The sequence below is a fragment of the Notolepis coatsorum genome (assembly GCF_963971535.1).
Source record: "Notolepis coatsorum genome assembly, chromosome: 4".
NCBI lineage: Eukaryota > Metazoa > Chordata > Actinopteri > Aulopiformes > Paralepididae > Notolepis > Notolepis coatsorum.
In genome coordinates, this window is record NC_140168.1 from 193,099,738 (window position 1) to 193,243,916 (window position 144,179).

At 47.8% G+C, this 144,179-nt stretch overlaps 2 protein-coding genes across 3 annotated transcripts; both read right to left on the reverse strand.

Moving 5' to 3' along the window:
• Positions 1–5,387: 5,387 nt before the first annotated feature.
• Positions 5,388–118,325, reverse strand: pcolceb (procollagen C-endopeptidase enhancer b). The gene is made up of 9 exons (XM_084311793.1): positions 118,208–118,325; positions 58,239–58,347; positions 57,493–57,751; positions 46,242–46,366; positions 33,270–33,406; positions 32,178–32,764; positions 32,003–32,083; positions 7,780–7,950; positions 5,388–6,577 (listed from the first exon to the last, which is right to left on the reverse strand). Exons 1-9 carry the CDS (start codon positions 118,297–118,299, stop codon positions 6,447–6,449), a joined length of 1,692 nt encoding a protein of 563 aa, XP_084167919.1. The 5' UTR covers positions 118,300–118,325; the 3' UTR covers positions 5,388–6,446.
• A 6,506-nt stretch (positions 118,326–124,831) lies between these two features.
• per1b (period circadian clock 1b) lies at positions 124,832–141,282 on the reverse strand. Of its 2 annotated transcripts, XM_084313683.1 has the most exons (19): positions 141,129–141,282; positions 136,485–137,338; positions 135,392–135,639; positions 134,710–134,831; positions 134,293–134,494; positions 133,906–134,106; positions 133,616–133,694; positions 133,105–133,211; positions 132,721–132,874; positions 132,275–132,545; positions 131,504–131,784; positions 130,773–130,876; positions 130,404–130,544; positions 129,905–130,213; positions 128,985–129,754; positions 128,546–128,717; positions 127,271–127,463; positions 126,742–126,892; positions 124,832–126,234 (listed from the first exon to the last, which is right to left on the reverse strand). In XM_084313683.1, exons 2-19 carry the CDS (start codon positions 136,844–136,846, stop codon positions 125,971–125,973), a joined length of 4,131 nt encoding a protein of 1,376 aa, XP_084169809.1. In that variant the 5' UTR covers positions 136,847–137,338; positions 141,129–141,282; the 3' UTR covers positions 124,832–125,970. The 2 variants fall into 2 exon arrangements, with proteins under 2 accessions (XP_084169809.1, XP_084169810.1); XM_084313684.1 differs by lacking the exon at positions 130,404–130,544.
• Positions 141,283–144,179: the final 2,897 nt, after the last annotated feature.

Sequence of the window (144,179 nt, forward strand, 5' to 3'; positions counted from 1 at the left end):
CATTCTTTCTCTCCCTCCATCTCTCTCTCTCCATATCTCTCTCTCCCTCTCTACATATGCCTCTCCATATCTCTCTCTCTCCCTCTCTCTCCATATATCTCTCTCTCCCTCCCCATATGTCTCTCTCTCTCTCTCTCTCTCTCTCTCTCTCTCTCTCTCTCTCTCTCTCTCTCTCTCTCTCCCTCTCTCACCAACAACAGGTGCAGTGCACCTGGAGGACTGTCCCAAGCAGCACTATATACCCATCTACCTGGTGGTGAATGGAGCGTTGGGTCTGATGCTTGCCGTCCTCGCCGCGTGAATACTTTTGACAACAAATGTTTGTTTCCACGTTCGAGTTTTGCGCTCTGATTGGCCAGGTCATGTGACATGTGCGCCAATTGTGGGACAGCAAGTTCTGCGCCTATTTCTGGGTCTAACAGCCTGCAAACTACCTGGCGTTCTATCGCCATGCTCTAAGACAAACTCTAACCTTAACCAACTTTGAAAGAGTGCCTAAGCTTAACCGTCGGAATCAGGGCAGGCGTTCTATCGCCATGCTCTAAGACAAACTCTAACCTTAACCAACTTCGAAAGAGCGCCTAAGCTTAACCAGTGTAGAAACTTGCGGTCCCACGATTGGGCGTACATGTCACATGACCAGAAATGACCTGGCCAATCAGAGACGCGGAAACAAACATTTGTTGTCTAAAGTATTCAGGCGTCCTCGCCTGCCTGCCGTGCGCCCAGACCCCCAAGGACGACACCCCCAGCCCCTTCAACAGGATCTACACCAGGGGTCAGCAACCTTTTTGACATGGAGTGCCTGTTTGAAATATAGTTGTAACTAGTGTGCCTCAACAATATTCCATGCATCGTAATTTTTTTTCTCATAATCAGGTCTTTTTAATGATAATTTTTACATTATTACATCATTATTGTTATTGTTATTACTAAATCTGAGTTGGGGGGGGGGAATGCAATGCAGACAAACAGCTGCATACAGTGCGACCATTTCACTCACATTTGCCCATTCATTTTTGGACACATCACACACCATCGGTGTGTGTACTGTACGTGTGCTGTCATAGCTCCACCTACAGGCCCAATGGAGAACACCAGGAGAACACCAGGATGTGAATGGAGGGTGAATGTGAGGTATATCGTGTAAATAAGTTTTGATTGATCGCAATACGACACTGTAAAAAAATAAATAATAATAAGTTACCAGAACTTACAAATATTGAGTTCAGTTACTGTGCATTAAGGTTTTCAGTTTTCAATCCATAATAAGTTAACAGAAAAATAAGTACACAACCACATTATTTCAACCTAATAAAACTATGTTTATTGTCATTGTTTTAAGAACACAAGTTGACTTGGTAATACTCACATTTTGAGTAAAAAAATTGCTTTTAACATGTGCAATGTTCAATGAAATAGAAAAATAAATAATACAATTTGTTGATTAATCCCACTGGTCACAATGGTGACCGTAATAATGTTTTTGTTATAAGGCTCTGCAAATGTTACTGAATGATGTAGCAATGTATTTCCAGCTAAATTGAAATAATAAACAAATAAAGGGTCTCAATTAACACTTTAATCGCCATGGGTTAAATTCATAATTTACCATCCCTCGCCAGCTCTATTTGTCTATGGAGAAGTTCCCCTTCTTTGCAGGGCTATAACTTTTTAAATTCTATTGCTACATTGCCATTATTATGGCCCATTCAATGTCCTATATGTATTGTTCAGGGTGTAGCAACGTTAAACTTTTTCATTCACATATTCATACTAAAATATGGTCTAAAGTATAAGTATGTTTTTATCGTTTTCTGCAGCTATCTTCAGAACGTGATTTATAGCCCTAAATGCATTATATTGATGATGAAATACAGTATAGCGATCGGCGCGAGATGAAAAATTTCAACTGGACGTACTTCTAGAATGATCTACGTATGATCTGATGATGACCGGATGGGCGGGGGATCGTTTATAATTCCGTGGGCAGCGTTAGATGATTCATCCAGAGTGGGTCATATGTTCATCATAGCAGTTTATATGGAATAAGTTAGAAAATAACGCTGAATCTTACCGTATGTTCCTCGCGCCGTTGGACGATCAGTGAAAACTTGTCCGCGGCGATCATAGTGTTAAATATGTGGTAGTAAAAAGAACCTGTGGGAGGATTTCAACAAGATAAATGCGACAACAGTGCAAAATATTTCACTATAATATTTCAAAGCAAAAAAATAAAAAATTATAATATTTAATTTTTTATTTTTTTTTACTGCTGCCCCCTGTGCCTATGAAAATGCCCCTGCGTGCCTATGCAGGCACGCGTGCCTAGGGTTGCCTACCCCTGATCTACACCGTCTGGAACACTCTGGTGTCTTTCTTTATCTCCTGCTGGTTCATCGTTGGTGCGTTCAAATTCAGGAGCCGTGTCGTTATGGCAACGCAATGGAAGCCTTGTTACCGGGGTAGTTGGAGAGAGATTTAGTCTGTCCCAGCAAAAATAATAGGGTTAAAGGGCCAATCAGTGATCACAGGTTTTTTTTGCAATGTGACCTCAGTCTGAACAGTCATGCGACTCTAGATTGACATTTGTCACACTTTGTTCATTTGCGCATGCAGGTCAGTTCAGGAGAGTGACCAGTTCACACTGGAATCTGATATGGGCCACATTTAAAAAATAATGTGAACAGCCAAACACATTTTTTTCTTATCTGAGCAATAAATCAGAATTGAGCACTTAGGCTTGCAGTGTGAACGTAGCATTACTTTTGGCTAATTCTGGAGTTTATTCAGTTCCATGTAGTTCAAGCTGAGATCTATCCTACTGTCACATAGTGTATTTGTAACACTAAAACTGTAATTCCTGCTAGCATAACATTCACTTTATGATACTAGTCCACGCTATGTAGTCAGCACATTCATTTAGAACAGTTTGGTTGGAATTACGTAGTAGGTCCATTATCAAATTTGAATGGGCACCTACCAACCAATCAGAATCGAGTATTCACCCAGGCCATGGTATAAATACAATATAGAGGCTAAAACCGGTCTTGTTGTGGTCTCATCATGTTTTTATGGTAGACGTGTCAAGGGACATTGAATTGACAATCCTACACTTAGGGGCTTTAAAGTAAAATAACACAATAAGCACGTGTAATATATTGAACACTTGGGGTCTCGTCGCCCCCTATAGGTAACGTTTGGATCTACTCCATCTACGAGCCCAACTACAACGAGACGACGACGCTCGTGGATCCGTACTGCGACAAGACCGTCTACCTGTTCGCCTTCTGGACCACCACGCTGGTCTACATCCTCCTGTGTCTCTTCCTGTTCGTGGGCTGCTGCGTCCTGGTCCTGGTCGCGTGTATGCTTTACCCAATGCAGTTGTGTTTCCGGGTTCCTCTGATTGGCCTGACCTATGCTATTACGCCCCCCTCTACACTCTCGCCTGAGATGCGCTGTGAAGCGCCAGCGGGGCGAGGCGGTGGTTTCTCCCCGGCTCAGTGCGCCGCGCTGCCGCCGGCTTGTCTCACATGACTCGGTCCAGCTCCAGCAGCAGCGGCCGTCTTCCGCCTGCGGTATCCTCCCTCCGAGGCGGCTTGTTCTTATTATTATCCCCCATTGTTCAGGTCGACATGGTCGCACAAACACCCGTTGGAGGAGTAGTGGGGGAGAAGAAGAGGAATATTTTTAAATAGCAAGAATTATCGACTGGCAACTCTGTGCTCGTCAGACCTGCAGCTGCTGGTACTGTATGGAGAGAGAGGCGGGGGGTCTCATCTCCATGTACAGTAGCCGAACCGAAGACACACAACAACAGCGGGGGGTCTCATGGGGAAACACAACTAACACTTGTCTTTATTAAATGTTGTTTCGGGTTTTCCCACGAGAATGCACGCCTGGTTGCGTCTATTATGGAGAGAGAGGCGGGGGTCTCATCTCCATGTACAGTAGCCGAACGAAAGACACAACAACAGACAGACAGCTCAGTGATTGAAACCTACGTGTTTGTGCGACCATGTCGACCTGAACAATAGGGTGTGGGGGACAATAATGGACAATAGTATTCACATTCATATTCTGTCACCTCCATGTTCAATGTATGCACAGGGTGTGGTTAGAGGGCATTGACGTTATGTAGTCACACGGGTTGACGTGATGACGTATTAGTTTGTATTAAGGAAGTGGGAAGTAAACATGAGACGTTACGTGTATTGCATCTAAACAACCGTCTGGCAGTCTGTTTGTTCCGCACTCCTACAAGGGGATAATAAGAACAAGCCGCCTCAGAGGGAGGATACCGCAGGCGGAAGACGGCCGCTGCTGCTGGAGCTGGACCGAGTCATGTGAGACAAGCCGGCGGCAGCGCGGCGCACGGAGCCGGGGAGAAACCAGCGCCTCTCAGGCAAGAGTGTAAAGAGGGGCGTAATAGCATAGGTCAGTGGCCAATCAGAGGAACCCGGAAACACAACTGCGTTGGGTAAAGCATACACGCATCCTGGTCTGCTTCTTCATATTCGGCAGGGCAGACGCAGACGACGACAACATCTAAAGAGGCCGGGGGACTTAAAGGGACAGCGGGTCGATCTCACAAGGGCCACAAACGCAGCGTTTGCTACAGGAGCTATACGTCTCAATCTCCCTGGTCCAAACACAACCGTATGGACCTCCAGGAAGACTACTCTGGCTACTTATGGCGATCATATAAATAAACAAATATAATCTGCGTGTCGTAGCGTGGGTTGCACAAGCTTTGTTTCGACGCCATCAAATGTTTCATCTTTATGGTGTTAGTTTCAGGCCAGTGGTAAATAATGTTATAAACACCTGTTGGCGTTCTATTGATGATGTCAATCAATGAGAGATCACTGGCTTCTCATCACATTCTGCTAGCCAACAGTCTGTCTAGATGTATTATTTGGTAGCGATGCATACTTAATTCTAAATGGTGTGTATGTGTGCCTTTGCGATGAATTTAAAGACCAATTGATTATTATAATTGATCATTAATAATTCTGTGTTTACTGTGAATGTTCTTTTCTCTACCTCACGTTTCACTTTCTTTTTCGTTCGTTTTTTTTTCTTTTCATAACTGGATGAATGGGATAATCTGAATCTGGTGGAATAATTGTTATACTATTTATACACTAAATTATAAAAAGTGATTTGTGAAGCTAATCTTTTATTCTTGATTTTGAAATGCATGATTAGATTTGATTAAAATGTATCGTGATCATACAGCACAAGTACAGTACACTGAAAGGAAGTTTGGAATCCAACCATAGTGCAAATGTTACAGTAATAACCAATAACCACAATATAGCATGATGTTATCGTTTCTCTATGATCATTTCGGAAAATAAACAAAGACGGAACCTTTGGGATTGATAATTTTTATTTTGGTCCTCCCGAAACAAACTTAGTTCTCTCCAATGGCTGTTGTCATAAGCCTCAAACATAGACACAATATGGTATAGTGATATGAAACCTTTAATCATAGAAATATAATTTATATACAAATACAAAATATCAATACAAAAAAACTACCATTGGAAAAAAAAAACATTATATCTTATTATATTTGTGTCTTCACTGATTCTCTGAGACCCAGGCTGGAGTCCCACTCTGTGATTGGTGGAATGGGTTACTTATAGGGATGCTCAATATTGGCTTTTTTACCGATATACCGATATTGTCCAACTCTTAATTTCTGATACCGATATCAACCGATACCGATATATGCAGGGTTTCCCACCCCAAAAAACGGAATAATTTCAGGTAATTAACATTACATATCTCTTGTTGTGGAATTAACACAACATTATGCATACTTTTGACAATAAATAAAATCAGAATTTGTTCGTACTGGGTAAATAAAGGTTATAGAAATGTAAAAATAAGGGCGGCTAGGTGGCGCAGTGGGCAAGGCGCTCGCCACCAACGCAGGAGACGCTGGGTTCGACCAGCTTGGCTGGTCGTTCATACTAATACAATTGGCAGTATTAGGGGGTGGGAAGCTGGTGGGTGGGGATCGGACGTTGTGGACAGCGACTCCTACAGGTCGGTTGGTGCGCCTGCACAGTAGAATCAGGAAGCAACGAGGGCGGTGTGTCCCTCCCACGCAGACCCTCGCCGCTGAGAGATCGCGCTGTGCAGGTGAAAAGATGCAACGGCTGCCTCCTCGAGTACCGGAGGGGACACGTGATGCAATTGGCTTCATCCACATTGCAGCCGGCTTGTGGGAGGCATGGCCTAACAGCGTTCGAGACAGGGGAGGGTAGAATTGGACTATACGAAATTGGGGAAGGGAGAAAAATAGAAAATGGGGAGAAAAATTAGATACAACATTTTTTTTTTTGAAAACCGATACCGATATTTTCCCATATCACATTTTAATGCCAATATCGGCCGATAATATCGGACATCCCTAGTTACTTATGATGTCAGCACGGCTTGCGTGCAAGGTTGGCCAGTGCTTTGGCGTGGACGGCCTTGTAGAGGAGAGCGAAACTGGAAGGGGTGAGCTGACCTTTGCCCAGTGCGTTCACCTTCCCCATCAACACAAAGTGCATTCCTAGAAAAGACACGAAAGTCGGTCAGAGAGGTCCGTCAGCAAATCAATTGAGGAAAATGTACTTGCAGCAGAACAGGTTGTGTTGGAACAGCCTAGGTACCACCTGTGAATTGACCTATCTCAAGACCCGCCCTCTTTTCTTGATCCTCCAATCACAACTGTTGCGGAACAGTTGTGAATGGGGGATCGAGCAAAGAGGGTGGGGCTTGAGATCGGTCAGTTACAACACAAGAACAAAACGGATCAAACACAATGTTGTGTGTTTATGTGCGTCTGTGAGAAAGAGAGCAGGACTTTCTAAAAGTTATTTGTTTATGTTTATTTATTTGTATTTGTAAACATTCGAAATAAAATAATTCATTAATTCATTCATATTAGGCTGCGTTCACACTGCAAAATGTATTGCTCAGATCCGATTTTTTTTGGCCAAGATCAGATTCCAGTGTAAACTGGTCACTGCTCCTGATGCACAAATTGCACAAATTAACAATAAAGAAGATGAATGTAAAAATAATTGTGACAAATGCTACTTTACTTAGAAGTCACATGACTTATAGTTCAGACTGAGGTCGCATTGCAAAAGATCAGACCTCTATCTGATTTCAAACCACGTTATGAAAATGGCCCAGAATTGGCTCAGATTAGAATCAGATCCGAGTCACATAATAATAAATCTGATCTGGGCCACTTTTGTCTGTAGTGTGAACGGGAGTTACAGGGGCCATATCCCCCTCAATATTAGAAATGTGTCGCCCTAAAAAATTTGACATAAAAAGGCCTTTGGATCATTTTAAAGGCCCCATGTATAGTTCAATTTAGACACAAATATCGTCTTCTCTCCAGTAACGCCCGAGATCCTTACTGCATTATATTTGTGTCAGCGGGTTCCTGAATGTTGTCTTTTCCTTAACATAAATAAAGACATTGCCACCATAAATTGATGCAAAAAAGGCACAAATTGGTGCATAAATGTACACCAGGATGCAGGAAATGAAGTGTTTGATGGAGGACACCCAGACCCCTCGCTTTCAAGTTTAAATCAAACCTACGCCCTTGGCCTTATATATTATTATTTTATTCTTCATTTGTGACTTGTGAAATGTTTACTGTGAGCGATTTGTAGTGCCAAATTTCCCTCGGGATGAATAAAGTATTTCTATTCTATTCTATTAGTATTTGTATTCATGCATGTGTCATTTTACCTTTGCGTAGCCCGGGGCACTTCTTGCAGGTGGATGTCAGAGTGACCGACGCAGTGGGTCCTGACCTGGTGATGTCCAGGCGCCCCACCTTATACGCCTTAATGACGGACACTTCCACCGCCACACTGCCCCTCGGACCTGGGGTCAATGATGTCACCTTCCCCGCGATCACTGAGAGAGAGAGAGAGAGAGAGAGAGAGAGAGAGAGAGAGAGAGAGAGAGAGAGAGAGAGAGAGAGAGAGAGAGAGAGAGAGAGAGAGAGAGAGAGAGAGAGTAGTAAGAGTATGTCACAGGAAGTCCTTCATTCCAACGGCCATCAGACTAAATAACACCTCACTGAGCACAGAGTAACAGTATAAACGCTTGCATATCTTCCTGGACATTTTACATTAATTTTTTTTATTTTTACTGTATATTTTGGCTCTATATTTTAGTATGTATATCCTTAACTGTATTTTTATTCTTATTCTTATTTTAGTTTTTGACTACCTAAATGTGTATTGTGAGAAATCTGTAGTGCTGAATTTCCCGTGGGATCGATAAAGTATTTCTATTTGATTCTAAGAGAGCAATACAGAGGGGGGGGGGTGGTTAGGTGTAATCAGTGGAGAAAGAACTATCTGAACATCCATGGAGTGTGGCTAACAGATCGGCTGATAAGGGTCTCCTAACCACCCGTAGGTCTAACTTCAAGTCTAGGGGGGGACGTGCTTTTGCGGTCGCAGCCCCTGACCTCTGGAACAGCATCCCCATGTCCATTAAATCTTCGCCCTCCATCAAGTCTTTTAAATCAAAACTCAAAACCCACCTATATCGCCTGGCCTTCCCTGACTCACTTTGACTCTTGCCGTACTTGTTGACGTGTTGTTCTGTTTTTCCTTTGTCTATCCGTTGATTTTATTAAATTTTTTTTCAGTTTATTTTATACTTTTCTTTGTACTTAGCTTAGCTATGTGAAGCACTTTGGTTGACAAGCGTCATGTTTAAACGTGCTATATAAATAAATTTGATTGATTGATAACAGAGTGAGTGAGTGACGTGAAGCGTTCACCATGACATTGATCTCACACAAAGTGCCATTCCTGTGAGCTGCCACTAGAGGGCAGAGAGTGGCTACCATTGAGCAACAGTGAGTGGGTGAATGAATGAAAACTTTATTTAACAGCTTGCAGAATGGGTACAATACAGTACGGCTCAATACACACAATTGTTAAGGGGATGCAGACCAGAGAAAGACGTTTGTCTTGTTTACATCAGGGTCCCCCCTCAGGGTGACTGAGTTAGTGACATTTACATTTTACATTTTGTCGTTTAGCTGACGCCTTTATCCAAAGCATCAGCAGGAAGGGTATAACATAGAGGCATAGAGGAAGACGAGGAGGTATCAGGCTTAGATTAAAAAGATCTGCTTACCGTCCAGCAATTCCATCCATCTTTCTGGCGAATGCACGTTCGTTGGAGGGAAGGATGGACGACTTGAGAGCGAGGGTCCGATTCCAACGGGAGATGAGAGACGTTAACATCATGTGTTTCACGGAGACATGGCTCAAGCCAGCGACGCCGGACAACAGCGTCTCTCCATCGGACAACTTCACCGTCCTGAGAGCAGATCGCACGGCAGCCTCTGGGAAGAGCATCGGAGGTGGGGTCTGCATCCTCACGAACAATCTCTGGGTTAATCCCAAAGAAGTACATGTCCTCTCAAGTTCATGCTCCCCAGATATGGAACATCTCTCAATCCTGTGCCGTCCGTTCCACCTACCCCGTGAGTTTACCGCGGTCATCATGTCCGTCGTATATATCCCCCCACAGGCAAATACTGGCAAAGCGCTGGTGGAATTACACGACCACCTCAACAGACAACAGATCAAGCATCCGGAAGCCGCGATGATAGTGGCTGGTGATTTCAAACAGGCGAATCTGAAGAAAGTGACGCCGTCCTTTTTTCAGCACATCGCCTGCTCCACGAGGGGGAGGAACACACTCGACCATTGTTACACCCCGTTCAGAGCCGGCTACAAAGCTGTAGCGGCTCCGCCATTGATGGGTGCTGCAAGCGAGAGCGATCACGACTACATTTTTTTAATCCCTGCATACAAACAAAGATCACGTGACGCCGTCGTGTCACGTGAGACAAAAAAGTGGTCTGACGAATCAGAGGCCACGCTCCAAGATGCGCTCGAAGACACGGACTGGGACATGTTTAAAGGAAGCGCCAGTGACGTCAGCGAGTACGCTGATACCGTGGTGAGCTACATAACAACAGTAGCTGACGGTATTGTCCTCACGAAAAGGGTGCGGGTTTTCCCAAACCAGAAACCTTGGGTGGACAGCACTATTAGAGCAGCCCTGAACTCTCGCACCACAGCTTATAACCTGGGCAGAGAGTCAGGAAATATGGAAGAGTACAAGGCTTCAGTCTACACTCTGCGCAAGGCTGTTAAACTTGCTAAGAGGACATATGCTGATAAACTGGAGACACAAATGGCACAAAACGACACAAGAGGCTTGTGGCGGGGACTGAAGACAATAACTGACTACAAAGTCAGCGCCCCCTCAATGGGGAGCGACGGCGCCTCTCTCGCGGACAAACTCAACTCCTTCTACGCTCGGTTCGGTGTAGACAGTGTCGCCGCTAGCCCTCTGGCTAGTGACGTCACTGGCGCACCGGCTGTTGTGGAGGAGGGGGGGGGGCAACCGCGGGGGGGCGGGGGCTCTCTCTCGTTGTCGGAACACAGTGTGAGAAGAGCATTTATGCAGGTGAACACCAGGAAGGCTGCTGGCCCAGATGGTATAACAGGACGCATACTTAAGTCCTGTGCCAACCAGCTTGCCCCGGTGTTCACCGCCATATTTAATCAATCCCTGGCGGAGTCAGTGGTCCCTGCCTGCTTCAAGATGTCTACCATCATCCCTGTACCGAAGAAACCCTCCCCAACATGTCCAAATGACTACAGACCGGTGGCACTCACCTCTGTGGTCATGAAATGTTTCGAGAGGCTGGTCAAGGACCACATTTGTGCCTCCCTCCCCAGTGATATGGACCCTATGCAATTTGCATACAGGACAAACAGGTCCACTGACGACGCGGTCTCCCAGGTACTGCACAGCACTCTCTCCCACCTTGACCGTCAGAAGGGGGGCTATGTGAGACTGTTGTTCATTGACTACAGCTCAGCGTTCAACACCATAGTCCCCACCAGACTGGTGGACAAGCTGATCGAGCTAGGTCTGAGCTCCGCCCTGAGCGCCTGGGTACTGGACTTTCTGAGTGAAAGACCCCAGGCGGTCAGGGTGGGGGGTCAGACCTCCAACACCATCACCCTGAGCATCGGGTCCCCCCAGGGCTGTGTTCTAAGCCCCCTGCTGTACTCACTCTACACACACGATTGTGTGGCCAAGTTCAGCTCCAACTCCATAGTGAAGTTCGCAGACGACACGGTGGTGGTGGGGCTGATCTCGGACAACGACGAGAAGGCCTACCGGGAGGAGGTTGAGGTACTGGAACGCTGGTGCCAGGACAACAGCCTGCTCCTGAACATTGGTAAAACCAAGGAGCTGATCGTGGATTATAGGAGAGGACAGCAGGAGACACACACACCACTGATGATTAACGGGGCTACCGTGGACAGGGTGAGCAGCTTTAAGTACCTGGGGGTCCACATCTCAGAGGATCTGACATGGTCAACACACATAGACACAGTAGTAAAGAAAGCGAAGCAGCGACTCTACCACCTGAGACAGTTAAGGAAGTTCAGAGTATCGGGGAAGATACTCCAGTCCTTCTACTCAGGAGCTGTAGAGAGCATCTTGACCGGAAACATCACTGCCTGGTATGGAAACAGCACGGCACAGGACAAGAAGGCCCTACAGAGAGTGGTGCGCTCAGCCGAGCGTACCACGGGTATTGCGCTACCTCCCCTGCAGGTTCTATACAACAAGAGGTGCAAATCCAGAGCCTGCAGAATAATGAAAGACCCCCACCACCCCAATAACAGCCTGTTCCAGCTGCTGAGGTCAGGCAGACGCCTGCGAACCCCAGCTACTAGGACGGAGAGGCTTAGGCTCAGCTTCTTCCCCCAGGCCATCAGAGCCTTGAACAATGAACATTGAGTGCCACAGAAACTGAACTATCAACACAGAAGCACACACAAGCACACACACGACACGCACGCTGTGCACGCTCACACACTAGCAGCCACTTTAACACTTTAACACGAGCGGGCACACACTCATGCCGCACACACGCACACTTATGGCCAAGAGGAAAGGCCACTTTAAATTAGTATAACAACAGGAACAGTGTATTGCACTACTAAAGCTACCTAGCATGTCCTATATGCTCTGTAAATACTATGTACAGATACCGAGATGTCACACCATGTTACCTGTCACCTGTTTATTGCACAATGTTGTTTTTTTATTGGATTCTATTATATGTTGTACCACTGTATTTTTATTGGATTCTATTATATGTTGTACCACTGTATTGCACATCGTCGCAGGCAAGACCACCCGCATTTCATTGTATACTTGTATGCCGTGACAATTAAAACTCTTGACTTGACTTGATAACTCTTTCAGCAGAGTCCTACTTGGAAGGGAGAGAACAGATGGTGGAGGTAAATGGTACTCTATCCCCCCCCCCTCACAGTGAGCTGTGGTGTTCCACAACAAGGAAGCATACTAGGACCGCTACTGTTCCTAATTTATGCAAATGACATGTCGTCAGCTTGTGACTGCAACTTGTTCTTATTCACGGATGACTCAGCCCTGCTGGTCTCTGACAAGAACAAGTTACAGGTTGAAAAAACCCTCAGCTCAGAACTCGGCATAATCTGCACCTGGCTCGCTGATAACAAACTATCATTACACCTGGGTAAAACAGAGTCCATTCTCTTCGGATCAAATAACAAACTCAGCAAGACCGACGGCTTCTCAGTTACAGTAGTGGGTGACAATATTGTCACAAGGAAAGATGAAATTACATACCTGGGTTCCATCCTAGAGGCAAATCTTTCCTGTGACAAAATGGCATCCAATGTAATAAAAAAAAAGTCAACCAACAAACTAGATTCTTGTACCGGATCTCCTCTCTGGTAAACAAGAATACCCTGAAGACTCTGGCAGGAGCACTCATTCAAGGGTACTATGACTATGCTTGCACCTCATGGTACCAAAGCACCTCAAAGGCGCTAAAAACAAGTTCAAGTTCAAGTTTCAAGTTTCTTTATTAGTTGTCATACAAAAGTACAGAATACTTTTATATAAAATGCTTCTTTCTGTTTTGCTCCAGAGATTGTGCTAGATAAAAATAGATAAGTATAAAATGAGTATAATAAGTATAAAATAGAAGTCAAGTATGTGGACAAAAGTGTTCAATATATACTGTAACTGAGGGGTACAATTCCCTGACTGTATTGTTAGATATGATATTTAATACCACTACCTCATGTACTTTAACTTCTGGCCACCCAGTACAAGATATAAGTATGATGAACACTTTCCCACCTGATGAAACGAACCAACACAAATGTACCAAATCGAAAGTTTAATACAGCAAAGGGTGTATACAACGATCACTTAATTACATTTATGATTTGAAATATGGAATATGCACTTTTATGGCAAATTAGTATTCGTAGGTAAATCAACATTGAATGTCCAATCTCTGGTTGCGCAGGGAGTAAGTATACAACCTGGAATATTTAGGAAACGATAGCGATGGTACTTAAATGATTATAGCTGGATACACTAAGGGGGGGGGGGGGGGTCCCGCTGGTTGTAAGACAGTAGGAGGAGGGGGTTAGAGAAGCCGCTGGCGGTATCCCATCTGGCCGACGGTGTCTTGGGAGAATCCAAAGTCTTGGACACGGTGCCCACAGAACCTCGGGCCGCAGACGAATACAGCTGGACCCTCTGTGGAACGGTATCTGCCGGTCCACAACGGAGAGACGTGAGGCGACCTCACGTGTAGAGCGCCGTCTCACCTGGAGTCCTCTCCGGGGGGTAATTCCAACACTCAGCAGTGTTGGCCTTTATCCATGGAATAATCAAAGCACACAAAGCATAATCCAAGCCGTGGAAGGCTCGCCGTCGTCTGGGTAGAGTAATCCAATATACAGGTCCAGTCGCTCTTGGCCCGGAGCTCCTCGGATGCAATCACCACTAGGGTTCTGACCAGCCTGGTTAAGCGTCCAGATAACGTCAGGAACGATGGGGGTGCTGATAACTGTAGAACTCTAACCGAACGATGCACCATACATAAATAGACTATTATTAGCTTAATAGAATACGTCCAACTCGACGGTATGGTGCCAAACTATGACCATTCAACTATTAATCTACACGATATCTCAATGCCTATTCTGGGCCAAGTAGGCCTTACTACACCGCACGTGCGTCGTGGGGAGGCTTTTGCGTCTGTCACTCTGTTGGAGGGTAAAGAACTGGACTAAAAAGAAAGTTCTACTTTACGAGCGCCATATATATATGCGCTATGAACAAATAGTACCACACGTATTTCGCCCGACATATTACTGCGCGGAACCGGGGGTTTGCCTCGACATGTTAGGCGGCACGATTGAACTTGGACCTAGGGGTATGGCAACCTGGCGCCAGGTTCTCGTCCAATGGTAGAATGAAACTATTATGGGCTGTTTAGTAGAAACGGGGATATTCAATGCATATTGTACAAGGAATATACAGGGGATATCAAACGATATACAAATACAATTAAATATATATATATAAATAAATATACATATTCGGTTTAATCTGATCCTTCACAACAGCCGCCCCCTAATTAGTCCCACCTAATTAGCTAAGCAGAGACAGATTAACCGCACTGTCTTCCACTCAAGGTCCGCTGTAAGGGTCAGTCAACTCACAAAGTCATAGGGTCATGGTCATCATCGATAGTATCTGGGAGTCGGGGCAGTTCTATGAGCCTCGCCACGGGACGTGTGTAAGTGCGCCCTTGGACAAGTACTTCAGCTGCTCGGACCTTGCCATCGGCACCGGTGATCACTTTGCTTACGCGGCCAGCCGGCCACATAGCTCTGGGTAGTGACTGGTCAATTATCATGACGACTGTTCCTTCTGTCAAATTGTCTCTCTCTTTTACCCACTTCTGGCGGGTCTGTAGAGACGGTAGGTAGTGAAGTAGGAAGCTGCTCCAAAACTTGTCAGCTAGTACTTGGCTGTACCTCCACATTCTTCGGCCGTTCGCTTCTTCAGGCCTGTACATTGTCTGGGGTAGCGCGGGATCCAGCCGCCCCATTAGGAGTGTGTTGGGGGTGACTGGGTCGACATCTGCTACATCACTGGAGACGTAACCGAGGGGCTTTGAGTTCAATACTCCCTCGATCTCCGTGAGGACTGTCATTAGGACTTCCTCTGCCACAGTCTGGGCTCCGAGAACTGCGTACAGGGCTGTCTTTATAGAACGTACTTCTCGTTCCCAGGTTCCACCGAAGTGGGGTGCGTTCGGGGGATTAAACTGGAAGTCAATCTGGGCTGGAGCGAGGTGGGTCTTAAGTTCTGGGCCCATAGCTTGGAAGCTCTCTCTCAGCTCTCTTTCTCCGCCTTTGAAGTTGGTCCCGTGATCAGACAACAATGTAGACGGTTTTCCTTTCCGTGATGTGAATCTCCGGAAGGCCATAAGGAATGAGTCTGTGCTCATGGTCGGAAGGAGCTCGATATGTATCGCTCTGGTGGTCATGCATTTGAATACAATACCCCACCGCTTCTCGGTGCCTCTTCCTCTCTTTATATACAACGGGCCAAAACAGTCCATGCCTGTGGAGTGGAATGGCTTGTCACCGATTCGGAGGCGACAGGGGGGTAGGTCAGCCATCCGTGGTATGCTGGGCTGCGCGCGCCACTTACGGCAGTCTAGACAGGTTCGCTGGAAGCGCCGTACTGCTTCTCTCCCTTGCAATATCCAATAACGACGTCTGATCTCCGCGAAGACTCTCTCTGCTCCTGCGTGGTGTACATCCTCGTCGTATTTCTTTATGATCAGCTCTGTGACCTTGTGTCGGCTGTTCAAGACGATCGGGTGCTTAATGTCATCTGGTAGATCGGGGGCTCTCCGCAGGCGACCACCCACTCTGATGAGATTACGTGCGTCACTCTCTGGTGCCAGGTGAATCAGTCTGCTGTCTGATGGGACGGGGTTTCCTCCCTGTAGACAGTCTAGTTCATCGGGGAACGAGTCTCTCTGGGCTCGTTGTAGTAGAAGAAGTTCTGCTTCTTCGTAGTCAGCTGCTGACATGTCAGTGGTGGACTGAATCTCTGGGTGGTGCCGCAGGAATGTTCTTTGTTGCGCACTCTCTAGGGTAATGCAGTCATCTATGTTGGGGTCTGTGGAGGCGACAGTGCTCAGTCCACAGAACATAGGCTTCTTGTTCTCAGCCTCCTCGTTACTTGCTTCCCTCGGGGTGGGCGTAGGCCAATCTCCTTCCGGGAGCTTGAGGAATGCTGGTCCGTCACTGTAGATGTTGCGACGGGTTAGGTCATCCAGGGACATTCCCCGGGTGATGACGTCAGCTGGGTTGTGTTTGGTATCCACATACCTCCAGCTTGCTTCTTCTGTTAATTCTTGAATCTCGGTGACTCTGACTCCCACGAAGACTTTGTATCTGCATGAATCAGACTTAATCCATGTGAGTACTGTCGTGGAATCTGACCACAAGATTGTTCTATGCACCGGAATGGTGAGTTCACGTTGGATTAACGTGGCTAGATGCGCTCCTGCGAGGGCTGCGCAGAGCTCTAGACGTGGGATAGATTGTTGCTTACGTGGGGCTATTCTTGAGCGGGCCAGTATGAAAGCAGTGTGTATCTCTCCTCCCATCTCTTGGGCACGCAAATAGGCAACCGATCCGTAGGCTACTTCGGAGGCGTCGCTGAAGATGTGTAGCTCAATCTCGCATGTCTCTGGCCTCACTGTGGATGGGAAGTAGCTGCGGCGTATATTGACACCTGGGAGTGAGCGGAGTTCCGTCTCCCACTCTCTCCATGTTGAGGCAAGGTGTGCGGGTATTGGGTCGTCCCAGCCCTGGTCCTTGTCCCATAGTGCTCGTACAATCATCTTTGCCCTGGTGGTGTAAGGTAGAATACATCCCAACGGGTCATATTGTCTGGCGAGTGTTCTGTACACACTCCGTCTGGTGGTCGGTATCGCCGCCGACCTTCCTTGCTCTGGAGCCAAGGGTTTGTGTCTATAGTGGAGCGAGTCTGTTTTGAAGCGCCAGACTAATCCTAGTGTCATTTCTTGGGCTTCTCCTGGGATTGTCGCCATCCAGGTCTCGCTGCTGGCAGCCTTGTCCGCGGAGGAGAGGCTGCGCAATACGTGCGGGTCGCTGCTTGCCCACTGCCTGAGATCAAAGCCGCCTTTGATTAGGGAGGCGCGTAACTTGATTAGGAGAGCCTCGGCTTCTTCTTGAGTCGAGACGCTTTGTAAACAGTTGTCCACGTAGAAACTGTTCTTCACACTGTGTTGGACCTCTTCATCTGCTGTTGGGTCCTCTGCGTCTCTCTGTGGGCTGGTACCGGCAGGGCACCATAGCCAGCTGGTCCAGGTGCTATTCCTCGGGGCTGGTCGTGCGTCGTGCTCACCCGTGAATAGAGTCGGGGGTCTGTAGCGCAGCGCCGCGGGGGTATAGCCTGGACTGTATGGGACCTCCTGGTCCGGTGGAGTACTGTGCTGTCGTCGGGCTTGGTTCTCCTCTTCTCCCTCTTCTTCCTCTATCAGATCTTCCAGATCCTGTAATCGTTTATCTTGCTTCTCCGCAGTGTATGCCGCTCCTTCCTTGTAGCTGGGTCTCGCTTGGACCGGTCTGGGAAGGGGGCTTTGTCTGTTGGTCAAGTTCAGGGTCGCTTGCTCGTTTAGGAGGCGCTGCTCTTGACCGTTGTCTCGACGAGTTCCTTGAACCCCTGGTGGAGGGAGAGGGTGTTGCCCTGGGGATCATCAGCCGCTTCCTTAGCTGCGCCATTAACTTGTCGCGCTCGGCTTGTAGTCTGTCGCGCTCGGCTTGGCGCTGGATGAGATCGATGTTGCGCTCTGCTTCTCTTTGGGCATAGTCAGCGGCGCGCTGGGCTTCGGCGGCGGCGCGCTCTGCTTCTCTTTGGGCATAGTCAGCGACGCGCTGGGCTTCGGCGGCGGCGCGCTCTGCTTCTCTTTGGGCATAGTCAGCGACGCGCTGGGCTCCGGCGGCGGCGCGCTCTGCTGCGGCCCGGTCTCTTACCATATTAATTTCCGTCTGAAGGCGTCTCATCTCCCGGTGTCTCATCTCCCGGCGTATGCGCTCTTCTTCGCTCCGTCGCTGCGCTTGGAGGCGTTCTCTTTCAATAGTAAAATGTTCGTGCTCGCTAAGCGCCTGTGCTTGGAGACGGTCGCGTTCACCCTGAAGTCGATCGCGTTCGGTAGAGGCTGTCAGGCGGACGAGGAACGCCTGTCGTAGCATCCTCGCCGCTTCTCTGGGGGAAGGCGGTTGTGGAGGTGAGCCGCTCCTGCGTGAGCCGCTCCTGGGGGTACTCGTTGGGGAGTCCTGGAGCTCTATTTCCTCTGCGCTCTCCTCCTCTTCTTCCGTGCAGAGTTCTCTCTCTGTAGGGTTGTCTTCCTCCCGGGGCTGTTCGGGGACTACTTCTTGAGTAGTGGCGGGGGGTAAAGGCATGTCAGCTCCCTCCTGGTCCCCACCGTGAGCTTGGTCAGTTACATTAGGACCTACTAGGGCCTCTGTGGTCGGGGAAACCTGCTCATTAAGGTCAGACATAATTTTACTTTCTACTTTTACCGCGTTTACCGTTTGTCGAAGGCTAGGTAGTTGACTGACAGTGTAAGCCTCTAAGTACTGAGGTGTCTGTCGTCTGCGCCACGGGCGTTCTAGGTTAGGAGGATCGTTTCGTGGAGTGTTCATCATAGGCCATTTCGATATTAATAACACTATATTAATATTACACTAGTTACCCTCCGGCTCGAAGGACCAATTGTAACTGAGGGGTACAATTCCCTGACTGTATTGTTAGATATGATATTTAATACCACTACCTCATGTACTTTAACTTCTGGCCACCCAGTACAAGATATAAGTATGATGAACACTTTCCCACCTGATGAAACGAACCAACACAAATGTACCAAATCGAAAGTTTAATACAGCAAAGGGTGTATACAACGATCACTTAATTACATTTATGATTTGAAATATGGAATATGCACTTTTATGGCAAATGAGTATTCGTAGGTAAATCAACATTGAATGTCCAATCTCTGGTTGCGCAGGGAGTAAGTATACAACCTGGAATATTTAGGAAACGATAGCGATGGTACTTAAATGATTATAGCTGGATACACTAAGGGGGGGGGGGGGTCCCGCTGGTTGTAAGACAGTAGGAGGAGGGGGTTAGAGAAGCCGCTGGCGGTATCCCATCTGGCCGACGGTGTCTTGGGAGAATCCAAAGTCTTGGACACGGTGCCCACAGAACCTCGGGCCGCAGACGAATACAGCTGGACCCTCTGTGGAACGGTATCTGCCGGTCCACAACGGAGAGACGTGAGGCGACCTCACGTGTAGAGCGCCGTCTCACCTGGAGTCCTCTCCGGGGGGTAATTCCAACACTCAGCAGTGTTGGCCTTTATCCATGGAATAATCAAAGCACACAAAGCATAATCCAAGCCGTGGAAGGCTCGCCGTCGTCTGGGTAGAGTAATCCAATATACAGGTCCAGTCGCTCTTGGCCCGGAGCTCCTCGGATGCAATCACCACTAGGGTTCTGACCAGCCTGGTTAAGCGTCCAGATAACGTCAGGAACGATGGGGGTGCTGATAACTGTAGAACTCTAACCGAACGATGCACCATACATAAATAGACTATTATTAGCTTAATAGAATACGTCCAACTCGACGGTATGGTGCCAAACTATGACCATTCAACTATTAATCTACACGATATCTCAATGCCTATTCTGGGCCAAGTAGGCCTTACTACACCGCACGTGCGTCGTGGGGAGGCTTTTGCGTCTGTCACTCTGTTGGAGGGTAAAGAACTGGACTAAAAAGAAAGTTCTACTTTACGAGCGCCATATATATATGCGCTATGAACAAATAGTACCACACGTATTTCGCCCGACATATTACTGCGCGGAACCGGGGGTTTGCCTCGACATGTTAGGCGGCACGATTGAACTTGGACCTAGGGGTATGGCAACCTGGCGCCAGGTTCTCGTCCAATGGTAGAATGAAACTATTATGGGCTGTTTAGTAGAAACGGGGATATTCAATGCATATTGTACAAGGAATATACAGGGGATATCAAACGATATACAAATACAATTAAATATATATATATAAATAAATATACATATTCGGTTTAATCTGATCCTTCACAACATATACATATATACAATATACAATCCAGAGTAGAAAAGTAACTGAGTTACAATACAATACAGTACAATGCAGAAATGGGATGAGGTACAATTTAGGTACAATTTACAGTAAGGTGTAATGAGGTATGAGTTGTAGTGCAAATTCTTTACCAATAAATATAAAGTGTGTTAAGTGTCTAAAGTGGGTGCTGCAGTGAGTTGTTTGTTTAAAGTGAGTGTGTGCGTGTGGATGACTGTGCTGTGAGTGTATTTGATGGTTGTTACATAGTGTTATTGTCATTTAGCATCCTGATGGCCTGAGGATAGAAGCTTCTTCTGAGTATCTCTGTGCTTGCCATGAGACTCCGGTATCGCTTGCCTGACTGCAGCAGTTCAAAGAGGCAGTTGTTTGGGTGGCTGGAGTCTTTGATTATTCTCTTAGCCTTACCCATGCACCGCTTGTTGTAAATGTCTTGGAGAGTGGGAAGCCCACCTCCAATTGTGCGTTCGGGTGAACGGGCCACTCTCTGTAGTCTGCTACGGTCGTGTGCGGTGCTATCCCCAAACCAGGAGGTGATATTGCCAGTCAGGATGCTCTCTATTGTGCATGAGTAGAAGTTCTTAAGGATCTTCTGACTCACTTGGAACTTCCTTAGGCGCCTAAGGAAGTAGAGGCGTTGCCGTGCCTTCTTGATAACACTGTCAATGTGTGTGGTCCATGTCAAGTCCTCGGATATGTGGACTCCGAGGTACTTAAAACTGTTCACTCTCTCAACCGGTGCCCCGTCGATGCTGAGGGGGCTGTAGTCCCTGACCCCCGACCTCCTAAAGTCCACAATCATCTCTTTTGTTTTGCTGACGTTCAGGGAGAGGCAGTTCTCCTGACACCACTGCGACAGATTCTTTACCTCTTCCAGGTAGGTTCTCTCATCATTGGCAGAGATCAGGCCCACCACTACTGTGTTGTCAGCAAATTTGATGATTGTGTTGTTGTTCCACTGTGCCACACAGTCGTGTGTGTATAGCGAGTAGAGGAGGGGACTCAGAACACAGCCCTGGGGGGGCCCCTATGTTGAGCGTGATGGATGAGGAGGTGCAGTTGCCTGCTCTCACCACGATTACAAACATCACAAAACAAACTGGTCAGACTACTACTTTACCTTACTCCTAGAACCCACCTCACCCCTGCCCACTTTGACTACCTAGGATGGCTTAGAGTAGACGACAGAGTAGAGCAACTTGCAATTGGCCTAGTCTACAAGATACACTACACCACACAGGTACCCATGTACATGTCGAAATACTTCCCAAAGGTCAGTGAATACCATGCCCACAACACCAGAGGGAGTTCCACAAATCATGTGCAACCCAGATTCGGCACAAACAAGGGACTAAAAACTTTTCGCAATTATGCCACAACAACGTGGAACGGCCTACCCACAGCCGTAAAAAGATGTGAATCCCTACCCACATTCAAAACCACTCTTAAAGAGCACCTACGGGAGGCTGCAATTCTAAACTGGCCACCGTAAATGTCCAAACCCCCCCACCCCCTCCTAATGTATATATTCTCTCCCCACCGTATGTATATTTGTACGTATATATGTATATATATATATGTAAAGACACCCCCCTCCCCTCCCATTTGTCCCCTATCCTGTGTTCCCCCCCCACCCATTTGACCTATCAAATGGGACCCCCCCCCCCCCTTTTTAACTATATAGGACTCCTCCCGACACATTCTAGGTCTCTACCTGGGTCATTTCAGTTGATCACCTGGGGCGAGAGCCAATCTACATTTGAACACGAGAATCAGCTGAGGATGATGTGGAGCTGAAAGACAATGCAAATAGCTAGCGAGGTCTCTGACCACACCTAGAGACTCAACTTAAAGTATAGTATGAATGCAATGTTTTAAAATGAACATATCCTTGTTCATTTATTTAACATGAATTAGACACAGGTCACGTGATGATATTGCAGTTATGAAAGGCTACCTATTTCCCATACTAACAGAATAACTAACCAGTTGTTTTCATCATCTCTCTTTTCAAGAAGGCACACGAATTAGAGATATGATTTCTGATTTAAACCAGACAAAGTAGAAGTGCCCAAGATGAAAGATTAATGATGAAAACAACTTAACTTGCATGCTATACTCCTTCTATTCTCTGCTTATAACCACTACATCCTTGCTATTTCAAGTACTTTCCATAACTGCAAATATCAAACCACCAGGTAGGTACACAATGATTATCAACATGTACAAGGTGTACATTTACATTGGTCATTTTTAGCTGACGCTTTTATCCAAATCGACTTACAGGTTCTGTGCGACAGGTCACCAGGAAGGGCACAACTCTATCAGCTGAGTAACAATGTTCATCAAAGTGTTGAGTGCTACAGTGTAGGTTAGTTATTAGGACAAGTGCATGACAATAAGGTTAGTTAGGGTTAGATGAGAAAACGAATAATTGTTTTTCATGCAAAAATAACCGGCTGCCTAGAATTTTATTTCCCCCCCCATGCTAATATGATGAGCCACACTGAGATGTGAAGAACGCCAGAGAAGTCATGGCGAGGTAAGTATCCTGAAGCACACCCATCGTACGCGGCCTGAGGTAAGATCGGCTTCAATTTGACATCACAGATTATAAAGATAAAATACAAGTTTTGTCTGATTCCATGCAAAGATCAGATCCAGATGATATAAAATGCATGATGGTGTTACAATGAATTGAGTTAACCCTAAATGATTTTCCTCTTTAGCAGAAAGGCGATGAATCATTTATGTAAGGGATTATCTAAGGCAGGTTTTTATCATCCTCAGATCATATTGGTGAGAGGACATGACGAGTGAGAAGGAGTGACTCGTGATTGACCTGAACCACGAATGACGGCGGGACCAGGCAAAGAGGAACACAACCCAGAGACCAGAGCGACCCACAACAGCAGAGGACCACGAAAGACACCGCCAAGGAGCTGCGGACACAACCAGGGCGACGACAGCAACCGTGAGAGAGCCGCCATCCAACCCAGCCCACACGACACAGACGTCCCCAAGGAAGGGGAGCACAGACAGGAAGGACGACATGCGGCCTCACCCCGGCGACCCACGGCAGACCAAACCCATCACCTGCAGAAGGGAACTAGAGCCCCGACCATCAAGGTGGATTCCGATGATAAGATTGTCATCCGTGTGCGAGAGAACGTCCTGCTGACTGGCCGCTACACCGGCAAACCCTCGCCCTCCATCAAGTGGTACCGCAAAGACAAGGAGTGGATGGCGACCTGAACACACAAGAAACGCCTAACCACTTGCAGTAAAACAGGCCTAGCACATATTGTCCACATTGTTATTTTTTTCTTTTTAGATTACTGTCGTACTGTCTGGCGCTGCCACACGACAGACTCACAGAAACATCGACTGAATGTACGATACATTCAACACACAACAGACCACCACAGAAGGACACACCCCTGGCAGAGAACAGCGTGTCAACAGCGAAGCGACATCTGTCAGATTCATGCCTTCACAAACAAGAACTGTGTCACAAATTGCATATGTATCTGGAAAATTATGAACTAAGAATGTGATTTAGTATTACTATGTTTGTAATGTACGACCATGATTTTAGCTCCCATTGATATTATCATGAAGACACATAGTTAACACTTAAATGTCTGATTCACGATGAGAATGACTGGAGATAAGTGCCAGGCCTAGATTGGTGCACAGCTATAGCTTCTAATGATTATGTTGTTTGTTGTTTGATATCAGAGTTGAGGACCACTCACTGATATAGGTATTTGAGTGGTTAAATCAGACCATTATTAATAAAAGAAAAGGGTGATATCTATTCCCACATCTCTGATATCAAAATAACACACAGACCTTAGTCCAGTCAATCATGTCATGAATCACGTATGTAAATATTTCTATTTTAAACTGTTATGCCAACCACCAGATTAAGGATTTGAATTGATTTTCATTCAATAATCCGGTAAACCAACAGATCACATTGGCCAAAATGTTCATTCTTTTAATTGTTTTCTATTCATTCATTATCCGATAACCGATGGATTACAGCGATCTCATTCTTTTACCATGTGAGGTTTTGCCCGCTGCTCACCACCTTTTCTCTGTTTCTTTAAAGCCTACTGTTAGAAATTCCCTTCTCACTCACTCTCTCTAGCCCCCACCCTCTCGTTCTTTACTCTCGTTTACTCTCAGTGGCCACACCTGGACTATTATCAATTACCTCTCGCACCTGTGGTGGCAGGCTAATTAGTTCCCCTGTGGGCTTTAAATACCAGGGCTCTTCCCCTCGTTTCGGCGTGGGGTCGTGTTGTATTCATGCTGAGTCATTTCCTCTAACATCTAGACTCTTTCGGGAGATCCTCTGGTCTACCAATGCTGTAAGATGGATCTCTCCAGCCTTGAGATGTTTGCTCCAGCCTTCGTCTGCTGTCGCCGTAGCCTGTGGAGGAGACTGTTCTGCGCTCCCTGTAACTTCCACGGGAGGCACCCCAGCGCTCCACTGCAGACCCCAGCGCAGCTGTTCGTCCTGACGCACATCTAGACCAACGCGCATCTCCCGGACCCTCGGGCTTGGCACGCTCTCCAGTCACCAGCGCGCAACGCGCATCTTCAAGGGCTTTGGCCACCTGTCGCCGTTTGCCTGGAGGGAGACATTGTACTGCGCTCTCTAATTCTCTACGGGAGGTATTCCAGTGTTCCACTCCAGACCAGCGCGCCAGATGCGCTCAAGCCTTCGCCACCTGCCGCCGTTTGCCTGGAGGGAGACACTGTACTGCGCTCTCTAATCCTCTACGGGAGGTATTCCAGTGTTCCACTTCAGACCTTCGAGCTTGGCACGCTCCTCCGTACCAGCGCACAGACGCGCATCTTCCAGACCTTCGAGCTTGGCACGCTCCTCTGTACCAGCGCACTGACGCGCATCTTCCAGACCTTCGAGCTTGGCACGCTCCTCCGTACCAGCGCACAGACGCGCATCTTCCAGACCTTCGAGCTTGGCACGCTCCCCAGACCTCAGCGCGCCGACGCGCATCTTCCAGACCTTCGTGCTTGGCACACTCCTCCTCGCAGACGCACCCCGAGGCGTCTCTCGGTTCCGACGCGCACACCAAGGTGTGGCGCGCACTCTGTTCCTCGGCTCCGACAGCGGCTACCCGGTGGACGACACCCTCGCCACCGCCACTGTTCCGACGCGCACACCAAGGTGTGGCGCGCACTCTGTTCCTCGGCTCCGACAGTCGGCTACCCGGTGGACGACACCCTCGCCACCGCCACTGTTCCAGCTCTCTGTTCCGACGCGCACACCAAGGTGTGGCGCGCACTCTGTTCCTCGGCTCCGACAGTCGGCTACCCGGTGGACGACACCCTCGCCACCGCCACTGTTCCAGCTCTCTGTTCCGACGCGCACACCAAGGTGTGGCGCGCACTCTGTTCCTCGGCTCCGACAGTCGGCTACCCGGTGGACGACACCCTCGCCACCGCCACTGTTCCAGCACTCTGTCCCTCGGCTCGGACAGCCAGCCACCCGGTGGCGATGCCCTCGTTCCCGCTGCTGTCCCTGTACCTTTACGCATACGCCTGGGTGAGTTTTGATTGTGATGTCACTCACTCAGCGTAGTGCCCTTGCCCCCGTTCCCGCTGCTGTCCCTGTACCTTTACGCATACGCCTGGGTGAGTTTTGATTGTGATGTCACTCACTCAGCGTAGTGCCCTTGCCCCCGTTCCCGCTGCTGTTCCCTGTACCTTTACGCATACGCCTGGGTGAGTTTTGATTGTGATGTCACTCACTCAGCGTAGTGCCCTTGCCCCCATTCCCGCTGCTGTCCCTGTACCTTTACGCATACGCCTGGGTGAGTTTTGATTGTGATGTCACTCACTCAGCGTAATGCCTCTTGCCCCCGTTCCCGCTGCTGTTCCTGTACCATTACGCATACGCCTGGGTGAGTTTTGATTGTGATGTCACTCACCCAGCGTATTGCCTCCTTTAGTTCTCACTTAGTTATTAGTTTGGACATTTCATCTCCCACTCTGTTTTGTTTCTCTCGTGGATATTATTTTGGACATTTCATCTCCCACTGTGTGTTTGTTCACACGAAGATAGTATTTACTTTGTTACTTTGTTATTTGGACTGTTCTGCATCTGCTCTGTTTTGTTCCCTTTGAATATTAACCCTCTCCTCTGTTCTGCAGAGCGGCCCAGATGTTTTCCCACCAGTCCCCAGTTCCTCCCTGTCCCCAGCCCGCCTCCGCGGTCCTCTGTCCCCAGTTCCTCCCTGTTCCCCAGCCCGCCTCCGCGGGCCTCAGTCCCCTCTGTTCCCTAGTTCTCCCCTTTCTAGTTCCACCTAGTTCCTGGTCCCAAGTTCTCCCCTTCTAGTTCCACCTAGTCCCTAGTCCTCTATCCCTAGTTCTCCTAGTCCCTAGTCCTCTTTCCCTAGTTCTCCTAGTCTCTAGTTCCTCTGTTCCCTAGGCGTTCCCTTAACCTTCCCTTAGGCGTTCCCTTACCTTCCCATAGTGTTCCCTTTTCCTGCCCGCCTCTTTAAGGCACTTTACCTTCCCCTCTTGTGTTATTCCAGTGTTTTGTGTTTTCTCCCTTAAAGGGACAGTGCCCTTTTTCCCTGTTCTAAATAAATATCTGTTTCTTGGCAAACCATCATACCTGTCTTGTGTTGTGCGATTGGGGTCGGTTACAAACCATAACAGTACGACCCCACCAAGTCTACGACCCCAGCCAGCACAGACTGTGTATGTTGAGTTTGCCTTTTTTTTTCTTGTCCCCTCTAGCTCCCCTGTTAGCCCTGTTAGCCCAGTTTAGCTTCCTTGTTAGTCCTGTTTAGCTCCCTTGTTAGCCTGTTACTCCCCTGTTTAGCTTGTTAGTCTCCCCGGTTAGCTCCCCTTTTTGCTTCCCGTTTTGCCCTGTTTGACCCCCCTGTAGCTAGCCATGCCCTGGCAGCTAACCCAGTCCCTCAGCAGAGCCCCTGTCTGCTAGCTTAGCCCCGGCTGCTAGCACAGCCTCTATGTTTATGCAGCCCTTGCTGCTGGCATAGGCCCTGTAGCTAGCCATGCCCTGGCGGCTAACCCAGTTTCCCTCTGCATGGCCCCGGTCTGCTAGCTTGGCCCCGGCTGTTAGCACAGCCTCTATGTTAATGCAGCCTTGCAGCTGGCATAGGCCCTGTAGCTAGCCAGGCCCAAGCAGCTAACCCGGTCCCTCTGCATGGCCTCCACTTTTTTGTGTAGTTTATCCCACTGCTAGGACTGCCCTTTCAGCTAGCAAGGTCAGTTTTTCTCACACAGCTAGGACTGTCCTTCCAGCTAGCTTGTGCTCTCATGCTGGTCCAGCCCTGTCTGCCAGCCTAGCTCCGGCAGCTAGCGCAGCCTCTATGTTGATGTAGCAGTACAGCTAGCATAGGCCCTGTAGCTATCAGTGCCCTGGCAGCTACCCTTTCCCTCTGCTAGCCTGGCTCCGGCAGCTTGCGCAGCCTCTATGTTGATGTAGCAGTACAGCTAGCATAGGCCCTGTAGCTATCAGTGCCCTGGCAGCTAACCTTCCCTCTGCTAGCCCTTTCCCGGTGCTTCCATGGTTACCCCTTAGCTACCCTGCTTGCCCCTCAGTTCCTCTAGACCAGTTGCTCTAGACCAGTTCTCTAGACCCAGTTCCTCTAGACCAGTTCCTCTAGACCAGTTCTCTAGACCAGTTCTCTAAACCAGTTCTCTAGACCAGTTCTCTTGCCCAGTTCGCTAGACTAGTTCTCTAGACCCAGTTCCTCTAGACCAGTTGCCCCTCTGCTACCCTAGTTACCCCTCGGCGACCCTGTTTCTTTTGCTAGCCCCACTCTTGTGGTGGCTTCCCCTGCTGGCTTGGCCAGTACCTCTTGTTTTGCCCCCTGCCACTCTGTCTGTATTTGTTTTGGGTCGCCGGGTGGCTCCCGTTGAGGGGGGGGTACTGTGAGGTTTTGCCCGCTGCTCACCACCTTTTCTCTGTTTCTTTAAAGCCTACTGTTAGAAATTCCCTTCTCACTCACTCTCTCTAGCCCCCACCCTCTCGTTCTTTACTCTTGTTTACTCTCAGTGGCCACACCTGGACTATTATCAATTACCTCTCGCACCTGTGGTGGCAGGCTAATTAGTTCCCCTGTGGGCTTTAAATACCAGGGCTCTTCCCCTCGTTTCGGCGTGGGGTCGTGTTGTATTCATGCTGAGTCATTTCCTCTAACATCTAGACTCTTTCGGGAGATCCTCTGGTCTACCAATGCTGTAAGATGGATCTCTCCAGCCTTGAGATGTTTGCTCCAGCCTTCGTCTGCTGTCGCCGTAGCCTGTGGAGGAGACTGTTCTGCGCTCCCTGTAACTTCCACGGGAGGCACCCCAGCGCTCCACTGCAGACCCCAGCGCAGCTGTTCGTCCTGACGCACATCTAGACCAACGCGCATCTCCCGGACCCTCGGGCTTGGCACGCTCTCCAGTCACCAGCGCGCAACGCGCATCTTCAAGGGCTTTGGCCACCTGTCGCCGTTTGCCTGGAGGGAGACATTGTACTGCGCTCTCTAATTCTCTACGGGAGGTATTCCAGTGTTCCACTCCAGACCAGCGCGCCAGATGCGCTCAAGCCTTCGCCACCTGCCGCCGTTTGCCTGGAGGGAGACACTGTACTGCGCTCTCTAATCCTCTACGGGAGGTATTCCAGTGTTCCACTTCAGACCTTCGAGCTTGGCACGCTCCTCCGTACCAGCGCACAGACGCGCATCTTCCAGACCTTCGAGCTTGGCACGCTCCTCCGTACCAGCGCACTGACGCGCATCTTCCAGACCTTCGAGCTTGGCACGCTCCTCCGTACCAGCGCACAGACGCGCATCTTCCAGACCTTCGAGCTTGGCACGCTCCCCAGACCTCAGCGCGCCGACGCGCATCTTCCAGACCTTCGTGCTTGGCACACTCCTCCTCGCAGACGCACCCCGAGGCGTCTCTCGGTTCCGACGCGCACACCAAGGTGTGGCGCGCACTCTGTTCCTCGGCTCCGACAGCGGCTACCCGGTGGACGACACCCTCGCCACCGCCACTGTTCCGACGCGCACACCAAGGTGTGGCGCGCACTCTGTTCCTCGGCTCCGACAGTCGGCTACCCGGTGGACGACACCCTCGCCACCGCCACTGTTCCAGCTCTCTGTTCCGACGCGCACACCAAGGTGTGGCGCGCACTCTGTTCCTCGGCTCCGACAGTCGGCTACCCGGTGGACGACACCCTCGCCACCGCCACTGTTCCAGCTCTCTGTTCCGACGCGCACACCAAGGTGTGGCGCGCACTCTGTTCCTCGGCTCCGACAGTCGGCTACCCGGTGGACGACACCCTCGCCACCGCCACTGTTCCAGCACTCTGTCCCTCGGCTCGGACAGCCAGCCACCCGGTGGCGATGCCCTCGTTCCCGCTGCTGTCCCTGTACCTTTACGCATACGCCTGGGTGAGTTTTGATTGTGATGTCACTCACTCAGCGTAGTGCCCTTGCCCCCGTTCCCGCTGCTGTCCCTGTACCTTTACGCATACGCCTGGGTGAGTTTTGATTGTGATGTCACTCACTCAGCGTAGTGCCCTTGCCCCCGTTCCCGCTGCTGTTCCCTGTACCTTTACGCATACGCCTGGGTGAGTTTTGATTGTGATGTCACTCACTCAGCGTAGTGCCCTTGCCCCCGTTCCCGCTGCTGTCCCTGTACCTTTACGCATACGCCTGGGTGAGTTTTGATTGTGATGTCACTCACTCAGCGTAATGCCTCTTGCCCCCGTTCCCGCTGCTGTTCCTGTACCATTACGCATACGCCTGGGTGAGTTTTGATTGTGATGTCACTCACCCAGCGTATTGCCTCCTTTAGTTCTCACTTAGTTATTAGTTTGGACATTTCATCTCCCACTCTGTTTTGTTTCTCTCGTGGATATTATTTTGGACATTTCATCTCCCACTGTGTGTTTGTTCACACGAAGATAGTATTTACTTTGTTACTTTGTTATTTGGACTGTTCTGCATCTGCTCTGTTTTGTTCCCTTTGAATATTAACCCTCTCCTCTGTTCTGCAGAGCGGCCCAGATGTTTTCCCACCAGTCCCCAGTTCCTCCCTGTCCCCAGCCCGCCTCCGCGGTCCTCTGTCCCCAGTTCCTCCCTGTTCCCCAGCCCGCCTCCGGGGGCCTCAGTCCCCTCTGTTCCCTAGTTCTCCCCTTTCTAGTTCCACCTAGTTCCTGGTCCCAAGTTCTCCCCTTCTAGTTCCACCTAGTCCCTAGTCCTCTATCCCTAGTTCTCCTAGTCCCTAGTCCTCTTTCCCTAGTTCTCCTAGTCTCTAGTTCCTCTGTTCCCTAGGCGTTCCCTTAACCTTCCCTTAGGCGTTCCCTTACCTTCCCATAGTGTTCCCTTTTCCTGCCCGCCTCTTTAAGGCACTTTACCTTCCCCTCTTGTGTTATTCCAGTGTTTTGTGTTTTCTCCCTTAAAGGGACAGTGCCCTTTTTCCCTGTTCTAAATAAATATCTGTTTCTTGGCAAACCATCATACCTGTCTTGTGTTGTGCGATTGGGGTCGGTTACAAACCATAACATACCATGTCTATTCACTTTTCAATATTTTGCTTGTTCCAAATAATCCTGGTATATTATATATTAATCTCACCCACATTATGAAGAGAAAAACGGACTAACTGTGGAATAATATATTGATTCCCTAACTCTCATGTAAAGACACCCCCCTCCCCTCCCCTTTGTCCCCTATCCTGGGTCCCCCCCCCTTTTTAGCTATATAGGACTCCTCCCGACAGCATTCTAGGTCTCTACCTGGGTCATTTCAGCTGATCACCTGGGGCGAGAGCCTCAGCCATTCTCTCTCTAAATACTATGTGTATATTTCTATCTGTCTGGTTAATAAACCTTGTTATTAACTGGGCCTCGGTTGACTGAGAACATTCTTCAGGATATCCACAATATCCCACACCATCATATGTATATATTCTCTGTTAGGATCTATCTATGGGTAACAGTACTGTATATTTGCATATCGTATATATCACAAATGTAACAGTACTATATACCTGTATGTCATGTATGTCCCTATGCCATAAATGTCATGATGTCATGTATGTTGTGTATGTCATAAATGTCACTATGAATTGAAAATGGGGGACCCTGATGTAAACAAGACAAACGTCTTTCTCTGGTCTGCATCACCTTAACAATTGTGTGTATTGAGCCGTACTGTATTGTACCCATTCTGCAATCTGTTAAATAAAGTTGTCATTCATTCATTCATTCATTCATTCATTCATTCATTCATTCATTCATTCATTCATTCATTCATTCATTCATTCATTCATTCATTCATTCATTCATTCATTCATTCATTCAATGTTCATCAAACAGCGTTGAAACTTGGGTGCTGCAGTGTTGAGTGCATAGTAGTAAAGACACATTAGTATAGTAGGTAGTAATACAGGCAAGGAAGATTATTTAGTGGCAAAGTGCATGATAGTTATAGACATTGCTGGTATGGATAGACATTTACATTTAGCTGACAATTTTATCCAACGCAATTTACAATTTCTGTACGACAGGTACAACGAAGGGTACAACTCTTACAGCAGAGTAACAATGTTCATCAAACAGTGTTGAAACTTGGGTGCTGCGGTGTTGAGTGCATAGTAGTAAAGACACATTAGTATATTAGGTAGTAATATAGGCAAGGAAGAGTAATTGGTGGCAAAGTGCATGATAGTTATAGACATTGCCGATAGTGGATAGATAGAAGGGCATTGGAGGTAAAGAGAGCGGTGGCAGATGTGACTCACCGAAGTCACTGGGGCAGAAGTTGGACTGGAGAGTGCCAGCCCTCTTACAGGCCTGTGTACACAGTGGGTTCAGTGGTAAAGCTGTTGAGAGAGCACACACACACACAGGGTATGAACACAAAATGGTGACGATTACGGAACACGACAAACGGAGATCAGAAATGATCCCACTCACGTTTCTTGCTGACAAGCGGCTTCCTCGTCACCGTCTTGCCTGGTCCAGGCTTAGCCGTCACTTTAGGCTTCATCTTGGGTTTGGGCGTGGGCTTAGCTCCAGGCTTAGGCTTAACCCCGGTCTTAGGCGTCGGCTTCACCGGCTTGGGTTTGGGAGTGGGCTTGACCTTAGGTTTAGGCTTAGGCTTAGGGGTCGGCTTAGTCTTGATGGCAGGTTTCCGCGTCGGTTTAAACTTAGGCTTGTGCGTGGGTTTAGGTTTGCGCGTCGGTCTGGCCGCGGGTTTAGCCGGTCTGGGTTTTGGAGTGGACCTGGCCACGGTGGGCCTGGAGGTGGGTCTGCTGGGCGGGGGCTTGGGGGCTTTCAGGGTGGGTTTGGGTCGGAGGCTCGGCCTGGGTTTGGAGGTGGGCTTCGCCGTGGGTCTCTGGGGCGCGGCGCCGACGCTGGACCCATGGGTGATGTCACCCCCGGCGGTGGCCGCTCGTGACCCCCGGGGGACGCTGGAGTAGAACGCCATGAAGCCGTCCGAGGTCACGCTGAGGTCAGACACGAACTGGACCAGCAGCTCATTGCTTTTGGTCACGATGGTTCTGTAGGAGGGGAGACAAGGTAAGAAAAGGGGGGAGGGGGGGGGGGGACCAGTCGGATTGCAGGAAGGGAGGGGTGTGAGGATTTATCTATCTACTTAGATTAGATTAGATTCAAATGTATTGTCATACAACAGCATAAGTACAGTACAACGAAAAGAAGTTTGGCAACCAAACAGGTGTATAAGTAGGTATATAGAAGGATTATATGCAGGTATATTCAGACAGATATGGATATATATGGTAAATATAAATATATAAACGTATATATACCGTATATACAGCACAATTGTACATGTTATCATACAGAGGTATATGGTAGACTATAGTATGAGGTACATGTTATCATACAGAGGTATATAGTAGACTATAGTATGAGGTAGCGCATGTTCTTTTCTTTCTTTCTTTCTTTCTTTTCTCGACGGATTTAATTTGATGAAGAGGTGGCATTTAGACCAGTGTGCTATGCTGTTGCCATGGGAACAGCGAGCATGACTAGGCCTCTCACCCTGGAACCCTGTTCCCGCAGTACTTCCCGATGCGCCGTGAGTCATCCCTCTCTCCCCCGTTGAAGAACGCCACGTAGTCATAGCGACAGTACATGTCTGCCTCCAGATCCAGCTTCTGAAACTTCACCTCGATCACCTGGGACGGTAATCATGGTAGACAGTGACACAGGCACACATGCACAAAGTTACATAATACTATATACATTTCAGGTAAAGAAATATATTTTTGTTATCCACTTTTTTCTCCTTATTTTCAATTGTTCTCCCATCCCAATTTCGTGTTTCCAATTCTCCCCTCCCCTGTCTTGAACGTTGCTCGCATATGCCCCCCACTGGTCAGTTGTAGGGAGGATAGAAGCCTTGCATCACGTGTCCCCTCCGGTACACGAGGAGGCAGCCTGTCACATCTTTTCACCTGCCAGCGCGGACTCTCATTGGCGAGGTGTAACGTGTGGGAGGCTCACACTACCCCCGTAATTTCCTGTCTCTGCTGTGCAGGCGTACCCCAACCGACCTGTAGGAGTCGCTGTCCACAACGTCCAGATTACCACCCATCGACTTCCACCTGCTGACTCTGCCAATTGAGCCAGTATGACGGCCGGCCCAAGCCGGAGGCAACGACAGCCAGATTTGAACTCGGTGTCTCTTGCAATGGTGACGAGTGCAATGTCCGCTGCGCCACCCAGCCGCCCAGGTAAAGAAATATTTGAAATTCCTTTCCTTAAACAGAACACACCAACATTTGGGGAAATTAGCTTATTGTCTTAGAGAGAGACAAGAATATAGATACCAGTTTCCTCTCTGTGCGTTCAGTAGAAAGCTATCTGGCTGCACGTTAGCCTAGCTTAGCACAATTAATTGAAAGCGACATGGCCGGTTAGCCTAGGCATTGTCCAACTAACACTTCTCCTGAAGGCTAACCGGCCATGTCCGCTTCCATTCATTGTGCTAAGCTAAGCTAACGTCCAGCCAGATAGCTTTCTACTGAACGCACAGAGAGGAAACTGGTATCTATCTTCTTGTCTCTCTCTGGAGAAGGCGGTAAACTAATTTCCCAAAATGTTGGCGTGTTCCTTTAAAGGTAGCATCTGTAATGGCATCAAACAGCGACCTCTAGTCAAGAGAGCCCAGCTTGGTATCGCACTTTTACATATTTTGTTTTGGTCTGACGTGTGGGTTTAGGAACTTATTACAAGCAGGGCTTTTTTGGCTTGTTGTTTAATAGCATTAAAGATTCTACCTTTAACGTGAAGAATGCAAACTATTACATAGTATAAAAGTGATGATTAATCTGGTTAGTGTGTGCAACCTGATTATCTTACAGTATGATTGGTCTGTTATCTATCATTATACCCATGTGGTGTTTGCGCATTAGTGCGTTACACTGGACTAATCAACTTCTGGACACTTCTACGTGTAGAGCAGAGCCCCTGGAGCGGTTTTGAGCTTCAGTGCCTTGCTCAAGGGCACTTAAATGGTAAATGGTGCATTTTTATAAAGCGATTTTATCCAAAGCGCTTTACAATTTGTTCCTCACATCTTACCCATTCACTCAACACATTCACACACGGACGGCGGAGGTGACCATGCAAGGTGCCAACCTGCTCACGGGAACAATTACGGGTTAAGTTTCTTGCTCAAGGACACTTCGACATGCTGCCCGGGAGGAGCGTGAATCGAACTGCGAACCTCCGGATTACAAGACGACTGCTCTACCTCCGGAGTCACTGTTGCCCCCTTAAGGCAGAGATGGTGGGCACCGTAGATTTAAATAACAGCCACCCAGTTGCCAACTCACAGTACACCCTCCGGTCGGTGCTGGGGATTGAACCAGCGACCTTTCGGTTACTGGCCCGGCCTTTTCTTTTACCTCTGGGCCATCCTGCCAGCCCAGGATTCACATTATGGTCTTGTCTGTCCTGTGTCCTGGTGTCTCTGTGCAGTGTATGGCATTCAGGAGAATTCTGTTGCTAGGGCGACAGCTCAGGCCCAAGTGTATTTCCTGTCAGCTATTGATAACATATTGATAATAGCAAACACTGCTTCAAGAAATAAAACGTGGGCCCATTTAGATTAATTACGTTGTCCAGTTTGAAAAAGGCCTATATAATGAGTTTCTGTTGTCCATGTGGCCTGTCTGTCAGTATATACTAGGGGGCCGACTGAGCTGTCTGTCAGTATATACTAGGGGGCCGACTGAGCTGTCTGTCAGTATATACTGGGGGACCGACTGAGCTGTCTGTCAGTACATACTGGGGGGCCGACTGAGCTGTCTGTCAGTATATACTGGGGGACCGACTGAGCTGTCTGTCAGTACATACTGGGGGGCCGACTGAGCTGTCTGTCAGTACATACTGGGGGGCCGACTGAGCTGTCTGTCAGTATATACTAGGGGGCCGACTGTGAGCGGTTGACATTGCCAGGACAAATGCCTGTACATCTGATTGGTGAATAAAGTATCTCTGATACACTAATGTAACATGTAATGTTTAATGTCACATTTACTCCCTTAGCTGCCCCCTCCTGTTAAGCGCCTTGGGTCTCCTGAAAGGCGCTATATAAATTTAAGATATTATTATTATTATTATTATTATTATTATTATTATTATTATTATTATTATTATTATTATTATTATTATTATTATTATTATTATTATTATTATTTTTATTATTATTATTATTATTATTATTATTATTATTATTATTATTATTATTATTATTATTATTATTATTATTATTATTATTATTATTATTATTATTATACTTTAAACGTGAGCACTTAAAAAGGGGGACTACGCCGAAATTTAAGATAATGGTTGAAATTAGCAACTCTTTCTTGTGATGTCATCAAGTATAAAGTCTGAAGCTGCTCCAATGAATTGGGAAAGATTTCTTAGATGACACTGTGAGCACCCAGGGTTCATAGGTGCATTCTCCGTTTCAGGACTGAGAACACTACTATAGAACAGATGTGGTTCTTGTATAGTATAGTTTAGATATAGCAAGTATAGCATAAGGATATAGAGTAAAAACTGTATATTGTATAGTAGTGTATATAGGACCCAGCGCCTTAAATCCGTAGCTAACATTGTATTGCATTATCTCAGGACTTTAGCATGTCTATTTTATCATGCCTATTTTATGTCTAGTATTACCTGTTTATTATGTCTATTTTATTATTTAGTATTATTGCACAATCAAAGCGGGCATGGCCACCCGCATTTCACTGTATGCCCTGGTATGTATGTGACAAATAAACCTCTTGAATCTTGAATAGAATAAAACTCATTTGAATATAAAAACTAAAACAAACATTCCGTGGGTCCACAAAATCAGTCTCCCATTCATTGTCAATGGAGCAGCTCCAGACTTTATACCTGGTGACATCACAAGTTTGAGTCTTACTTCTCTGGCTCCTTTGGGAGAGAGTAGCTCATGTTCACAAATATTGATTGAACTTTTTTAGGCCACGGAAATATAATAATAATAATAATAATAATAATAATAATAATAATAATAATAATAATAATAATAATAATAATAATAATTATTATATAATAATAATAATAATAATACATTGTATTTGGTGGCGCCTTTCACGACACCCAATGTCACCTTACAGATCATAAAAACAAAGCAAGGCAGTTAAAAGTCGAGGTTAAAAACAAAACAAAACAACAGGAAGTATAAAACAGTGAAGTTGAAATAACAAAACAAACAAACAGCAGGGGGTGTAGAACAGTGACATAGGTTATAGTGAATATGCGAGTTTAAACAGATGGGTTTTCAGTTGTGATATAAATGATGATAGGGAGTCAGACTGTCGGACATGTGGGGGCAGGGAGTTCCAGAGTCTGAGAGCCGAGCAGCTGAAAGCTCGGGCACCCATGGTGCTGAGGCGTGAGCTGGGGATGTATAGGAGTCCAGTAGGGGATGAGCGGAGGGTGCGGGAGGGGGTGTATTCCTGGAGGAATTGAATTAACATATTAAAGTTTTTTTTTTTAGTGCTGTTCCCCTTTAACATTTTCCCATGGAATGCAAACTGAGTAAACTGGTTTCACCATGGGACCCAGTCACGTTTTAAAACATACTTGTAACTGAGGGGTTACAAAACCCTGACTGTATTAAAGATTGTGATAGATTAAACCACTGCTAGTTATGTACTTTAATTACTGGCCAGACAGTACATCAAATATAGATGGTGAACACCCACAAGAACACGGCATTGACAAGGAAATAGTATTTGAGGGTAATTTATTATTATTAGGCAACGTTAGGTTACAGAATGAGAATTAGGGTCGCGCTTGTATGGCGAAGAATATGCGTAAAGTCAGTCAAGAGCATGAGTCACTAAGAATAGCAGGAATCCTACGATGGGTCTAAGTTGACACCACCTGTCGTATAGTAGTAACTATATAGGGCAACACTGGTACCGACTGGAGACAATGGGTTCCCTCCGGGGGTGTAAGGCCTGGAGGGTAGAGGAATGTTCGGGTACTCCGTCTGATTCAATGAGGAATAAAGAGACTCCAGGTACAGGAGTCGGTCCTTGTAAACTCCCTTGATCAGCAGCAAAGTAATAATTGTAATCCAGATGCTCGACGGCATTGATGACAGCTAGCCAGCCCCGTCCACGAGGCAGGCCCGAGTTGTAATCCTCACGAGGTTGAATCCCAAACGATAGTGGAAATCAACGATGCTCTTCTCCGGGTACCACGTTCCAAATCAATATAATCCAACCAGTAATGGTCCTGCAATCGCCGACGCCGATTCTCCTGTGTACATGTCCAACGGTACACACGAACAAACTGGGTTGCACGATATACAATAAATGAACGACTATTTACTTCACATTAGATTAGGTCGAACTTGACGTTACTTCATTAAACTCTGACACTTTTACTATTCTATTCGCACATGTTCTAAACGCACGGTTGCTCACTTCAATGTTACCGAACTTGTCACACTGCTGCTTTAGACGAACTTGATGAACTACTGCTGGGCACACCTGCGCCGTATTTATACTTAAGTGATTATCTAGTTCCAAACCTAACCACTTTGGTCCTGAATCAATACACTGCCAAAGGCATGTTCTGACATGCCCCAAACTCGCCCCTTGCACCTGTCTGAGTGCGAGACTGCCTGGAGCCTAGGGCGCTATCCAATAAAGAGAGCGAATATTACTCTGGTTTGAACGTAGGTAAAGGGATATACCGTGTATATATAAATAATATACAAAGTATATAAAACAATAAATGTAGATTCTCAACTTTAATCTGGCCCTTCACAACAGCCGCCTCCTAATTAGTCCGCACCTAATTAGTTAAGGGAGACAGATTAATAGTCCAGTCAACTGCTCAATGTCTGTTGTGGGGAGTAGGGCAATCTACAAAGTCAGTGGGTCATGATCGTCATCAGGGGAGTCAGGGAGCCTCGGCAACTCTATCAGCCTCGCCACGGGTCGGGTGTAGGTCCGCCCCTGGACAATAACTTCTGCCGCTCTGACCTTTCCGTCGGCACCAGTGATCACTTTGCTTACGCGGCCGGCCGGCCACATAGCTCGGGGTAGTGACTGGTCCATGATCATAACGACTGTGTCCACTTTTAAGTTGTCCCTGTCCTTGACCCGCTTCCGACGGGCTGGAAGGGATGGTAGGGAGCTTAGGAGGAAGCGGGCCTGAGACTGGTTGATCTGTGCTTGGCTGTGTCTCCACATCCTCCGTCTGTTCCTCTTGTTCGGTCTGTACCCCGTCTGAGGAGGGGCCGGTTCCGGCCGCCCCATCAAGAAGTCGTTTGGGGTGCTGGGTTTGAGGTCAGCTACGTCGCTTGGAGCGCAGCTGAGGGGGGTGGAGTTCGGAACTCCCTCTTCTTGAGCCCACGGTTCTCTCACAGGCTTCTCGTCTAATGTCAATAGCCTCTCAACGGGCTGTACGAGAGAGTGGCCAGTGTCGCTCACCTTTGTGTGCAGGCAGCGTGTAGACGTGGGTTGACTGTCAAGTTCGTAGAGGGGGCCATGGAGCGTCCACCCCAGTCGGGTCTGAACCGCGACTGGGCATCCTTTAGGTCCGATGTGGGCCGCCTCGATTGGGACAAGGAGGTCCGCGTGGTCGGAGCCTATGAGCAGGGTCGGTGTGGCACCGTCGATGAGCGGTATAGGTAGTCTGCGTAGGTGCGCGTACTTCGCCATCAGCTGTGGGATGGGGTAGTTGTAGCTTGACAGGCCTATGTCATGGCCTGTAAATGCCTTAGTAATGCTGTACCGCTTCGCGGGCTGCCCGACCGCTGCTATCGTGAATGAGACGTTCTTGCCCTTTATGGTTTTCAGGTCTCGCTGAATAGTACGGATTGTCATTGTTTCTTTGGTACCCTGCAGGCCCAACTGGGCTGCGGCGGAAGCGAGGAGGAGAGACTTTTCAGACCCATCATCGAGGACGGCGTAAGTGTCCAGGACCTTGTCCTCGTAGCTCAGGAGCACTCTGACCACTTTGATGAGCACTCGGGGGCTCCCGCTATGCTTGGGGTCTACATGGAGCACTCCTGTTGGTCGGTTGCCTTGTTTGGCTAATCTTCGCTGGTGGGCCCCGCACAGTGATGCGCGGTGAGCGGCGCCCGCCTGGTCCGTCTCACGCCACTGATCCATTTCGGCGGGGTTCAGTGTCTTGTATTCGTCGCACTGTGCCAGCCAGTGTCCGCCGTCGCAGTAAGTACAGACGATCTCCCATTCCTCTCTGGCGGGGGAGTTGTAACTCGGCGGTGGTGGCGCCGACTCGGGGTAGTACGGGTGGTGCTGTGGGTCCCCGTGTCTGCTGCAGCAGTCAGGACACCAGGGGGTGGTTTCAGGACTGGTCTGTGGTGACACCGCCTCGGCCTGGTACATCACCGTGACGGGCCTACTTTGTTGTCCTGGCGGACGCTTGTTGCTGTCGTGCAGGACCTCCAGGTGGGCGCCGTCGCACTTGCTGCATCTTTTCTTTAGGCGGCACTCAGCTGCCATATGGCTGCGCGCGCAGCGGAAGCAGCGGCGGTTCGCTTTGATCCTCTGACTCACCTCGTCAGCGGTCAGCCTCTTGAAGGTGTCACATTGAGACAGCCAATGTTCATTTTCACAGTACTGACAGACAGCCTTCCACTTCTCCTTGACGTGGGTGTTGTGGCTCATCTGCCGTGGCTCAACCTCGGCTTGGTGCATAACTGTCACGGCCCGGCGGTTGTCGTTGAACCTTCTCGGTCCATCTCTAGGGTCAGAGCCACTCCACACGAATGTGTCCAATCGTAGACTGCTAACTTCCCTGGCGAGGAAGTCAGCTAGGTCTAGGAGGGATGGTTCTGGGCCGTTGGGGTCACTGTGGTCTCTCTGCCGCCGAAAACGCTCTTGACGGGCTGGAGGGAGCTTCTCCAGTATCCGCTCCATGTTAGAATTTGCATACAGTTCATGTCTCCCCTTCTCCTTTTGTGACCCCAGCATCCCCACGAGGGATTGTACCTTGATAGAGAGGTCATCTAGTGCTCTATTGTCTTTGGCTGGGGGGAGGCGGTCGATATCTCGTATTTCTTGGATCACGTAATCCCATATGTGTCCATAGCGCTGGTCGAGGGCCACCAGAGCCGCGGAGTATGGGGTGCTTGAGTTGGAATATGCCAGCGCTATGTTATGCGCTCTGGGCACCTTGAGATGCTTGAGGAGGATGGCATATTTGTACGACTCGTCGGGGACATCGGACATCATAGTCTCCAAACACATGCGTAATTCCGTGTACTGTGCTCTGTCCTCGCGCGTAAAGTCTGGGAACGTCGGTGCGCCAAGGTAAGATGTCATGGATGGCTGGGACACCGATGAGCGTAGGGGGAGAGGCCTCCTGGGCGAGTCTCCCCGTACGTGGGGTCGTGGGTTAGTGCTGGGTGGGTACCAGAGGCCGGGCCCCCAGGTGCTGCTTCTCGGTGCTGACTGTGTATTAAACTCAACCTTGGTTTGGGTCGGGGGTTCGTAACGCAGTGGCTCGGGGCTGGGGTCGGGGCTGTACTGGGCCTCCTGGTCCAAAGTAGGTTCATGCTGGTGGGCTTGATATCCCTCCTCTTCCTCCGCTAGGTCTTGGAGTCTTCTACTTAGTCTCTCGGCGACGTAGGCCGGTTCTTCCCGTTGGCTGGGTCCCGTATGGACCGGTCGGGGAGGGGGCTCGGCGACGTGAACAGGTTCTTCCTGCTGGCTGGGTCCCGTGTAGTCTGGTCGGGGAGAGGGCTCGGCGACGTGAACAGGTTCTTCCTGCTGGCTGGGTCCCGTGTAGATGTGTCGGGGAGGGGAAGGTGCCCTCGACCCGTGTCGTGATGATCTCCGGGAGCTCCGCGTGGAGGAGTGGGGGGTAGCCCACTGGATCAATTGTTCTATCATCTGCGGCTGCAGGCGGTCCCGCTCCGCTTCGCGCTGTGCATTGGCGGCGTCGCGCTGTGCATTGGCGCGGTCTCGTTCCGCCTCGCGCTGTGGATTGGCGGCGTCGCGCTGTGCATCGCCTTGCGCGTTGGTACGGTCTCGCTGAATGGTTTCTTCAGCCTGGAGGCGCCTCTCTTCCAGTCTGATGGTCATCGCTGTGTCGGCCTGGAGGCGACTCTCTTCTAGTCGGATGCGTTCTCGCTCGTTCTGTTGTTGCGCCTGGAGGCGTTCTCGTTCCACTGCAGAGTGTTCGCGCTCACTAAGTGTCTGTGCTTGGAGACGGTCTCTTTCGGTTGAAGCTGTCAGCGTGGCGATTAAGGCTTGCGCCAGTCTCTGGTCAGCCTCGCTGGGGGATGACACCGATGGAGGTGATCGGGCGTTGACAGGGCTTGGTGGAGACCTGTTCTCCTGGCGCGCTCCGCAGTCTATCTCTTGAGCGCGGTACTCTTCTCGTGGTTGCGCGCCGAGGGCTGTCTCGGGTACGCGCTCTTGGGTTGGTTGTGCACCGGGGTCTATCCCTGGAGCGCTTTCTTTATCCTGGAGCGCTCCGGGGTCTATCCCGGTGACGCTGTCTGGAGGTATAGTCACGTCATGTCCCGCTTGGTCCCCCCCGTGAGCTAAGTCAGTTTCGCTTGAACTCTCTGGGGTCTCTACTGGCAGGGCCGCCAAGTCGATAGGAGTGGGCATGCTTAAACTATCCGTTTTATCCGTATTTAACGTCCGTTTAGATAAGCTAGGGGGTAAAACGAAAGCGAAGGCCTCTAGATATGGAGGTGGCTGACGTTTGCGCGGCGGGCGTTCTAGCTTGGGGGAGCCGCTTGGAGAGTGTTCACCGCTGGCCATGTCAATATTAATATTATATTAAATATTACACTGATACCCTCCGGCTCGGAGGACCAATTGTAACTGAGGGGTTACAAAACCCTGACTGTATTAAAGATTGTGATAGATTAAACCACTGCTAGTTATGTACTTTAATTACTGGCCAGACAGTACATCAAATATAGATAGTGAACACCCACAAGAACACGGCATTGACAAGGAAATAGTATTTGAGGGTAATTTATTATTATTAGGCAACGTTAGGTTACAGAATGAGAATTAGGGTCGCGCTTGTATGGCGAAGAATATGCGTAAAGTCAGTCAAGAGCATGAGTCACTAAGAATAGCAGGAATCCTACGATGGGTCTAAGTTGACACCACCTGTCGTATAGTAGTAACTATATAGGGCAACACTGGTACCGACTGGAGACAATGGGTTCCCTCCGGGGTGTAAGGCCTGGAGGGTAGAGGAATGTTCGGGTACTCCGTCTGATTCAATGAGGAATAAAGAGACTCCAGGTACAGGAGTCGGTCCTTGTAAACTCCCTTGATCAGCAGCAAAGTAATAATTGTAATCCAGATGCTCGACGGCATTGATGACAGCTAGCCAGCCCCGTCCACGAGGCAGGCCCGAGTTGTAATCCTCACGAGGTTGAATCCCAAACGATAGTGGAAATCAACGATGCTCTTCTCCGGGTACCACGTTCCAAATCAATATAATCCAACCAGTAATGGTTCTGCAATCGCCGACGCCGATTCTCCTGTGTACATGTCCAACGGTACACACGAACAAACTGGGTTGCACGATATACAATAAATGAACGACTATTTACTTCACATTAGATTAGGTCGAACTTGACATTACTTCATTAAACTCTGACACTTTTACTATTCTATTCGCACATGTTCTAAACGCACGGTTGCTCACTTCAATGTTACCGAACTTGTCACACTGCTGCTTTAGACGAACTTGATGAACTACTGCTGGGCACACCTGCGCCATATTTATACTTAAGTGATTATCTAGTTCCAAACCTAACCACTTTGGTCCTGAATCAATACACTGCCAAAGGCATGTTCTGACATGCCCCAAACTCGCCCCTTGCACCTGTCTGAGTGCGAGACTGCCTGGAGCCTAGGGCGCTATCCAATAAAGAGAGCGAATATTACTCTGGTTTGAACGTAGGTAAAGGGATATACCGTGTATATATAAATAATATACAAAGTATATAAAACAATAAATGTAGATTCTCAACTTTAATCTGGCCCTTCACAACAATACTGGTAATCCCTTTTAAAAAGGAACACGCCAACATTATTGGAAATGCGCTTACCGTCATCTTCAGAGTCAGACAAGAAGATAGATACCAATTTCCTTTCAGCTAGCCTAGCTGTTGGGCCAAAAACACCTCTCCCGGAGTTTTAAGCTATAGGCTAGCGCTAGCCGAATCCGTATCCGCTTCCATTGATTTGTGCTAAGCTAGGCTAGCTTGCAGCCAGACAGTTTTCTACTGAACGCACAGATCGGAAATTGGTATCCATCTTGATATCTACCTGATTCTGGAAAACACTTTAAGCACAATTTACATAATGTTGGTGTGTTCCTCTAATGACTGGGGGACCAACCATAGACGGTAGTGGTGGGGAAAAATATCAATACGTAGTAGTATCGTATCGCGATACTTTGCGTGGCGATACTGTATCGATACAGGGACGCCAAGTATCGATATTTAATTATTTATTTATTTATAATAAAAAAATATATATATTTGTATAAGCATTTTTTGCATTGTTCATTTCAATACCTGTAATAGTACAGTCGTCCACACACGCACACGTGTGCATTCAGTTAAGTTGGAATATGACTGTAATACAAACAGTTCAGTTTGTCAGGTACATGCAACACAGATTACAGTGTTGACATCTGTCTGCTTGAGAAAATACCATGTTCTGCAATATAAATGATTGAAGTGAGAGGAACAGACTCTCTTTTATTAGATAAAACACGTTGACAAAGTTTTACTTTGCAGTTGAAAAAAGGTAATCAATCGCAATATATCGCAATATTAATATCGCAATACTCAGCATATCGCAATATATTTAGTATCGCAATACTATCGTATCGTGACTCAAGTATCGTGATAGTATCGTATCGTGAGGCCTCTGGTGATTCCCGCCCCTAATAGACGGGCGTATGACCGATTCTGGGCCCCCAGACCAATAGTTTAAGAAAGCAGAGGTACAGTAAGGGGTAATGGAGAAGGGAGGGTCTGACTTCTGAAATACAGAGTTGCTTTTACTCCCTCTCTTCCTCCTCTCTCTCTTCCTCCTCTCTCCCTCTCTCTCTTTCAATCGCATGGCACACATGAACACACCCCGGTTCTTCAATGGGGTCTTTCATTCATACTTCATTCACGTCACAAGGCCACAGTCAGGTGGGCACACATGCAAGCAGCCTGCCCGTAAGCGAACACATGCGCGCGAGCAAACACACATCATACACTGTATACGAGGGGTTCGAGGGGAGGCTTCCACCGTGTTTCCTAGTGATGGGGCCTCGTTAACCACTGTTTTCATTCCTCTTCCTCCAGCACAGTACTACCAACACACCTGATTCAACACACCTGGACTGGACTAACCTAGAGCCTGGCGGTGGCTAGCCCCTTTCGGGACTGTGATGCACCGAGTGAATACACAGTCCCTTATACGACCATTGAAAAATCCTACAATTAATTAAGTCTGTCTCGCTTTTCTCTATCAAAACGCTTGTCGTACAGGTGTCGCAAAGACATTTCAAAGGTACTCACAGTTGCACAAGGGTTTCGGACAGACAAACGCTAGGGTTTGAAAGCTCGGCGTTGCTAATAAACATTTTATATAACTTTTAGAAACTGGTCAACACGGCTCAAAACGGCTTTATTTCCGGCTTTGGGTGCCTGATGCGCCTGCGCTGTGATCACCGGAATCGCCGGAAATAAAGCCGCGTTGACCAGTTTCTAAAAAATATTTTAAATGTTTATTAGCAACGCCGAGCTTTCAAACCTTAGCGCTTGTCTGTTCGAAACCCTCGTGCAACTGTGAGTACCTTTGAAATTTCTCTGCGATACTTGTACAAGGAGCGTTTTGATAGAGAAAAGCGAGACAGAGTTAATTGTGGGATTTTTCTATGAAGGTATAAGGGACTGTGTATTCACTCGTCCAACCTTGTTGGCGTGCATCACAGACAGTGGTGCAGTGCTGGTATAACTCGGTATAACGGCGTTATACCTCGGTCACTGAGGCTGAAGTACGCGCAATCGCTTTTTACATGGCATTATCCAACCGGACTCCCGGAGAAGCATGCAGCTGCAGAGCCGCAGAGCCAGCGGCGCTCTCTGGGCCGCGCGCTGACGGCCGCGCTGTGAGGCAATAGTATCCAGCTGCAGGACGAGAGCAGCCAAAAAAAACTGTGCATGCGCGCGCACGCGCGCACGCGCGTGGAGCGTTTGACCTACTGTTAATTTGCCACTGCACCACTGATCACAGACCTGAATTGTTCACCATTGTGAACACACGGCATCTCAAATACGTGACAGGGATTCAGAGGCGCAGGTTCCACAAGCTACTAGTAGACACATAGTTCGAAGCAACTCAACGAAAGCACGTTGAGTTATAAGCTGTGAGTTGACTGGCCAATGAGAGAAAGAGGTGAGGGATACAAGGTGTACTGTGATTGGCCGCTGACATTGCTGGGTTCCACAGAGATGTGCCACGAACAGCTGATGCCTGCTGGGTAATCGGAGTTGGGCCAGTTGGGCGTCTTGACGGAGCCCTGGGCCTTAGTCAGCCTGCCTCCACAGAACTGGTTCTCTGTGGGGAGAGAGAAGACAGAGGAGAATTTTGTGCTAGGAGGTTAAAAGCTGTTTTAATGTGGTGTGTGACACACAAATATACAAGTCAAGTCAAGTGTCCCTTTATTAATGTGTCATAGCAGCATGGGGGCGGGGGGGGGGTACAGGCAGTATAGGTCTTTAATAATAATGAAACATAGAACAAAGGGCAAAGTAAAAATGCTGATAGTGACAATAATGATAACTGTAGTGCAGGATTCTGGCAGGATTCAACCAGACAGTAGTAATAGTGATGATGGTATGGTCAAACCCACCAGAGTTCGTGTTTAATATTAAGACTGAGACAGTCCTAACAGTTTTCAAGTTCTCCAGCCGTTAGTTCTCCAGCACTTGGCAGCAGTCTGTGCCCACGGTTGTGGAGCCTGATGGCTACCGGCACAAAGGACTGGCCGAGGCGGCTTGTGGTGTGTCAGGGCTCAATGGGCTTCTCATCTTGGCCACATATATCTATGAAAACTATACACTGTATTAGGGGTGTAAAGGTACACGTATCCGTACCGAACCGAACCGTTTCAGTGTGTACCGTACCGTACCGAACGGCTGTGTAGTGTACCGAACGAATACAACGGTATGTTAACCACTATAACGACCGCCCACCAGGGGCTGTTTTTTTCACAATCTAATATAATTATTATTATTTTTTCATTTGTTTACAAGTCGATTATTAATTTCAATATAGAATATTCGTTGACAGCCCTACAAGTACAATTAGTTACTGCACACTACATCACCCCTGAGTGGAACATGGAAAGCCAAAATTTCCTTTTTTTTTATCCACTTTTTCTCCCATTTTCTATTTTTTCTCCCATCCCAATTTTTCGTATCGTCCAATTCAACCCTCCCCTGTCTTTGAACGCTGTTTCATGCCTCCCACAAGCCGGCTGCAATGTGGACTAAGTCATACATAGCACGAGTCCCCTCCGATACTCGAGGTAACAGCAGTCGCATCTTTCCACCTGCGCGGCTCGATCTTTCAGCGTCAGGGGTCTGGGCTTTGGAGGGGCCCCGCCCCCGTCGCTTCCTGATTCTACTGCGCAGGCGCACCAACCGACCTGTAGGAGTCGCTGTCCACAACGCCCAATCCCCACCCATCAGTTTCCCTCCCCCTAATACTGCCAATGTGTATTAGTGCGGACGACCAGCTAAACTGAAAGCAATGTGGAGCGCTGGGCTCGAACAGGGAGGCGTACCTGTTCGAGCCCAGTCTCCAGTATTCGTGGTGAGCGCCTTGCCCACTGCACCACACTGCCCACTGCACCTTGCCCACTGCCTAAACCCGTACCGAACCTTGACTTCAAAACCAAGGTACGTACCGTACCGTGGTTTTTGTGTACCGTTACACCCCTACTCTGTATGAGTGTGTGTGTTTGTGTGTATATGTTTATGTTTAGGTATTGTAATAGCCAATTACATTTCTCTTACCCTTTCCTTCAATTTATGCTTATTCATCTTAAATAACAGTATTCTCTAGTCTCCAGGCTTAAGTCACCGGACAAGCCTCAAAAGCGCTTCCTTTCCTGTCTGCAGGGTTTGGGTAGGGTGACGGTGACATTGCTTAAGAACATCCTGCTCCATGTTGGTATCTGTTTGATCCCACTCCATTATGTCAAAAGGTGAAGGCCATTCTGTTCAGCTAAATTGTGCAGCTGGCATATGTACGTGGGAGAAATACGGTATAAAACATCTTGTATTTTGATTTGTGGGCAGCATCTCCTTGGACAGACTGCCTCTGTGTACTCTGCATGTGTGTGTGTTTGTGTGTGTGTGTGTGTGTGTGTGTGTGTGTGTGTGTGTGTGTGTGTGTGTGTGTGTGTGTGTGCGTGCGTGCGTGCGTGCGTGCGTGCGTGCGTGCGTGCGTGCGTGCGTGCGTGCGTGCGTGCGTGCGTGCGTGCGTGCGTGTGCGTTTATGTTTAGTTTAGGGCTGTCAAAGTTGCTTTAATTTTGGAGATTAATTTGAATTATTTAGATTAATCTATGGAGTGAAACATTTTCAACGTTCTGAACTTTCAGCAGTATCTTTGCTTGTTCTTTTTTTGCATTGACTCATGCACCTTTTTGAAAATCATCTGACATGAAGATGGAACTAGGGATGCCCCGATCACGTTTTTTGCCACCGATCACCGATCTTCTATGAGCCATATCGGCCGATACACTGCCGATACTGATCGTTTTTGGTTTTGTTACTTGTTCTGTTTCATACTAGCTCCGCTCAGCGTCATATTGCATATATCTCGCATCAGCGTATATAGACTGAACAAATTAAAAAATGTACCTTTATATGCCAGCATTCATCTGGCCACACCCCCATCCGCTTACCTACATAAGCAGGGGTGGTGCCACACACTCATCTCCTTCTCAAATTTCATCACAAGCAACGTGTTGCTCATATGCCCACTTGACGTGGAGAAAAATATTTACTCTGAGGAAAGGAAGAACGAGGAGATACGTTGACATCATATCTTTATTTTATCTCTCACTATATTCGAGAAAATACGGCGATATTGTCTTCGTACTCGAGTGTCTGGAAGATGATGATCATTCTAAAAATCCTCCACCGGTTTTCGTATTGGCAGCACGCCGCTGCATGCCTCCCAACTGCAGTTCCTTGCTGTGGCTGGTTGCGGTAAAGCTTTTCAGCGGCAGCTGGACTGTAGGACGCGCCGCTGTTGTGAGGAGCGGTGGGTTCCAGGTTGGTGAGTGATGTTTAGCTTGCGAGCTTCACTTGTCTGTTAGTGCTATGGGGGCTAGCTGACAATGTTTACGAACACCGGCCCCAGATTAAGGGTCCTTTGTTCAAGCCTCTTAGGCAACAGCAGAGGACCTTGGTCTGAAGCCCATTATAGTTAACTAGTGGGCCACGACCAGTAACACTGGTGATCCCTGTGTTTTCTGGACGAGTGGATGTTTCTCTGTCACCGTGAGGCCCCGTCTTTCATATACAAATGAGAGTATTCCCTCACGAGGAAATATGGGCATGGATGTTCGTTAGTGGAAGATCTGTGTTCAAGTCAGCTACGGCCCAGATGGGAATTGTGCTGGCCCCGCCGGGTGTTGGTAAAATCACCGTTGTAAAACTGTGTTAACATTTAGTTTCTCTTCTCTCTTAAACAGTGAGGAGGGTTTCAGAACGGCGGCCTGTCTGAGTGATTGTTATATCATTGTGTACAAGTTCAGGTGATAGCTGCTTAGCTTACGTGCTAGTGGTGGCCTACTGTTAGCCAGTCAGCTGTTAGCTGCGGCGCTAGCCTGTTGTGATCACTAGGGAAACGTTAGCTTGCGTGCTAGTTGTGGCCTACCTAGGCTAGGCTAGGAAAGGTTAGCTTGCTGCTATCGGCCGAGGGCGGCCGTTAGCTTAATGCTACACTGTTGAACGTGCTTTGATTATAACATGTTTTAAACACTCTTGACTACGACGTCATCTTTGACAGAGGATGTTCGTCGAACCTGCCCTGAGCCAGGACGGCAAGGACTGCGTCAACAAGGGGGACCGTAGCGGCGGGATGGAGCGGCGACGCTGCCCAGGTCGACAACACAGAACGGCTGTGTTTACTACGGTGCCTTGTTAGAGACTGCAGTTTCGCTTGATCTGCGCTCAAGGTAGGCAAGGTCTGACCAGACCTTGAGCACTTCTTCTTGCTTTCCCTTCTAAATGTTTTGTAAATAACGATGTTTTCCAAAACAAGTGTTGCTGCACTACATTTAGGATACGATGCGAGTTATGTGTGAATTGTCTTGTCACTGGTATTTAGCTTCTCCATGCAAATTGGGTTGTTTATTACAGATGTGAAAATTATCTGGTTTGTTGTGTTGAGAAACATCATATGTGTTCTTGTACCGTGCACTCACAACTAAGGGGGTTAAACTAACATATAAAGCTATGCTTAGTGACATATGAGTAAAGAATGATTCTTTTCTCAGCCTGTAATGACAATGAACAGTGTGTTCACATATTAACAGGTTTTCCTGTTTTAACTGGCCGTATTAAGGGTAAAGTAGGAGGGTTGTGTTTCCCCCCGGTTCCCTGGGGACTTCTTCATCCTCCTCTCAGACATGTTGTTACACTACATTGTGTCACTGTGTGGTAGGGATATGATGTAACCCTTGGCTTGATTGCTGAGGTTGTGCTAACACTGCTTGAGAAACTTTATTTTCCTAAAGGAAAAGATTGTTTGGTCGCTTTTTGTGTGTGCTTAGCAAGGCCTGTGGCCGATACTAATCGAGAATTATGTATTCTCTCATTATGAAAAACAGCGTTCCTCTGTAGAGTGTTTTTGCCATTTTTTGTAGGTGATGATGGGTTGTGTGTGTCATGTGACCTACAACTGGGTTGGGCTGGCCACAGAAGCACATGTGTAAGTTTGGTACCGGGGCTCTTGGAGGGCCCTCTCTATTCTGTGTTTTTTCCTTAGTAAAAATCAGATAGCAGGTTAGCGCATGCGCTGTGTGAAGCTGTTAGACGCTTCATGGAGCTGACTATGACTGTGTCATATTCTTTTTTGTCATTACATCGTATCATGGGTGTGGGGTCGTAAAGGGGTGAACTGGTAACCTTTTCTCCCCCTTTTTTCTGTTGGTCAGGGGTAAACCCACCTGTCCTTCAAGGTTCCTGTCACGTTGCGGTTCGGCACGTTACAGGGTGAGGGGGGGGGGGGGAGTTTCCTGGTCCCACGCCCTGGAATATTAGGCGTGTGCACCGCAGAAATCCCCCCGCCATAGAGTACGTCACTGTGCGCGTCTCTGTTGGTAGGACTTCCGTGTGCTGTTCAGGTCCATATGATGGATCTGTTTCAGGGGGTGGTCAAGGCTCCTCCTCACGAAGCTCCTATTCGGGCCTTCTGTGAGTTGGGATTCTCCTTCCATGTGAGGGAGCCTCCTCAGAGTACAGAGCCTCCTCCTCAGATTGTCAAGGTGAGTGGAACCTCAAGAAGGAGTCCTACTCTATTGTGTGTGTATTCGATTCAATTCGATTATTGAGTGTGTATGGGTTCAGTGCCTCCTCCCCGGAGAGCCCTAAAACCAAACTTTTACATGGCTCAAGGTGCAATATATTCTTTTCAATCTGTACAGCTCGCGTGGGAAGTCTCTCTGGGGATTTCCGTTTCCTTCCTATTATGGGAGGGTGGTGGGGTGTAAAAATGTGAAAAAATTTTACCCCCGGCTGTAGACTGGGATACATACTGTTGGTGCTTCCTTCTTTTCTTTTAAAAGAGTTGGAGTTAGGAAGTATCACACCCCTCTTGTCATTCCCCTGGGCGCCTTGGGGATTCAATGACAGGTCTAAATAGCCTGTTCATTGATGTGGTTGTGTCCCGACGCACGCATAGTGCTAGCTCGGGGTGTTCTGTAATCAGGCGACTGACTGGCACGCCTTGGTTGCTTGAGGTTAAAACGGCGTTTTTATAAAGTAACTGGGATGGAGGTTTTTCCTCTTCCGACAACCTGTTTTGGTTGTCGACGGATTCACGTTCATATCTGGGGGATGATGACGGAATGGATCTGAACATATGTAGAGGGGTCTCACGCCCTGGGGGTGGGCCACCGGGCGCGGTTCGCCCCGAACGTCTGGGTGGCGCCTTCTTTTCATGTTTAAGATCAACACGCATATCTGCCCCTTCTCCTGGAGTAGGCATGTCGGCGTGGTTAGGGCACGGGACTGGTTCTGGTCACGCTGGTCCGGATCAGTTGAACCCGTTGTCCGCCGGGGATGCAGATCTGCTGTTCTGGTACCCTGAGGGACTTGGGCTTTTTCAGGGGGAAAAATGCCAGGTTGGTCCGGGTGTCACAGGGTTAAGCGCTATGGAGGCCCTGGTTGGGTAAATTTTGTACTCTGCACTGTCGTAATGGCTTACGGCCATGCCAACCTGTACACGCTCGATCTCGTCAGATCTCGGCCGCTACACAGGTTGGTCCTGGTTAGTACTTGGTTGGGAGACCGCCTGGGAATACCAAGTACGGTGTGCTTGGGGCTGGTTCTCCATTCTTTTCACTCCTCTCTCACGCATGGCGAAGAGGGGCCTGTTGGGGTGGTCTTTGACCTCCTCTGGTGACCCTGTGCTTCCCGTATCGCCGGGCCCGGTCCGAAGTCATGTTTCGTCGACCCGTAGGCCTGGGTTAACCCTTTTTTGAAAACTGAAACACTTGTACTGCGGTATAGCCGGTGTATACCCGCAGGTGTGTTTTGGAGTTTTATAGGAACAACCACCGCATTGGGTGACACCAAGGTGGTTGATTCCCTGGTGTGTTGGAGCAGTGTCAACTCCCGGGTTACCCGGTTGAGGGTGCCCCCGCACGTTCATGACGTCTGCCAATCGTGTCAGCCTTCTCTGCCTCAACCCCTCTGGGTGGGTTTTTTTTAAATGGAGGCTCGGTCATGCAACAACGCCAGCATACGCCCCTTCTGCCGGGGCGGATGTGTTCAGCTGTCGTCCGCAGTCTCCAGGCTCGGGTTAACAGCCTGTTGCCTGGTTTTTCCCCGGTGCGCTGCCTGCTTCCGTTGGTTAACCTTTTTTGTGTGCTTACGGCCATGCTGAATGCCTGTTCTGCAGGGTCAGTGTGCCAGGCGGTGGACTATTGGGGGGACAGGGCCCGCTCGGCTGAGGGGCCTTTGTCCGAATACGCTGGCGATGTGGGGGGCGGGGTCACTGATGACCTGGTGGGGTCTTGATGCTGGCATCATGGACTTCTCCGGGCACCCGTTCCAGGGGGTCCAGTCCCTTTGGTGGGTCTGGGTCTTCCTTCGCGCTCCGCTGCTACGGCCTTGCCACGGGGTTGGGTTTGCCCTTGACCCCGTGATTCTGGGGGCAGTAACGAGGTTGTTTCCTCCGTTCGTTCCCGGGTGGCATGCGGGTTGTGCGTGTGTGTAGTCGTGGGGTCAAGCCACGGTCTGCTCACCCTGTGCATTGAGTTGCTTGAGTGCCTCTTCGCACGGTCGGGTCCGTCGCCCTCCCGTGATCCCCCAATAGGGGGGGTGCCCTCCATTAGGGGGGGGTCGGGGGGGCTCGGTCCTCCCTGATCTGATGGTTGTGGGGGGCCTCAGCGGGGTACATTTGTCGAGCTTCTAGCTCCCGCTCAGCTCCTGCTATGCAATATGACGCTGAGCGGAGCTAGTATGAAACAGAACGTTAGGTTATGTATATAACCAAGTTCTGTCAATACTAGTGACGCTCAGCGTCTAGACGCCGCTGCGGCCCTTGATTTTTCATTGTGGTGAAATTTGTTGGGAAGGAGATGAGTGTGTGGCACCACCCCTGCTTATGTAGGTAAGCGGATGGGGGTGTGGTCAGATGAATGCTGGCATATAAAGGTACATTTTGAAATTTATTCAGTGTATATACGCTGATGCGAGATATATGCAATATGACGCTGAGCGTCACTAGTATTGACAGAACTTGGTTATATACATAACCTAACGTTACTCTTACTGTCATGCACTTGTCCTAATATACTATAACCTACACTGTAGCACCAACATTGTAACCAACATTGTTACTCAGCTGATAGAGTTGTGCCCTTCCTGATGACTTGTCGTACAGAACTTGTAAGTTGCTTTGGATAAAAGAGTCAGCTAAATGACTAAATGTAATGTAAATACCCATTGTTCAATTAATAAACCGTATGCCTCACTGTGTGGAAGAGACTGGGATCATTCTTTTGTGCAAGGCAACATCAGGCTTGACTTAAAACATTACTTTCCTAACTTGTATATGTAACAAATTAACACATAGATATAAATGTACTGAATTGTTATTTCTTATTTAATTTATTATTATATTATATAAAATGTTTTTTTTCTCTTTTTTTTAAAACCCGATCCAGCTATTTTAGTGAATATCGGCCGATACCGATCGCTGGCCGATCAATCGGGGCATCGCTAGATGGAACACATTTTTGTTGTTAATATGATTTATATTACTGGTAGTTCATACTCCCTATCCCCCTCCACCCTCTCCTCTGACATACTATCCACTCTACCTTTGAGTGACACCTTCTCTGCTCTCTCCACAGAGATGGCAACCTCCACCCTCCTCTCAGCCCTTGCAACCTCCTTCGACAAGCTCTGTCCCCTCGTTGAGAAACCTGCCCGCCGTTCCCCACCCAGTCCATGGCTGACAGATCCAGTGAGAGAACAAAGACAGGTCCTGAGAGCAGCTGAAAGGAAGTATAGAAAGTCACGCCTCACTGCTGACATCGACACATATCACAACCTCTTGTTAACATTCTCCAAAACCATTACTAATGCCAAAGCTTCTTTCTTTCACCATAGGATCGAGGCCTCTGCCAAGAATCTTCGCAAACTGCATGCTACCATGTCCTCCCTCCTCACTCCCCCCCCACCCCCCCCTCCCTCATCTTTCTCTGCCGAAGACTTTGCGATCTTCTTTGAGGAAAAAGTGGAGAACATCCGCAGCTCCTTCTCCCAACCCCCACCCATTCCAAATGCTGAATCGAGAACCTCATCCTTCACTCTGTCATCTTTCTCTCCCATTACAGAAGCCGAGACCCTGACACTGGTAACGTCGAACCGTCCGACTACATGCCAGCTGGACCGGCTACCTTCCCCACTCCTCCAGACCATAGCACCAGACATCCTCCCATTCCTAACTGCAACCATCAACTCCTCACTCAACTCGGGGGTGGTCCCCACCTCCCTAAAACAAGCCAGAGTCACGCCCCTCATAAAAAAACCATCCCTGAACCCTACCGTCATAGGCAACTACCGTCCTGTCTCTCTTCTCTCCTTCCTTTCTAAAACACTTGAACGTGCTGTATCCAACCAACTTACTGCTTATCTCTTACAGAATGACCTCCTAGACCCTAATCAGTCAGGCTTCAGGACTGGTCACTCCACAGAGACAGCCCTCATTGCGGTCACAGAGGCACTTCACTTAGCAAAAGCGAAAGGCCTCTCCTCTGTCCTGATTCTCCTAGATCTATCTGCAGCCTTCGACACAGTCAACCACCAGATCCTCCTCGCGGCCCTCGCAGGAATGGGAGTGGCTGGCTCTGCGCTGACATGGTTGTCATCATACCTCAATGACCGCTCCTACCAAGTGTCATGGAGAGGGACCCTGTCGGCCACCCGCCCCCTGCGGACGGGTGTCCCCCAGGGCTCGGTTTTAGGACCCCTTCTCTTCTCCCTCTACACTAAATCACTGGGTAACATTATCACGTCTCATGGCTTCTCCTACCACTGTTATGCCGACGATACTCAACTCTTCCTCTCCTTCCCTCCCTCAGATATCCACGTCTCTGAGCGGATCTCGGCCTGTCTGTCCGACATCTCCGCCTGGATGACGACCAACCACCTCAAACTGAACCTAAGCAAAACAGAATTGCTCCACCTGCCGGCCAAATCCTCCCCCCTGACCGACCTTTCCATCACAGTCGAGAATGCAGCTGTGACCGCGTCCCCGACCGCCAAGAACCTTGGTGTTGTCCTCGACGACCAGTTGAACTTCTCTGCTCACATCGCAGCGACAACCAGAACCTGCCGATTCCTCCTGAGCAACGTCAGAAGGATACGCCCCTTCCTGACAAAAGAAGCCACCCAACTCCTCGTCCAATCAACAGTCATCTCCCGCCTCGACTACTGCAACGCACTGCTCGCTGGCCTCCCGGCCACTGCCACTAAGCCTCTTCAACTCATTCAGAACGCAGCGGCCCGCCTGATCTCAAACCTACCGAAGTCGGCCCATGTCACCCCACTTCTTAGGGACCTGCACTGGCTCCCCATTGCTGCACGAATCCGCTTCAAGGCCCTCGACCTAGCATACCGTGCGGCAAAGGGAACTGCTCCCGCCTACCTCCGGTCAATGGTCTCTAACTACACACCCTCAAGACCCCTACGCTCTGCATCTTCTGGCCGCCTCAGACCTACTCCTATCCAAGCTCCGGGAGGGTCATCAAAGAGAAGTCGCCTATTCTCAGTCCTTGCCCCACAATGGTGGAATGAACTACCCACCCCAGTTAGGACAGCCGAAACACGTCCAATCTTTCGCCGTCGACTAAAGACGCACTTATTCAACCATTATCTGAATTAAAAAAAATAAAAAATAAAAAATCTAACCCTAACTAACCATACTGTCATGCACTTGTCCTAATAAACTAACCTACACTGTAGCACTCAACACTTTGATGAACATTGTTACTCAGCTGATAGAGTTGTGCTCTTCCTGATGGCTTGTCGTACAGAACTTGTAAGTCGCTTTGGATAAAAGCGTCAGCTAAATGACTAAATGTAAATGTAAATACAAGACATTATCGTCCTCTAAGCCAATCTGCACTTTAACATAGGCCTGGGTTTTTTTATTTCTGTTAGCGCCGCGGATATAAGAAAGAGGTCTTTAAAGCTGAGTCAATGTTGATGGTTTTGTTGAACATTTGTATTTCACAGGAGAACCTGTGAAACCTGGGAACCTGAGAGTGCTGGTCCGGCTGCGTGAATATTAAAGGCAACCAACTTGTGTTCGGCTTTTCTCTGATTGGCCGCGCCCCCCCGCCCCCACGCGCAGGCAAGCGCAGCCGTCCCACGTCCCAAATGAAATCCAAAGAGCAAGCGCGGCAGCGCGGGCAACCAACTTGTGTAGTGTTGGGCTGCTGTTCCAACGCACTTGTGTTGGGCTGCGGTAGCAGTGGAGCGCTGCTGACTGATTATTATGTTTCGCGTTTTTATACAGTTATGAAATAATAAACACTGTTAGGACTCGCAATAATAAACACTGTTACGACTGTCTGACTCTTAATAATAAACACTGTTAGGACTATCCTGCTTTTGTTATATTTCACAGGAGAGAAACTGTATTCACTGTATATTGATTCTACATTAATTCCATGATTTTACTCAAGTAAATATCTGTTACAAGCTTCGGTCTTAAGTAGAAAAATGCGATTAATCACGATTAATTTATTGATAAATTAATCTAGATTAAATACAGACAATTGTGCGATGAATTAGTAATCTATTGACAGCACTAGTTTAGTTATACTTCAGTGTGTGTGTGTGTGTGTGTGTGTGTGTGTGTGTGTGTGTGTGTGTGTGTGTGTGTGTGTGTGCGCGCGTGCACGTGTGCATGTGCGTGCTCACACCTTCCACGTGAGGCTTTCCACCGCTGAAGTAGGCCAGGAAGCCTCTTCCGCCATGGCTGCTGTCGGAGCCCATCTCTAGCATCATGGTGTTGGAGGTGGCAATGATGGCCCCCGGCCGGAACGTCCCACAGAACCGGCCCAGCTTCTGCACTATGTGGGAGTGGCCGTTGTACACGTCCAGGTAGTCATAGCGACAGGTAGGGTCGGCCTCCATGTCAAAGAGACGGAAGGACAGCATGACCACATGACCCACCGGGACCTAGTGAATAAATGAATGGATAATGAGTCTCAAGTCAAGAAGGAGGGAAGGAAGGAAGATGTTTGAGGGAAGGAAGGAAGGAAGGAGGAAGGAAGGAAGGAAGGAAGGAAGGAAGGAAGGAAGGAAGGAAGGAAGGAAGGAAGGAAGGAAGGAAGGAAGGAAGGAAGGAAGGAAGGAAGGAAGGAAGGAAGGAAGGAAGGAAGGAAAGAGGGGATGAAGGAAAGAGGGGAGGAAGGAAAGACGGAAGGAAGGGAGGAAGGAAAGAAAGCGGGAAGGAAGGATGGAAGGAAAGAGGGATGGAAGGATGGAAGGAACGAAGGAAGGAAGAAAGGAAGGAAAGAGGGAAGGTAGGTAGGAAGGAAGGGAGGAAGGAAGGAGCATCTAAATAGCATATAAGACCAGTAATCCAGTGTCTAGCATGCATACTAGTATTTTCTACAATCAATCAATCAATCAAGTCAATGAATGTAGTAGCAGTAGGACTCACAGTGAGGTACCAGGTGCATTTACTGTTGGGCTTGTAGTTGCTGGGGAAGCCTTCACTGGCCACGAAGCCCGAGTCTGTTACTACATGACCTCCACAGTGGAAGACTGGCCTGAGAAAACGACAGAGAGAAAGAGAGATAGATAGAGAGATAGAGAGAGAGATAGAGAGAGAGACTGAGTTCATACACAGACGCCACTGACTTTTCGACTCTGTTTTTCTGGAGGAAACCGCTCACTAAGCTACTGCAGAGATTGAAGGGTTTGCAGTAGAGCCACTGCATACATGTGCATGCACACACACGCACGCACGCACGCACGCACGCACGCACGCACGCACGCACGCACGCACGCACACACACACACACACACACACACACACACACACACACACACACACACACACACACACACACACACACACACACACACACACACACACACACACACACACACACACACACACGCTGGAAACCACAGCAACACAGTCTGCCTCTGTTCTTTGATTCTGAAGGGACCAATGAAGTCTCTTGGTTTGTGTTTTTGTAAAGGTTGTCCCAGCCAGGCAAGTCAGCGTGATAATATAGACACTGTGGCGAATCCAGAAACACACCCACGCACACACATATATACACAAACATGCACACACACACACACACACACACACACACACACACACACACACACACACACACACACACACACACACACACACACACACACACACACACACACACACACACACACACACACACACAACACACACACACACACACACACACACACACAAACACACACGTGCACAGTACCACAAGAAAATTGTCGCTAGACACAACACATACTTTGGCTTCACTTTGAACCCTGCAAGCTGTAGTGTAGTGTACTACAACTCCCCTGATGTTAAGGTGTCACGTGTCTTGCTTATCATTGGTTACTGTTACGTGAACCAGAGACGCCCCGGAGCGCTCTGTGTCAGAATAAGGTAGCAGCCAGATGGACTGGCTGCGGTTTCACTGTTTACCTGTATGAATACCAAACTGTGAATAAAGCACAACTGAGCACTACCACGGTCTCTTCTATTAAGATACTACAGTGGCGACGAGGATAAAGGAAAACACACGTTTGTGTCCACCTCGGAAATAGAGGTTGTAGGCTTGTAGCCGAAGAAAGAATAATAGTCAAGCTAGCTTCCACGTTTATTTTCTCTTGAAACTCGTGGCGGGGAAGTGCAAAAAGGAATGGCGCTGTACAGTCTAGAAACGGGACTGGTGTTTGATGAGACGATAGAGACATTTGAAGCATATGAAGAGAGACTTCAGCAGTTTTTCATCGCAAACAACATAGCGGCAGGCCGGCAAAGGGCTGTGTTTCTCTCCGTGGTAGGAGCTAAAACGTTTACATTGCTCAAGGATTTGGTGGCACCGGACAGGCCAGGCGACGTGGACTTGAAGGACTTGTTAACGGCAGTGAGAGCCTATTTTTCACCGAAGAAGAATGTGCTAGCAGAGAGGTATACGTTCAGAAATCGCAAACAGCTCTCTGGTGAATCGCTCACGGAATATGTGGCGGCATTGAAAGAATTGGCTTCTTGGTGTGTGTTTGGAACATCAATGGAAGAGCAGCTTCGTGACCAGTTTATCTGCGGTATCACAAGTAACAATCTGCGCAGTAAGCTGCTGAATGCAGCTTGTGACAGGGTCCTAGCGTGGACCAAGACGCTGGGGATCACCAACAACTATGAATGCACCGTGGTCAGCATGAAAAGGTTTGTGCCAGAGCCGCAGTTCAGAACCGACAGAGTGGAGATGACGGGAGGACAACGGGAAGGCGCTACGGGAGGACGGCGACCACCGGGAGCAGGAACAGAGCAGAGGAGCGGCAATGCGTCGGAATGTAACCGCTGCAACGGGAGAGGACATTCGGCGGGAGATTGTCGCTACAAGGATTTCCAGTGTCGGTTTTGCAAGACGACGGGGCATCTGGAGAGGGCTTGCAGGAAGAGGGGCCAATTCAACGGACAAGATCAGCGAGGGAGAGCAACGCGTGCGGCCCAGCACAGAGGCGGGCGAGGAGGAGGAGTCAACATGATCTCAGAGACTGAACATGAACAGGCAGAGTATGGGTCCGGTTCAGAGGAACAGACTCAAATGGGACTGTATACAGTCCAACCTAATATGGATTGTGAGTATGAGAAACCATACAATGTGTTTGTGAAATGTAATGATCAGAAAATATGTATGGAGGTGGATACAGGTGCCGCGTTGTCAGTCATATCAGAGAGTATGTACCATGCCAAGTTAAAAAATGTAACATTACTTCCATGTATGACTAAGTTGAAAACGTACACAGATGAGCCATTGGAGCTAATGGGGAAGATAATGGTCACAGTTGAGAGTGGGGAACAGAAGTTGCAGTTACCCTTAGTGGTAGCCAGGGGGCGGGGTCCTGCACTCATGGGTCGTAATTGGATAAGACCATTAAACCTAGACTGGTCTAAGGTCAACAGGATAGGGGATCCGGTGGAGTCCCTGTGTCAGACATATACGCAGGTATTTGGCAATGGTTTGGGTAAAGTGACAGGGGTTAAGGCTAAAATGTATGTGTCCCCACATGCAAAACCTAGGTTTTGCAAAGCTAGGTCTGTTCCTTATGCTTTGAGGGAAGCGGTAAACAAACAGCTAGATGACTTGGAGAAGCAAGGGGTTATTTCTCCAGTGCCACACAGTGAGTGGGCAGCACCCATAGTGAATATTCCAAAGAGAGACAACACGGTTCGCATATGTGGGGACTACAAAGAAACAGTAAATCCATTTCTGGATGTAGATCAGTATCCTCTTCCCAGAACACAAGACTTATTTGCCAAGTTGGCAGGAGGGAAACATTTTACAAAGCTAGATTTGACACAGGCATATCAGCAGATGGAATTAGAAGAGGAGAACAAAGTATGTAAAAGACATGTGAATCAAATGGTGTCAACTAAGTTACCACGAAACGGAAGAGCGAGTAATACTAGGGCCTGATGGTCCTCAGGTCAGGGGAAGTAGTAGACCAAAACGAAATGCAAAACCCCCAGACAGATTAGATCTGTAATCTCAGGAATCAGGGTAGGGGAGGAGTGTAGTGTAGTGTAGGACTACAACTCCCCTGATGTTAAGGTGTCACGTGTCTTGCTTATCATTGGTTACTGTTACGTGAACCAGAGGCGCCCCGGAGCGCTCTGTGTCAGAATAAGGTAGCAGCCAGATGGACTGGCTGCGGTTTCACTGTTTACCTGTATGAATACCAAACTGTGAATAAAGCACAACTGAGCACTACCACTGTCTCTTCTATTAAGATACTACACAAGCCAGTCAACAACACACTCTGTTAACAGTAGAATAGACTATTTCTTCATCCCTTCCTCTAAGCTCTTTCTAGTATCGTCCTGCACAATCGGAAGTATTGTTTTATCGGATCACGCCCCTATATATCTGGTCTACTCCCTGTCTGAAGAGAGGGCGCTGTCGAGGCGTTGGCGCCTCAACCCATACCTCCTCAAGGATGATATGTGTGTCTCCTATTTCGAATCGGAATTAAAAATGTTCTACTCAATTAACTTGCATTCTACGGATAACCCATCTCTGCTCTGGGAAACATCCAAGGTATTTTCTCGCGGACTGATTATGTCTTACGTATCATCCAAGAAACGCAAGAAAATGAACAATGCAAACTTCTTGAATCCAAACTAGCCGACCTTGAGAATCAACATGTTTCAAACCCAGCCCCGGCTGTGCTTATAGAGCTTACGGCCACCAGAACCACGTTAAACACTCTTTTGATCCAGGACGTCGAATAATCTCTTAAATTTGCCAAACAGAGAATGTACGAACATTGTGACAAGCCTGGTAGGTGCCTAGCTAACTTGGCAAAAAAAAGGGCTGACACCCAAATAATAGCCTCAATCTCGGACTCCAACGGGATCAAGTCCTTTGACACCAAAACTATTCAAAAGAGTTTGCCTCTTTCTACGCCCAACTCTATAGGACCGAACGACCCGACGGTGCTCTCTCTGACATGCAAGCTTTTTTCGCTGACTTGCACCTCCCTAAGGTATCGAAGGATCAGAACTTGCTCCTTAATGCCCCAATTACGAAGGAAGAAGCTCTGGGCGCCCCTTAAGGCTATGCCATCTGGTAAGGCTCTGGGCTTGGATGATTTCGGATGCGAGTTCTATAAGGAATTCGGTCATATTCTTTTGGATCCCCTGCTGGCAATGTGTAATCACTCCTCTGAGGTGGGGATATTACCCCAGTCCCTACGGGAAGCTAATATTTGCCTTCTCCTTAAGAAGGGTAAATGCCCTGAAAAGTGTGCCTCCTATAGGCCTATAGCCCTACTTAATTCGGACCAAAAATTGCTCTCCAAGATCCTGTCCATGCGCCTAGAAAAAGTACTCCCTTTTATTATTAACGAAGATCAGACTGGTTTTATTAAGGGTAGGAACTCTACCGACAACATAAGACGGCTCCTTAATATCATCCAAATGACTCGTGAGACAGACCACTCCGCGGTGGTTCTGTCTCTCGACGCGGAGAAGGCATTCAACCGTGAAGAATGGCCGTATTTTTTTCTAACCCTCGCTGAATTTGGCCTAGGAGACACTTTTATTGACTGGGTCAAGGTTATTTACAACTCACGGATGTCGGCGGTCCTGACTAACGGGCTTAGGTCTAACAACTTTCCTCTACAACGGTGGAACCCCCAAGGGGATCCTCTTAGCCCTTTACTATTTGACATGGCCATAGAACCACTCGCTCAGGCCATAAGGCAGTCAGCCGAGATCTCAGGTATTAGAGTGGGCGAGAGGGAATACAAAATCACTCTTTACGCGGACGACGTACTGATCTTCATATCTAAACCTGACTCTTCTATCCCATGCCTAACCCGCATGATCTCCACATTTGGAACCTTCTCGGGGTACAAAATTTACTTTTCCAAATCCGAAGCAATGCCACTTGGGACACTTAAATCCATTCCGATCTTGCCCGAGCCCTTCCCATTTCGCTGGTCGCCCTCCGGCTTTGTTTACCTAGGAGTATTGTTTAAGGCCAACTTTTCCCCCCTTTTAGACACCATAAGGGCAGACTTAGTTAGATGGGCCCTTTTACCAATCTCCTGTCTGGGTAGGATAGCCCTCGTCAAAATGAACGTACTCCCCAGACTATTATACCCTCTCCAAATGATCCCAGTGCTGCTGACAAACAAGGTTATCAAGGTGCTAGAAGGCTGGCTAAGCTCTTTCATTTGGAATGGGAAGAAACCGTGTCTGAAAATGGCCAAATTACAGATAGATAGTGAGGATGGCGGTCTAGACCTACCTAATATTAGACATTACCAACTAGCAGCACACCTTAGGGTACTTGTCGGCTGGTTCAGATCAGACCCACTGTCAATCTGGCTGGACATTGAATCCTTGCAGTCTAAGTCCCCCCTATGGAACCTACTATTTATCAGAGACTTTAAGTCTGTTAGGAAAATATGCTCCAACCTCATCACACTATGCTCCGTCAAGGCCTGGAAGACTGTCCGTAAGGTGGAGGGCCGAGCCAAGCTGACCTCTCCTCTTACCCCGATCGTAGGCAATGCAGACTTTAAGCCAGACCAAATTGGTGGCGGCTTCAAGACCTGGCATAAGCAGGGCATAACTGATCTTGGCCACCTGTTTGATGGCCAGATCCTAATGTCCTTTACACAGCTGCATCAGCGGTATGGCCTATTGAAAGCGGAATTTTTTAGATACCTACACATTAGGCAGTTTGTCACCAAGGACACCTCACTTTTAACTAACAGCTCCACCTCGCAGGTGGAGAAAGCCCTCTCCTTGCAGATCCCCAAAAAACAAATACCTATCTTCTATAGTACTCTAAAGCTTAATTCATCTTTATCTTCCATTGTTACAAAACAGTCCTGGGAAAAAGACCTGGACATAGAGATCACAGATGTAGACTGGCAGGATGCATGGACCTACACAAAAAAAATCTCTGTTTGCAACCGCACCAAGGCTATTCAAGTTAGAATCTTGCACCGCATTCATATTACCCCTGCCCTTAAGAGTAAAATGGATCCCAATACATCCCCACTTTGCTTTAAATGCAAGATAGAGACTGGAAACCACGTCCACTGCTTTTGGACCTGTGTAAAGCTTCAGAGCTATTGGTTCGACATCGTAGAGGAACTATCTGACATATTTCACACCCCCATCGAGCTGGATCCCCTCTGCCAAAGCTCGACAAATGTACCCCACTGAGGCCCCCCACAACCATCAGACCGGGGAGGACCGAGCCCCCCGACCCTCCCTAATGGAGGATACCCTCCCTATTGGAGGACGGGAGGGAGACAGATCCGACCGTGCGAAGAGGAACTCAAGCAACTCAACGCACAGGGTGAGCAGACCGCGGCTTGACCCCACGACTACGCACACAACCCGCATGCCACCAGGGAACGAACGGAAGGAACAACCCTCGTTACTGCCTCCATAATCACGGGGTCAAGAGCAAACTCAACCCCGTGGCAAGGCCGTAGCAGCGGAGCGCGAAGGAAGACCCAGACCCACTGAAGGGACTGGATCCCCTGGAAAAAGGGGGCCCGGAGAGGTCAATGACGCCAGGCATCAAGACCCCACCAGGCGGTCACTTAGTATTCGCCAGCGTATTCGGATAGAGCCCCTCCAAGAGCGGGCCCTTACCCCCCAATAGTACACCGCCTGGCACACTGACCCTGCAAAACAGGCAGTCAGCATGGCCATAAAGCACTCAAAAAAGGTTAACCAACAGAAGCAGGCCGCGCACCGGGGAAACCAGGCAGCAGGCTGTAGACCTGAGCCTGGAGCACTGCGGACGAGACAGGTTCCAAAGGGGTCAACTGAAAACAGCCCCCCCGGCGGAAGGGGCATATGCTGGCGTTGTTGAGCACCATGACAAAGCCTCCATCAAAAAAAACCCACCCAGAGGGATCGAGGCAGAGAAGGCTGACACGATTGGCAGACGTCATGAACGTGCAGGGGCACACTCAACCGAGTAACCCGGGAGTTGACTCCGCTCCAACACACCAGGGAATCAACCACCCTCTCGGTACACAGACGGTGGTTGTTCCTATAACCCCTCAAGAAAAAACTCCAAAACACACCTGCGGGTATACACTGGCTATACCGCAGTACAAGTGTTTCTGTTTTCAAAAAGGGTTATCCCAGGCCTACGGTTTCAACGAAACATTACTTCGGACCGGGCCCGGCGGCTCGGGAAGCACACAGAGTTACCAGAGGAGGTCCAGAAGACTACCCCAACAGCCCCCTCTTCGCCATGCGTGAGAGAGGAGCGAAAGAAAGGAGAACCAGTCCCTTAGGATAGGGCCAGGTACAACGTGTACCCAACAAAGGGTCTCCATAACGCCTAACCCTGTGACACCCGGGCCGACCCGGCATTTTTCCCCCCGAAAAAAGCACAAGTCCCTCAGGGTACCAGAACAGCAGATCTGCAACCCCGGCGGACAACGGGTTAACTGACCTGGACCAGCGCGACCAGAACCAGTCCCGTGCCCTAACCACGCCGACATGCCCACTCCAGAAGAGGGGGTAGGTATGCGTGTCGATCTAAAAACATGAAAAGAGGGCGCCACCCAGACGGTCCCGTTTGTACCGCGCTCAGTGGCCCACCCCAAGGGCGTGAGACCCCTCTACCTATGTTCTGATCTATTCCGTTATCATCCCCCAGATATGAACGAGAATTCATCGAGACAACCTAGTAAACTGGCGCTCGGAAGAGACAAAACTCCATCCTAGTTGCCCTATAAAACGCTGTTTTAATAACGAGCAACCAAGGCGCACTTAGCCCGCTGCGTGATTCTTAACAGAAACACCCCGAGCCAGCACTATATACGCGTCGAGACCCAAACACATCAATGGATAGTCTAACAAGACACCAGACATTGTTCCTCCAAGTCGCCTGGGAGAACAACACGGAGCCGTCGTGCTTCATGTTCCTTCCTCTTTTTATTTAAAAAAGAAAGAAACATAGACTGACATGAATCCCACGTGACGCAGCTGAGGGTAATTTTTTTTTACATTTTTACATCCCGCCACCCTCGCCACAGGGAGGAGACGGAAATCCCCAGAGAGACTTCCCACGCGAGCTGTATAGATTGAAAAGAATATATTGCAACATTTGAGCTATGTAACACTTGGGTTAGGGCTCTCCGAGGAGGAGGCACGGAACCAATACACACTCAATAATCGAATTGAATCGAATACACACACAATAGAGCAGAACTCCTTTTTTTGAAGTTCTACTCACCTTGACAATCTGAGGAGGAGGCTCTGAACTCTGAGGAGGCTCCCTCACTGGGAAGGAGAGTCCGAACTCACAGAAGGCACTTCTCTCTCAGGAGGAGCTTCGTGAGGAGGAGCTCTGACAACTCCCTGAAACAGATCCATAACATGGACCTGAACAACCCACGGAAGTCTTACCACTAGAGACGCGCTCAGTGACGTACTCTATGGCGGGGGAATTCCCGCGGTGCACACTCCCAATCTTCCAGGGCGTGGGACCAGGAAACTCCCTCCCCCCCCCCTCTTACCCTGTAATGTGCCGAACAGCAACGTGACAGGAACCTTGAAGGACAGGAGGTTTTAACCCCTGACCAATCAGAAAAGGGGAGGAAAGGATTACCAGTTCACCCCTTTACGACCCCTCACCCATGATACGATGTAATGACAAGTAGAGCATGACACAGTCATAGCCTGCTACATGAAGCATCGAACAGCCTCACATAGCTCATGTGATAACCTGCTACCTGAGTTTTACTAAGGAAAACACAGAACAGAGAGGGCCCCTTTAAGAGCCCCGGTCCAGACTTACACATGTGCTTCTGTGGGCCAAACTAACCCAGTTGTAGATCACAAAGACACACACAACCCTTCATCACAACAAAAAATGGCACAGTACACTCTTACTACAGAGGAACGCCGTTTTTCATAACGAGAGAAGACAGAATCCTCGATTATGTATTGGCCACAGGCCTTGCTAAGCACACATGATAAGTGACCAAACAATCTTTTCTTTAGGAAAAAATTGTTTCTCAAGCGGAAAGCACAACCCCAGCAATTAAGCTGAGGGTTACATCGTATCCCCACAAACACAGTGACACAATATATTGTAACCAAACATGTCTGAGAGGAGGGGGGGAAGCCCCAGGGAAACCGGGGAGATCACCTCTCCTACCTTACCCTTGATACGACCAAGTTGAACAGGTAACCCTGTTAATATGTGAACACACTGTTCATTGTCATCACAGGCTGAGAAAGAATTCATTCCTCAATCACATGTCACTAAGCATAGCTTCACAGGTTAATTAACCCCCTTAGTTGTGAGTTCACCCACGTTACAAACGTTACATGAACACACATGTTCTCGTCACAACTAACCAGATAATTTTTACACATGTAAACAACAACGCCGATTTCTATGGAGAGAGAAGCTATACCAGTGACAAGACAATTCACACACAACACGCGTCGTATCCTCAATGTATTGCAGCAACACACGTTTTGGAAAACATCGTTATTACAAAACATTTAGAAGGGAAGGAAAGAAGAAGTGTTTAAATTCCGGTCGGTACTCCTACCCTGAGCGCAGGCCGAGAGAACTGCAATCCGGTTAACGGGACACCGAAGTCGAACACGGCATCTCCCGCGTTGGCGACGAGGGTAACGTCGCTGCGCCACCCAGCCGCTACGTTTCTCCATGTTGACGCAGTCCTCGCTGGCAGGGCTCCCGGTGTAGGTTCGACTAACATCCTCTGTCAAAGATGACGTCGTAGTCAGAGTGTTTAAGGCATGTTATAGTCATAGCAACGTTCAACACTGTAGCATTAAGCTAACAGCCGCTCTCGACTGATAGCAACAAGCTAACGTTTCCTAGCCTAGTGACACAACGGGCTAGCGCCGCAGCTAACAGCTGACTGGCTAACAGGTAGGCCACAACTAGCACGCAAGCTAAGCAGCTATCACCTGAACTGTACACAACGACATAACAAGCCACACTTCAGACAGGCCGCCGTCTGAAACCCTCCTCATCCTTAAGAGAGAAGAGAAAAAGAAATGTCAAACACAGTTTTCAACAGTGATTTTACCAGACATACGGCGGAGCCGGCACAATTCCCATCTGGGCTGCAGCCGACTTGAACATGGATCTTCCGATAATGAAAATCCATGCCCACATTTCCTCGTTTAGGGTGTACTTCCACTCAAGTGAAAGATGGGGCCTGCACGGGACAGAGAAGCACGGGTTTTAACCAGGCCTCTGTCGCGGCCCACTAGTTGACCATCATGGGCTTCAGACCAAGATCCTCCGTCCGCCGCTTAAGAAGCCGAGCAGAGGACCCCAATCTGGGGCCGGCGTTCGTAAAATTGTCAGCTAACCCCCACAGCATCAACAGACAACCAGAGCTTGCAAGCAAAACAGTACTTACCCCACCCTGGAAGCCACCGCTTCCTCACAACAGTCGGTGCTTCCCACAGTCCAGCTGTATGGCCGGAGGGCCAAACCCATCCAGCCGCAGCAAGGAGGACTGCAGTTGGGGAGCATGTCAGCGGCGCGAGCCCCTAATACGAAAAAGCCGGTGTAGGTCACTCAGAATGATCATCATCTTCCAGACACTCCAGTGACGAAGACAATATCGCCGTATTTTCTCGAAAATAGTGAGAGAGAAAATAAAGATATGATGTCAACGTATCTCCCGTTCTTTTGTTTTCCAACTTTCTTCTACTAACAACCTCGTCAAGTGTGGGATCTACCGAAGGCACTTCCTTGTGGTGAAAGTGAAGAAGGAGGCGAGTAGGTGACCACACACCTGCTTATGAAGGTAAGCGGATAGGGGTGTGGCCAGACGAATGTTGGGATGTAAAGGTACATTGTGGAATTTTTTATTCAGTGATCGTGCACGAAGTGAAGTGCGTGCAGAATGATGCTGAGCGGAAGCCATAATGAAATAGAACTGTCACATATTGGACCTGCGCTATCCACCACTGTACTCGCCGGATTTCCCCATTACCCATAACCTTCCAATAGACCAATGCTGCCTTGTTTTGTCTGATTGTGCTGGCATTGTTGCCAAGGGAACCGTAACTGATGTGAAGGTGCTTACATATACACGTACACATGCACACGCTCACACCACACATATACGCATGCACACACATAGAACACACGTCACTCACACACATGCAACATGCAAGTGTAAATTACACAGGCATATCAAACATTCACACATAAAACACGCACATAGGTAAGGCACACGCACACATGGGTAGGCAGAACACACATATATGTAGCACACATAGATAATGCACACACATAAGAGCCACATTTATTTTAAATTTAATTTTTATTATTTTACTTTCTTGTTTGCCTGTCTTGTGCTGTTATTATTGTTGTCGTCGTTGTTGTTATTGTTACTATTATTATTATTATTATTATTGGTAATGTTATTGTATGTGTTACACACACATTATACACACACTGACACCTACACACACACACACACACACACACACACACACACACACACACACACACACACACACACACACACACACACACACACACACACACACACACACACACACACACACACACACCAAAGCAGGGGTACACACACTCACTCAACTCCAATTTTACAGGACGAGTCCCTAAACTCATTCATTCAGCGTTTGGCTGAGCATAAACATTTAATGGAAGTAACTAGAAAGCGTTTGGTGGTTTGGAGCGCGCAGCTCAGCCATAACGTTGATATCACTTCAACTATACCTCAGACTATAAAGACTGACTTCATATCTCCATCTTCACTGTGTGGTTGGGTTGAGAGAGGACGACCCCCTCGTTAGCCAAAAGGAAATATCACAACCCGCGATCACCTCGATTGTGTTGCCTGTGGTGCATTTTTCCCTATTGTTAGGTTTTAGTGAGTTTTTCCTTACCTTTGCGTGGGGTATGTCTGGGAGTGCTTGCATTCATTCATTTATTTGGATTTATTTTAAATTTGTTGGACCTTATGGTGTTCTTGTTTTGTTCTTGACTTATTGTTATGTTTCTTCTTGACTTGTTTAAAGAAGACGTGTCCGGCCCATGGGGACATTAACGTGTGTTGTCGGGCCTTACAAATAAATTTGATTTGATTTGATTTGATTTGATTTGTTGGGAACTTACCGGATCTCAAACCCCGCCCTCTTTTATCGTCCTCCAATAAAGGGGAATTGATTGATTGATTGATTGATTGAAAACTTTATTAACAGATTGCAGAATGGGTACAATACAGTACAGCTCAATACTAACAACTGCTAAGAGGATGCAGACCAGAAAAAGACTTTCGTCATGTTTACATAAGGGTCCTCCATTTTCAATTAATCAAGACTGAATTTTGACATTTACCAGGGCCAGTTTCTAATTGGAAGCGACGGTTGTGATTGGAGGATGGAGAAAAGAGGGCGGGGTTTGAGATAGGTAAATTCCTGACGCACCGAATGTCACTTTTAGTCATTTAGCTGACGCTTTTATCCAAAGCGACTTACAAGTTCTGTACGACAAGTCAGCAGGAAAGGGTACAACTCTTTCAACTGAGTAAGAATGATCATCAAACAGTGCTGAAACTTGAGTGCTGCAGTGTTGAGTGCATAGCAGTAGAGACATATTAGTATATTATGAAGAGTGCATGATAGTATAAGACAGTAAGAAGTATTTTATTTTATTTTATTATTTTATTTCAGATATTGATTGAAGAAGTGTGTTTTTAGTCGACAGCGAAAGATTGGTCGGGTTTCGGCTGTCCTAACTGTGTTGGGAAGTTCGTTCCACCATTATGGAGTGAGGAGATAATCTGATCCATTACTTTAGACCATTAGTTTGGGGTCACTGGGCAAAAGAAATTATAACAGATAGAATGAAACGTGCTACATCCTACGGCGGCGCTTGGTGAAAATAGTTTTGGAGAAATTCCCCCATGATACTGATATACCCTGTTTTGGTAGCAGCCCAGTATCCAAGGACATAATTGGTTCAGTCTCAGACTGCCACGAGGTAAACAAGTGGGTTGTTGGCTCCTCCAAGGAAGGCCAGAGGAATCATTATGTGACCTCAGACCTGTATGTTGTGACAGTGAATATATATAATATATATTTTTAACCACTTTTGTCCTCTCTGTCAGTCTAAAAGGATGTTGACAGTTATGGTACCCATCATTGTATTGTATGATAAGGTTGGGTGGTCCTCTCTGGCAGAGAGACGTGACTTGCACTGGCATGTTTCTGTACTAGTTCGCCACAAGGCTGTATTCTTAGCCCTTTACTGTTCTCTCTCTGCACTCATGACTGTACTGCTTCCTATGATAACAATCTGATAGTAAAGTACGCTGATGATACTACTGTCATTGGGAGTATAAACTCAAATGACGAGTCACTTTACAGATCAGAGGTGCAGAACCTAGTTAGGTGGAGTGAGACCAATAACCTCACCCTGAATGCTTCCAGAACGAAGGAGCTAGTCATCGATTTTAGACGTAGCAAGTTATCCCATCTGCCATTACCATAAATGGCTCAGAGGTGGAGATGGTGAGCAGTTTTACATTTCTTTGGGTCATTATTTCAAATGACCTGAGCTGGCACTCCAATACAAGAACCATTGTTAAAAAGTCCCAGCAACGTCTTTTCTTTCTTAGGAAACTGAAAAAGTTCACTAATAACAGAGTGATTCTACATAACTTCTATCGCTGTGTGATTGAGAGCGTTCTTAATTCCTCCTGTACTGTATGGTTTGGTAACATTATAGACCAGGAGAAGAAATCTCTGAACAGAATTGCGTTTCGCATGCAAGACAATCAGGGTTAGTCTGCCAACTCTAGAAGAGCTCTATGGTGCCAGGCTGCTTTCCCGTGCCTCTGGCATTATCAACGACCCCTCTGGTCACCCAGCCGCAGGCCTCTTTGTCCCCTTCCCCTCGGGCAGACGCTAATGCTCTATCACATGCTCTACCTCTCGGTTTACTAAGAGTTTCTTCCCCAGTGCTGTGCGCAGCCTGAATAACTCCAAAGGCTAGATTTGTATATGATCTTATTCTTAATTTGGTGTGTTACTCGTCAGGTTGTGGAGGTGCTGTTTCTGTGTGTGTGTGCATTACGCACTTTGATTATATGCACTTTTACTGTAAATTGTGCCGCTATGCATCATGCACTTTACTATGATATGCACTTTAGGGGGAGCATTTGTCCTTTTATACTGTCTGTGTTTTTCTTACTGTCCATGTTTTTTTTTTTTTTACTGTTTCCTCTCTGCTCCTGTATTGGTATGTTGTAGACACACAATGTTGCTCTGTACCTGTGTTCCAATGTGGATTCATCCATACATGGCAAATAAAATCTCTGACTCTGACTCTGACTATGAAGTATAGTATAAGTATAATATAATAGTATGTATATTGGCGATCTCCCTACATCACCTCACTGCTGGACTGGAGCTCTGGACCTCATCACACTCGCTCTGGTGATTGTCTTTTACACTCAAGGTTCCTAGAGTTTGCACTGAATTAGGAAAATCTGCTTTTAGCTTCTGTGCCCCAGAAACATAGAATGTCTTGAAATGCACTTTAAAACTCAATTCATTAGTATCTCTTGGTCAGTTTAAATATTTAATAGCAAACCACTTCACCACAGTCTGCAGTTGTTTTTAAAGGTTTAATTGATTGACTTTCTGTGTCTATGTTTTCTTTTTCTGTATTTATTATATGTTGTATTTCTCGACATCGTTGTAAATGAGAGCTCTCAATGATCCTTCCAGATTAAATAAAGATTGAATGGAATGTTCATGTCTCTTCTCAAGGCCTCCTGCCCTTCTCCTCGCCTGCTGTCTCTACTCCTGTGACCGATAGTTATAGTTATAGTTATATGAGTACTGGCTAAGCGTCCCGCTCTTCGCCATATTGAGATATACCTCATCTCCTGTACCTACTGTACTACATGAACGAAAACAAAACACCCTTGCACTTGACCAGGCCCCGCCCCAGTGACCTCCCTATAAGTCACCAGGCGTGGTCACACTCGCCCTTCCTCGGGAAGAGTTTTCCATCAGAACCCCCCCCCCAAGGGACCTCAGGGCGCGCTAAGAGCGGGACACTTAGCCAGTACTCATATAACTAGGTTATATACATAACCTATAGTTATATACTCGTACTGGCATCTCATCCCGCTCTTCGCCATATTGAGATATGGGGCAGAACGGACGCGAGGCCCGACAAATGCACCCCCTGAGGACCCGCAAGCCCTACCACCAGGGGGGAGGGGAGTCCCGTCACCCCCCCTTCCTAGCGAAGAGGGGGCGGCAGTCAACTCCACCCAAGTGCGAAAAAGGGGGAACTAGAAACCCCTAAACGCACAGCACAGGCGGGACCACGTGTGACACAACACCTTGTGGCACACACCCACACATCCCTGCTAACCCACCGAAAGGCGGGAAGCAGGAGAGGTTCCAGACCTCAGAACCGCCTGGGAGACAGAACCCCCAGTCATGTCCATGAGGTAAAACCTAACGAAGGGACCCGGGGAGGACCATGAGGCCGCAGCACAGATGTCCTCCACCGAGGCCCCTCCTAACAGGGCGGCAGAGGCCGCCACCCCACGAGTGGAGTGCGCCCTGACACCCCCAGGGGGGGCCAACCCAGCCAACGTGTAGCAAAGGGCAATGCCCTCGCACAACCAATGGAACAGGCGCTGTTTCGACAGTGCCTTACCAGCACGAGAGCCACCGTAACAGAAGCGGAAGTGATGGCTAGCAGGAACGCAGTCTTGAAAGACAGCTGTTCCAAGGTGTCTGCTCAAGAGGCTCAAACGGGGCCTCGGACAACCGGCCGAGGACCAATTGAAGGTCCCAACTCGGAGACAGAGAATGTTTCACCGGCTTAAGGCGCCGAGCGCCAAGCAGGAAACGCTTCACAAGAGGGTGGCTGAACAACGTAACGCCCTCAAACCCCTCATGACAAGAGGATATAGCCGCAGCATATAACCTCACCGTCGAAGCCGACAGTCTATCAAAAATAGACTGAAGGAAGGTAAGGACAGCATCCAGGGGGCAGGACACTCCCAGCCCCCCACCTTACACCACTCTTGGAAAATATGCCACATACCCGTGTAAACCGCGATAGTGGAGGGAGCATGCGCATTCCGGATGGTGTCAACCACAGAAGGATCCATCCTCTCCAGACTCACCCTCTCACCAGCCAAACCATCAGCGGCTGGCCCAGCACAGGGAACTGACACAGAGACCCGTGCGCTTGAGAGAGGGCCCGCGATGACCATGGAACAGGCCACGACGGGGCTACCAAGAGCTGGATCAGGACCGGGAACCACACAGCTGCGCCCCGGTCCGGCGCAATCAGGATCAAGGTCCTGCGCTCCTCAACGTACCCGCCCCAACAACTGACCTAACAGATGTATGGAGGGAAAGAATCCCAGGCGGCCACGGCATCGGTCCCAGACCTGCCTGACTATGTCCAGACGTAATCCCCACTCGTCAGGGTGAGGACCGCCCCGCGACATCACACCTGTACCCACATTCACCCTGCCGGGGATGTGGAGAGCCCTCAGGCTGCGCAGATGGAGAACGCCCAAAGCCAGCCGCCCGCCGCCCGGTGCAGACGGGGGGAGCGTACTCCTCCCTGTCTGTCGATATACGACGCTGATGTCGTATTGTCCGTCCTGATCAAACACCGTTTGAGGACGAGAAGGACCGCCTTCAATACCAACACATTGAACGTAGCGCAGACCGGGCAGCAAGGTCTTGCAAGCTGCCCCCTACTGCCAGGCCCTCCCCAGAGGGCGAGGTCCCCCAGTACTGACACAGGAACCTTAGCCGCTTCCACTTGCCTCTCACCGGGTCTATTTTCATACTGGAAAAACCACCTCCGTATCCTCCTCATGAGGTGAAGAGGAGGCCAAGAGGGACCACGGAATGAGCAGATGCCATCATACCGAGCAGGCGTATCACGGACAGCGCCGTAACCGTCCTAGGACAGAACCTCCCGAGCGTGTCGATAACATGCTCTGAGAGGGATGCCCATAGTACTCCACCCGTTGACTGGGAAGAGGAGTACTCTACTTCCAGTCTACAGCAAACCCCAGGCTGGTGAGGAATTCCACCACCTGCCTGGTATGAGACCTGACGATCCACCTTGACCGCCAAGGACCAGAACGTCGTCAGGGCAGAATACACTTCGTAACCCCTGACGACGCAGAGGCCCCAGTGCGGCCTCCACGCACTTGGTGAAGATGCGGGGAGCCAGAGAAAAACCGAACGGCAGCCTCTGGTACTCAAACGCTAAACCCTGCAAAGGAAGCGTAGGTAAGCCCTAGGATGGAAGATCGGGGATGCGAATACGCATCCTACAGGTCTATGGAGGAGAACCAGGCCCCCACCTGACAGTGTTCAACAGGTAGGAGACGGTCCAAAATGCTGAACCTTCCCATGGGACAGGTCCAGCATGGGTCCGACACCCCCCCCTCCCGATTTCTCGCACAAGTTGTTCTGCAGCTGGACATGCAAGATGTGAGGCCCCCATGGGTTCCTACACACCGTAGCCCTGCAGTGATATTACTACCACCCAAATCACGCGCACCTGCGAGACCACTGCCAATCTTTCAGGAGTGGGAGGCACCAACGTGATACCCGGCCTGGCGAAGGCGAGGTCGGGGAAGCCTGCACTGTTTGCCTCAAAAAAGGTCTCGAGCCCCCCTGCTGACAACACTTGTAGTTGACAGACGTAACACCAGGCTCAACCAAACACAGCTTATGGTGTGGGAGCCACTTGACAGCACAACATTCTTATGGACAGACCCAGGCTCAGCCATCAACTGGGTGTCAGTCCCTGTCCCCATGAGAAGCGAAACGTGGGGCCGCATGCGCTTCATTGAAGGCCCGCGGCCCGCAGCCAAAGGAAAACAAATCAGAGCCCCTTTTCCGCTGGTGTTGGGGGAGGGAGTGATCGGAGAGCGGGCTGCACACGGCCGTGCTCATCCAATGTGGCCAATCCCTCGGCCGCCAAGGCTGTCGGCCTTGTGGACACCTGTTGACTTAACACCCAGGGTACCTCCGGCGGGGGAAACATGGCCGCCGGTTGAGGGCCTCACCACAGCCGCTGGCGAGGCCGTGCTCTCACCTCTGGCTGCACGGCATGAGGCGGTGTGGGGCCTAGGTCCAATACCGCCCGCGCTCCAGCGGAAGACCAAAGATCCTCTGCGGAGAGGGGAGCCCTGAGGAGGGAAAAATTATTTTTAACTTCTCACCCCCTCAAAGGCAGACCAATCCAACCAAGATGTCTGTAAACAAGCGTTGACAGCATCCTAGCCCTCCCTGCGGTTATAGCTTGCGGCTAGGTCAAAGGTAATAACGTCAACAACCTCGCGCGATGTTTCGACGTCGGCTGGCCCTCATGGCCCCGCCACCAGACACCATTTTTGACTGAAAAAAACAGCAATGTGAACAAAGTTACTAACCGCTGCTAATTCTATACCATGGCGGTACAGGCTTAACAGCCCACCAACCATCCGCCGGTCCGACCCACCTCATGGTGTCGGCCGGGCGGGGCACTGTTTCAACATGCCAGAGGCAAAGGACTGATGCCACCTGCTTCATAAACACGGAGCACCAGTGGTGGTTGCAACCAGCAACCTCCACTGTGGTGTGCACCCATGAAGGGGTTAATGAATAAATATAAATAAATAAAATAAATAAAATAAATAAAATAAATAAAATAAATAAAATAAATAAAATAAATAAAATAAATAAAATAAATAAAATAAATAAAATAAATAAAATAAATAAAATAAATAAAATAAATAAAATAAATAAAATAAATAAAATAAATAAAATAAATAAAATAAATAAAATAAATAAATAAACTAAAAACACCATCAATACACTGTAGAATGGGCTAGCCCATACACACAACGTTAAGGGGATGCGGACCAGAGAAAACCAGTCCCGCATACCATTCATAATATTCACAAAAAGCACACCAGCCCTAGACCTCAGCCCATTCACCCATGACAAAGGTAAACAAATCCACCCAATACCACCAACAGTAGACACCGATTGACCGTCAGCATGAATGGTTAAGAGGAGGGAAGACCTTTTAAAAAGACATCCCTCAGCGGGTGGAGAATTATCCGATGTTTTTCCCAATATGTTCATTATTATTATTCTTCATTATTATCATAAGTAACATTTATTGTATGTGTTTATTGCATGCGTTAGTTATTATCTGGTGCCGCCTAGTGGAGGCACTTTGGAACACGTATTGCGACTCTGGACAGGTAAGCTGTCTCTGCGCCGGCGCATCGCGCTATTTAAGTGACACTCTTAGCCATAGGCTGTAAGGTGAAAAGCCCTGTGGGCGAACTCTGACTGGCCAACGGTACGTTGCATTGTATGCGCCGTTAATATCCGCATTTATCTTTGATTCATATATCTAGTTACTAATTAATGCCGTTTATTTCCTTTCCTTTGTATAGGTAAATAATCTGACTACTGACTACACGCTGACTAACGTCTGATTGTACGCTGCTGACTAAACGCTGATTGACTACTGACTAACTACTGATTAAACGCCAACTACACCATCAAGTACTGGCGGTTGCTAATTGCAACCTAACTGTAACTGAGGGGTTACAAAACCCTGACTGTATTAAAGATTGTGATAGATTAAACCACTGCTAGTTATGTACTTTAGTTACTGGCCAGACAGTACATCAAATATAGATGGTGAACACCCACAAGAACACGGCATTGACAAAGAAATAGTATTTGAGGGTAATTTATTATTATTAGGCAACGTTAGGTTACAGAATGAGAATTAGGGTCGCGCTTGTATGGCGAAGAATATACGTAAAGTCAGTCAATAGCATGAGTCACTAAGAATAGCAGGAATCCTACGATGGGTCTAAGTTGACACCACCTGTCGTATAGTAGCAACTATATAGGGCAACACTGGTACCGACTGGAGACAATGGGTTCCCTCCGGGGGTGTAAGGCCTGGAGGGTAGAGGAATGTTCGGGTACTCCGTCTGATTCAATGAGGAATAAAGAGACTCCAGGTACAGGAGTCGGTCCTTGTAAACTCCCTTGATCAGCAGCAAAGCAATAATTGTAATCCAGATGCTCGACAGCACTGATGACAGCTAGCCAGCCTCCGTCCACGAGGCCAGCCCGAGTTGTAATCCTCACGAGGTTGAATCCCAAACGATAGTGGAAATCAACGATGCTCTTCTCCGGCTAACACGTTCCAAATCAATATAATCCAACCAGTAATGGTTCTGCAATCGCCGACGCCGATTCTCCTGTGTACATGTCCAACGGTTCTCCGCCTAGGACTCCTCGGGTGTGGGCGACGTATTTAGGCCACACAGCCTGGTTAAGTACACTAGCTAAAGACACGACGAACCGCTGGGTAATGCTACACACGAAAGAACTGTGGCCGCACGATATACAATAAATGAACGACTATTTACTTCACATTAGATTAAGTCGAACTCAACGTTACTTCATTAAACTCTGACACTTTTTACCATTCTATTCGCACGCGGTTCTCAATGCTCTGTTAGACGCAAGGTTGCTCACTTCACTGCACGTTGACTCGTGGTGAAGGTGGGTAAGGTACTGAACGTAACTGAATTGAACTAAGCCAAGTTACTGGTGTGCGCACCTTGCGCTGTATTTATACTTAAGTGAATATCTAGTCCCAACCTCAGTCCTTGTCTGGTATCACTACGCTGACTCCGGGCATGTTCCGACATGCCTGCAGTTGTCTTTGAACTTGCCGTTGGGGGCTTGCGCGCTGGCGCCTGGGGGCGCTGTCCAATAGGAGAGCGAATATTACTCTGGTCTGAACGCAGGTAAAGGGATATTCCGTGTATATATATAAATAATATACAAAGTATATCAAACAATAAAGGTAGATTCTCAGTTTAATCTGGCCCTTCACAACAGCCGCCTCCTAATTAGTCCGCACCTAATTAGTTAAAAGGGAGACAGATTAATAGTCCAGTCAACTGCTCAATGTCTGTTGTGGGGAGTAGGGCAATCTACAAAGCCAGTGGGTCATGATCGTCATCAGGGGGGTCAGGGAGCCTCGGCAACTCTATCAGCCTCGCCACGGGTCGGGTGTAGGTCCGCCCCTGGACAATAACTTCGGCCGCTCTGACCTTTCCGTCTGCACCAGTGATCACTTTGCTTACGCGGCCGGCCGGCCACATAGCTCGGGGTAGTGACTGGTCTATGATCATAACGACTGTGTTCACTTGTAAGTTGTCTCTATCCTTTACCCATTTCTGGCGGGTTTGGAGAGACGGTAGGTAGTGGAGGAGGAAACTGTTCCAAAACTTGTCAGCCAATACTTGACTGTACCTCCACATTCTTCGGCCGTTCGCTTCTTCGGGTCTGTACACCGTCTGTGGAAGCGCGGGGTCCAGCCGCCCCATCAAGAGAGTGTTGGGGGTGACTGGGTCGACATCTGCTACATCACTTGAGACGTACTCGAGGGCGTTGTGCTCGCCACTTGCGACAGTCTAGACGAGTCCGCTGGGAGCGACGTACTGCTTCTCTTCCGTTCAGTATCCAATAGCGACGTCGGATCTCAGCGAAGACTCTCTGCCCCAGCGTGGTGCACATCCTCGTCGTATTTCTTTATGATGAGCTCAGTGACATTGTGTCGGCTGTTGAGGACTATAGGAAACTTGACGTCATCCGTTAAGTCCCGGGCCCGTCTCAGACGACCACCCACCCTGATGAGGCCATGGGTGTCGCGCTCGGGGGCCAAGTGGAGCAGTCTGCTGTCTGACGGGATTGGCTTTGTTCCCTGCAGGCAGTCTAGCTCGTCGGGGAACGAGTCTCTTTGGGCTCGCTGTAGCAGAAGGAGTTCTGCCTCTGCGTAGTTCGATGCGTTAATGTCGGTAGTGGGGGGAACCTCAGGGTGGTGCCACAGGAATGTCTTTAGCTGCGCACTCTCAAAGGTGAGGCAGTCGTCTATGTTAGGGTCAGTGGGGACTGGGGTGTGCGTCAACCCACAGAACATAGATTTCTTGATCTCTGCCTCCTCTTGACTAGCCTCCCGAGGGGTGGGGGTAGGCCACTCTTCCTCCGGGAGCTTGAGGAACTCAGGACCGTCACTGTAGATATTGTGACGTGTGAGGTCATCTAGGGACATCCCCCGTGTGATGACATCGGCTGGGTTCTGTTTCGTGTCCACGTACCTCCAGCACGCTGATCCTACTAGGTCTTGAATCTCTGTGATTCTGACTCCCACGAAGACCTTGTATCTACAAGAATCGGACTGGATCCATGTGAGTACGGTCATGGAGTCTGACCACAAGATTGTTCTTTGCACCGGGATGGTGAGTTCACGTTGGATTAACGTGGCGAGTTGCGCGCCTACCAGAGCTGCGCAGAGCTCTAGACGCGGGATCGATTGTTGCTTGCGGGGGGCTATCCTTGAGCGAGCCAGGATGAAGGCTGTGTGTATTTCTCCTCCCTCCTCTCGGGCCCGCAAGTAAGCCACCGAACCGTAGGCCACTTCCGAGGCGTCGCTGAAGACGTGCAGGTCCATCTGGCACGTCTCCAGCCGCACTGTGGGTGGGAAGTAGCTTCGGCGTATGTTCACATTTTGGAGCAAGCTGAGTTCTCTCTCCCACTCTCTCCAGGTGGAAGCTAGGTGGTCGGGTATGGGGTCGTCCCAGCCCTGTTCCTTGTCCCACAGCTCTCGTACAATCATTTTCGCCCGAGTGGTGTAAGGTAGGATACACCCCAGCGGGTCGTATTGACTTGCGAGTGTTCTGTATACGCTCCTTCTGGTGGTCGGTAGAGGGGTCGACCTTCCCTGCTCCGTGGTCAGGGGTGTGTATTTGTAATGGAGCGAGTCTGTTTTGAAGCGCCAGACTAGGCCCAATGTCATTTCCTCTGCTTCACCTGGGGTGGTCGCCATCCAGGTCTCGCTGCTTGCTGCCTTTGTCTCTGGGGAGAGGCTGCGAAGTACTTGAGGGTCACTGCTGGCCCACTGCCGGAGATCAAAGCCGCCTTTGATCAGTGAGGCGCGGAGCTTGAGCAGGAGGGCTTCGGCTTCTTCTGGCGTCGAGACGCTTTGCAGACAGTTGTCCACGTAGAAACTCCTCTCTACACTTTGTCTGACCTCCTCGTCAGCTTCAGGGTCTTCTGTCACATGTTTTTGCAGTGCGAACGTAGCACAGCATGGGCTGCATGTGGTTCCGAAGGGGAGGACCTCCCATTGGTAGATGGATGGTTGCTCATCTTTGATCCTCTCTCTCCATAGGAACCGCAGCAAGGGCTTGTCCTCCTCCACTAGTCGCACCTGCAGGAACATCCCTTTGATGTCGCCGCTGATGGCCACCTTGTCTTGGCGGAAACGTAGTAGTACGCCGAGGAGAGAGGGGCCGAGTGTTGGGCCGGGCAAGAGTTCTTTATTCAGATTCTGTAGTCCGATCTGGTAGCTGCAGTTGAATACAATGCGATCCTTGCCGTTGTGGTGGACCTTGTGGTGGGGCACGTACCAAGATTCGATCGTCTGGTCGGCCTCTTGAATGTCAATTTTCTTTATGTGTCCCGCTGTGATCAGCTTTGTCGATCTCAGCGCGATACACAGTGGCTTGAGTGGGGTCTTTGGCTAGACGCCGCTCGGTGTTCAGTAGATATCGCTCTGTCGCTTCTTTTGAGGCGTGGAGGGTGGGCATACCCTCTCGCCTCAAGAGTGGAGTTGCGTATCTCATCACTCCATTGACCTCGACTCTTTGTCCTCTGCTCGAGGAGGGCTATGGCATAAGTGTCTTCCTTTGAGCGAACGAGTTTCTTTTCATTCTTAAAGGGCATCGCGTCTAGTGTCCATAGCCTCTCGACGTGCTGCAAGAGGGTGGTGTCTTCTTCGTTTATCCTCGTGTAGAGACAGCGAGTGGCTGTCGGTCGGTTGGAAGACCCGGAGAGGGGGCCTTGTAGTGTCCAACCCAGGCGGGTCTCGACCGCCGCTGGACAGCCTCTGGGCCCGATGTGGACCCGGTCCGTTGGGACGATGAGGTGTGCGTGGTCGGATCCTATGAGCAGGGTCGGGGTGGCGTCGTCGATGAGCGGTATAGGTAGTTGACGTAGGTGCACGTATTTCTCCATCAGCTTTGGGATGGGGTAGGTGTACTGTGACAGGCCTATGTCGTGGCTGGTGAAGGCGTTAGTGATGCTATACTGCTTCTCGGGCTGCCCGACCGCTGCTATCGTGAAGGAGACATTTTCACCCTTTATGGTCTTCAGGTCTCTTCTTTTTTTTTTTTTTTTTGATATTTTTGTACAAATCTTTCCATTATTCACAGTGTATCTTTTCACAGCATAGTATCCAACATCCAAGATTCGCCTTTTTCGTTTTTGTAGCAACATACAAAACATGTAAGAGACTCATACAAACACATTAATAACTGACATGGAAATAAAAAAAAACACTTACAAAAAAAAAACATACTATACATTGTGCATATACATCCCTGTTATATATATATATATATACGTCATACGTTACATGTAGGCCGATCTACCTGCGGGCAGGTATGTGCTGCATTTTTTTTTTTTTTTTTTTTTTACTTTTTTACTTTTTTCCACGTTTCAGCTACGTATGTGTGTGTCTCCTATATACTTGTGTATCCCCCTATGTGTCAGTGAAAGCCTATATCTCAACTATGTGTATATGTAGGTGTATGTATGTCTATTTCCTATACATGAGTATGTGCATGTATGTGTGCCCCTGACGTGTATACCTTATCCTTGTGTATATGAGTGCGTGTAAACCTATTATGTACACATATGAATATGTGTATCCTAGATACTTGTATGTGGCTATATCTGCGCACATGTGAGTGTGATAGAGACATTGACCATTCCATAGACACCCCATCCGGACATAAAATATATGTACATATATACATAATATATCACGGAGCACAAGTATCATCAGATCAAATCCCCTTTTTCATATTCATCCTTGATAATATTGTATTCCCATCTTAATAATTTGTCCTCAGGTCGTTCAGTCAGGTGTAGAAAAGTGTCCCATATCTCAGCGAAAATATCCTCTCTCCCTGCGACTCTATACGTCACCCTTTCATATGATGCTGTCCGAAACATTAGTTCCATCCATTCTTTAAAAGTAATATCAACAGGTGATTTCCAATGTCGTAATGCAATTCTACATCCTGATATCATGGCCATTCTATACCACATTCCCCGGTATTTAGGCAGCTTAATCCCTTTCGGTACTATACCCAAAACACATGCCATTGGGGCGTTATTTATCTTCACATTCAGGACCTTACTTAGGAATATCACAATTTGATCCCACATTTTCCGGACCTTCTCACATTCGTACAACATGTGCAGTAAAGTGCCTGTCTCCTTCTCACATCTCCAGCAGATGTCACTGTCCCTTAATTTCAGTCTGGCCAGTTTACTGGGCGTCCAATAGCTTCTGTTCAGTACTTTGTAGAAAATAAGTTGTGATTGCGCCTCCCTAGAGAATTTACTCCATTTGGATACCAGTTTCTCCCACATTTCCTCAGTAATCTCCTCATGTACATCGTTCTCCCAGCTCAATCTCAAACCCGCCAATTTGGGTGCATTGTATTCTCTTATAACATCATAAAATCTTGACGCACCGCCTTTCCTGCGCCATCCTTTATAGAATATTTCTTGAATTGCAGTAATTGGGCCGCACTTTGGTCCTCCTATTGATGACGATATACAATGTCTAATCTGTAGGAATTTATAAAAGTTTTTATTATCTATATCAAAATCCTCCTTAATATCCTCAAAAGGCAAAACCCCATCCTCCCCGGCTATATCACCCAGTACATGTATCCCCCTTTTAACCCAATCGTCCCATATGACTGATTTCTTCCCAATCTTTAGTTTCTTATTATACCATATAGAGGCTCTCGTAGTTAAGTATGGGCTATCACCAGTCATTTTGTGCGATTGATTCCAAGTTTCCCTGATAAATGCCATCAAAGGGTTTTTAAGAGGTGTAGGTCTGTCTGATTGTGTCAGGAAGGATTCCAGAGATGAGGGATATATCATTTCCTCCTCCATCCTGACCCAAGCAGGTGCCTCCTCAGACGAGTGATTCAGTTTGGAGAGCTGGGAGAGCAAGAATGCATAGTGATACCAGTCTAGTTTAGGCAGGGATAAACCGCCATTTTCCTTTGCTGCATACATTTTGGTCCGTCCAAACAGCGGCCTTTTGCCCCCCCACAGATATACATTAATGACTTTGTCATACTGTTTGAGTAACTGGGTCGGGAGAGTCAGCGGCAACATATATAGGATATAGTTTAATTTGGGAGCTAATATCATTTTCACTAGGTTTATCTTTCCCAGGAGGGACATATTCATTTTGGCCCAATTCTGGGTCAGAGCACTAATGTGTTCGATTATAGGGGCAATATTGGCTTGCATCAACTCTTTCAGACCTGGGATCAGCTTTATTCCTAGGTATATCAATCCTGACGGCATCCATCTGTATTGCCACCCCCTTCTGATATCAGGGGGACAGCATTTAGAGAGAGGCATTGCTTCTGACTTGCTCCAGTTGATTGTGTATCCAGATATTTCGGAGAAGGACTCGATAACATTTCCAATGATCCCAACTGCTGTTCGAGGATTGCTGGATACCAATAAGATATCGTCCGCATATAAAAATAATTTATGTTCTACCTGCCCCGCTATTATCCCTTTGATGTCCTGATTATTCCTCAGTGCGATAGCAAGTGGTTCGAGGAAAAGCGCAAACATTTGGGGAGAAAGCGGGGAACCTTGCCTCGTCCCCCGCCCTAGGTTAAAGGGCGAGGACACGATCCCGTTGGTCAATACTGATGCCATCGGATTTGTGTATAACAGTTTTACCCACCCAGTAAACGATGGACCAAACCCGAAGCGCTCTAGCGTGTGAAATAAGAATGCAAATTCCACCTTATCAAAGGCCTTTTCGGCATCCAATGAGAAGGCCACTGTAGGTTCTATATCATTCCTTACCTTCCACATTATGTGTAGGAGTCTGCGGATATTATCAGCTGAGTTTCTCCCCTTCACAAAGCCCACTTGATCTGAACGCACCAAAGTTGGTAGTACATCTTCTATTCTATTCGCAAGTATCTTTGCCAATACTTTTTCTTCCAAGTTGCTCAGGGATATAGGTCTATAGCTTCCACAGCATTGAGGGTCTTTGCCCTTTTTCTGTAGTAATGTAATAGTGGCAGATCTCAGGCTAGTGGGCAATCCCCCTTTTATCAGTGAGTCCTCATATACTTTTAATAATCTCGGAGCGATTATATCACTGAATTGTTTGTAGAAATCGGGAGTAAACCCGTCGTCTCCTGGTGCTTTACCCAATTTAAGGCTGTTGATTGCCGCGTGTATTTCTTCTATCGAGACCCCCCCCTCCATTGATTTTACCTGTTGTTTTGATAATGACGGTAATTTGATTTTGTCGAAGAACGCGTCCATTTTTAGCTGATCCACCGCCTTCTGTGGGGTATATAAGTCCTGGTAGAAGCACCTGAAGACATTATTAATTTCCTTTTTGTCTGTAATAATCTTGTCATCTTTATTACGAATCGAGGATATAATATTCTGATTATGCATTTGTTTAACCCGATTCGCTAATATTTTACCCGCTCTCTCCCCTTGTTCATAATATTTTTGGTTGGTCCTAAATAACGCATATTCAGCCTTCTTTTGATATATGTTGTTCAATTCGTATTTGGATTTGCTTAGGTTCCTCCACGTTTCTGGGTCTGGTCTTTGGCTGTGCTGTTTCGAAAGTATTTTAATTTCCTCATCTAACATTGCCATTTTTTGTTTCTCCGCCCTTTTTAGTATCGCACCGTATTGTATGAGTCGTCCTCTCATGTAAGCTTTACATGTGTCCCACATTATGCCACTATCATCTATTGACCCTTCATTAAGTTCCCAAAATTCCTTAAATATAGTTCTAATGTATGTACACGATCCTTCATCATTTAACATTAGGTTATTGAATCGCCATCTCCGAGATCGTTGCCCTTCTTCCATGGATGTGATCACTAAATCAACCGGAGCATGGTCAGATATTACAATGTTCCCTATCCCAGTACTTGCAACCTGTTCTACAAGTGCGCTAGAGATCAGGAAATAATCTATTCTAGAGTATGAGGAATGTGGGTGAGAGTAAAACGTGTAGTCTCTTTCTTGTGGGTTCATAACCCTCCAAACATCCACTAGACCCAATTCCTCTATCAGAACACCAACCGCCAGTCTCCCTGTGTTGTCAGCGGTTTTGGGTTGGTATGATCTGTCTATCAAGGTGTTTCCAACCAAGTTGAAGTCCCCCCCTATGATTACGTTGTTATTCCCTATTTTCCTGATCACCTCACATACCTCATGGAAAAAGTCTGAGGACGACCCGTTGGGCGCATATATATTAGCTAAAGTAGTCCTCTGTCCCTCTAACTCAGCATCCAGTATAACCCATCTTCCCTCATCATGTGAGAAACTATTGTGTACCTTTAGGTCTAAGTTTTTTCTCACCAATATTGCCACCCCCCTTTTCCTAGAAGAGAACGTGCTATAGTATATTTGTCCCACCCAATCCCTTTTAAGCTTGGCCGACTCTTCTTCATCCAGGTGTGATTCCTGAATTAGTGCAATATCTGCCTTTTTTTGTTTCAAGAACGTCAATATCTTCTTTCTCTTAATGGGATGATGACATCCGTCTATATTCCACGATATTATTTTAATCAGCCCCATATTTCTCGTAGTGCATCTCCCCTGTGCAATCCATGACGTAGTCTAGTGCCTGAGAGTGTGAAGATATATATACAGTAGTATAGCATACAATGAAATAAAAAAGAACATATATAAACATAAATACACTTCCCCCCCCACATTTACCCAAGCTACGTTCGATATGACCCCAGATAGAACAGTCGTACCGAGGGTGAAATCGATACTCACCCATGCACCTTGGTCCCCCTCGACTAACAGAGGAGTGCATATAGCACGAGGCAGATTGCCCAAAACTGTGCCCCTATTATCTTGTAAACCCTGACGTAACGTATGGCTCACACTGTAATCTATATACAGTGCGATCAATTCAACTGAACTTGACAAAACGGTAACGTTTCCAAGCATTAACATTTGTATATCTTTCAGATATATCTTGGTACATTGTAACTTCTATGACATAGCCATGATGGTCTGTGGTTCATTTCGTTATATTTTTCCTGTATCCATCTGGGATATTTCCCCTCCCATACTTTTATTATATTCTTCTAACCATTGCCCTCTATTTTCATTTCACGTCTTTTTTTTTTTTTTTTTTTTCCTAATTATTTCTATTTCTCTTTTCCAATCACCTTTTTTTTTTTTTTTTTTTTTATATACATATTGAAATTTTTTGATGTTATTTACTCTATGACGATGCCCCCGTGACTTATCTGTATTCATGCGCTTCATGAACTTTATCTCAATTGTCCGCCTCCGACTGTCCCCGTCTGAATCCCTGTAGTTTCTCCCGGTATCCGTGATGACCATTGCCCTGCTGTGTGGGGCGCTCAGTCCCCGTCGTCTGCATGTCGTCCCCCGGTCCCCGTTTTCCTCCCATCGTCTACCAGGTAGACAGCCGCATTATCTCCTCTCGGTCCGGGTCGGTAGTCGGGTTCACCACGGTGATCTTGAATCCACGCTTTGCCATATCCGCCGTCGCCTCCGCCGCGCTCTGGTACAGGCGGGTGCCATCTTCGTGGAATACCCTCATCTTCGCTGGATACGGTGTCTGGAACTTGAGATTCTTCTCCTTCATTATTCTCTTGGCCTCGGCATATTCTCCTCGCTTCTTCAGTATTTCGGTGGGGAAGTCATGGTCGACATAGAAGCGATCGTTGCCACATGAGACGTTCTTCTTCTGCCATGTTCGGCGTATTATCTCTTCCTTCATTTTGTAACTCCCAAACTTAACCACGATTGACCGTGGCTTCAGCTGTGGGTTGTTAGGCCTCGGGGCCAGTGCCCGGTGTGCTCTTTCGATACGAAGGTCCATGTCATGAGGCAGACCGAGGGCATCTTTAAACAAGCCGTCTAGAAATCCATGCATGTCTTTCCCCTCTTTTTCCTCCGGGATACCATACACCCGCAGGTTCTCTCTCCTCGTCCTGCCCTCCTGGTCGAGTAGTTTAGCCTCCACGTCGGCCTGCCTCTGCATTAGCTTTTTTATTAGAGCCGTCGCCGCATCAAGCACATTTTCATTTTCTCCGATTCTCCCCTCAGTTTCATCGAGCCTGTCGTTCATTTTGTTCATGTCATTTCTTATCTCCCGAAATTGACGCTCATTGTCTTTTCTGAAGTCTTTGAGCTCGTTGTATATGTTCAACAGCGTGGCTTCTTGTTCACAGTCATCGTCGCCATCTTTTCCTCCCGTTACTTCGTCATTCTCTGCCATTCCGTCGTCCTTTTCAGTTGGAATCGTGTGCGCCATACGTCTCGTGATAGCCCCTTTTTTCATCCCTATTAAATATGTACCCTGGTGTTGTTAATAAATGTTTTCCGGGGCTAAGTCATTTTGCTGTCGGGGAGCTCGCGAGTTAAGCAGCCATGTTCTTCCGCGGTCAAACCGGAAGTCTCTCTTCAGGTCTCTTCTAATGGTACGGATTGTCATTGTTTCTTCGCTCCCCCGCAGACCCAGCCGGGCTGCGGCGGATGCGAGGAGGAGAGTCTTTTCTGACCCATCGTCTAGGACGGCGTAAGTGTCCATGACCTTGTCCTCGTAGCTTAAGATCACTCGGACCACCTTCAAGAGCACTCGGGAGCTCCCGCTCTTCGCAGGGTCTATGTACATGACGTTCACTCTCGAGCTGCTTGGGGGTACGGGTTTCTTCTTGTTGCTGTCGTGTAGGACCTCCAAGTGGGCGCGGTCGCACTTGCTGCATCTTTTCTTTAGGCGGCACTCAGCTGCCATATGGCTGCGCGCGCAGCGGAAGCAGCGGCGGTTGGCTTTGATCCACTGACTCACCTCGTCAGCGGTCAGCTTCTTGAAGGTGTCACATTGAGACAGCCAATGTTCATTTTCACAGTACTGGCATACGATCTTCCACTTCCCCTTGGTCTGGGGGGTGCTGTGGTTCTTGTGCTGCGGCACTGACTCGGCCTGGTGCATAACGGTCACTGACCGGCGGTTATCGTTGGGCCTCCGAGGTCCATCTCTTGGGCTAGATCCACTCCACACGAATGTGTCCAGTCGTAGGCTGCTAACTTCCTTTGCGAGGAAAGCGGCCAGGTCTAGGAGGGATGGCTCTGGGCCGTTGGGATCACGGTGGTCTCTCTGCCGCCGAAAACGCTCTTGGCGGGCTGGAGGGAGCTTCTCCAGTATTCGCTCCACATTAGAATTTGCATACAGTTCATATCTCCCATTCTCCTTTTGGGACCCCAGCATCCCCACGAGGGATTGTACCTTGATAGAGAGGTCATCCAGTGCTCTATTGTCTTTGGCTGGGGGGAGGCGGTCGATATCCCGTATTTCTTGGATCACGTAATCCCATATGCGTCCATAACGCTGGTCGAGGGCCACCAGAGCCGCGGAGTATGGGGTGCTTGAGTTGGAATATGCCAGCGCTATGTTATGCGCTCTGGGCACCTTGAGATGCTTGAGGAGGATCGAATATTTGTACGAGTCGTCGGGGACATCGGACATCATAGTCTCCAAACACATGCGTAATTCCGTGTACTGTGCTCTGTCCTCGCGCGTAAAGTCTGGGAACGTCGGTGTGCCAAGGTACGATGCCATGGATGGCTGGTACATTGGTGAGCGTAGGGGAAGAGGCCTCCTGGGCGAGTCTCCCTGTACGTGTGGTCGTGGGTTAGTACTTGGTGGGTACCAGAGGCCGGGTCCCCAGGTGCTGTTCCTCGGTGCTGACTGTACGTCAAACTCACCCGTGAGTTGGGTCGGGGGTTTGTAGTGCAGTGACTCGGGCTGAAGTCGGGGCTGTACTGGGCCTCCTGGTCCAGAGTACGTTCTTGCTGGTGGGCTTGATATTCCTCCTCTTCCTCTTCTAGGTCCTGGAGTCTTCTATTTAGTCTCTCGGCGACGTAGGCCGGTTCTTCCCGTTGGCTGGGTCTCGTATGGACCGGTCGGGGAGGGGGCTCGGAGACGTAGACAGGTTCCTCCTGTTGGCCGGGTCCCGGGTCGCTTTGTCGGGTAGGGGAAGGTGCCCTAGACCCTTGTCGTGATGATCTCCGGGAGCTCCGTGCGGAGAGAGGGGGTGTCGCCCTGGCGATCAATTGTTCTATCATCTGCGCCTGCAGCCGGTCGCGCTCTGCTTCGCGCTGTGCATTGGCGGCGGCGCACTGTGCATTGGCGCGGTCTCGTTCGATGTTCTCTTCCGTCTGAAGGCGCCTCTCCTCCAGTCTTATGCGGTCGTCCTCACTCCTTTGTTGCGCCTGGAGGCGCTCTCGTTGTTCGCGCTTGCTCATCTGTTGAGCCTGGAGGCGCTCTCGTTCCACGGCAGAGTGTTCGCGCTCACTTAATTGTTGCGCCCGGAGGCGCTCTCGTTCCACGGCAGAGTGTTCGCGCTCACTAAGGGCTTGCGCTTGGAGTTGCGCGTGGAGGCGCTCTCTTTCCGTGGCAGAGTGTTCGCGCTCACTAAGCGTCTTTGCTTGAAGCCGGTCGCGCTCACCCTGGAGTCGGTCTCTTTCGGTTGAGGCTGTCAGCGTGGCGATCAAGGCTTGCGCCAGTCTCTGGTCCGCCTCGCTGGGGGATGACACTGACGGAGATGATCGGGTGCTGACAGGGCTTGTTGGAGATCTGTTCTCCTGGCGCGCTCCGAGGTCTATCTCCTGGGCGCGGTTCTCTTCTCTTGGTTGTGTGTCGGGTTCTATCCCTGGAGCGCGTTCTTTATCCTGGAGCGCTCCGGGGTCTATCCCGGTGACGCTGTCTGGAGGTATAGTCACGTCATGTCCCACCTGGTCCCCCCCGTGAGCTGAGTCAGTTTCGTTTGAACCCACTGGGGTCTCTACTGGCAGGGTCGCCAAGTCGATAGGATTGGACATGCTTAGACTATCCGATTTATCCGTATTTAACGTCTGTTTAGATAGGCTAGGGGGTAGAACGAAAGCGGATTCCTCCAGATATGGAGGTAGCTGACGTTTGCGCTGCGGGCGTTCTAGCTTAGGGGAGCCGCTTGGGGAGTGTTCACCGCTGGCCATGTCAATATTAATATTATATTAAATATTACACTGATACCCTCCGGCTCGAAGGACCAATTGTCACTGAGGGGTTACAAAACCCTGACTGTATTAAAGATTGTGATAGATTAAACCACTGCTAGTTATGTACTTTAATTACTGGCCAGACAGTACATCAAATATAGATGGTGAACACCCACAAGAACACGGCATTGACAAAGAAATAGTATTTGAGGGTAATTTATTATTATTAGGCAACGTTAGGTTACAGAATGAGAATTAGGGTCGCGCTTGTATGGCGAAGAATATACGTAAAGTCAGTCAATAGCATGAGTCACTAAGAATAGCAGGAATCCTACGATGGGTCTAAGTTGACACCACCTGTCGTATAGTAGCAACTATATAGGGCAACACTGGTACCGACTGGAGACAATGGGTTCCCTCCGGGGGTGTAAGGAATAGAGGGTAGAGGAATGTTCGGGTACTCCGTCTGATTCAATGAGGAATAAAGAGACTCCAGGTACAGGAGTCGGTCCTTGTAAACTCCCTTGATCAGCAGCAAAGCAATAATTGTAATCCAGATGCTTGACAGCACTGATGACAGCTAGCCAGCCTCCGTCCACGAGGCCAGCCCGAGTTGTAATCCTCACGAGGTTGAATCCCAAACGATAGTGGAAATCAACGATGCTCTTCTCCGGGTAACACGTTCCAAATCAATATAATCCAACCAGTAATGGTTCTGCAATCGCCGACGCCGATTCTCCTGTGTACATGTCCAACGGTTCTCCGCCTAGGACTCCTCGGGTGTGGGCGACATATTTAGGCCACACAGCCTGGTTAAGTACACTAGCTAAAGACACGACGAACCGCTGGGTAATGCTACACACGAAAGAACTGTGGCCGCACGATATACAATAAATTAACGACTATTTACTTCACATTAGATTAAGTCGAACTCAACGTTACTTCATTAAACTCTGACACTTTTTACCATTCTATTCGCACGCGGTTCTCAATGCTCTGTTAGACGCAAGGTTGCTCACTTCACTGCACGTTGACTCGTGGTGAAGGTGAGTAAGGTACTGAACGTAACTGAATTGAACTAAGCCAAGTTACTGGTGTGCGCACCTTGCGCTGTATTTATACTTAAGTGAATATCTAGTCCCAACCTCAGTCCTTGTCTGGTATCACTACGCTGACTCCGGGCATGTTCCGACATGCCTGCAGTTGTCTTTGAACTTGCCGTTGGGGGCTTGCGCGCTGGCGCCTGGGGGCGCTGTCCAATAGGAGAGCGAATATTACTCTGGTCTGAACGCAGGTAAAGGGATATTCCGTGTATATATATAAATAATATACAAAGTATATCAAACAATAAAGGTAGATTCTCAGTTTAATCTGGCCCTTCACAACACTAACTATCAACGAACTGTTATCATCGTCGACTTGGTTGAACATTACCAAATGCCATATCGACCTTTACTGACATTATCCACTAACGCTTGAATGCAAGCTGCTACAACTATCAGCTACAAGCTAACCGCTTGATTAATTGGCCACCTGGTGATTATTGCAAAAAGTAATAACTGGATGTTGGCCATTGGAGTCCTAAATAAACGAAAATTCTTACAAAGTCCGAATTGTTTCACTGGTTTAATTATAAGTCATTCGCCCACACCCTTCCAAGGGGGACATCTAGTTGACTCATTGACTGAGACTGCTAGATAATTGGACAATTATTTACCGCACGCGCCCCGATACGAGACGGGACGGACGGTATGCAGAGGGAGGTGCCCGCATGAGATACCATCTCAACGTCAAGGTGGAACCAGGACGGAGTGGATACACACGACGGGGCACATCGAGAGGATGCAGTCAGCTCAAGGGAAGTGATAACGTTGATGTTGACTGCTTACTGGGTTGGAATCGCCGTATTCCGCCCACATGCTGGCTGCTTGAAGTGGTGGAGTCGCTGAATTCCATCCAATGCTAACTGCTAACACCGCTAGCCATCCAAATGCTAACTGCTAGCCACAAGCCAACCAATGCTAAATGCTAACGCTGTTAGCCAACCAATGCTAAACGCTGTTAGCCAACCAATGCTAACACCGCTAGCCATCCAAATGCTAACTGCTAGCCACTAGCCAACCAATGCTAAACGAACTTCGGCTACTATTTAATAGTTGCAAGGTAGGAGTAATATGTTTCAGTGAAACTTGGCTTGACAGTTCAATAAGCAACTCCGAAATTGAGATTGAGAACTATATAATTGTAAGGAAAGATCGAAACCGAAACGGAGGAGGTGTGTGTGCTTATATTAGGTCGGACATTGGTTTTAATATAAAATCAGATCTTGAACACGACGCGGTAGAAGCGTTGTGGCTTGATATTCTGTTACCCAAAAGCAAACCAATTATTTTTGGAGTCTGTTACAGGCCACCAGACCAGGGCAATTTTTATGTTGATCTAGAGGAGATATGCTCCAAGTGCACTGATTTTGAGAAATCTGAAGTTGTTGTCATGGGAGATTTCAACACTGATTTACTTAAAAAGAGCTCTGGATTAAAGTCCCTTCTGAATTATAGTAAATTGTTTGACCTGCACCAGCTCATCACTGAACCTACCAGAGTTACCTCCCTTTCTCAGACCATAATCGACTTAATACTGGTCTCTGATAAACAGAGGATAACAAACAGCGGCGTTGTTGATTTTGCACTCAGTGATCACCTTGCAATTTTCTGTACCAGAAAGGTGCAGAGGGGTCATTTTGAGGGTCACAACAACATAAAAATCAGATCTTTAAAAAATTACAGCAAGGAAATGCTCCTGGATGGTTTAAGGGGTGTGGACTGGTCTCATGTAATGCACTGCAAAGAGGTTGATCAAGCATGGGATGGTTTCAAAACAACATTTCTTAAAGTAGTTGACAGATTAGCACCCAGGAAGATGGTCAGGATAAAGCAGAGGACACAGCCCTGGATTAATGATGACATTTTAAAAGCTATTAAAATAAGGAACAATCTTTTTAAACAATTTAAGAAGTCCAGGACAGAACAGGCTTTCCTAGATTACTATGTAAACTATGTAAATAGTTTGATTAAAGGGGCGAAGAAGGGTTTTTTTAATGAAAAAAAGAGTATAGGAACAACTCAAGGAAACTCTGGAGGACACTTAAAGAGGTAGGATACAGTAAGAAATTAAAGACTAAATCGGGCAATATCAGTTTAGAAATAGGAGACAAAATTTCAGCAGACAAATCAGAGGTGGCAGACTGTCTGAATAGCTATTTTACATCCATTGCAAAAACGATATCGGAAAAGATCCCAGCTAAACCCGGCAACAACATAGAGAGTGAAGTCCATAAATTCTACCTAGATCAGGGGGTTAAAGCAAATGCTTTTTCCTTTAGGAAAGTGACTGAGATGGAGGTCCAGGAAAAGCTTAAAAAACTTGACACCACAAGGGCTACTGGATTAGACAACATCCCTGGTAAATTCTTGCAGGATGCTGCAGAAATCATTGCCCCATATGTAGCTCACATTACCAACCTAGCCATTGACACAGGAACATTTCCAAGCGAAATGAAATCGGCAAGAGTTATTCCTCTCCACAAAAAGGGAAACAAATTGGAACCGGGTAACTACAGACCCATTTCCATCCTGGGCGTTCTATCAAAAACCATTGAGAGGCTAGTATATGAGCAAATAGACGGGTATTTCTCCACTAATAACATCATGTACAAATACCAATCTGGTTTCAGGAGGTCCCACTCCACAGACACCTGCCTGCTGTTCCTCACAGATTACATCAGGAAAGAGGTAGACGAGGGAAAGTTCTGTGGAATGGTAATGTTAGACCTCCAGAAGGCATTTGATTCAGTGGATCACAACATCTTGTTAATGAAGCTTAGGGCCCTAGGCTTTAATGAGGCAGCTCAGAAATTGATTGGTTCCTACCTAACAGGGAGACAACAGGTGGTAGATATAAACGGAGTACTCTCCAGTCCTCGGACAGTAGAGTGCGGGGTCCCACAAGGGAGTGTTTTGGGTCCGCTCCTCTTTCTACTGTATATAAATGACCTGAAAGCAGCTTGCTCATGTGACCTTTTTTTATACGCAGATGACTCCGCCCTACTAGTGTCTCACAAAGACAAAAAAGTGGTTGAGCAGACATTGAGTGCAGAATTAGAGAAGGTTAGCGACTGGCTAGGCCACAACAAGCTGTCCCTCCACATGGGGAAGACTGAGTCAATTTTATTCGGGTCAAAGGTCAGGCTCAGAAAATCGCCAGGTTTTAACATTAGAATAGGAGATACTGTTCTCACAGACAAAACATCTGTGAAATATCTCGGTTGCGTCCTGGAAAACAGCTTATCAGGGGAAAGCATGGCTCACCAAGCACTTACAAAGATAAATAACAGGACTAGATACCTAGCCAGAATCTCGAATTTTTTAGATCAGTCAGCGATGAAGATTCTTGCTGGAGCTCTCATACAGTGTCACTATGACTATGCGTGTGGCTCCTGGTACAACAGTGCCCCCAAAAGTCAGAAAATAAAACTACAGACATCACAAAACAAGCTAATCAGGGTAATACTAAGGCTACCTGCTCGAACCCACCTTGACCCATCTCACTTTGAGGTCATGAGATGGCTTAAGGTGGAAGACAGAGTAAACCAGATAGGGATGTGCCTAGTTCACAGAATAGTGCATGGGGTAGTGCCAGTGTACTTTAACAACTACTTCAACCGAATCAGAGACACCCATGCTTACCAAACAAGGCGCAGCTCAACTGACTTTGTGCCAGTCAGATTCAGGAGCTGTATGGGGAAGGAGTCATTTTTATATTCAGCAGCTGTCTATTGGAATAGTCTGCCCAGTGAACTGAAAACCATAGACAGTGCCGTTAGATTCAAGTCCAGCCTGAAGACATGGCTCAAAAGGGACTATACCTAGACACTTAGCTTAAGGCACCCTTGCATGTTGTATGAGTCTGTATGTATATAAATGTTAAATGGTATATGTGATGTGTTGTGATGTCACGTTTTGTATGATGCATGTTTTAAGCATCACATTCCCCCACCCCCCTACAAGGACCACAATGGAAATAAGCTCTGAGCTTTTTTGTGTTTCATCCTTGGCAGTATATCCCGACTGTGCTCTTCTGTCACATGTTTATTTTTTATATTGTCAAATAAAGTCATTCATTCATTCAAATGCTAACGCTGTTAGCCAACCAATGCTAAACGCTGTTAGCCAACCAATGCTAAAACTGCTAGCCGCCAATGCTAACGCTGTTAGCCAACCAATGCTAATGTTGTTAGCCAACCAATGCTAACGCTGCTAGCCAACCAATGCTAAACGCTGCTAGCCAACCAATGCTAACACTGCTAGCCGCCAATGCTAACGCTGTTAGCCAACCAATGCTAACACTGCTAGCCGCCAATGCTAATGCTGTTAGCCAACCAATGCTAATGCTGTTAGCCAACCAATGCTAACACTGCTAGCCAACCAATGCTAACGCTGCTAGCAATCCAATGCTAGCTAAAGAACATTATCATTGACACACCTATGCCTTGGCTGTGCTCAACCTAGCAATTATATTATTGCTTCAAACGCTGTGAACATTATCATTGAAACACCTATGCCTTGGCTGTGCTCAACCTAGCAATTATATTATTGCTTCAAACGCTGTGAACATTATCATTGACACACCTATGCCTTTGCTGTGTTGAACCTAACAATTATATTATTGCTCCAAATGCTGTGAACATTATCATTGACACACCTATGCCTTTGCTGTGTTGAACCTAGCAATTATATTATTGCTCCAAAACGCCATGAACATTATCATTGACACACCTATGCCTTTGCTGTGTTGAACCTAGCAATTATATTATTGCTCCAAACGCCGTGAACATTATCTTTGACACGCCCATGCCTTGGCTGTGCTGAAGAGCAGTTGTATTGTCGCTCCAAACGCTGTGAACATTATCTTTGAAACACCTATGCCTTGGCTATGCTTCAAAGTACCACTACGAGATAGTAACTTTGAATCACCTCTTTATGCCGTGAACAGTACTATTGATGAACTGACCTAAAGTAACTATGTTTCATCTGACCGTTTTCGAATTGCTCTTCACGTCGTGAACAGTACTATTAATGAATTAACCAAAAGCTGTAACAGTGCTCACCAACTCTATCCTACTTGCTCACTCACATTGTGGACTGTACCTCAGGTTTCAAGTGAGTTAAGCGAAACTACGTTGACCCACCATACGGTCCCGTCACTAACCCCTGCTGGGGACAGTGTCATTGTAATCACACTGCTACACGCCAACTGTACAACTGTGCTTCTGACTGTTAACCCCATTGTTTACTACTGCCTGCGACCAGTGACTCAGCCGCAAAAGGAGCTCCAGTTGGGGCAACGGCTGACTGGGACAAGATGGAGGGTGTAGATGTGGAAGAGCTAAAGAAGAGGCGTACTGCGGCGCAAACAGCTTTCACAATAAGAGCCAACCAGGTAGCTGACAATATTGACACCGCATCGCCAGCGGAGCTCGTCAACGACAGGAAAGCTCTTCAAATAGAGTTTGCGAAGCTCGTTGACACGACGGGGGACTATGTTGGAGTATTGGAGGAGGCCGACGGAACCGCACATGCTACCGTGATAGCCGACGCCACAGCAAAAAAAGACGCGAGCAAGCAGAGGAAAGCGGCACTGAAGAAGAAGATCTTCTCGGAGGTATGGTCCCGCTTCGTTCAACCAAAGTTAGGCCCCTTTGAAGTGGAGTTTGAGGAGGCCTTGGAAGAGACCAAGAGACTCAGCACCCAATGGGCACCCAAAGTCAAGAGAGCGTTGGAGGGAAACAAATTGGAGAGGAGACTCAATGCCTTCGAACAAATGGTGAGAGAGTGGAGATACCTTCTTCCAACTCCCAACATATCTGAATTGGAGAAGCGGTACAGGCACTTGGACGAGGAAAGAGCAGCACTAATGGACAGGTGGTCGACCCTCCTAGAGCCTGGTGGAAAGGGTGACATTGGAAGTGCTTATGAGGATGAAGAGGAGGAAAGGACACACAACATTGAAAGGGGCGGTGACGTGACCAGCCCACTTGATATTGCAAACGATGTTCTGCAACTTGCCGCCGAAGTTAAACCTTCCCCGTCCACCAACGGCAAAAGTGTGGTCCTTCACATCCACTCGTCATCTCCTCAGCTTGACAGCAGTCAAACAGAGGGCACTTACAAGGACTCTCCCTTACCTTTCAGGAGCCACGAGGAGGCCTCTAACGCCACCCATCTCCAGCTTGGAGAAAAGACCACAAGAAGTGGGCCTCACGAGTATATCGACAGGAGTTCGCTCCCACGGGTAAGACAACCCGGCAGTGAACCCTATTTTAACGAGCGCGCTAACCTCGCTATCATGCCTCAGTCATGAGGTGACCACGCCACGCCACCAGGTGAGGAGGGCGCAACGCGGGAAGGTCTCGCTCACCACAGAGACCACCAGGTCTTGCCACCATCAATCTGCCCAAATTCTGTGGCGACAGAAGGACCTATTGGCGCTGGCGGGATAACTGGGAGGACCTCCAGGCTTTAGCCGAACTATCAGGATTGCCTGTATGCAAATTATATCACCTGCTTGACAGCGTAGAAGAGCCACTGAGAAAGAAACTCGGGCTGGATCGCTGCAGAACAGCGGACAACGTTTTCAGGCTCCTGGACAACCGCTTTGGAGACAGGAGCACAACCGCAAGTCTGATCCTCAAAGGTCTGGAAGAAGTGCCTCCAGTACGGAGTAACCAGCCTAGGCCTATGATCGACCTGGTCCAGGCAGTGGAAACCGCACTGTACGACTTAAAATACCTTGGGATGGAGGACGTGATCAAAAACCACCTAACTGTCGCCGTCATAGAGAGAAAACTGCCTATAGGCATGAGAGAGAAGTGGATCTCCTATGAGCGTGACCCCGCGAATGGCGTCACGCCCGCAAGTTACTTCGATAGACTCTTGTCATTTCTGAAAGGACAGGAAAGGATCCTCGTGAGGCTAGCACAGTTGGAGATCGGAGCCACCCACGCTGGCGACAAACCAACCCAGCGTGAAAGGCTGAACGACAGGGGAGGTGATAGACAGTCATTTACCAGAACGACAGCGAGCAAAGTAAGAAGAGAGCCCCAGAGGGACTTGTGCACCATGTGTGGAGAGGAAGCACATGGGAAGATACTTTACTTCTGCCCGGCCTTCAAGAAGGCTAAACTGCTTGAGAAACGAGCCCAGGTGAAGAAAGCTGGAGCATGTGCCAAATGCCTCGCTTATCACAGGGCCAACGGCCTGTGCGAGAAGAGATTCCTCTGTAAGAAGGACGAGTGCATGAAGGGGGGCGGCCCTGTCAACCATCATTTTCTCCTCTGCTCCAAGACACAGAGCAGGAACGAAACAACCAATGAGCCTGGCGCTCGTAAAGGGCTCCGAGGCTTTACGGCTGAGCAGGAGAAGGTTGTCACAGAGTTGAAGTTGTCGACGCTCCAAATGGAAGCATTCAAGAAAGCCTTCACGAACAAAGCAACCTCCCAAGTGTACGCCAGCAAGAGCCTGTTGGACAAAAGCGGCATAAAAGAATACCCAGTCCTCATGATGCTCATGGATGTCACAACGAGGGGAGGAGACTGTGTTGGAGCGTTGATGGACCTCGCCTCCGACACCAACTATATCACTCACAGAGCCGCCAAGAGGCTCGGGCTGGCCGGCGAGCCTATCACACTGGTTGTGTACGGTGTTGGGAAGATGGCAGTCAGAGTCGATACCAAGAGGTATGTGGTGGCAATAAAAGTATGGACCCCGAAGGGGACCTTGAGGGCCCACGAAATGCTCTGCTACGGCCTTGAGGACATCGCCAAAGTAGACAGAGTGGTGGACTCCAAGAGACTAGAACTGTTTTTCCCATGTGTCAAGCCAGGAAAATTTACCCGGCCTGAAACCATTGATCTGCACCCGTGAAGGTCGCTTGGCCCCACAAAGAATGGAGAGAGCCGGTTATCTGGTGCTATGGGACGGCCCACTGGACAAAACTGTGAGCGGTGCGAATCCGGACCTCTTCGAAGAAGTAAAAATGACCACGCGTCATTCATTGACCCACTTCGCACGCTCCATGGGAACAACTGTCGTGAGAGAATGCAAACACCTCGCGGTGGACTTAACCAGGAGGAAAAGCATAAAAGAAGCAGTAACTGCCGCAAGCAACAAGGAAATCTTCGACTGGCTGAAATGGGACAGCATCGGAGCAGCCTGTGACCCCGTCTGTGGGGGATGTCGCTGCGGTAACTGTCCTCCTGGAGGAAAGGAGATGACACTGGCTGACGAGAGGGAGCTAGAGACCATCAAGGCTGGCTTGACCTTCAAGGAGAAAGACTCGCACTGTGGGGACTCCCACTGGGATGCAAAGTACCCCTGGAAGGAACAACCAGCATCTCTACCTAACAATCGCCGAGCTGTGGAGTCAACCTTCCTCAGGACGGAGAAGCGCCTTGAGAAAGATCCCTCGTGGAAAGTCGCCTATACCAGGCAAATCCACGAAATGGTGGAGAGAGGAGCTGCCGTGAAACTAACTAGGTCTATGATGGACCAATGGAAAGGAGCAGTATGGTATGTGAGTCACTTGACCGCACCGAACCCACACTCCGTCACCACTCCAGTACGCATCGTCTGGGACAGCAGCCAAGAGTACAGAGGTGTAAGCATGAACAATATCCTACTGAAAGGTCCTGATGTGCTGAACCCAATCCGAGCGGTACTCCTCAGATTCCGGGAAGGAGAACATGCAGCCATCAGATGCACAATTCAGTGTGGCTGGAAGAGGAGGAGGTTCATGTACAGGTTCTGGGAGTGCTTGCATTCTTTCATTCTTTCATTTATTTGCATTCATCTAAAAATGTTTGGACCTTATGGTGTTCTTGTTCTGTTCTTGACTTATTGTTATGTTTTCTTCTTGACTTGTTTAAAGAAGACCTGTACGGCCCATGGGGACATTAACGTGTGTTGTCGGGCCCTATAAATAAATTTGATTTGATTTGATTTACACCGCTTTCTGTGGAGAGACTCACCGCAAGACGAGATAGAAGATTATGCCGTCGTCAGGGTGAATATGGGAGACAAGCCGGCCGGATGTATTGCCCAAGTTGCTATGCGAGAGACCGCATACCTCCCTCGGTTCTCCCATCTAACTGATGAAAGATCTGTCATCGTGGACAACAGCTACGTGGACGATCTCCTCGTGTCGCACAATGACTCACACAGACTGGAAGAGATCCTGAAGGGGGTCGAAGTCATCTTGAAGGCAGGCGGCTTCCACCTCAAACCCTGGGTCCGATCTGGTCACAGTGGGAGGCATGACGCCCCGGAGACCAAGCCAGAGACACAAGTTCTACCGAACCAACTCAAGGAAGAAGATAACAAGGCTTTGGGAGTTGGCTACCTTGTTCATGAAGACAAGCTCTTCGTTATGGCATCCATCAACTTTTCCCAGAGGAGGCAGAAGATGAGGATGGAAACAGATCTAGCCGAAGAAGATATCATAGAGAGGACGCCTAACCCTCTGACACGCCGAGTCCTACTCAGCCAAGTCGCAGGACTGTATGACCCGATTGGTCTCGCAACTCCACTCAAGCAGAAGGGAGTGATCCTAGTGAGAAGAGCATTCCAGGAGGCTGGAAAGATGACCAAGGACACTTGGGACCAGCCACTATCAGAGGAGCTCCGAGAGAAAGTGGTGGAGCTGTTCAAGGAATATGCTCGCCTGAGCCGCGTCACATTCCCAAGAAGTATCATGCCCGCCGGCTGGTTGGGCAAGCCATGGGGGATAACGTTCTCAGATGGGAGCTGTAATTCCTATGGCGCAGTACTATATCTACGGTGGGAGACGTCTGGGGGAGCAGTCGCCCGGCTAGTGGAGTCAAAAGCGAAACTGGCCCCTCTTGACCTTAGAGGTGACCCAGTAAAGGCGGAAATCTGTGGGGCGGTGTTTGCATCCCGCCTAAAGAAGTACATACTTAAACATGGAAGAATCAAAATCGAGAGATGGTTCCATTTCGTCGACAGTCAGACTGTGCTGGGTGCCATCCAGAGAGAAAGCTATGGATTCCAAATGTTCTTCGCGAATCGGGTCGGAGAGATCCAGAAGGCTGGTCCCGTCACTGACTGGTGGTGGGTACCAGGAGAACGCAACATTGCTGATCTGGTCACAAGAGGCCGCTGCTCCCCAGAGCTACTCGGAGAGGACTCTGCTTGGCAATGCGGCCCTGATTTCCTCGCCTACCCCGAAGAGGAATGGCCAAAGAAATCAGCCTCAGAGGTAGCTACCGCTGCGAGAGACGCAGTAAGTAGGCTTCCAAGAAAGCCCTTCACAGTTGCTATCACAAGAGCGCAAGCAAAGACAATGCATTCCCCTGCCAGCTCAGGGGAAGAAATGATAACAGCCATGAAAGAAGAACCAGATATCACTATCTCGCCAAACAGAACCTCCGACAAACTTTGGGGCGGGGCTCTCGTAGGCCAGATAAACCCGAGGAGATACAGTTCTCTTAAGACACTCTGCTGCGTCGTCGGCTTCACCCGAAGGGCACTAAAGTTCTGGGCGACAGTAAAAACCCGGAAGGCACAGACGACAAAAGCACGTTTGCCAACCCGCACATTGCTAAAGTGGGAGGCATTAACAGTGAACAAACTTCGAAGCGCATTCAAAGAACTATGCCTGGCCGCACAGGAAGGCGCGGAATTCCCCGTGACCACACTGGACAGACTTGTGGTCCACAAAGAGGAGGACTCCAAACTCTTACTGTGCCACGGCAGAGTTCAAGCCATGGCCAAAGAATGGCCTGGGGTGCCCTTACTTCCCTACAGGGAATGGGTCAGCATCCTCCTGGCAGAGGAAGCCCACAGGGCAAACCATGAGGGCATTGTAGGAACCCTCTTGCGCATGAGAGACAAAGCCTGGGTTGTGCACGGGCCAAGAGTAGCCCGAAGTACGATTGACTTGTGTATACACTACCGAAAGAACAAGGCAAAAATGTGCCGTCAAATCATGAGTGAACTCCCCCCGGAGCGCACAGAGCCGGCCGCACCATTCGAGTATACCACATTGGACCTCTTTGGTCCCTACACAATCAAAGACTCAGTGAAAAAGAGGACAAGCAAGAAAGCCTGGGGTGTAGTTTTCTGCTGCATGGCGTCCAGAGCGATACATGCCGACATAGTGGAAGACCTCTCGACCGAAGGTTTCCTAAAAACGTTCCAACGCTTCACTGCATTGAGAGGCCATCCTAGGAAGCTCTGGTCCGATAGAGGAACTAATTTCGTGGGAGCAAAGCCAGCGCTGGAAGAACTTTACAAATTCCTAGCGAATATCGACAATAACAAGGTACAGAAGAAAGCCGCAGAGTCTGGAACAGATTGGACTTGGGTGTTCCACCCCGCTGACTCTCCTCATAGGAATGGCGCGGCTGAAGCAGCTGTGTGAGTATTGAAAAGAGCACTAAGCAGCATAGGCGAAGAAGGGAGCCTTACGGCCCTGGAGTTCCAAACCCTCCTATACCTAGCTGCCAATCTATCAAATGAGAGGCCTATTGGCGCCAACGCCCAGCTTCGGGATGGCACCATTGAGGTCATCACCCCCAACACTCTCCTACTGGGACGTGCAAGGCCCCGTGGAGACCCCAGAGGTTTCGAGTCCGCTAGCTACCCCTTTGTCCATCTGAGAGCAATCCAGATTGAAGTGGACAGGTTCTGGAAACGATGGAGCCAACTGGCGGGACCAGAACTCTTCGTCCGGAAGAAGTGGCACATTCCCGCTAGGAATGTTGCTAAAGGAGACCTGGTTGCGGACCAGAACGCACTCAGAGGCCAGTTTCGACTCGGCCAAGTGATAAAGACTCACCCTGACCTGAAGGGTGTCATCAGGACTTGCCATAGCCTTGCCGTTACCGCCGGTCATCCCAAGCGTGATCGTCACGTCGGGGTGTGCCCTACCACCGTCCTCCACAGGGACGTCAGGAGGTTGGTGGTACTTCTACCTTTCGAGGAACAATGACCAAAAAAGGACGTAGAAAGTCGCCTGTTTCTGGCGCAGAGGACGTCGAAAGTCGCCTGTTTCTGGCGGAGAGGACATCGAAAGTCGCCTGTTTCTGGCACAGAGGACGTCGAAAGTCGCCTGTTTCTGGCACAAAGGACGTCGAAAGTCGCCTGTTTCTGGCACAGAGAAGGACGTCGAAAGTCGCCTGTTTCTGGCACAAAGGACGTCGAAAGTCGCCTGTTTCTGGCACAAGGAAGGATGTCGAAAGTCGCCTGTTTCTGGCAGGATTGAGGACATCAAGAATCATTTGTTGACATAACCTGCGTAGTTTTCGCGGAAGCCGCTTGTGCTACCACCGTAAATGCGGCATAGTTTAATTCTTCGTGCCCCTGTAAAGAAATAATAATAATATAAACCGGGAACACTTTGGATAGTTTGGATAGTTTTATGAGCCTGACGTTCAGAAAACTAAGTGGGAGGTGGAGAATTATCCGACGTTTTTCCCAATATGTTCATTATTATTATTCTTCATTATTATCATAAGTAACATTTATTGTATGCGTTTATTGCATGCGTTAGTTATTATCTGGTGCCGCCTAGTGGACGCACTTTGGAACACATATTGCGACTCTGGACAGGTAAGCTGTCTCTGCGCCGGCGCGTCTCGCTATTTAAGTGACACTCTTAGCCCTAGGCTGTAAGGTGAAAAGCCCTGTGGGCGAACTCTGACTGGCCAACAGTACGTTGCATTGTATGCGCCGTTAATATCTTTGATTCATATATCTAGTTACTAATTAATGCTGTTTATTTCCTTTCCTTTGTATAGGTAAATAATCGGACTACTGACTACACGCTGACTAACGTCTGATTGTACACTGCTGACTAAACGCTGATTGACTACTGACTAACTACTGATTAAACGCCAACTACACTATCAAGTACTGGCGGTTGCTAATTGCAACCTAACTATCAACAAACTGTTATCATCGTCGACTTGGTTGAACATTACCAAATGCCATATCGACCTTTACTGACATTATCCACTAACGCTTGAATGCAAGCTGCTACTAACTATCAGCTACAAGCTAACCGCTTGATTAATTGGCCACCTGGTGATTATTGCAACAAGTAATAACTGGATGTTGGACACTGGAGTCCTAAATAAACGAACATTCTTACAAAGTCCGAATTGTTTCACTGGTTTAATTATAAGTAATTCGCCCACACCCTTCCAAGGGGGACATCTAGTTGACTCATTGACTGAGACTGCTAGATAATTGGACAGCGGGGAATCAAAATAGAAACAGTAACCCAGCAAATAGCATAGCGCTAGCCGCGCGCTCCAGGATAACCGGGAAAACAACAACGTTTACCCAGATATACTGCCCCTTGCGCCAATACACAACTCGGTTGTCTCCCGGGACAACTCGAGCAGCATCACCAACGCCAGCATTGTTATGCTTAGTGGCGCAGATCCTACCTGGACGCGAGTTAGCCCGATAGCTACACATCGCATGACGTCCCTCTGTCTGCTGTCAACAAGACGAGGAAACCCCAGTACAGGCCCGACGCGGAGACGCATCGAGATGCATCCAGCTGCAAGACCGCAGAACCCATACGAGCGCCGTTGAAACATGCCGAGAAGATTCCAGGGGCTGGAAAATCTCCGGCATTGTTCAATTTCTCTTTACACTTCATAAACGCTAGTTACACAGGGTGCATTGCAACCGCCATGATGGAAAACGAAAAAGATGAACGGCGAGTGTGACCACGCCTGGTGACTTATAGGGAGGTCACTGGGGCGGGGCCTGGTCAAGTGCAAGGGTGTTTTGTTTTCGTTCATGTAGTACAGTAGGTACAGGAGATGAGGTATATCTCAATATGGCGAAGAGCGGGACGCGATGCCAGTAAGAGTATATAACTGTTCTCTACCCAGAGAGAAACAGAACAGGGAACATATTAAAGGTGCTGTAAGTGGTATTTCTTTTGTTAAAATAAGTGATAAATAGCTCTACATTCTGACAGTCATCACTGATATGTTTGGTCAGTAACATGGGTCTACCAGTCCCTCCGCTCTGCAGTAAACAGAAAATAAATGTTCTGGTATCCTGTTCCCACTTTATCCAATCAGGAAAGAGAACCCTAGATATTTATACATATTTCAAGAAATCCTACCAAGCCAGATTTGCTCACTGCACTGGTAGATTATTTTACTTGTTTCAAGCACATATTTAAAACTAGTTTTTATTACCCATTTTTGTCAGACAATTTTTCCAGTGAGAGTTATCTCTCCTGATTGGATAAAGTGGGAATGGTATAGCAGAAAATAAATTTTCTGTTTACTGCAGAGTGGAGGGACTGGGAGACCCATGTTACTGACCACACACTATATCAGTGATGGCTGTCGAGTGTAGAGCTATTATTTTAACATGTATTCAAAGTGTTATTATTATTATTATTATTATTATTATTATTATTATTATTATTATTATTATTATTATTATTATTATTATTATTATTATTATTATTATTATTATTATTATTATTATAATAATAATTATTATAATAATAATAATAATTATTATTATTATTATTATTATTATTATTATTATTATTATTATTATTATTATTATTATTATTATTATTATTATTATTATTATTATTATTATTATTATTATTATTATAAAAAAAGTATAATAATAAAAACACTTACAGCATCTTTAATACTATTACAGCCATATGAAGCATGAATAGACACATCAAAATCCCACCAATTCTCATGATCGCCGATAACTCTTCCTGCAATAATTCTGGTCTGAGTTCAGTTTCAGTTTCAGTTTAAACTGTATTTGAACAGGGACAGCACACATTAATGAACATAAAGTAAATGTGTGAGACAGTGTTAGCCAAAGCTCATTTTCAACTGTTGTGCCTGGGCCTGGTGTTAAAAAGCAGCTAAAAAAGAAAGCATAACATATATGACATGTACAGGTAATTACATTTCTTGGGGTCATTATTTCAAATGACCTGAGCTGGCACTCCAATACCAGCACCAGTGTTAAAAGGTCCCAGTGAACTGAAAAAGTTCACTATAACAGGGTGATTCTACATAACTTCTATCGCTGTGTGATTGAGTGTTCTTACTTCCTTCTGTACTGTATGGTTTGGTAACATTTACAGACCAGGAGAAGAAATCTCTGAACAGAATTGCGTCTGGTCCTGATATTGTCATGGCTTTCTGTGAGGGACAGCTGTCTATTTTTGCTTTATTTCACCTCTCTGTGAGGGATAGCTGTCAATCCCTGTTCCCTGTGGTTAATTGCCTCATGGGTCGGTAGGTGTGTGGGCTTGATTGCACCTGATGCAGTGCAGCTGTGCCTATGGCCATGTGGAGTCTATTTAAGTTTGGAGATTGCAGTGTCAACTGCTTTTTCATTTCCTAGTGTTGGCTGTCCTTTTGGTCACACTCATTATATTGAAGTGTAGTCTGATCTCTGATTCAGAATTGGGCTTTATGGTAGTCATTCTTATTTTAGGCTACTCACGTGATTCTACACATACACTCCCTTAGTGGAGGTTTATTGTTTAACTTTTTCCAATATAAACTCCTTTATTAGGAGGTGTCCTTGTGGCTTATTTACTTTTATACTATACCTCTTTATTGAGAATAGTCCTGTTTTTTGGGACTTGATTTATTTTCTTAATTACTCACTTTGATTTCCACCTGTAAAGGTTGTTTTCTGTTGTTTAATTTTTCCCCTCTCCGAAAATATCTGCGTAAGCAGTCTAGTGGTTATACGTTTCACGGATAACTTTAAGAGTTCCTGTTATCTGCTCATGACCCACACACACACACACAGCCCTCACAGAATGAAAAAGCCATGACTGGGTCAGCAGATAACACAGGTCTCGAACAAGCATTAGCTGCACAGCGTCAAGGATTGCTTTCACATGAGGAAGCTATCGTACAATTACAACAACAACAAGCTCTCATGGTGCAACAGCATGGGGAGATGTATGAAGGATTGCGCAAGATGGATAGTTCCATGCGTGATTTGGCTGACCGCATAGCCAATGCACAATTACCTCCCCCTCACTAGAGCCCACCTAATGTCTCTCAAGCACTACTCACAGGCCCCCGGTCATTACCTTGTGAGGCTAAAGTCCAGCTCCCCTCACGCTTTAATGGGGAGTCAGGAAAATGCTGTGGTTTTCTGGCACAATGCCAAATAGTGTACAGAGCCCAGCCTTCTCGTTTTCAGTCTGAGGATTCACGTGTTGCCCTAATTCTATCCCTGTTGGAGGGACCTGCCCTCGATTGGGCTGTTCCACTCATACGGGCTCAGGCTCCAGTTTTAAACGACTCACAGGGACTCATGAATGAGATGGAGATCATTTTTGATCATGAACTCTACGATAAAGAGGTCGCCATGAAGCTGACACGCATGCGCCAGGGCGCCAGTAGTGTAGCTGAGTTTTCCATCGCTTTCAGGACACTGGCTGGGGCTACAGGCTGGCCTGAGGGACCACTCATCACTTTGTTCACCAACGCGTTATCTGATCAGGTTAAAGATGCTTTGGCGGTTGTGGGATCTCCAGACAATTTTGACACACTGGTCACTACCGCCATACGCGTTGATAACCGGATCAGAGACCGTGAGCGTGAGAGGCGGGGCCAACGTGTTCGTGTCCCGCTGGAGGAAGTTTTGTCCTTTCCTCCACAACCTTCAGTGGCCAGCCCGTCTGAACCTATGCAGGTGGACAGCACTTCTGTGAGTGACTCCAGGCAGACTGGTTCTCATGTGGACTGGTGCCGGTACTGCAGGAGAAAAGGTCACACGAGGGTGGAGTGTCCGAAACTGAAGGGAAGCGGTCAGTCTCGCTAGTGGGCCGAGAGACACTAGTGAGACATCACATCATCCCCTTTCGAACCTTTTTGCCTGTGGTTTTAGGCTGGAATAGGCAGTCTGTTAAGGTTGACGCCTTTTTAGACTCAGGGGCAGTGGACAGTTTCATCGATTCCAGATGGGCTGAGGACTCTAAAATACCTGTACATTCCCTCCATAAGCCCTGTAGTGTCACAGCGCTTGATGGACGGCCATTGGGTACAGGCAGTGTCACCAAAATAACCAATTATTTATCTATGCGGGTTGCTTATGGGAACCATTCTGAGCGCATTGGATTCTTTGTGCTGGGTCATTGTGCTGGGTCATTCTTGGCTTAGTAAACACAAGCCACAGATAAATTGGGGTGAGGAGAGGGACACTGTCATGCAGTGGGGCTCCCAATGCCGTCACCGTTGTTTCCAAATTCCTCCGTCACCCACGAGTTATGATCAGTTTAGTGAGAGCGGTTGTGATCCTGTTGAAGCAGTGGGCGGTCTTGGTTTCCAGAGCCCACTCTCTCAACCATTGCACTCCCAGCCATCTGAGTTTGGAATGGGATCCACAGTTTGATTGGGACTCCCTCGGTGAGGAGGTTCTGGCGGAGGACAGTTTAGACAGTTTATAGGCTCTGTGTGAGGACTTCTCCTTGCTTACTTGTACAGCTGACCCCCTCATGGAGAGCACCAACATCATGAGCGTGGAGTCACACCTGTTACCAGAGGGAGTTCCCACTGTCTATGCTGACCTCAGTGAGGTGTTTAGCAAACAAAGGGTCACCATCCTGCCACTGCACCGACCTTATGATTGCGCCATCGAATTGCAGCCGGGCTCTATTCCCCCTCGTGGTTCCTTGTACTCGTTGTCGGCCCCGGAAAGCGCAGCTATGAACACCTACATCAAGGAGGCTGTGGCTACCGGTTGTATTAGACCTTCCACTTCACCTGCGGGTGCTGGATTATTTTTTGTGGGAAAAAAGGATGGAGGACTGAGACCCTGCATCGACTACAGAGGTCTGAACAGCATTACAGTAAAAAACCGGTATCCCCTTCCCCTGATGAACTCGGCGTTCGAACGCCTCCAGGAGGCATCCATTTTTACCAAACTTGATCTCCGCAATGCCTACAATCTGGTGCGCATACGCCAAGGGGATGAGTGGAAGACCGCGTTCAACACTCATAATGGTCACTACGAATACCTGGTGATGCCATTTGGTCTTACTAATGCCCCTTCAGTTTTTCAGGCGTTAATCAATGACGTGCTCAGGGAGATGTTGGAAAAGTTTGTTTTCGTCTACTTAGATGACATTCTGATATTCTCCAAGTCCATTTCTGACCATGTCAAACATGTCAGGCAGGTCTTGAGGTGCCTTTTGGATGCACGGTTGTTTGTGAAGGCTGAGAAGTGTGCCTTCCATGTCCGCTCTGTGTCCTTTCTGGGATTCATTGTATCTGAGGGGAGGATTCAAATGGACCCCAAGAAGGTGTCAGCAGTGACAGACTGGCCTACACCCGTCTCGGTCAAGCAGGTGCAGCGATTCCTAGGATTTGCAAACATCTACCGTCGTTTTATTCATAATTTCAGTTTAGTGGTAGCACCTATCACCGCACTCACCAGGAAGACAGCACCTTCTCATTTCCAGTGGACTCCCAAGGCTGAGGCAGCATTCATTGAGCTTAGGAGAAGGTTCAGTTCTGAGCCTATCCTCATTACTCCTAACCCATCCCTGCCATTTATCGTTGAGGTGGATGCTTCTGAGCTTGGAGTCGGAGCTATTCTGTCTCAACGCTCATCGTCCGACGGTAAGGTACACCCATGTGCGGTCTAAAAATGCGTGCTGCGGCCCGGCACAAGCGGTCGGCGGATGTACACCGTCGCCCTGCGCCTTCCTACCGTGTGGGCCAACAGGTGTGGCTTTCCACACGCGACCTTCCATTACGGGTGGAGTCGCGCAAACTCGCTCCCCGTTTTGTGGGCCCTTTCACTATTGTTCGCAGGATAAACCCAGTCACGATGCGTCTTCGGTTACCCTCGTCGATGAGGGTACACCCTACATTTCACGTATCCCGCCTTAAGCCGGTTCGGAGGAGCAGGTTGGTTCCTGCAGAGAGACCTCCACCTCCCCCTCGATTCGTTGATGGCCAACCTGTGTATACTGTACGGCGTATCCTGTCCAGTAGGCGGGTTGGTAGGGGTATACAGTACCTGGTGGACTGGCAGGGTTATGGGCCAGAGGAGCGCACATGGGTTCCGGCCAGGGACATCTTGGACCCTGAGCTTGTTCAGGAGTTTCGGAGACGTGTCTCAGAGGGTCCGTCTGGAGCCGCCCCCTAGAGGGGGGGTCCTGTCATGGTTTTTGCCTTATTTCACCTTTCTGTGAGGGACAGCTGTCTATTTTTGCTTTATTTCACCTCTCTGTGAGGGATAGCTGTCAATCCATGTTCCCTGTGGTTAATTGCCTCATGGGTCGGCAGGTGTGTGGGCTTGATTGCACCTGATGCAGTGCAGCTGTGCCTATGGCCATGTGGAGTCTATTTAAGTTTGGAGATTGCAGTGTCAACTGCTTTTTCATTTCCTAGTGTTGGCTGTCCTTTTGGTCACGCTCATTATATTGAAGTGTAGTCTGATCTCTGATTCAGAATTGAGCTTTATGGTAGTCATTCTTATTTTAGGCTACTCACGTGATTCTACACATAAACTCCCTTAGTGGAGGTTTATTGTTTAACTTTTTCCAATATAAACTCCTTTATTAGGAGGTGTCCTTGTGGCTTATTTACTTTTATACTATACCTCTTTATTGAGAGTAGTCCTGTTTTTTGGGACTTGATTTATTTTCTTAATTACTCACTTTGAGATTTCCACCTGTAAAGGTTGTTTTCTGTTGTTTAATTTTTCCCCTCTCCTAAAATATCTGCGTAAGCAGTCTAGTGGTTGTCCGTTTCACGGATAACTTTAAGAGTTCCTGTTAGCTGCTCATGACCCACACACACACACACAGCCCTCACAGATATTTGGGTTCTGTCATGATGTTTCCCTATGCCCTATATGCCCTGTGCCCTGTGCCCTGTGTCCTGTGTCCTGTGTCATGTCCCTGGTCCCCTGTCCCCTGTGCCCTGTGGCCTGCACCCTACAGGCCCTACAAATCCCCTGATTTGTGCCCTGTGCCCTACAAGCCAAGGAGGTGCTGTAAGGCCACGCTGGGCCTGAACATGCCTGTGGTAGGGGCCCTCCCTTCCAACCTGCCAAGCTAAACGGCCCACAGGCATTTGTTTGTCATGTGTACACTTTTCACACCATGCGGTAGAAGCGGTACAGTATGTAGCTTTAATGATCCTCTGATCAGCCTCTGTAGGCTCAGCGGAGTAGGTTCTCACAACAACGTCAAATGTCTTGGTTTGGAAAGAGTCAGATGTGGCATTTTGTGAAATGTCGACGTTGAGGTTGGCACTCCCGTCGCCGTGCGTGGCGGTGTGAGTGGCGAGCGGGCTGTTTGTGTTTTCCTTCAGTCATGGTGTGCTTTATCAGGGGGTGTGTCTTGGATGGGGATGTGGTAGGGATTGATGTGTGGGGTGTTTGGGGGACTGGTTGTTTTCCGGGGGGGGGGGGGGGGTTCACATGCCTTCGAGCGACATTGTACTATTGTACTTATTTTATGCCTATTCTTAAGTCTGCACATTTACATTGCACTACTTTTATTGTCTTTTATACCTATTCTTATGTCTGCAATTTATGCATTGTTTTTTATTCTGTCGATTTGTATGCTGATTTCATGCCTATGTTCATTTTATACTAATTACTGTTGTGTACTTTGGACTGCGGTCCATGTGTGAAAAGTACTATATAGATAGTTATTAATATTTATTATTGTTATATTGTAGAAATGTGTGCAATGAAATGTCTTTAAAGTCTCGACGACATTGAAAATGAGGGTGACCTCAATTGTCTTTTCGAGAATAAATAAAGGTTGATGAGGTATGATGACGTGATCTAAAAAACATTTACATGTAATTCACATTCACATTTATATCTACATCTACATTTACATGTACTTGTACATTTACATTTACATTAGATTAGATAAGATTAAAATGTTTTGTCATTATACAAAAAAGTACAGTACAAGGAAAATACATTTGGCATCCAACCAGAGTGCAAAGAGTGCAAAAAGATTGCAACAGTAAAGTGCAATAGAAATATACAATGTACAGGTGATTAAACTGGGTATAAAATATATAAGTTTCAAGTTTCAAGTTCAAGTTTCTTTAATAGTTGTCATACAGAAGTACAGAATACTTTTGTACAAAATGCTTCTTACTGTTGCGCTCCAGAGACTGTGCATGACAAGATAAGTATGAAATAAAAACATAGTAAAAATTAGAAGTAAAAAAAGAGGTCACAGTGTTCAGTTTAGACATATGTACAATGTTCGTAGACGTAGTTACCATACAATATACAATACTGTGCAGTGTACTAATATACAATACTATATAGTGCAAGGCATAAATGGACGAGGTGCAGTTTAGGTACAATTCACAGTAGGTGTACGAGTTGTAGTGCAAATCCTTTATCAATAAATATAAAGTGTAAGTGTGTTTGTGTGATCTAAAGTGTGGAGAGTGGGTGCTGCAGTGTGTTGTTTGTTTGAGTGAGTGTGTGCGTGTGGGTGTGTGTGCTGTGTGCATTTGATGGTTGTTGCATAGTGATTATTGTTCGTTTAGCGATTATTGTTCGTTTAGCAGCCTGATGGCCTGGGGATAGAAGCTCCTTCTGAGTCTTTCTGTGCTCGCCATAAGACTCCGGTATCGCTTGCCTGACGGCAGCAGTTCAAAGAGGCAGTTGTTCGGGTGGCTCGAGTCCTTAATAATTCTCTTAGCCTTCCCCTTGCACCGCTTGTTGTAAATGTTCTGGAGGGTGGGAAGCCCCCCTCTAATTGTGCGTTCGGCTGAACGTGTCACTCTTTGTAGTCTGCTACGGTCTTGTGCAGTGCTATTCCCAAACCAGGAGGTGATGTTGCCGGTCAGGATGCTCTCTATTGTACATGAGTAGAAGTTCCTAAGGATCTTCTGACTGACTTGGAACTTCCTTAGGCGCCTGAGGAAGTAGAGGCGTTGTCGTGCCTTCTTCACAACACTGTCAATGTGTGTGGTCCATGTCAAGTCCTCGGATATGTGGGCTCCGAGGTACTTGAAACTGTTCACTCTCTCAACTGGTGCCCCGTCGATGCTGAGGGGGCTGTAGTCCTTGACCCCCGACCTCCTGAAGTCCACAATCATCTCTTTTGTTTTGCTGACGTTCAGGGAGAGGCAGTTCTCCTGACACCACTGTGACAGGTTCTCTACCTCTTCCAGGTAGGCCCTTTCGTCGTTGGCAGAGATCAGGCCCACCACTACTGTGTCATCAGCAGATTTGATGATGGTGTTGTTGTTCCGCTGTGCTACGCAGTCATGTGTGTACAGGGAGTAGAGGAGGGGGCTCAGAACACAGCCCTGGGGGGCCCCTATGTTGAGCGTGATGGATGAGGAGGTGCAGTTGCCGGCTCTTACCACCTGGGGTCTGCCCGTCAGGAAGTCCAGGACCCACTGGCACAGGTCATAGTTCAAGCCCAGGTCCCTGAGCTTGGCTATGAGTTTGGAGGGGACTATGGTATTGAATGCTGAGCTGTAGTCGATGAACAGCATTCTCACATAGTTCCCCTGCCTCTTGTCCAGATGTGATGCTGCTGTGTGCAGCACATGGGCTATGGCGTCCTCCGTGGACCTGTTGGGGCGATATGCAAATTGCAGAGGGTCCAGGTTGATGGGGAGGGAGGAACAGATGTAGCCCTTCACTAGCTTCTCAAAGCACTTCATGGCTATGGAGGTGAGGGCTACAGGGCGGTAGTCGTTGAGGCAAGCGGGCGTAGATTTTTTGGGTACAGGGATGATGGTGGACTTCTTCAGACAGGTGGGGATGACGGCCTGTTCCAAGGACAGGTTGAAGATGTCAGTGAATACCGGGGCCAGTTGGTCGGCACAGACTTTTAGGACGCGGCCGGGGATGCCGTCCGGTCCTGCTGCCTTCCTGATATCCACTTTTTTAAAGATCCGTCTCACCTCATGCTCTGTTACCCTGAACACTGAGTCTCCATCAGCAGACCCCCCCCCCCCCCCCCATTGCCGTGGTTTGTAGGCTGGTGTTGTTATTCACAGCCTCAAACCTCGCATAGAAGGAGTTGAGATCATTTGCTAAGGAGATGTCACTGTTCAGTTTGAGGGGGGTTCCTTTGTAGTCTGTCATTGTTCTGAGGCCCTGCCACATGCCTCTAGAGTCAGCCTGTTCAAACTGAAGTTCAACTTTATCCCTGTAACGCCGTTTTGCCTCTATTACTGCTCTCCTGACGTTGTATCTTGCCATCTTGTGTTCTTCCATGTTGCCTGTCACCAGCCCGGTGTTGTATGTTGTATAAATGAATACTACTGAGTCTAGTGCTAATCAGATGTATGTACAGAGTTGTAGTATTAATATGTACAGTGATACAGGTAGGTATGTATGTATGCCATTTTACTTTTACATTTACATTTACTGTACATTTAGTCATTGCAAATTTTTAACAACAAGTCAGCAGGAGGGCTACATCTCTGGCAGCTAAGTGGCATTGTCGAACTTGAGTGTTACACTCTTGAGTGCATAGTAGTATAGACATATTAGCATGATAAGTAGTAGTATAAGTATAGTAGCATAGTAGTAAGGTATAATAATAATAATAATAATAATAATAATAATAATAATAATAATAATAATAATAATAATAATAATAATAATAATAATAATAATAATAATAATAATAATAATAATAAATGACAGTAAGAAGATATTTTATTATAAAGCTGCCACGAGCCTGAGCCAGCCAGCCTGGCAGTGCCACGCCTGCCTGCCTGCCTGCCTGCCTGCCTGCCTGCCTGCCTGCCTGCCTGCCTGCCTGCCTGCCTGCCTGCCTGCCTGCCTGCCTGCCTGCCTGCCTGCCTGCCTGCCTGCCTGCCTGCCTGCCTGCCTGCCTGCCTGCCTGCCTGCCTGCCTGCCTGCCTGCCTGCCTGCCTGCCTGCCTGCCTGCCTGCCTGCCTGCCTGCCTGCCTGCCTGCCTGCCTGCCTGCCTGCCTGCCTGCCTGCCTGCCTGCCTGCCTGCCTGCCTGCCTGCCTGCGGGAGACCAACCACATCTTACCTCGTGGCATCGCTGCCTGCCTGCCTGCCTGCCTGTCTGCCTGCCTGTCTGCCTGCCTGCCTGTCTGTGGGAGACCAACCACATATTACCTCGTGGCATCGCTGCTTGCCCCTGACCAGCACGCCTGCCTACTATTCACGTAATGCCTCTTCAAGAAGGCTATGCAATGTTTGTCTTCTAAGAAAGTTGAATAGTTTTGCTGTAGGAATATTCTAGAGCTGGTATACAAAAGTCTTGTTGAAAGTGTTATATAACATTGAATATCTCAACCTGGTATGGAGACATTGGAGCCAAGAATAATAAACAAACTGGCAAGGGTCGTCAGCATGGCCAGTAAATGTACAGGGAAACCACAAAAACAATTGTCTGAGTTATATGTACTCCGGAATAGGGACAAGGCTCAACACATTTTGTCGGATCCTTTGCATCACCTTCATGGTGAGTTTGACAAGCTTCCGTCTGGAAGTTCCCCTAACAACCAAAAACCACATTTAAGAAGTCTTTCATCCCACATGCCATTGCTCTGATGAATCTATCTATGTATCTATCTATGTATCTATCTCTGTATCTATGTATGCATCTATATATGTATCTATGTATGCATCTATCTATCTATCTATCTATCTATCTATCTATCTATCTATCTATCTATCTATCTATCTATCTATCTATCTATCTATCTATCTATCTATCTATCTATCTATCTATCTATCTATCTATCTATCTATCTATCTATGTATGCATCTATCTATCTATCTATCTATCTATCTATCTATCTATCTATCTATCTATCTATCTATCTATCTATCTATCTATCTATCTATCTATCTATCTATCTATCTATCTATCTATCTATCTATCTATCTATCTATCTATCTATCTATCTATCTATCTATCTATCTATCTATCTATCTATCTATCTATCTATCTATCTATCTATCTATCTATCTATCTATCTATCTATCTATCTATCTATCTATTCCTGCTGTTCATTCACAGATTCTAAAAGGACAACTGTGAGAGAGAGAAAAAACAAAAAAGCAACACAACACAGTTGATCTCCAAAGACACGGCCAGCATGTGCACGTATGTACATGTGCAGCCTGCTGCATATCAACATACAACATACAGGCAGACTGGAGAGCAAACACAGGGTCACAAGGAGCACATTGATGTAGGGAGGCATTCAGGTTACTGTGCATCATGCATATGCGTAATACATACATACATACATACATACATACATACATACATACATACATACATACATACATACATACATACATACATACATACATACATACATACATACATACATACATACATACATACATACATACATACATACATACATACATACATACATACATACATACATACATAGCCTACAAGGAGATATCCAGGTACATAACATGTAGAAACACACACACACACACACACACACACACACACACACACACACACACACACATACACACACACACACACACACAGGCCCTACCTGGTGTAGTTGTTGTCACTCTGAGCCTGTGTCCATCCCAGCATCAGCGAGACAAGGACACAAACGCTCCACACACACACTCTGCCTTCCATCCCGACGTCCTGCCGAGACTCCGAGAGAGAGGGAAAGGAAAGGGAGAGAGGGAGAGGCAGGGCGGAGAAGAGGAGGAGGAGAGGAGGGAGGGGGGAAGGTGGATAAGTGATAGATCCAAGGGAGGTGTGGAAATGAAGGGAAAGAGGGAGGAGGAGGGATGCATTTCTGTGGCAGGTTAGGTGAGGATGGAGAGAGCGAGGGAGGGAGAGAACGAAAGAGAGTGGGAGAAAGTTACATGTCATCAAGCAGACAGACAAAACATCCTGTTAATTACACTGGCACTGTGCACTCACATGTTATGACACAGGGACAGTATGTAGCATATATGGTGTGTTTGTATTACGTGTTCCATGTTTTTGTTCCACAGGTAATGTATATGTATATAATATATATATGTGTGTGTGTGTTTGTGTGTGTGTGTGCTGACAAAGCGACAGTGTTGTATGTTATAATGGCCACTTCTCTACACTGGTTACAGGCATGGCGTACTTTCAAATCACACACACACCTTTCCTCTGGTGGATGAGAGCCAAGCAGAGAGATATGATTACATTGATATTTACATTTATATTCAGTCATTTAGCTGAAGCTTTTATCCAAAGAGGCTTACAAGTTCTGTACAACAAGTCAGCAGGAAGGGTACAAGTCTGGCAGCTAAGGGTATAGTGTTCGTCAGTGTTGAACTTGGGTGCTACTGCTACAGTGTAGAGTGCATAGTAGTAAATACATAATATTATTATAGACATATAAGCATAGTAGGTAGTAATATAGGCACGGTAGATTACTTAGTAGCAAAGTGCATAATAGTAGAAGACAGTACGAAGGTTAGTCGTTTTTTTTAGAGACTAAATTTCCAGAGATTAGAGATTAAACCTGCTAACAGGAGATAAAACACCTCGATTGAAAATAAGTGAATAAGTGAATGAATGAAAACTTTATTAACAGATTGCAGAATGGGTACAATACAGTACGGCTCAATACACACAATTGTTAAGGGGATGCAGACAAGAGAAAGACGTTTGTCTTGTTTACATCAGGGTCCCTCATTTTCTATTCATAGTGACATTTATGACATACACAACATACATGACATTTATGGCATAGGGACATACATGACATACAGGTATTTAGTACTGTTACATTTGTGATATATATGATATGCAAATATACAGTACTGTTACCCATAGATCCTGACAGAGTACATATGATGGGGAGGGGACTGTACATTAGGAGGGGGTGGGTGGGTGGGAGAGAAATATACATACGGTGGGGAGAGAATATATATATACATACGGTGGGGAGGAGACTGTACATTAGGAGGGGGTGGGTGGGTGGGAGAGAAATATACATACGGTGGGGAGAGAATATATACATGCGGTGGGGAGGAGACTGTCTATATAGGAGGGGGTGGTTGGACATTTACGGTGGCCAGTTTCGAATTGCAGCCTCCCATAGGTGCTCTCTAAGAGCGGTTTTGAATGTGGGTAGGGATTCACATTCCTTTACAGCTTTGGGTAGGGCGTTCCACATTGATGTGGCATAATTGCGAAACGTGTTTAGTCCCTTGTTTGAGCCGAATCTGGGTTTAACATGATTTGTTGAGCTTCCTCTGGTGTTGTGGTCGTGGTATTCACTGACCTTTGGGAAGTATTTTGACATGTACATGGGTACCTTAGTCGTATAGTGTATCTTGTAGACCAGGCCCATTGCAAGTTGCTGTACTTTGTCGTCTACTCTAAGCCATCCTAGGTTGTCAAAGTGGGCAGGGGTGAGGTGGGTTCTAGGGGTAAGGTCAAGTAGAAGTCTGACCAGTTTGTTTTGTGATGTTTGTAATCTTGTTTTTAGCGCCTTTGAGGTGCTTTGGTACCATGAGGTGCAAGCATAGTCGTAGTACCCGTGAATGAGTGCTCCTGCCAGAGTCTTCAGGGTATTCTTGTTCACCAGAGAGGAGATCCGGTACAAGAATCTAGTTTTGTTGGTTGACTTTTTTTATTACCTTGGATGCCATTTTGTCACAGGAAAGATTTGCCTCTAGGATGGAACCTAGGTATGTAATTTCATCTTTCCTTGTGACAATATTGTCACCCACTGTAACTGAGAAGCCATCGGTCTTGCTGAGTTTGTTATTTGATCCGAAGAGAATGGACTCTGTTTTGCCCAGGTGTAATGATAGTTTGTTATCAGCGAGCCAGGTGCAGATTCTGCCGAGTTCAGAGCTGAGGGTTTTTTCAACCAAAAGAAAAGTGGACATAGAGGATTTCTTTTAGTGCAGGGGAGGTGAGAATACAACATCTGGACTGTGTCTTAGAAAAACCAAATGAATGTGGGTTCCGCCTTGATAAAAACCTGGAATTATGCGCGGCTAAAAATACGTTTTATGCATTTTGTCAACTATGTGTTCCACGTCTAAATATACTCTCGAGGAATTTGGAAACGCAAATCGCCATGACTTCATCTTAAAGAGAAAGGGGTGCAGTGGCTGAATTTATCAAATGATCTATACATACAGTTAAAGCAAAGTTACTTCTGGACTGTGTGTGTAATGTTTTTTTTTTTGTGTAAGTTACAAAAAGCTAAGAAAGGGATTAAAAGGAGATGTATTTCTATTGTTGGGGTTAACTTGTGGAACAATGCTGATATACATTTAAGAATGACTCATTCGCTTTTGGTTTTAAAATAGTTTGCATAGCTATTTTTGAAGAATGACAGGTATATATAATAATTATGCTTCAGCCTGTACCTAGCAAAATCAAAGACTGTTGACCTTATTTACAGTCTGGAATGATGGTGGGGATCATCCCTATGTTTCCCGGGTTCTATGTTCCCCGCTTTGATTGATTAATAGATTGAAAATTTTATAAATTTTTATTATTTTATTAATTATTAACACTTTGATTGCCTAAGGCTAAATTCATGATATACCATAGGTTGCCAGCTCTATTTGTCTATGGAGAAGTACCCCTTCTTTGCAGGGCTATAACTTTTTAAATTCTATTGCTAAATTGCCATTATTATGGCCCATTCAAAGTCCTATATGTATTGTTCATTGTGTAGCAACGTTAAACTTTTTCATTCACATATTCATAGTAAAATATGGTCTAATGTATAAGTATATTTCATCTCTTTCTGCAGATTTCTCCAGAACGTGATCTATAGCCCCAAATGCATTATATTGATGATGAAATACAGTTTGATGGCAATCGGCGCGATATAAAAAATTTCAATTGGACGTACTTCTAGAAGTTTCTACGTATCATCTGATGATGACCGGATGGGCGGGGGATCGTTTATAATTCCGTGGGCAGCGTTATATCATTCATCTAGTGTGGGTCATATGTTCATCAGAGCAGTTTATATCGAACACGTTCAAAAATAACGCTGAATCTTACCGTATCTTCCTCGCGCCGTTGGACGATCAGCGTGGTGTAGACCGTTTTCGATTATGGGATGTTTATCCTGATGAACCATTTCCAGGTTGTATAATACTATATACGTCCAAATAACGTTGTTTATTGAGTTAGGGCGAGCGATTGATCATCCAGTGTGTTGAGATGGAGTCCGGCTACCGATCGCGAGTGCCCGGAGCACATAGGATGAGCACTTCCTGTTTGGCGAGCCCCTCCCTCTTGGCCGATCTGCCACCAGATGGCGCTCTCGAACCGTTAAACAGTTGATGGGAGCTCACCAGTACATCTCAGGGCTCCGGAAAGAAAATATGATTTCGATCACAGATTTTTGAAATATTGATATCAAAGACGAGTTACGGCGTCCTCGGCAACTTGAGCATGGCGGGGAAGGACGCCTAAAAGCGTCTTCCGGCAGTTAAAGTGTTAATGTCCGCGTTGTTTCGAACGGTTAAGCTTAGGCCCTCTTTCGAACTGGTTAAGGTTAGAGTTTGGAATCAGGGCTGGTGGTCTAAAATGTTCAATCAATCAATCAATCAATCAATCAATCAATCAAAGCGGGGAACATAGGACCCGGGGAACATAGACATGCTCCCTGATGGTGCATATTGTATCGTGTGTGACGACTGAGATAAAAGTACTACTACAACTACTACTAACACCACCTTCCATCTCAAACCCCGCCCTCTCTTCTTGGGAGGATCTATAAAAAAAGGACAGGGTTTGAGATCGGTCAATTGGTTCCCTTTTGGTTGGCTTCTCTCATTCCTCCAAGGGGACATGTTGACGTGTAAAAAGAAGAAACTAGGAACAAACTCGTAATACGTAATCATCATCATCATGTGTGTACATCTCTTTGGCTAGTGTGTGTGTGTGTCCTCTAAACGAGGACATGCCAGTCTTTTTTAGGCTGCGGTGACCTCTTCTGGGTGGAAGCCATAGTGAGAATATAAGGGACTGTGGTTTTGAATGAAAGCAGCTGCCCTGTGGTGTCTCTCTCTCTCTCTCTCGCTCCCTCTTCTGGACATGCCCTGCGGTGTCTCTCTCTCTCTTCTGGACATGCCCTGCAGTGTGTCTCTCTCTTCTGGACATGCCCTGTAGTGTCTCTTCTGGACATGCCCTGCAGTCTCTCTCTCTTCTGGACATGCCCTGCGGTGTCTCTCTCTCTCTTCTGGACATGCCCTGCGGTCTCTCTCTCTTCTGGACATGCCCTGCGGTCTCTCTCTCTTCTGGACATGCCCTGCAGTGTGTCTCTCTCTCTCTTCTGGACATGCCCTGCGGTGTCTCTCTCTCTCTTCTGGACATGCCCTGCGGTGTCTCTCTCTCTCTTCTGGACATGCCCTGCAGTGTCTCTCTCTTCTGGACATGCCCTGCAGTGTCTCTCTCTCTCTTCTGGACATGCCCTGCGGTGTCTCTCTCTCTTCTGGACATGCCCTGCGGTGTCTCTCTCTCTTCTGGACATGCCCTGCGGTGTCTCTCTCTCTCTTCTGGACATGCCCTGCGGTGTCTCTCTCTCTTCTGGACATGCCCTGCGGTGTCTCTCTCTCTCTTCTGGACATGCCCTGCGGTGTCTCTCTCTCTCTTCTGGACATGCCCTGCGGTGTCTCTCTCTCTCTTCTGGACATGCCCTGCGGTGTCTCTCTCTCTCTTCTGGACATGCCCTGCGGTGTCTCTCTCTCTCTTCTGGACATGCCCTGCGGTGTCTCTCTCTCTCTTCTGGACATGCCCTGCAGTGTCTCCCTCTCTCTTCTGGACATGCCCTGCGGTGTCTCTCTCTCTCTTCTGGACATGCCCTGCGGTGTCTCTCTCTCTCTTCTGGACATGCCCTGCGGTGTCTCTCTCTCTTCTGGACATGCCCTGCAGTGTCTCTCTCTTCTGGACATGCCCTGCGGTCTCTCTCTTCTGGACATGCCCTGCGGTGTCTCTCTCTTCTGGACATGCCCTGCGGTGTCTCTCTCTTCTGGACATGCCCTGCGGTGTCTCTCTCTTCTGGACATGCCCTGCGGTGTCTCTCTCTCTCTTCTGGACATGCCCTGCGGTGTCTCTCTCTTCTGGACATGCCCTGCGGTGTCTCTCTCTTCTGGACATGCCCTGCAGTGTCTCTCTTCTGGACATGCCCTGCGGTCTCTCTCTCTTCTGGACATGCCCTGCGGTCTCTCTCTTCTGGACATGCCCTGCGGTCTCTCTCTCTTCTGGACATGCCCTGCAGTGTCTCTCTTCTGGACATGCCCTGCGGTCTCTCTCTCTTCTGGACATGCCCTGCGGTCTCTCTCTTCTGGACATGCCCTGCGGTCTCTCTCTCTTCTGGACATGCCCTGCAGTGTCTCTCTTCTGGACATGCCCTGCAGTCTCTCTCTTCTGGACATGCCCTGCAGTGTCTCTCTCTTCTGGACATGCCCTTGTCAACATGAAGAAGGCTGGATGAACTTCCATCACGAGACAACAGGATAGAAATAAAGTATATAATAAAAATAACACACTTTGCATAATTTCATATAATTTTATTGTCTTTTCATACAAAGGATTTCACAAAAATATGTATAAACAGTCGCAGACACCACTTGACACAATAAGAGTAGAGTAACACGAGGGAGAACAGTGACCAAGAGTGAACAGAGATGGAGGAAATGACTGAAGATCGGAAAACTCTTTCCCTCTGCACTGCGTTTACAAGCGTAACGTCCCGACTCTTTCCAGCCGCGCACAGATCTCAGATCAGTGACACGAGCCTCCCAAGCGAAAGGTGCTTTCAGCTCTCGTGGGTTTCTGGCGGTTAAATCTCTGATGAAGAGTCCTTTCTGATCCTCACAGAGTGTGACCCCGCATGGTTGGCTAATGCCCGGCCAATGAGAAGCACCGATAGTCCGGTCTCTTGGCGATTTGCTATAGTTGTCCCTTGTTGTGCAACTAACTGTCCAGTCGCTCCCAAGTAGAGGAACTAGATTTGCCAAACCGTAACCATGGTACCAGAAGCCGCACCCTCATTCCAGTCTCTTTTCAGAGGGTGGGGTTTGATTTTGATTTATTTTTTTACAGACATTTGCAGACGTATCACAACACTGAACAGTTTCTCCCTGGGTGTTAAATCTCTCAGTAATTATTTACAGTGGCATAGAATGTATAAAAATTAAATATACATAAAGCTTATTAAATAACGTCAACATGGCTCTTGTGTGTTTTTTTTTTAATTTTAACAAGCATTCATTTTACATGAAGAAATACCAATTTCTAACTGTTTAAAGAGAACAATATCAAGAATAAAAGTCGCATAACATCCCAGACAATCTGGGACACATTCAAGAACAGAGAAAGCAGATAAAACTCCCCTCTCCTTGTAAAAGGTGAACTCTCCCAGACAGGGACAGTTAAGAGTATAGAAGATACCAATATATCTCGAGGATGGGGGGAGGGGCCACACTGCGATGACACAACCCCACTTTAAACCTGCACTATGGAACTTTTTTCATGAAAGAATATAGTCTTTAATCGAGCTACGTCAGAGTTGGACCGACTTGAGCTCAATCCAAGCCGTGACGTGTGAAGCAGTCACATCCCCCACAGGAGCCCTTCTGCTCGGCCGCGAGTAGGGGCGCGAGATCCGTACGATTAAAACTTGGAACACCACAATTGTAATACATTATTATTATAATTTTTTTTAAATAAAGGTGCCCAACATCGCCTTGCTTTAAGTAATGTCCCTCCTCGTATCTTCCATGTTTAAATAAGGTGTGGTTACCTCGTCCATAGTGCAGCTTTAAATAAAGTGACCCTTTTTGCTTACGAACACATTCAATGTTTCCCGACACAGGCCTGTGTGCGCCACCACTAGCGTTACATCATTACATCTCTTTCAATAAATTACACAACAAGGTACAACAATAAAGGAGCGAACGGCACAGTCGCCGTCCGCTAGAACTTGAGTGTGTTTTTGCGCACTGGGCCTCCTGGCTTTCCGAGGCCGCTCCTTCACACAGAGATGCGACGCAACTCGACCTGGAACGCCGGCGCCGAGACTCGACTGTCACCGGTTGGACCCGGAGTCGCGGATTGACCCGGACGTCGCGGATGGACCCGGACGTCGCGGATGGACCCGGACGGATGGACCCCGGACGTCGCGGATGGACCCGGAGTCGCGGATTTACCCGGAGTCGCGGATTGACCCGGAGCCCGATCGAATAGTACACAGAATAGTATAATGATCGTCAGGGGCACCGGGGGGGGTTCAAGAGCCATCACGAGGATGGAAACGATGGCACGACAGACGCCTCAGTGGGTCATACGCGAGTCGGCCGTCACAGTCTTCACCTCGCGGATCCGAGACCTGACTTCCGGCTCCTCCGTGGCCATTTCCTGGTCGTTGCCTGGTTTCTTGGCTCCCTCCCCTTCCTCCTCCTCCATGGCGTTTTCGGGGAGGTCTTTTTTGGGCTGACCGACGGCACCCTTTGGGGTCTCCAGGACACTGCACAGCTCCATCTCCAGATCGTAGGGGGCCGGTGGCACCGAGAGGAGACTCTTGCAGCCTGTACATGCCTGAGGATGGAGAGAGAGTTGGTCAACTGCTGCTTCCTAATGGTAGTGTAGTTCTATAGTAGTTTAGTTCTATAGTAGTTTAGTTCTAGTTTTAGTTTATAGTCTATAGCTATTTACACAGTTAGCATAGCATTGTATTATGTTTAATTCTATAGTTTATCTCATTAGTTATAGTTTGTATAGATAGAAAGTGTTTACAAATCTAATACGGTTGAGGAGCCGGGAAAAACAAGCGTCTCACGGTTTTCTGACTTTATGTACATTTGAAAAACTGTGACAATAAATGAATCTGAATAATGGTAGTGGACAAATCTGGGCCTCTGCTAACATTCATCTTGGTTCTTGCACACGCAGAGAATGAAGGGATTCGATATTGAGGTGGGACTTTTAAACCAAACTCGACTATTACAAGATACCGACATTAGACCCTAGACAGTTATTTACTCGTTTATATTTGCCTGGTCACATGATTTGGTCCCACACACACACACCAGCCTCTCTACTTACGGAGATGTTCACGGCCCTGGGCAGGCGCCCCGTGCGGATCCAGGGGTGGACCTGGCTCAGCTCCCGCTTCTGCTCCTCGGTGAAGCGGGGCTGCTGCTTCTGCATGTTCCTCAGCGCCTCGCGGTCCTCGCGCAGAACCACCTCTATGTCCCTGGGTTACACAAGACGAGGCAGGGTTAGAACAGCGCAGCGACAAAGAAGAAAATAGTAATACACATCGATGTGCCCTCGAGCAAGGCACTCGAACCTCCCAACAGCGCCTGTGGACTTGCTTATTGTCGCCACAGTGGGGTGAATCTAATAATAATAATACATCAGACTTATATAGCGCTTTTCTGGGTACCCAAAGGCGCTTTACACGTGGGATTATATAAAAAAACAACTCTAATAATGACAAAATTATTCAAATAGATACTTAAAATTGATTTGGGTAAATAATGAAATAAAAAACACAAATAATGACTAAATGAAAAAAGAATGGTAAAATGTGGGTAAATATAACAAGAGAAAACAAAGCGTGAGGAATTACCTGATGGGAAGCTGGTAGGTCATCATGATCTTGTCATCGGCGTTGGCCATGAGCAGCCAGATGGGGTCCTGCAGGACGCACTTGATGAACTGCTCCTCGCCCCCGGAGCTGCCGCCTCCTGCCTGCTTGCGGGAGTTCTCCGATGAGTCGATGCTGCCGAAGTACTTGCTGGTGTGGCTGCTCTGGCTGCGACCTGAGGGAGCGCGCGGGGCAGAGAGGGGACACGTTAAGCTCCTGGTTCTCAAGCATGAATGCATATATCAGCGAACTGGAGTTAAATAACCTTTTGAATAATATACTGAGTCATCAGTGTGGCAGATGAGTAAAATAACCTTTTGAATGATATATTGAGTCATCAGTGTGGGAGATGAGTTAAATAACCTTTTGAATAATATATTGAATCATCAGTGAGCAGGCGCGTGTGAGATGCATATTTCAAGCCCCGCCCCACGTCTCCTGTGATTTGTCTGCACTCCACGAGACCGTTTCATCACGGCAGATTGAGCTAATTCGATTCGGAGGGGCGAGGACGGGAGAGAGGAGCTCTCCTTTTAGTTTAGCAGGGGTCACCGTATCCTGAAGCAACAGCTGTGATTGGAGGATCGAGGAAAGGGGGCAGGTTTGAGATCACCGTCAATTGTATGAATACCTTTTAAGGCCTTCAATTGAATTATGAATTCAATACCTTTTCCAGGGTTCCCACGGACATTGCAAAATTAGCTTCAATGACTTTTAAGTACTCTTCCAGGCACTATTTTTCATTTTCAAGGATACAATTCACTTTTAAATGCTGATTTTTTTTTAAGCATCTTCTTGGCCTGTTTTCGAGCTAGAGCAAGCTAGAGCATCACACAAAGAAATGAGGAAAAGCAGTTGGAGCATGCGAGACGATTTCTTGATTCAGAACTATTAATCATGGATGAACAAAATGTTCAATGCGAATGGTTGATTTGAATTTCAGCACATTGTTAATAATTTTTTGCCATTTTCAAGGAATTCCAGGCCTAGACTTTTCTTTTGTCAAAAATCAAGCACTTTAAGCACTTCAAGGACCTTGTGCGAACCCTGCTTTTAATACCCCCCCCCCCCCCCAGTATTAAAAGTATTAATACCCCCCCAGTATTAAAATTATTAATACCCCCCCCTCTGGTCAAATCCGCTCAACTGACAACATTTTTAAATGCAAGGTGCCCCATATCCTATTAGGCACAGTGGTAGGAGGTTGAAAATTTAGGGTTTGTGTGGTGCGGTGTGGTGCTGCATGTATCTACTCACTGGTGCCGCTGGTGCCAGAGGAGCTGCATCCGTTGGAGCCGGAACCGGTCCCAGAGGAGCCCGAGCGGGAGGCGGCCGAGCCGGTGCCTGAGCGGGAGTCCTCCTGAAGCAGCAGGTCCAGCAGGTCACTGGAGGTGGACATGGCGTCCTGGTTAGACTCGTTGGTCTCAGCCTGAGGTCAACGAGAGGGAGAACAATGTGTAAATATATATATATAATAATAATAATAACTTACATTTTTTTATTTTTTTATCTCATCCATCAAAAGACTAGATGTTTACAGTATTTCGTTTTTTTTGCTCAAGTTTCAAATTAGGATTTGTACAGCCTATTATCAGTTCCACATCACAATGGAACAACACCATCAGATCTTAACCCTCAGTGAAGATAAGAGACCGTTTCACTGTTCACCGATTCCAAACTGAATAGGGAAACTCACGTTCTCGTTCTCTTTGGCGGCGTCGGTGGAGCTCCTCTGGTTGTCAGAGGCCAATTGCGCGGGAGGCGCGGCCTGTTGCGAGGCGGCCAGCGCCGTGGCGACCTCCAGCCGGTTGCTAGGCGTCTCCTCCAGCTGCAGCAGGTTGAGTGGGGAGGAGCAGCGCGACTGGAAGAGGGGGGACTCTGCCCCCTCGCGGTCGACCGGCGTCTGGCTACAGGACAGGGGCGTGCTGCAGCAGGACGGGGCGGGGGGGGCTGCGGCCACCATGGGCATGGGGATGGGCATGGGCATGGGGATGGGCATGGGCAGGGCCGCCACCGGGGACGCCCCGGGGTAGGGGAAGTTGGGGTTGTAGAAGTGTCCGGGCGCGGCCAGGCCGCCCATCTGGGGGAACATGTAGTTGGGCAGCACCAGGGCCATCATGGGGGGAACCATCGGGACGGGGAAGCACGACGGGTCCGGGATGGGCAAGACCTGGGGGAGCGGTGGGTAGATGGGGTATAGGGGGAGCATCCCGGGGGGGTAGGCGACAGACGGTAGGCTGGCCGGGGAGCCCACGGAGGTGGGCCAGGAGGAGGTGGTGGGGGCCCCCAGGGGCATGGTGATGGCCAGCGGGGTGGTGCTGGCGGAGAGCTCCTGCAGGCTGCTGCCGAGGCCCATGGAGCTGTGATGGTCAGACATCTCCTGGTGCTTCAGCCGCTTGCCCCCGCGGCCACGTTTGCGACCGCTACTGCCCCCTGCTGCCGGGTAGTCGCGAGAACAACGCGCTCCTGAGAGAGAGAGGCTTAGTGTTAAAGTCAGACACCAGATTAAAATGTGTTCTAAATGTCAATTCCGATTTATTTAGACACTCATCTTCCATCAAGCAAAAATCTAGCTCTACTTTGAGAACATCAGTGTGTGTGTGTTGCATGTCTCACCTCTAGTCAGAGGGTTGGTAGCCGTGGCGTGGCAGTGAATGGCCATGGGCGTATCGAACACGCGCAGCTTGCTGAGGTCCTTGAAGCGGTCGAGGAACGCCTGCTCCTCCTGCTGGGTGTGGGCTGACAGCACCTCCTTGGTCAGTCCCAGGCGCCCCGCCGCTCCTCCTCCGCTCCTCCTGCCGCTGTCCCTCTCGGGCTGGCTGGCGGACGTTGCGGGAGGCAGCGGCGCTATGGGCATGGCCGGAGCGGGCGCGAAGCGGGTCAGGGCCGGCATGGGAGTGGGAGGAGCCTCCTCCATGACGATGTCTGTGATGGGACAGAGGGGGAGAGAGGTTACAGAAACGGCAGAGGATGGGGGGGAAATAAATCAAACAAAAAGGGTCTGGGAACAAACCGAGGGGGTCAAATAATTTCTACCAAGAACACTGGTAACCCAAAGAGGAAGAGAGGGTATCCACCCCGGCCGGGCGGCGAGAGGGTCTGGAGGGTAGCGTACCTGATTCGAGGGGCTTCTTGTCTCCCACGTGGACAATGGTGCTGGTGAAACTGCACTGCGATGTGACAGAGGCCACGCTCTCCGCCTTGATGGCCAGGGCCAGAGGGGCCGACGGCTGCCTCCGCACGCCCACCGCACCACCTGCAGAAACAACCACACGCACACATTAATTCTCTCCCCGGACAAAACGCATAGAGTGAGAGACACCGCGTGCATTTTGTCCATGAAGGTAATTAATAGGGTGTGTGGTTTTCTGCAGGTGGGCCGGTCAGTTTGTGTCTCTTGCATCGTTCTAACTGGGTTAGTGAACTGGGTTATTAGCCACTGTGGACCGACAGCACGGGACAAGGAAGTAGAAGAACAAATTACCTTTGTGTTTGCGGCCGGCCTCCTGCCTGTCGTCGTCGGAGGTGGAGGTGGACGAGCCGCACTTCCTCTTGATGGTGTTGGGAACGTTACAGCCATCCAGGTACCTGGAGGGGTGCGAGAGAGAGAGAGAGGAAGTGAGGTCGTCAGTCGGAGTTATCATTGGAGGATCGAGACGAGAGGTTAATTGGCCCCGGTATCAAGACGAATTAAGGCTGAGACGATATGCCATTTGGAAGAATCGCTAAAATCAGGACAAAGAATCGATAAATAGCGATATTTGTATTATTATTATTTTTTTTTATTTTATATATATATATATATATTATTATTTAAACAACAAATTTATGTTTATATTGCAGCAATTCTTTGTCATTGTCATCTTTAGTGTTACAGATTTCCCCATTGAAAACTACCACAGTGATCCTTCTCATTTTATAGTCGGTGGTCTCTGGATGTGATGGAGGAGTGCACTGCATATTGAATGAAGTGCAGAGTTGCAATTCAACTGAATTTACATGAAATGGGGATGTTTTAACTAAGACATGCCACAAGACCTAGTATTTTAGTATAGTATAAAGTATTTAAAAAAAATATAATTAAAATAAAAAATTTTACACATGCAAAAAAACAATAAGTGATGCCACTTATCGATTTCACGCAGTTATCGATGAATCGATAAGTGGTCTCTGCCTTAAGACAAATGCACACTGAAGTCCTGGCGCTAAGCCTACCTTATGATGCTGTCCAGACAGTTGATCTGTTGGTAGGAGTAGGCCGTCGGGGGGTCCTTCTGTACGAGCGGAGCCAGGACCAGGGCTTTGGGAGGAGGCCCGGTGATGTCGGCGATCAAACCCCGGATGGGGTCACTGGTGGCGATGGCTCTGAAGCCGCTCACCGCGCCTACGTTGCTGGCCTGCTTCCTGGGCGGCTGGCGGTTGCGGGACTCGATGAAGACCTGCTGGCCGCTGGTCTTTACCATCTGGACGTCCTTGCAGATCTGCTGGAACGTCATCTGCAAACCGGCACACAGGAAGTCATGAGCCACTGTGCATTTTGTTTGTTCGTTATTATTTATAAGGCGTTATATATATATATAATATAATATAAAGGTATTAAGGTATTATTAAAAAATGTATTGCTAACCAAGTAATTTTTTTCAATATAAGTCTAGTAATGTATGAATTAGTAAATAAAATATAGTATGTTCTGATGAGTAAATAGGGGTGGGATTAAATAAGTGGATGCTTCTTCCCACTCCTCTTCAAATATGTAAATGTCACCCAAAAAAATGTTGTTTGACTTTTTTGTTTGTCCTTTGTTATTCTTTATATACATTTATTATTTGAACGGCTTAAGGCTATATAATATGTACTTGGATGTTTGTTTGTTATGTTGCATATTTGAAATAAACTTCAATCAATCAATCAATCAATCAATCAATCTGTACATTTTTAAGGCTGTTTAAGCCACCCCCCCTCTGCCCAGGATTCACTCGCACTCACAGGCTTGTTGTGTGCGGAGATGGCGGCGTCCTCTGCAGGCGGGCTGGTGTTGCTGTCGCTGGACGAGGCGCTCAGGTGCTGGTGGGGGCGCGAGCGCCGGGACCCGCGGGAGACGCTGGAGCCCAGCGAGCTGTAGCCCTGGGACCCCCCGCTGTGCACGGGCTGCACCAGGAGCCGATGGATCTTGTCGCTCAGCTGGACGATCTCTGGCGTGGTGGCGCGGCCCTCAAGGCCCCGCGGCGTGGTGAACACGTCCTCGTTCAGGGGGCTCCTGGAGGGAGGAGAGAGAGAGAGGGGGGGGATGAGTGACATTCCGACAGCCATCACTGATATAGTGTGTTATGGTCAGTAACATGAGTCTCCCAGTCCCTCCGCTCTGCAGTAAACACAGAATACATTCTCTGGTGTCCCTCTCCCACTTCATCCAAATGTAGAGGTGGGCTTACGTTCGGACTTTGTGGCGCCCCACGATGAAGGCCACTTTGCGGCTCCAAGGGTTGACGAAGGACGACCAGCTGGTGTCGATGGTCAGGTATTCCCCGTTGCGAGCGCACATCCTCAGGGGAGCGTGGTCAAACGGCTGGCCGGCAAACTGCAGGACTGAGGGGAGAGAAAAAAACAAACTAGAGGTTTAGAACGAGAGGAAAGACAGCCGTTGTATCGACGTGAACTGGGGAAAGGGAAGGAGACGTGTGTATAGAAGATACTTGTATAACGGGAGAGAAAGGGCTTAAGAGGTAGAAAGAAGGCAGATGGAGAGACAAGATGCACGGCTCGTTAATCCCCTGAGGGAATTGTCATCGGCGTACAAGCAAAGCGGAGAGACTCACTCTTTTTATGGATGGCCACCATGATGGGTCTGTCCTCGGGGTGGATGTAGAGCAGAATGGAGGTTCCGACCAAGTCCTGGGGAAGGTACCCCAACAACGGCACCGCCCTGCACACACAACATTCATGCCACGTTAACACAAGAGCAGCGGGGGGCCATTTGGGTGTTTTGACCTTAACTCTGGAAAAATCACACCTGGATGGATCACCTAGTGGTACATTGGTGGTAAGAGTTGGTGGCGGAGTGTTAAGCCTAAACCAGGTCACCTAACTTAATGAGTTGGGGCGTGGGGCGCTCTGCAGTGAGTTTTCCAATCAATTTACTTAAGAAAGCTCAAAACGTTCACTATGCCTTTGGAGTTACGCCAAAATACAATAGGCAATACGTTTATGGATATAAAAAAAAACATTTAGCAAGTTCTGGAAACATGGAATTTACACATCATCTACTCTGATCGACGTATTGTTAATTAAAAATATATTGTGCCGTTGAAGCCGGACGGTTGTACTGACCTCTCATCCACCTCCTGGAAGAGGCAGCTGGGAGTGTGGCTGGTAGTGAAGATCCTCTTATCTACAGGGATGCGAGGAGCTGAAGGGCGACATGGGGAAAAGGACACAGTTAGCCAACAACACAGGGAGAGGTGCACTGCGGAGCGCAGGCATGCAACACATTAATAGAGGCAGGGTGGCCTAGAGGTTTAAAGAGAGGCCGGCCAGTAAACGAAAGGTAGCGTAGAAAGATATTATCCATCTATATATTGTCTTCCATTAGCCACATCATCCGCGTGGTGAAGCGTTACCTTCGTATCCGGAGTGGACCCTCTCTGCGATGAGCAGGCAGCAGGGCTGGGCCTCCGCGTCGTCAGAGTCCCGGATGCTCAGCTGGTACGGCGTGAGCCGGAAGGGGTTGTAGTGCATGTCTTCGCCCCCGTGCGGCGCCCGCTCGGCGCTGATCCGGCAGAACATGGACTTCTCCTGGGTGCAGTCAGCCGTCGGGGAGACTGGAGGGTGGGAGAGAGAGAGAGGACACACGCGCGGTCAGTTTGCGGGACTACATCGCAAAAATGTGTGCAATGAATAAAAGATTAAAATAAATAAATACCAATATTAAGCCGATCCGAACAATAAATAAATACCGGACAATTTAACGTCTGCATATTTACATTCTCATTATCAACTCGTCTCACCTGAACCGATGCAGGTGGCCCAGGGGGGCAGGCGGCAGGGGGCCGTGCTGCTGTAGAAGGTGCTGACGTCCTGGGGAGCGAGGAGCTCGGAGAAGATGGTGCCCTGCAGCCGCTCGGGCTTGCAACACAACAGGGACGAGCCCTGGGGGGAGACGTACACCACCTTCCCCGACAGGAACGACACCGCCATGGAGAAGGTGTCCTGGGAGGGAGGAAGGGAGGGGGTTGTTAGAAAGCCGATTTATTTGAGTTCTAGTCCTAGATCTGTAGAAGGCCCAAGACTTCCTAGTCCTAGTTGAACTCGACTCGAGACCCCGGAGCAAGTTCGAGTCTTACTAATTTACGGCGTTAGGAGGTGATGTCGATAACCTACAGTGTTTCTGAGGGTGTGTTCGGAGGTGATGTTGATGAACTTACGGTGTTTCGGAGGGTGTACTCGGAGGTGATGTTGTCCAGCTCCTCGATGGTGAAGGTGGACAGGTCGAGGCTGCAGCCGTGACACTCGTCCACGCTCCACTGGTGGTAGTACTCCTGGTTGGCTGGAGAACAGGCGAAAAAACACACAGCGTCAAAACACATATATACTTTAGAAAATAAAAACTAAAAAAAAAAGGCAAAATAACACAAAATGAACATCAAGATATCATACTTAAGGTCAGGGTGTGTCACTGAGAAATGTCAATGTGATAAAGGGATAAACGGATATATACTAGACATCTAGTGGAAACTAATGGAAATGAGCCATTGAAAAGTAATCACATGTTTTCGCAAGGGGACCAACATGAATGGGGGTGTTATGTAACCCAACATTTGCCAGTGCGTGTAGAGGCCGTTATGAGTCACACCGTTGTGTTTTGGTGGCTGAACTATTCCTGGTGGCCGAGCTATTCCTGGTGGCCAATAAATGGGATCCCCCACCTGGAATCAAGAGAAGCCATGTGACAAGCTTTGAAAACCTATTTTTTTTTCCACTGTTTTGGCAGAAGAGTGTGTTAAAAATGGTATGAGTCTGGCGAGTTACACTAGAAATTATATTTAAAAAAAGGAATTACAAACACTTATACCACTACCAAGCTGGGATCAAATCAAAAAGCCTCACCTCGGACTTGCTTGACACAGTTGAGGGCGTACTTGAGGGCGTCCAGGGTGCTGGAGTGGCCCTTGCCCTTGTGCTCGGCGGGCAGGCGGATCTTGAGCTCCTTGAGGGCCTTCATCAGCTCCTTCTGGGTCTGCAGGCGTGCCGACTGGTCACTGCTGCAGCCCGAGGTGGAGGGCTGCTCCGAGCTGGCCGACATCAGGCTGTAGGCCAGCGAGCTGCTGGGGGGCGACTGGGAGTTGGAGTTGGAGCTGGATAGGGTGGAGGAGTTTTACGTTAGTTTGGCTGGGTGATATGGGAAGAAACACACACACATATATATATATATAAAATAACCAAAAGGGATTTTAGCTGCTGTCCACCCGCGTAGCAGCCTGTGAAATGGAGCAGCAGGCGAGCAGAGCGTTGTGAGAAACCGATTAGCCGGGGGAGGATTAAATAGATTGAGTAAATTCTTTGCCGTGTGATGTAGCTTAGGTGACCGGAACCCAGTCCTGGGCGTGCGATGGGTTAAAAGGAGACAGTTGCTACAGGTAACCCAGGGGCTACAGGTCCAAATTTGCTTGATGGCAACTTTCTCTGTGCAAAAAGGAAATTATGCAAACATTTTATAAAACTATTCGTTTTAGCACAGACACCTGTGTTCTAGTGGTTTGGTGGAGATACTGGAATATGAAATTGTTATTTGTTAGAAGTACAAATGCAAATGGGGTCCCGTAGAGAACAGCCCTGGGAGAAACCTGTACTTATAGCAAGTGTGGGAGGGGGGGTGGAAATAAACATTATTGCAGTCTTATTTAGCAAATGCCTGTCCTTCCTGCATCAACAATAGATCCTCCATCAGCCTGCGCTTTCATCTGTTATGTCATATTTCTCTAAAGGTCCACCTGCACTCTTCTATAACCATTAATCTGTTCTGCATCACCACAGTGTAGCGTACGTACTTTCCACTTCATGCAGGGGACAACTCAATTTCCGGTGGACAATGAAGTTGTATCTTATCTTTCTTTGATCTGGTTAGTAGAACCGCCACACGCAGGTTTTTAAAGGGCATTTCAGCTCAGCCTTTAAGCTCATCCACCTCCAGGCTGCTCACCTCTTGTTGCTCGCCGTGTTCTCCAGGATGCCGGAGTCCTTGCCGTTGGAGCCGCTGTGGGAGGAGCTCCGGTTGGACTGGCGCCCGCGCGAGCCGCCGCCCCGCTCCGTGCCCCGCTCGCTCTCCCGCTCGCCGGAGTCGTTCCCGCTGGAGAGGCCGGCGTCCATGTCGTCGGAGTTGGGCCCCCCCCGCTGGTCCCGGGACGATCCCCCGGACCTGCTGCTCGGGGACAAGCCGCCGCCTCCGTTAGCCTTGTTGGCGCTCGCCTGGCCATTGCCGCTCAGGGAGTTCAGTCCTCCCGGTCTCGCCTCCTGGTCCTCCTTGTCCGATTGACCCCCTACTTTGGGTGCATCGTAACTCATGCTGAAGTAGAACGAGGCTGGTGAGGCTTGAGATGCGAGGCTTGAGATGTCAGACAAACTGAAATGAGAACTAGCTGTGTGTGTGTGTGTGGGGGTGGAGAAACTATTTTCTTCTCACTTTAAGTGGGACTACTATGATTACAAGAGTGGAACATAACTGATGTTTGTTGGTTTAAAAACTGAGGAGAGAAATTCATGCTTTCTCCCAGAGAAGAAGGCGAGAAACGGTTCAAAATGTGTGGCGGTGACCTCCGATGAGGTTGTTTTATTTCGTTTTTTCTTTAAGTGCCGCTTTTCAAAAACACTGCTTTTCCCCCTCAAAACGGACAAATGCTTTTCCTGCCAGAGGAAAAAGCCAGTTATCTTCTAGGATCTTTTGAGGAAAGAAACAAAAATAAGAGAGAGATGAATCTGGCAGAAGAGAGAGCAAGACACCGTCTGTGTTGTGTCTTGGCGCCTTGTGTTGATCCTCGAGTTAACGATAAAGGCCACCTGGTGGGAGGAAAACAGAGAGAAAGAAAGAAAGGGGGGGAGAGAGAAAAGCTCTGTTAGATTGAGTTTGTTTCAAGGCATTTCATGCTTTTGAGATTACACTGATGAAAAAAAGAATGAACAAAAAAAAGTCAACATGGCTGTTTCAATTAAATAAAAATAGCTCAAGACTTCCATCAATAGCCCGGGTACACACTGAAAAGAGATTTAAAAATAGGACCAATCGTTTTTTCCAATGCCCGACTATTTTTAAGCGCAGGCTAATCTTAGCCGGCATAAGTGGACCGCCAACCACTTAAATACAACCTTTGGAGGCCAAGAAGAGTTGAACGCATCTGAACAATGACATACAAGAGCCTCATAGGATGTGTACTTTTTACTTTTAAGAACATTTCAACGTCAAAACACGTTTAAGTGGAATTCGGAGTCGTGTTTCACTTAATGGAGGGGGTTGTATAGAGGCCTGCATCTTCTACAGAGCCAGCTGGGTTAAGTGATAGGCTGTCTTCATATTTTCCGCCAGAATATTACATACATTTGCAGTGCGTTTTCAGGTCTCTGGGCGTGGGACAATTCAATTTCTGGTGGACGATAAGTCGTACCTTATCTTTCCATCTAGTCTACAGAAGACTGGCATATATTTGCTGAATATGATATAATAGAGCGAGAAGTGTATCTCGGAAATGGTCTCGCAGGGTGTATAAAAGGTGGCTACGCACTTTTTTAAGGCCCAGAGGCTTTTCCTTCCTGCGCGAGTAGAAAGACTCATCCCGGTAATCATCTAAACTCCTTCGTCTGGGAGACGTAATCAGAGTGAGACTCGGGTACATCATTCTGGGGGCGGGAGGAGAGGTGAGCGTTTGTTTGACGTAGTCGGTTCTTTTCAGTACGGGTATAAATAGTAGATTGTATGTCCATTGTATATTACTATTGCACTTTACGGTTACATTTGCACTCTGGTTGGATGCCACTGTGACACTGAAGGGGTTTAAGACCCGCTGTCTGCTTGGGACTGGAGATATTAGCGGAAGCAGCCTAAGAAAATCCCAGGACTGGGATTACGAATGCAAACGATTACACGCACACACAACTAACTGACGGATCAGATCAGGAGTACTGGACACGCACTACGCAGGGTTATAGATCAAGGTTGTCTGGACCACGTTTGATTCCTCTGAATGTACCATGTAGAATCACCCCACCTTCCTCACGTCTTTCCATCCTAACCAGACAGCCTCACGCACCACGCATGGTCAGACAGATGATCACATATATACACGACGAGCCATGACACACCCGAAGCGCACTGAGCCGGGTCGAGATGTGTTCCAATTCCGTTTTCCGGAAACGTGGGCACGGGATGGGGCTTACGAGACCGGGAGGGCATCCATCCATCCATACTTCCACTTCGACTATTAATGACCTCTCATCCGGTCCTTTCTCATTAAGCAGATCATCTGATTATAAAATAATATTTTAAATACTAGTCATAGTGATGTGACTGCAGAATATACAAGTGAATAAGGCCAAACCCCTATTACAACAAATAAATGACACAAAATTCACTATGAATTGAAAATGGGGGACCCTGATGTATTGAGCCGTACTGTACCCATTCTGCAATCTGTTAAATAAAGTTTTCATTCATTCATTCATCATTCACAACACAACCATGTAAATGACCAACAGTGACGACTATATTATATATATATACATATGTAAACTATGGATTAGTCAGTCGCAGTCAACCAGCACCTGCTATATATATATATGTATTTAAATACATTAACATCTTTCCCAAAAGATCTTTTGTTAATACATTTTGTCAATCACAAACAGTGCGTTCTATATAGCAAAGTTATGAAGTAACGAGTCAATAAAGCACAAACGCCTGCAGTGTCGACGGAGACTAATCAATTAGTATTATGGTTAAAACTAGATGGTTATTAAAACTCACGTCGTTCCGTAGCAGGTCTCCGCCCAGTCTGTCCGCGCGCGTCTACAAAACACGTTGTACTTCTTGCAGCAGGATTCGCTTTGCTGAGCGGCAGTGAGCGCGTGTGAACATAAGAGTCCACCGTCCCTCTACCTACGCCCCGCCCCCCGCCCCCTCCCCAGCGGGAGACACCAGAGGCACGTGTACACGGGTGTGAGGTCCGCGAGCCTTGCCCGCTGCTCATTGGACGACGCTCGAAGCCAATGGCAGATGGCATTCGACTCAAAACCCAATGGAGTCACAGCCTGCATGCGACGCCGTTACAATGCCACCAGGGGGAGTCAAAGCACTACCTGTAAAGCCTCCATACTTCAGGATGCAATAGTGTGACTTGTGTTTAATGCGCGTTTGATTGATTGATTGAAAATGTTATTTGCAGAATGGGTACAATACAGTACGGCTGAATACACACAATTGTTAAGGGGATGCAGACCAGAGAAAGACTTTCGTCTTGTTTACATCAGGGTCCCCCGTCTCAAACACATCCCGACTACACAGCCTGAACTTCCATCCTATTCGAAACAACATTGTGAATTTATGACACACAATCTACAATGAGAGGACTGGCTGATTTTCCCCAGGGAAACATCTCACAGGACTTTTACCAGTCGCATATATAAGCCACACGAAAGAGGGTACATTTTGTGGGTACAACATGTGCTCTGCAACCACTGCCATGAAGCGTCTGATGAGGATTTCACACACGGGGGGGGCCCACCAGGCCACCACACAATGTCAGCTCAGTTCAACGCAATAGCAATGTGTTATAACGTAATAACAAACACTGCTCCGATGAGACATGTCGAGTTTACCCCCAATGAAACCACTGGTATATATATACATATATACATAACTCCAACACCTGTTTCCCCTGCCTTCTCACATCCACCACACAAGTATCACTGCTCGCTGAAATCCTCAAGTCAAATGAGCTCCACGTGAGCCACAGGACACACGAGTTCTCTGCAGCAGGGTCTGAATCATCGCGTAATTATAGGAAAAGTACAGGGACTACGGGTCTTCTGGTGGTTTTGCAATTAGATTAAAAGGGCCTTTAGTTTAACATTAACATGTGCAGCGCCGCCCATTCACACCGAACCATCCTACACACAATGCTATAGGATGCTTTAAAGTGGGTGTGCAGCAGCTCAGCTGTAAAGGGGAATGTGCATCCAATGAAATGCAGCCCAGCCGCAGACAACATGACTATCCCGGTCTGTACAGTCAGTGTCTCATGCATGAGACTTATAGAACAAGTACATCAGCAGTTCAGCACAAGATGTAGCAGTACTGTCTATCTGTATGTCATTATGTTATGATGAATTGAAAATGGGGGACCCTGATGTAAACAAGATGAAAGTATTTCTCTGGTCTGCATCACCTTAACAATTGTGTGTATTGAGCTGCTGTACTGTATTGTTGTACCCATTCTGCAATCTGTTAATACAATTATCAATCAATCAATCAAACACCAGTTGAGGTGTAAGCGCAGAGACATACATTTATGGAACAAGGAGGACACATACATCATTATATTATCCTTTGCAGCCCAGGTGCTTTTGTTGGTTGTTATGTAAAGCTCCAGACACAATCTGAGTGCAATGTGTCATGGGTGGCTGACATCCGTCATACTTGTATGAAATGATAACGCATTTTAATTAACCGTAACGTTCTGTTTTGAAGGCGCTGCTAAGCTAACGTTTAGCTAGCGAGTTAACACAGACAGAAGGACATCACCACCACCGCTCCCCCCAAACAAACACGAACAAATCGTCGAGCAAGCTTTTTACTTACCTCGGATGTGTTTTCTTCTAGATGGTAGTATCAGATTCGTTGGCATTCCATTTAATTCACCCTGTTAAACAATTCTCTGTGGACTACTAGAGATAGAAGTAACATCGACGTTCTTCTCCCCTGACTGCGTCTTCAGTTGTGTCGGACTCGCGGCGGCAGCCATACACCCCTCATATCGTCTTCCCAACGTCAGTTCACACGCGCAGGGGGGGCACACGTGGGGTACACGTGATGACGTGAGGAACGTGTGCGACCTGCCGGCGAATCACAAACCGGGGCGTAAATCATTAGTCGAGGAACCAGCTGCACAGTCGGGCGTTTCCCCATTGGTCGAGGGGGGGCGTGGTCAACTCACACGGGGCATGTTCGGTCACGTTGGACTAGTGCCTGTCTGTTCCCTGAGATCCCCCAAAACACTGGGACATAAGTGGGCGGTGCATGTACATCTGTGTGGACCGTAACACCTCGAATAGAAACGCAATGGTAGTTTAAAACGAGCTGTTGTTATATTGTTGCCCGTTGTACTTATTTGAAACCACAAGACGTATGACAGATTTTTGATTAATAACCATTTCTGGAGTATATTATTAAAACGTTAGCATGATATACACAGTATTGATTACTACAATTATCAATTGTATGCCGCGCCGCTACTCCTTCTACCTACGTCTCTAGGGCGGCCATACACATCTCAACAACGTGCCTCTGCAGCAAGAGTTCGATGACGTTTTTTTTTAAAGTCCCCCCCTTGCCTACTGAAAACACGCGGCCAGCGGCGTGGGAGAAAAGGGGAGGTAAATAATAGTGTCCAAAATCTAGGGCATTTGAAGCGGCAGTAGACTTCTCATGAACAAAATAACAGAACAGCAGCCCCAAATTGGCAATTGCAACAGAGGTTGAAAGAGTTAATCATTTGCTGAAGTAGTTGTTAAACGTTGCATTTTAAGTCCATTCAAGGACGAGTTCTTAATTACTCTTCTTACATTTTTACATACTCAAAATGTATCCTCTGCATTTAATTCATCCTAACTATTTAGGAGCAGTAGCCACATTCCAACTCCAATTCTCATCTAGTGCCAAGGACCTAATGGCAGCTGGATGTTACGTATAGCATGCATATCTTTTATGGTGTTGGAAGAAACGACCTATAGTATATATATATAGTATTATAATGTGCATATGAATACAGTATGCTGATTAATGATTGTGGTGATGCTGCTTATGGGGCGCGGGGTTGTGGACGAGGCTGGCTGGGAGGGAATTGTCATCATACCCCCTGCAAAACACAAAACAGTAGGAACCTCCATGCAGAGAGGCCTCTTGCTGAGGTAGGTGGGTAAACCTGCGTACGCGCATACATCAACGTTAGCATGCATTCACACGCACAGGCACGCACACACGGCATGGGTGGTGTAGGTTAACACTGTCGCCTCACAGCTAGAAGGTTGTGGATTCGATTCCCGCTTGGGGACCAGGTTGCCGTGTTGCCAGTTGTCCTGGGCCATTCTGTGTGGAGTTTGCATGTTCCCCCCGTGCTCGCAAGGGTTTCCCCTCCCGATAAGATAAACCCAATGGAAAAACATGCACAACAGATCGCTAACGCTGTCGCGTCCCTGACGAAGACGGACAGGAGCACTTGGATTGGTCCCCGGGCGAGGCGCTCGCCGCAGCCCTTGTCTGCTCTCGGCTGCCCTTGGAGGGAAGAACGATGGGATGGGAGGTGCAGAGAACAGTTTGTCAGCGACTCAGTGCATGTGTGGTGTGTGTTCCTGTGGGTCGCCCATCGCATGTGTGTATGTGTGTTAATCTGATGACAAAGACTTATACTTATACACGCTTGACCTCTATACCAAATACACCAGCCTAGGGCCAAAACTGTGGTCGCTAGAGAGTGGGGAAATCGGTGTGGGTCAACCGACCCTGGTGGCAGCTAAAAGTAGATAGATCATTTAATAGATATACTGTTGTATTATAGACAGTGGTAGTCCCACGCGGTACCACGCCGTCCCAGCAGTTTTCTGAGCAGAAGTACGCGCACACAAAAATGCGTTCACAACTTTCACTCGACTCGTCGCGCCGTGCGCCAAGTACCGGCACTTATCTATCACCTAGACTTTGCATAATAATAGGATACCAATAACATAACAAAGAACGAGAAGTGCAAAACCAAAATACAAGCCCTGTGGGGGTTTGCTTGATCTGTGGAGCTCACTATGTGACAAATGGGGCAGACTGGAAGGATGAGGCATTAAGTTGTGCTTCAGAAGGAAACTGTCCTTCTGTAAACTAAGTTACATTGTTAATTTAGTTTGTATTTACTTTTCTAGTTTAAGTTAATTCAATTAAAGAAATTGTAACTACAATTACATTTAAAACATTGTTTGTTTTTCAACCATATCTGTTGACAATATCATTTCTTTATATATTGAAGGCTACATCCTGCTACCTTTTTCAGCTTCTCTATTTCAAGGCAATATTTACAAAAACTAAACTAAAACGAGTAATTTCCTATACAAACATGTTTCCTACTATTTATGCATAATAATCATCTGTTCTGTCGGCACGCGAGGGAAGATGTATGCGCGTGCACATGGCGTCCAGGCAATTCTGATATTACGACTGCACCCCTGATTATAGAAGTCGTTTATAGAAGTCTTTTGGTAAAGAGACAATAAAACTGTGATAAACAAGTTCTAGGTTTCATTCAGTCAAAGTCAGTAAAAAGCAGGTTAGGTTTATAGGACATGTGTATCTGCTTGCATAGTCATCATGCAGCTGAATCTTCATTTTGGTCATACTTGACAACTGCATTACAGTGAGACTAAAACTGGGACAGAACAGTTTCCAAACTTGACATTCTCTACAGAGGATCCTAATGATAAAGAAATAGCCCAACAAGACTTTTGGACAAGATTGCTTGTGCAATATACAGTTCCTAAACAATTCAATGCTCCTCAGATATAGCAGGGTAGCCGACTTTGTGCATGAGGACATTTTCAGAACCCTTCGCTATTATACTACAAAGGTTTCCTTTCTCAGCACAATCCGTGT

Bases quoted from the DNA above. Each gene is read 5' to 3' on its own strand.
- pcolceb (XM_084311793.1), bottom strand. From the start codon at position 118,299: ATGGAAGGCAGAGTGTGTGTGTGGAGCGTTTGTGTCCTTGTCTCGCTG. The intron at 57,752-58,238 runs GTGAGTCCTACT...TTTATTCACTAG, and splicing joins AATGCACCTGGTACCTCACT to GTCCCGGTGGGTCATGTGGT. The intron at 33,407-46,241 runs GTCAGCGGCCAA...TTACCGTCCCAG, and splicing joins TCTCTGTGGAACCCAGCAAT to GTGATCGAGGTGAAGTTTCA.
- per1b (XM_084313683.1), bottom strand. From the start codon at position 136,846: ATGAGTTACGATGCACCCAAAGTAGGGGGTCAATCGGACAAGGAGGAC. The intron at 130,877-131,503 runs GTAGGCTTAGCG...GCACCCCTCCAG, and splicing joins TGTCTGGACAGCATCATAAG to GTACCTGGATGGCTGTAACG. The intron at 128,718-128,984 runs GTGAGTTTCCCT...CGTTGACCTCAG, and splicing joins CCGCCAAAGAGAACGAGAAC to GCTGAGACCAACGAGTCTAA.